At 40.1% G+C, this 122,507-nt stretch overlaps 2 protein-coding genes across 5 annotated transcripts; one reads left to right on the top strand and one right to left on the bottom strand.

Moving 5' to 3' along the window:
- Positions 1–11,332: 11,332 nt before the first annotated feature.
- On the top strand, positions 11,333–82,536 carry LOC125380113 (LIM domain kinase 1-like). Of its 4 annotated transcripts, XM_048396406.1 has the most exons (14): positions 11,333–11,404; positions 11,488–11,581; positions 62,273–62,408; positions 63,249–63,358; positions 69,657–69,860; positions 70,849–70,942; positions 72,166–72,356; positions 74,132–74,315; positions 77,283–77,369; positions 79,791–79,878; positions 80,522–80,625; positions 81,065–81,130; positions 81,514–81,771; positions 82,045–82,536. In XM_048396406.1, exons 1-14 carry the CDS (start codon positions 11,362–11,364, stop codon positions 82,444–82,446), a joined length of 2,061 nt encoding a protein of 686 aa, XP_048252363.1. In that variant the 5' UTR covers positions 11,333–11,361; the 3' UTR covers positions 82,447–82,536. The 4 variants fall into 4 exon arrangements, with proteins under 4 accessions (XP_048252363.1, XP_048252365.1, XP_048252364.1 ...); XM_048396408.1 differs by lacking the exons at positions 11,333–11,404; positions 11,488–11,581 and adding an exon at positions 58,847–58,965; XM_048396407.1 differs by lacking the exons at positions 11,333–11,404; positions 11,488–11,581 and adding an exon at positions 60,164–60,307.
- A 15,840-nt stretch (positions 82,537–98,376) lies between these two features.
- LOC125380112 (phosphoenolpyruvate phosphomutase-like) lies at positions 98,377–117,263 on the bottom strand. The gene is made up of 9 exons (XM_048396405.1): positions 117,005–117,263; positions 116,641–116,696; positions 111,281–111,377; positions 109,386–109,598; positions 108,751–108,851; positions 103,030–103,147; positions 101,001–101,080; positions 99,936–100,118; positions 98,377–98,685 (listed from the first exon to the last, which is right to left on the bottom strand). The coding sequence occupies exons 1-9, from the start codon at positions 117,066–117,068 to the stop codon at positions 98,602–98,604; spliced, it is 996 nt and encodes a 331-aa protein (XP_048252362.1). The 5' UTR covers positions 117,069–117,263; the 3' UTR covers positions 98,377–98,601.
- Between the last annotated feature and the right edge of the window lie 5,244 nt (positions 117,264–122,507).

Genomic DNA, 122,507 nt, shown 5'->3' with positions numbered 1-122,507 from the left:
CAAGTCAGCGAGCCTGACCACCCGATCCCGTTAGTCGCCTTTTACGACAAGCATGAGTTCTAACCCGGATCTTCACGGGGAAAGACAAGCATGAACTGCTGAAGACCCATTGTAACCCGAGTCTTCAAGGGGGGGTTACCCCTTCTTTTGTGGGTTCATACTTGCGATGCAGAAACTGTGTTGTATGTACCTTTGTAACGAGGAAGCTTTGGTATACCCTCATTGCTCAGGTACTTGCGGAACGGAATGATTATAGTGCTCTCCGCAGCCGGAAGAGATTCCACAGAGGATTGTCTCCCCTTTTCGGGGAGAGAACAGATAGATCCCTTTGCATTCGTGACCAACTCGTGTTATTCTGGGACAAGCCGAATTGCAGGTGACGGAAAGGGGCGAGTGGTGACGAATGATCCCTTTGGCACGTTGTTTGTACCCCGTGGGGTTTCAGGGACCGAATAGATCCCCAGTCACCCTTGTTGGTCGCAGTTGGGAAAGCCATGTTTTATTTCATTGTCCTTTATATAAAAACATTACTGATAGCCTTTTAACTACATGTGCGAATCTCTGTGATACTTTTCAAGTTTTATCTGATGTTAATAAGTTCTCTTTTATTATGTCCAATGAGGAGTTGTTGTTTCTAACGGCGAAACCTGCAAACTTTTACTTGAAAAACGCAAGAATATTTTATATAATGCATAGATTTACCTTCGTGATATATTTTACCCTTATAAATTCTACTTGTATTTATTTTTATGTGACCTCGTCTCTCATAACTCATATTGAGTTGTTCTGTACTTTTATCTATGTTCTATGTATATATGTATGTAGTATGTTGTACAGAAGTGAGACGTAAATAAACAATTGTCTGTCTGTCTGTCTGTCTGGGATTCCGGAACATAGGACTCCAGTAACCCACGTTGGTCGTTGTTTGTTTAATGCCGCGCTCAGCAATATTCCAGCTATATGACGGCGGTCTGTAAATAATCGAGTTTGTACAATCCAGTGATTGACATCAGGAGCATCGATCCACGCAATTGGGATACGATGACATACATTAACCAAGTCAGTGAGCCTGTCCATCCGATCCCGTCAGTCGCCTCTTACGACCAGCATGGGTTGTTGAAGACCTATTCACGGATCTTCACGGATCGTGACGGCGTGATGCCATGCAAGACTATAATGTGACATGCACATGGCAACCGGGGAATCGAACCCCGACCAACAGTCTGATGATCTAACACTGGTGACATTCGATCTTGTCGCCACTGTGAAAAACAAACGAAGGCACATTGCACGAAACACTCCAATGTGGACGTGATGCACTCAGCCGAAGGCGTGACGTCAAAGAGCGTGCTTCCTTGTCACGCCCAACTGCGCACATTGTTACGCACATTCCACTGTCTGGAAGATCGATGTGTCTGCTGCGGTCGACAAGTCAGCAACTAAAAACAACCTTGCGTCTGGGAAACATACGATCACAGATGAGGACTACGTGTAAAAAACACCGTATTATCTGACAGGGGTTGGTTGGTTGGTTGGTTTGTTGTTTAACGCCGCACTCAGCAATATTCCAGCTATATGACGGCGGTCTGTAAATAATCGAGTCTGGACCAGACAATCCAGTGATTAATATCATGAGCATCGATCCACGCAATTGGGATCGATGACATGCATCAACCAAGTCAGCGAGCCTGACCACCCGATCCCGTTAGTCGCCTTATACGACAAGCATAGTCACCTTTTACGGCACGCATGGGTTGCTGAAGACCTATTCTACCCCGGATCTTCACGGGTCTGACAGGGGGAACGGGGTAATTTATTTAGGTGGGGGTGAGGTGAGGTGAGGGACGGTGAGATTGGTCTCAGTTTGAGACCATCATCATCGGGGGTTCAGGCTCGCTGACTTGGTTGATGCATGTCATCGATCCCAATTGCGTGAATTGATGCTCATGATATTAATCACTGGATTTCTGGTCCAGACTCGATTATTTACAGACCGCCGTCATATAGCTGGAATATTGCTGAGTGCGGCGTTAATCAACAAACCAAAACCAAAAAAATATTCCTTGAATACTTCACAACATTATTAGCACCATCTCATTTCAAACTTCTCACAGTCAGATGATTTCGTCTGCCTGGAGCACATGCTAAAATTCCTCGTTTGTTTATCCCACTTGCCGCATCAACTTGCTATTGCACCCCTTTCGAGATTCGTCCAAACTGTATGTCGTTATCATGCTTGAGTTATGTTTATTTATGAAAGGGGTAAACATCCACCACCTTTGTCGTGTTCGACTGTGACTCTTTAGCTGTCCATAGCGACGCTGAGCCAAACACACTCACTGTGGACGATTTGAATTAAATGCAATGGTGGTGCACCTCGATTTTGCGGCCCTTTCATACGCTTATCCAGAGAAGGGGGATGCACCCTGCACACACACACACACACACACACACACACACACGCGCGCGCGCGCGCTCACGCACGCACGCACGCACGCACGCACGCACACACAGAGGCACATCCACGTTTTTCCAAAGAGCTGTATCTTAAGTACCAGAAATAAAGTTATCTTACTTAAAATATATATCTACCAAACCTAATTGAGGCCAGAACAATGCTAAATTTCAGAGCTAGGACTATATCCGTGCTTGCCTTCGTCACCAGAATCAGTTTATCATTGATTCGAATCTCAGATTTGCTATGACAGAGATACAGGACATGATCCCGATCCTTAGTCCACGACACTGCCAAGACTGCTGTGTTTCTACATCACAGAGGAATGCGTCTGAGACCTGTGTAATGATTTCCTTTTCCCACTTTGGACATTTCTCCCACATTAAGCTACCATGCGTCATCTATCTGAAACAGGGCCGTCGGGTAGCCTAGTGGTTAAAGCGTTCGCTCGTCACGCCGAAGACCCGGGTTCGATTCCCGACATGGGTACAATGTGTGAAGCCTATTTCCGGTGTATCCCGCCGTGATATTGCTGGAATATTGCTAAAAGCGGCGTAAAACCATACTCACTCACTCTATCTGAAACACAGTTGAGAGGGACGTTAAACACAACTCAAGACAGATCACACGGACATAATCGCGCCCTGGTATGGATATTTTACTGCCGCTTCTATTAATCACCCCTTATTTGATTTCAGTGGTAAATAAGGATGCTTGTGCTCAAAGAATTACTGGCCAGTAACGTATCTGGACATATGGTTTGAGGATAGAGTGGCATCCGTATTTGATTATAAGGGACCTTTAAGGGTTTTTTTTGGCTTTTTTTGTAGTTTGTTGTTGTTTTGGGGGAGGGGATGGGTAGAGAGAGAGACACAGAGAGAGAGAAAAGTTAAGAAATATACGGTGTGTAATTTCTATGACGGACATACAATATTTAAGTGAGAGAATTTATGGATGTCAACTTCTACATTATGAGGAACGCAACGTTTCGGAGTATAAACTTACTCCTTCATCAGGTGAATGGATGCTATGAGGCAGAGAGCATTTATATGTGCATGTAAGGACAACAAAAGTAAAAAGATTTTTAAAAAAAGTGTAAACTTAACAAGGGAAGCTAACAGTTAATTAGCGCTGATAGGTGATTAGCAATAGGTGAGGTGAGGTGAAATGGGGTTTAACGTCGCGTCCAAGATTATTGCACTTATATAGCGACGTGTGATTAGCAATAGACAAATGGGGGGGATATTTAGCCCGCTGTCGTGGGAAACATGCCCGCCGCAATGGTCAACCCGTTTGCAGCCATCAGTGTTATACTCACAGTATCACCCCCCGGATTGCCTGCCAAAACTCAATAATTTACAGAATGTCCTGACGTAAAACAACCATCACCTGCTGATAACCATTAAAGTGCAAAATCCCAAGGAAGCGTTCATAAAATTGTGAAAGAAAAGCTATGCGTTCGTCCTGAGTTGCTTCCCTTGAATAAACAACTTTTCAGCGCGCAACATGTTCGTACGAGACCCACTGCGCCCAAATAACTGATAACACGGATCACAATTCGACTATTCTTTGTACACGGTTTTTTTTTGTTCATCCATTCGTACTAGTTCATAATTTGTTTTTGGATAAAATGTCTCTCACGTACAACAATATTATCAATTTATTATACGTATGTACAAACTGTTCTTGATAAAGGCGGATAATTTACAGCTTAACTGCTATGGATCTATCGGTGTAAACTTTCAACCACCGCATGTTAATCTGGACATTGTTCGGTTACCTACAACCTGCCGTCACTACCGCTGTAATATTGCTGACTACAGATTAAAGAGTCACCCGCTCACTCACTTTTCTCATCACTCAGGAATATAACGCACGCACGCACGCACATGGTGTAGTGGATATAGCGTCTGCTCGGATAATGAGAGGGGTCGTGGTTCGCTGCTCTGGCCGCGTCATACCAAAATACTTTTACAGATGGAACTTGTTGTTTCCCTGCCTGGTGCTCAGATGAAACAAGGACTTGTCGGTTCTGATGGGGTTATCCATGTCAAACTGCGGCATGGTATATCAGCGGGCTACCACGAAAAAACCGCCATAATGCCCAGTAACGTTTCGGGGAAAAAACTAAGATCAGTGAACAATTAACATATTATATCGAAAAACACAGGATAGGGTTTACTTTCATAAAAGACATTACAACGGGTCAAAGTACGTGGCAGCAGCAAAAAAAACCATATCAGTCCCATGGGCGGATACAGCTTTTTTTATAAGGGGGTTGCACAATTAAGATCTATTTATTGTCTTTGGTGGTAATTTATACAGAAATAAAGATTTTTTTTCGAAATAAAATCTGTATCCGCCCATGTACAATTATAGGTTACAAAATGCACAGATGCGGTTACTACAATATTCAAAGGATGTGTGGCAATACATTTCGTGCAGAAAACACGTCCTGTACTTCTAAAGCTACAGCCAGCCTTCTCGTACATGCCCCGACACGACGAAAGAAGACAAGCTCCTCACAGCGAACCTCTCATTACCGAAAGGTTACTAATGTGCCAAGCGCTCTGACGAAGTTTGGACTGTACACAACCAAGGGAGGTCACTCTAAATCACAACGCTACGTTATACGAGCGCCAATAATTTGCTGCCAGTTACATTCATTAGACATTTATAGTCTGGAAGGTAATTTAAGGTACCGACGTTTACTACAATATCACCAATCAACTCTCAACTCGAAAGGGTGCACGGGAATCACGCACGCACGAATACGGTGTTAGCGTTGGGCGTCTCAACGTGCGTGATTCCCGTTCAACTGTGTCATATGGCCCTGTGACGCAGGTGTAGCATTATGCAGATGGCTGTTTCAATGAATGCTCGTTCCACCAGTGACGAACAGGTCTGGTTGTTGATGAAATATAGTGATAGCTAAATAGACAGATATTTATTCATGCACCGATTGTCTTTAAATGTAATATCCAGTTATGTATGACTGTTTAATAATCTCATACCAACTTTGACTGGAGTAGGTCCGAGAGTTTTTCAGATATTGTAGTAAACGTCGGTACCTTAAATTACCTTCCAGACTATAGTTACAATATGCATTGCCACACACCACCCTCCCTCTTCAAGAAAAGAAAGTTTGAACATAGTGAACACTTTCTTTGAAATGGACAATTTCAAGGAGGAAAGAGTTTGCAGAACATGTTTTATTAAATATGTTAACTGAACATAGAAAACGTAGTTTTCATTATACGTGCAATAATTTGCAAAGTTGTATGTGTATACTGATCCAATCAACTGACCTTAGAACGTGCATCTTCAGTTACATTAATTTGTCTTTGTCCCTGATGTGTTTGTCTCAGGAATTGATTCTTGCAAAGTCAAACTCTTTGTTCTTCATTTCGTTGAGAAAAGTGTATATTCTTCAATGTGATAAACCGTAAATCGCAAAAAGACTTCAAAATGCTGCAATAACAATTCAAGACTAAGGTCGTTTTCTCAAATGTAGAAAAAATCTAGTACTAGTTAAACGTTGTTTTGAGAAAACTCACACATCATCTTTAAAAAGTTCAGCGCCTGCACCAATGTCATGTGATGGTACTTTTTGTTACCCTGCCTGGTGCTCGACCAAAAGGGGACGAAAACAAGACAGAACAAGTAATGGTCGGCTCAGAGTCAGCACACTGTGTCTGAGTGGGGCATTCATGTTAAATTGAGGTATGGTATCTCAGTTGGATAGCACCAAAACCCGGCATTAGTTGACTAGTACGAGCAGCCACACACCTACCTGATACCCCCACCCCACCGTGACATCGAGCTCGCTGAAGTCACCATTGAATGGTCATGCTGAGGTTTACACTTTATTACATCAAACCACCGGATCACACACTTCCATTAAACATTAGCTATATCCATTTGTCATGTTCCGATACAGATCGATCGAGATCTCTTGGCAGAGGGGGCCGGTGGGGTAGCCTAGTGGTTAAAGCGTGCGCTCGTCATGCCGAAGACCCGGGTTCGATTCCCGACATGGGTACAATATGTTAAGCCCATTTCTGGTGTCCCCCGCCGTGATAATGCTGGAATATTGCTAAAAGCGGCGTAAAACCATTCTCACTCACTCACTTGGCAGAGGTCTATAATACACCTAAACACTCCAATTTAAAGTATCAGGATGGTGAAATGAAGCCAATTTAGAAAACATGGAACGCTATCCAGACCTACTTTGGTGTCCGGGGCTATGCCACCAGTTTCTGTTGACTTCGAAACGTATCATGTGGCAAGGTTTCCGAAAGTGTTTATAAATCAATAAATCAGTTTTTATGTTTATGCTTTTCATCACACCCAGCATGTCAAAGGAATCGTTTTGTTTTTAGTTAAGCAACGTTTCTTATAGCAATTAGGCAACTGTTTAGCAGGTTTCAATATTATCAGCAGTTTGATACTAGAAACAGTTTTACTGTTTAGAAAATATAATATAATAGAAATACGCATTGCTTATCTCAAATGTGGCACGTTTAAGGACAAACAGAGATGGCGCTCTGTGATCAAGAAGTTTCTTAATCAATATGAACTTTTTACGAAATTCACCCGACAGTGCGTATGCATCATTTGTGGAAAATAGCATACGTTCATCCAACACACAAACTCTACATATCATCCATGATATATCTGGCATCAGTAAAACCTGGTGATGTTACGTGTACACTATGCCACACCACAGTACCGGACTGTAGAAATCACGTCATCATTGACTGTGAAGGACTCATACAACAGAGAAATCAGATGTACGATAAACTTTCTTCACTGCTGCACATAAACGATTTTATTATTTATTGTGACCAGGATCACATTGCAATGTTGAACTGTTTGCTTGGAAGAGATCACAACACTTTTTGTCGTGTTGATTTTAGCACTTGGATACAATTTGTGTTGGTTGTCTCAAAGTTTGTACATATTTGCAGGTTATTCATCAAACAAAGCTATTTATAACCGTTACTGTTCACTGGCATCTACCTAGAAGGGCATTGTGTGTTTATATGTTTTTGTTATCTGCTTTTGGTTAATAAGAAGTCATTTATGATTTGACCTAATTTACTTTCATATGTACTCTTCAATTAGTGGAGGAAATAAAGAATGTCTGTCTGTCTACATGGAGAGGAGTATGGAAGCGTATTAGTGCAGTCTAAAATAGTTTTATCATCTACTTAGATGATACTTTTATCTCCGTGTGTGATATTATAATCGTGCGTATCGTTATTCAGACAGTGATATTGTCTTGTGACGTTGCGACCCTAGTTGGATACTAACCCCACTATATCAATTACCCACCATAAATGCAGAGATAGACCCACGCCATCCACAATTTATATAACTTCCAGGGGAATTCTCGTTCTTCCGACTAACTATATTCAGAGAATGATAAACTGGGGGCAAAGGGAACTGTACCTCTCAGCAGATTTTACCATAAGTTTAATTTTCAATTGAAAATATCTTAAATTAGCGACATTATATCCCAAAAATGAACTGTACTGGCGCTTAGTCAGCATTCAGAGAATACTTTATTTTCAAAAATATAATTGGATTTAAAACTTTTAAAAATAAAAGAAATTTATCATCCAAAACTGGCTCCCACAGGAGATATCGCTTGGATGAGATCAAGCGATATCTACACTGTAGATATCGCTGCAATGAAATTACATCACAATGCTTTGCAGACCATTGTGACGTCACTGTTACCATGACGTCACAATCAAATGACATCACTAATGGCTCTACTACTGAAGTTGTTAGCAGTACTTTTTACACTGAAGACACTGCTAATTACTGTCTACAAATTGAAAAAGTTGGAAGAATGATGTTGGATGATAAATAAAATCTCACCCGAGTGTCTTTTGATATCAAATATATCAACACTCGTTGATAAAGTGGCAAAAATCCTCGGCAAGCCTCGGAATTTTTCCACTTTTATCAACTCGCGTTGATATATTTGATATCAAAAGACACTCGGGTGAGATTCTCTATATGTCGCTAATACACAAATGTTGGTGGGTATCTTAAACATTTTATCTTTGAAAATCACAAATATGCTTTTTTGTGTACAAAATTACAACATTTCAAACATGCTGGGGGTCATGTGGTAGCAAATTCATTTCTTATCCCAGCCTCCATTGAACAATCTATTTTTACACAAAACCACCCAGCGAGAGATTACTTTAATACAAGCTGTAGAAGGAATTAGTGATGGTTAAACAGACATACCGTATTCGACATAATAAGCGCTCCGCTCTAATAAGCGCCCACGGCGATATTTGCTAATATATTGGCTAGTGAACAATCCCAATTAGCACCCCTTCCTATTGATCAATGTACACAAGACTTATTTGTTCGCGTATAATACGCACTCATGTGTTATATGCTCCCTTAATAGTGGGCAATTACATTCTGGAAAAATATATCTGTCGTATATATACATTTCAGGCTGTCAGCATAAACCACGAAATTTACCTTTCAACTCTGTTTTTTTCCCACCGAAATAATATTCTAATAAGAGCCCCCTATTTCTTATTTTGAGAGCGCCCTGGGCGCTTATTACGTCGAATACGGTAGTTGACTGCATAGGAAACTTGTTTCACTAACCGTGGCTCAACTGCCAGATTGGAAACTGGTATGACTATCGTCCTTGCTAAATTGTTTCATTATCTCTTCTCTTCTCATCTATGTCCCATGTAGAAAGCGCCCCGGGTGCTTATTACATCGAATACGGTAATCAAATTTGGCAACAGTCCTTTGAATTTTCAATTAAATAAAAAGCAAACTCGGTATACTTTCTTTTGACCCTCTGTTTATCTAAAAAATATATTTCATACTGTGTCGTGGTGAAAACGGATTCTCAACTCAGTCTTTCAGGATCTGTTGTGAACGAATTTTATATGATTACAAATATGTTGATATCTTCGACTTCCTCATGCAAAACTTGTATGTTTTATCTAATTTTCTTTCGATTGTCCCTTGGTGTGCTTAGATGTGAATGGTGTTTTGTGCAGCAGTGTCGACCATGTCTTTAAGCAGCAAATTATATGAAGCGCACATACAATTACCACCAAGTCCCCGTGTTTGGCAAGACGAATGAGTCTCTGGATAATTTTCAACCCATTTTATTTGTATAACATTTTCTAGTTTGCATTTATGCAATAATTAACTATAAAAGCAACAACCACTTTACAAAGCCCAACAGAAAGGTCGTTATCATTCTTGCCGGTTTAAGTAAATAAAACAGGTGCGATCTGCCACAAGGGATGGGTGGTATCACGTGACATGAATGCAAAGATCCTGGTCACAAATATTGAAACAAAAGGTTCACAAACAGGTTATGAGGACAGTGCAACGGTAGTATATTCAAGCAAAATATCAGTTAGGAAAAAACATTATTCATATTTCCCATATTGTAGACAAATGAGAACGTAAATAAACAAAAAGTCCAATTATGTATAAACTCCGCCTTCTTATATTTGTTCATGTGGCGTATACAACGTTATTTTAAAAAGTAAATGTTAGCCAACTAATATGACGCAATGAAGTTTAACTAAATCAATTAATTCCTTTGTTTTTTTACAAATAATCCTGCAAGCAAAGGGTGTTTTAGAATGTGTTTTGTGTGTTAATGTTCCACAGAATGAATGGTATTTTAAGTATAATGTTGCCGGTAAAATGCTACTAAACTTCAACTTAAATATGATACGACTGAAAAAAATATATAAGCTTAAATATTTTTTTTTATAAGAGATGTCAGTTGTTGTTGACGGTTTCCGCGTTTATTTCCTTGACGGTAATATTGAGTTTATTACACTATATATGTTTTCGGAACATGAGTGACACAATAAAGAGTCATCTATATTTGAAAATAATAAATTTTAAATTTTTTAAATAATAAATAGAAAAATTAAATAGGTCAAAGGAAGGAAAACAGTCTGGAAATTTTGTTTTATTTCTCCCTCAAAAACGAAAATTTAAAAATAATATGTTAATTTTGATAATATTATGCCTCCATTGGCACCTCTAAAATAAAATGATCAATATTTCAACATGCAATGTTCGATTGGTGCAAATAAACATGCATCACATTCTCATACTAGGAAACCTGTCGAATCGAAATTTCTCATTGAAATTTTCGCGGAATAATGTATGGACAGGAATCTATCCGCATCGACTACGCACCGAATACCCGGGTAAATGTGTGGTTTTTCAATAGACAAAATGCTTTCAATAGGTGTGTAAAATAGTTGCTGCAGATTTCGTTGAATGTGATATTGGAACATCCAAGAAACTAACCAGACTTTGGCAATATGTTGGTATGCTGGGTTAGAAAACATCTAGATATGAAATTTATAGTTCAGATTTTTTAAATATTGGCGAAATGAAAAACGTATTTCAGTTTCAAGATTTTGCCTAAGTAAATATTCGAAAATTGTAGTATAATTTGATATGCAATATTTGTCGATTTAAAATTGAGAAACATAATACTAAATTTTTTTTTGACAAGCGTTATCTCTAAATGTGCTAATGTCAGGTTTTATACCAGCTTCGATACCACTTTATCGCCATGATCAAATATGCATGTAGTTCAACACTGATTGTCAACTGTTGACAGAACGAGTGGAAAGCAACATTGTTTACCACCATTGACCCTCATGGTGAGAGAACCATGCTATATCATGAATTATTTCCCCTGTGCATACGAATAGTTTATTGACTTCTATGTAGAACAAAAAAATCAATACAGCTATTGACATTTGCCTATAGCATGTCATGTATGATTTATTGGACGTAATAACCGAAATTTGCGCATAAGGGACATAACTCTTGATCACTCTCTAACGAGAAAGGCAGGAAAGTGACTAATGGTGAATTATGGTGGTGATATGGCCGACTTAGACTGCTCAAGTAAGTTGTTCAAACAGGTGAAACCTCTCGCGTTTTAAATTGATTCGACGTAAAATACCTCAGAGATGTTTTGTTTATTTCAGCGAAGGAGCAAAACTGCCGTGGTTGTGGACTAGCAATACGGGACGAGCCATACGTCCAAGCGCTAGGCTGGGACTGGCATCCAGCTTGTTTTAGGTGAGTTTGATAAACAAACTGACGAAGCTTGTCGCAAATACAATATGACTCATCTAACACCTTGTCGCACAGGTGGGATATTAACATTCAATACTAAATGACAGTGATTAAACTCGAGTTCAATGAAAACTGTCAATCGAAATGACATAATTTGACAGTTGGTGGAAAACTGCCAAAGCAACAGATCCGGCTAGAAGTTGTAAATGTCTCGACCTCAGTATTTACTTTCAACTATTTTTCATATTTTTCCTTCGAACTTCCAGGTATTGCGTGTTTCATGAATAACTCTTTATACCAGAATGACACGTCTTCCTTTACGAACGTAAAACCAAGTTTGTGGTTAATTTGCGGACACTTCCTGAAGTCCGTGGTTTGCCTTTGATGTGCTCTGCTCTATGAAGTTAATCTCAGCCTTGTTTGTTGTTGGTAAAGCACTTCATGGTATCTCAGCTGGACCTGTGTATAACTCAAGTTACATCCAGCATTGCCTTCCTCCTGTGATCCAATTCACACTTTTGTCATCAATCATGGAAATAATCTTGGTATTCATTCGTCAAATCCTGTAGAGGTTCATCACAGATTTTGTAAAAAAGTCTTCTTACTCCTTGAATCTCTACATGTCATGTTATGTTTCAGTTGTTCTGCAATGTTGCAGGGTTAACAACAAAAAACTAAAATAACATACTTAACCTCTCTTGAAATTAAATGTCAGAACCAACCTTTTTTATCCTGCCTTATTTCTGACCCAGGATGTACACAGTTTATCATGCCAGTCTGTTTTGGGATGGTGCATATCCTGTATTGGGAATAAACACACACGTGTGTTAACATCTTTCCAGAATGTCATTCTTAAATTCTATCATTGATATGTCTCACAAATGGTACCTAGCTACTGCAAGCTTTCCTGGTATGTCACATTAATATATTCCACCACAAACTCAGGGATTATTCAGACACTGACAACAGATAAATATATACCGTATTCGACGTAATAAGCGCCCCGCTCTAATAAGCGCCCATGGCGATATTTGTTAATATAATGGCTAGTGAACAATCCCAATTAGCACCCCTTCCGATTGATGAATGTACACAAGACTTATTTGTTTGTGTATAATATGCACTCATGTGTTATATGCACCCTTAATTATGGGCAATTAAATTCTGGAAAAATATATCTGTCATATATAAACATTTCAGGCTGTCAGCGTAAACCACAAAATTTATCTTTCAACTCTGTTTTTTTCCACCAAAATACCATTCTAATAGGAGCCCCCTATTTCTTATTTTGAGAGCGCCCTGGGCGCTTATTACGTCGAATACGGTAGTTGACTGCATAGGAAACTTGTTTCACTAACGGTGGCTCAACTGCCAGATTGGAAACTGGTATGATAATCGTCCTTGCTAAATTGTTTCATTATCTCTTCTCTTCTCTTCTCATCTATGTCCCATGTAGATGCTGCTTTTCAGTGTCTCAGTCTGTTACTTTGATAATCATAATAAGTATCCCAGTACTTGTCTAGACTACCGACAGTCAGTTCTGGCTGCTTTTCAATGTCTCAGTCTATTATTTTGATAATCATAACAAGTATCCCAGTACTTGTCTAGACTACCGACAGTCAGTTCTGGCTCGATAGACATGGGCGACACCATTTTTGTCAGTAAGCACTGAAAGTAGTACCTACCTGACCTTCTTTATTTGGATATTTATCTGTAAATGACCCCCCCCATGATATAATTAATTAGATATTCTCATTGATGCGAAATTGGCACCTCAGGAAGCGCTTGATAAATCTCCAACATCATCATCATCATCATCATCATCATCATCTCAATGATTATGTTTGTTCATTGTGTAGATTATTAGATTGTAAACTAAGGAGATGAGTGTTATTATCAAGTAAATGATTTAGGAGATAAACATACTGTGTTTTCAATGTAAAGCTAGGTTAGCTGTAGATTTAACCGTGCTAAATTGAATTTGGAACTGAATGTATATACTCAAGCAGTTTGTTTACACCCTAATATTTCACTCGAACATATGACAGGTGTTGAAAGCATATAAGCACGGCAACTTGGTAAGCTAACATGAGGTGCGCATCCCTAAAGAAAACTAATCAAACTTTGCAAGGCTTTCGTTCCCCATTATGACGTCATGTCGCTCATTGTGATGCAACAGATATAACGTCACAGTCGTATATGGAAAAGGGCCAAAATTCCAAGCTGTCTGTTATCTCCAAAACGTAAATACATTCTCTTTGTAGATTTCTATCATGTTTTCTGCACGAAATGTATTGCCACACATCCTTTGAATATTGTATTAACTGCATCTGTGCATTTTGTAACCTGTAATTGTAGATAATTATTTAAACATGCCTACCGACAATGACTGAAAATAGTACTATTCTATGAATATCAGCCTCTGTGGTGTTGCAGGCGTCTAACCAGCTGTTCCAATCAGAGGAGTTTTATTGTGATTTAATAGCCTCTGATTGACCAATCAGAATCGAGTAAATTCCAAATTCATGGTAGAATGCATGATATTGTAACATAAAAATTAACAAGAATCATTGTTTCAAGATGTGCTACTAATCGTCTAGTGACACAGCACATCAATGACCAAGCTTGTTGCACAATGTTACAGCATGTTTCTAATACATAATACACCACTGTAGTGTATATTGTTGGGTGTTAATGAGGTTGTATCACCTCTCAATTGTCAGAAGGATAATTAGTATGTTGTATAACCCATGTATATGTAGGAGTATTCCCTGGCACCTTCAAACAGTGTCAAGCACAATGAAGCCTGTGGGAAGGTGGCAATTTGCTCTTATAACCATGAGGTGTGACCATGTTATGAAGAATAGTACGCACTGTTGGAAGTGGGATAATGAAATGAAGTAGTTATTAGGATAATAACACATTTTAAACAAATATGTGAAATTATTGTAAAAGGGCCCAATTGACATTGAACTGGACTCGTTATAATCAGGAGATTCGATGTCCTGTCTCAAAGCAGGGACAATTTTTGTAAATTCTGCAAACAAATTTTGATAAATCTGCACAAAATTCTGCAAATGTTTAAGCTTAGTTTTATCCATTTACACATTTAAATCCAGGTTTCAACACACATGTCAAAATCCTGTAGTGTATTTGATGAATTCTTACAGATATATGTAAAATTCTGCTCAAGTTCTGCACAAAATATCATTTTCTGCAAAAAAGGTATATTTCTGCATCAAGTCGGCATTTCTGCAAAATATTCCGCTGTGGAATACTGCAGGGACTGGTCTATCTATTTGTGAGACCTGGGGGTCTCAGTAGTAATGTTTGGGGTACTAGGCAGATGGGGCCCCAGGGTGAGGACTGACAACAGATACAATGTGAAGTATTTGTGATGGCATATGCTCCACTGACATGGACCTGGCTTTGATTGTATTTCTTATAAGAATAGAAATATTAGTAAATCTAGTGTGAATGCTAAAACCAAAATGTCTTCAAGGATTCAATCGGCCATACTCTCTTGTGTCCATAACAGATGTAGTGCATGTGATTTGCATCCATTCTTAGTTTCTGTGAGATCGGACAAGATATGTGGTGTCCAGTAAGACCGTGAATGTGTGTACTTTCTGGGATGGAAAAATTGATCCAGTATGGAAGGGGTGATGTAGGGGGAGGCAATGTATATATTTATCTATATAGGAGATTAGTTGTGAAACATTTTAATGGCAAGTGTGTGTGTGATAATATTGGTGAAACCATTCAATGACAAGTGTACATATGTAATTATTGGTAAATAGATTCATTGACAAGTGTATATATGAAATTAGTGGTGAAACTATTCTATGACAAGTGTATGTATATAATTATTTGTAAATCATTTCATTGAAAAGTGTATGTATGTAATTACTGGTGAAACAATAATTTGATGACAGGGGTATGTATGTTATTATTGGTGAAATAATTAAGTGACAAGTGCATGTATGTAAATATTCGTGAAACAGTTCAATGACCATTGTATATATTGTAATTTTTATGAGGTCTGTGTCAAAGATATATCAAGTATTGTTCAAAGCTGGGAAAGAAAGATGTCGTATATATATACACACACACACACACACACACACACACACACACACACACACACACACACACACACACACACACACATACACACACACACACACACACACACATCGGAATTGCGACCTACTTTTCATACAGGGTTGAAGTCGATTCATTGGGTGATAACTATGTACCATTAAGTGTTAATCTGTATTAATAACCTCTCGTACAGCTGGAATATTGAGAGTAGTGTAAACAACTGTTGATAGCCTCACTGAAACACTGATGACATGTACACTGATGTGATGTGCTAAGAAAATATGTACCGTATCAATGTGACAGAGTACCCAAGAGAAACATCCAGATTTCTCGATACAATTTGGGTTTTTTCGTAGTATCGGAAATTGTTGTTTATCTGGGTTACCGTATTCAACATAATAAGCGCCCAGGGCGCTCTCAAAATTAGAAATAGGGGGCTCTTATTAGAATATTATTTTGGTGAAAAAAACAGAGTTGAAAGATAAATTTCGCTGACAGCCTGAAATGTTTATGTGCGACAGATATGTTTCCAGAATTTAATTGCCAATAATAAAGGGTGCATATAACACACGAGTGCGTATTATACGCGAATAGGGGAATTAAGCGGTGCGTATTATATGCGAATAGGGGTCAGAAGGGGTGCTAATTAGGATTGTTCACAAGCCAATATATCAGCAAATATCGCCGTCGGCGCTTATTAGAGCGGGACGCTTATTACGTCGAATACGGTATTTCTAGATCCACAGTTATGAACAAGTCAGTGCATGCAGGTCTTGGAAGACTGAAACAGTTCACCAATGCACTGGGATAGATCCCAAACAATGTGATGCGTGAAACTATGCATCTTTACATAATTATTCCACATCAGATAGTTGACAAACCAGTTGTATTCTTGCTGATGTGGAGCGTTTGGGTAGCATAGTGGTTTAAGCGTTTGCTCATCATGTTGAAGACCAGGGTTCGATTCCCCACATGGGTACAATGTGTGAAGCCCATTTCTGGTGTCCCCTGCTGTGAGATTGCTGGAATATTGTTAACAGCGGCGTAACACTCACTCTCTCACTCTTGCTGATGTATAAGCTTAGAGGATGAGATAACTGACCACTGGTTTGTGTGCTCCATGTCGTCTTGTAACTTTTGCCAACTGTCTTGATATGTTTGTAATATTGTAATAAACAGAACATTGTACTTATTCATATTCTCATGCATTGATATCTTTCTGGTGTAGATTAGTTGTGAAAAAGGGTGATGGGATGGCCTTGTGGTTAAAGCTTCATTCATCACTTTGAAGGTCCGGGTTCGATTCCCACATGGGTACAATGTGTAAAGCCGATTTCTGGTGTCCCTCTTTGTGATATTGCTGGAATATTGCTAAAAGCGGTGTAACCCAACTCACTAGTAGGGCAAGCATTAGCTTGTCATGCAGGACCCGAGTTTGATTCCCACATGGGTACAACATACGACACCCATTCCTGTTGTCCCTCGTCATGATAAGGCCGGAATATTGCTGCAAACGCCATGCTCCGTAGCTTTCATCACTTAAAGGATTCCCCAGAAACCTGTGATTGTTGGTTCGAACCCAGTTTGCCACGATTATGTTTCTAGGTTTGTCAGCACCCTACCAATGCTATGGATTTCACCAAAGCTGTAAACATCCACGACCTACATCACAGGATTTCTTCCACATTAAGCTGACACGCCATGTTATAACTGGTATGCAGTTCAAAGTGGCGTTAAACCAAACCCACTCACTTGTAAAGAACATTTAGATGATAATTGGGCCACAATCCCCCTCTCCTGGGCACTGTGACTAACAACTGTCCAGCTATCCTGTTTCTCTCTGTCAACATCCATTCCTTCAGGTGACACGTGCCATGTGTTAACTTTGCAAATAGATTTCCCCTACCTAGCGTGTGGACACTCACTCCTGTATTGGCTCAATAAATACCATACTCATTTATGGGAACACATTTGTCTGGGCTGTTACATTCAACAAACGGTTGAACTGTAATCGTGGTAATCTTCATCACTGACATGACTGGGTTGTGTCTCTGTACTCGAGACTGATGTTATGTAGTCCATCCTGGATTACCTGGTGTATTATATAGCCCAGGAATTTATCTAGGCCTCTTCAGAGGCTGGTATTTGGCCCCATGTCTGTAGGAAATGTCAGGAAATATTCCCAAATTGAATACAAATTTCCCTGTTCATGTTATGCAGTAATAGCTAATGGTATACATGGTATAGCTTTGTAGAAGTGACCTGTATATCACTGACCAATATTTGTCTCACATTGCCTGCTAAGGGTTGGTTTGTTGTTTAACGCCGCACTCAGCAATATTCCAGCTATATGATGGTGGTCTGTAAATAATCGAGTCTGAACCAGACAATCCAGTGATTGACATCATGAGCATCGATCCATGCAATTGGGATCGATGACATGTATCAACCAAGTCAGCGAGACTGACCACCCGATCCCGTTAGTCGCCTTTTACGACAAGCATAGTCGCCTTTTACAGCAAGTATGGGTTGCTGAAGACCTATTCTACCCCGGAATCTTCACGGGTCTTTGTTATGGTAAAGACCCTGGACCTTAATGCCACCAGTGCCTTATTCAGGATGTGGGGCGGTCAGGTAGCCTAGTGGTTAAAGCTTGAGTTCGTCACGTTGAAGACCTGGGTTGGATTCCCGACATGGGTACAATGTGTCGAGCCCATTTCTGGTGTCCCCCGCCATGATATTGCTGGAATATTGCTAAAAGCGGCGTAAAACCATACTCACTCAATCACCAATTCAGGATGTGAAGTAACCATCTCAGCGCTAGAAATTGGCTCTGGTCCTGTAGTCCTTGCCAAACTGCCCAATAGTTAAGGTATCATGAGGACAAGTAGAAATTTGCTTTTTTTTAAGGGTTTTGCCATGCTGGCTTCAACATGCATGTTTTCTTATACAGAACGATCAGTGTTTCAAGAATGTTTCGCAATACTATATCTTTTGGAATCAATCAAACTCTTAGCAATTGTGAAGAATTGTTTGAAAGCAATTAAGTATTTAACTGAATCAATAGAATCTTGCCATTATTTCAAGGACAGATTATTGTGTCAATTATTGGACATTCTTTTCCACATCGTAAAGGGTTGACAATTAACAGATTTAAACACAAGAGGCAGGCAAAATATCACAAGCAAATATAATTAACGCCTTGATCAACCAAGACATCAGCTGGATACAAGCAGCTTCCTGAAGGAATTATGTCAAATCGTTTATGATAACACAGGTAAATATTATGAAAAGCAGGTAAAAACTTTAAGCCTACGAATTTGGGAATACATTCGTGACTTTGGTGGTGTTTTAATTACAGATCAATACCTAGCAGGTTTGAATGTCAGGGGACGTATTAGCATTGTATGACCTTGTAGCCGAGATTTAGTTAACTCTTCACTTGGAAAACAGGAACATTCTGAAGTTCTTCTTTTCATGGGAATTTGAACAAAGGAAGAGATGTCCAAATTTGGGGATTTTTGCCAAAATGTTGATCTCTCATATGTCAAGGATCCAGGATGGGTTTGGTTTGAAAACTTTAAAACTGATATTTTGTGATATTTACACAAGTGTAGAAAAAAGACAGTTTGGTGTGATCAGAGCTACAAAATAAGTCTCAAGATGTGACACTAAATGTGTAGTGGAGGAATATGTGTTATTTTCACTTTGCAAATGGTGAAATTTCTCATAAAAACATCGTTTTATCCTTTTCGTTTAATTTTTGTAAGGGACTAGATTAACATCTATTCATTGATAAATAGCAATATAGGACAAATCTTTGTTGTTTTGCTCCGTAGTCAGCAATATACCAGCTTTGTGACAGCGGTCTGTAAATAATCAAATCTGGACCAGATGTTTATGATGTCAATCACTGGATTGTCTGGTCCAGACTTGATCATTCATAGGCTGCCTCCATATAACTGGAATATTGCTGGGTATGGCGTTGACAATAAACAAACAGTATTACAAATTGCTCTGAGTTTGAATATATCCCGACCCGTGAAGATCTGGGGTAGAAAAGGTCTTCAGCAACTCATGCTTGCCGTAATAGGCGACAATGCTTGTCATAAGAGGTCACTAACGGGATCGGGTGGTCAGGCTCGCTGACTTAGTTGATGCATGTCATCGTATCCCAATTGCATTGATCGATGGTCATGATGTCAATCACTGGATTGTCTGGTCCAGACTCAATTATTTACAGACCGCCGTCATATAGCTGGAATATTGCAGAGTGCAGCGTTAGACAACAGTCTTGTAATACCTACCACTGAACCTTTTCACAACGGTGAAACAAGAGATCTACGAACTTTATTTACATTTTAATGATAATCAGATGATTGTGAAATTGGACTTCAAGAAGTAATACAAAGAACATGATCTTTACGGAAAACGAAAGGATAAATAAAAGTGTCACAATATGCTCCTAGTTCATCATGCACATGATCGTCACTTGGAAACAAGTCGGAAACGATATCTGGAGGGTTTGACTGTAACATGTTAAACCTGAGAGGGTTAAAGGTGTCACTGGGAGCCAGCCACTGATTAAACACAGCTTCCGGGGAGGAACGACAACACACCACCTGAAGGTCCCCCCTCAACCCCACTCAACCTCCCCCTCAACCTCCTCCATGCTGGTTGATAGGTGGTGTTATAGGTAGAGCTAGTTCGGGATGAGTGTCCATTGGTTAGTGACAATGTCATGTAGGTGTTAATGATTGTGCCATTCAGCTGTGACAAATTGATTGAGTAGAATTAAGACAAAGTTTTTCTTACACTATTGTCTGTTCCGAGATTAGAAGTGCAAGCTAGAATGTTAAGTTGTTTGTTTTAGCTCCTTCGTTCAGATGCTTGGCGAGGAGTTAGTCACCACAGAGCGGACATACTGACGAAAGCTGGTCATAGTGGAGTTGTTGTTTTTTTCTTCGTTGACTAATTCAGTTTTTGATTCTGGTTTAGACAAACATTTAATCCCAGAAATAAATCTCATTCAGAAATATATATCCACAATTCAAAAAGTAAAATTCATATGGAGCCAAGAACAATGGCAATGTACTCTCGTCAAATTATTCTAGACTTTTTGAAATATATTCTCTAGGAGCTGGGAGACGGACTAATTCTGGCTCAGAAGCAAACATCTCTGACTTTTGATTGATTCATTACTGTCCCTGGCAGGTTAAAAAGTTCATCCATCAAAGTTCCAACATGAAACATTAATGTTGAGGTTCAAATTTGAGAATGGCCTCTTTGTCGTATGACCTCCACAAACAATTGAAGTGAAGCATATTAAATCAGTTTGTGATTATTTCTGTTCAGCTTTAAGCTTGGTACCCTGTATAGATTGTGTTGGAACTAGGTGTCATGTGATTCTATTTATGTGCATGGAAAATGCTGTTTTCAGTTATGTGAGCGAGTGAGTGAGTTGGGTTTAATGCTGCTTTTAACAGTACTCCGGTATTCCAGATATATCACAGCGTGTCAGCTTAATGTGGGAGGAAAGCCCGAAGTGATGAAGGTCTCAGACGTTTACCACTTCGGTGAAACCCACGAGCACGGGTATGGTGCTGACAAACCTAGAAACATAATTGGGGTGAACCGGGATTCGAACCCACAATCATAGGTTTCTAGCGTGCCCAAGGGACGCAATTCTGCACAGCGAATTGCGGCGCCTTAGATGACTCAGCCACCCGTGCCCCCTCAGTTATGTGAAAATAATGGCAGTCTGCAACCTGGAATTGTAGGTTTGATTTTGGGAAATTAACCTTTTTTGAAGGATATTTTATATGGAGTCATGGCATATATTTTTTAAATGTATAACATAAGCAATATGATTAAAGCCGCTTCTTTTCCCAGAACCAGTGACAAATGATATTATTTAGATTCAAACAAATTGACTGCTTGACGCTTTGGTCACAAAATGAGTTGTTGTCAGGTAATGTCTTATTTCTCAGATGTCAACAAATTCCTGATACAAGTGGTATCAAAAGGTCAAAAGTACTTCAAGGAGATATATACATCTTAAACTTATCGTCCCAAACTTATCGTCCCAAACAATAGCCCATTTTTGGTGTCCCCAGCCTTGAACATTGCTAAAAGCGGTGTAAAACCATACTCATTCACTCCCAAACAATATCATATATACTACTCAAAAGAAGTGAAAGAACGCCTGATTTTTCTCATATGACTATAGTTAATCTGTCATTGCTGAGGGGGCATGGGTGGCCCAGTCGTCTAAGGCGCCGCTATTCGCTGTGCAGAGTTGCGTCCCTTGGACATGCCAGAAATCTATGATTGTAGGTTCAAATCCTGGTTCGCCCCGATTATGTTTCTAGGTTTGTCAGCACCATTCCCCTGCTCGTGGGTTTCACCGAAGTGGAAAACATCTGAGACCTGCATCACTTCGGGCTTTCCTCCCACATTAAGCTGACACGCTGTGATATAGCTGGAATACTGTTAAAAGCGAAGTTAAACGCAACTCACTCACTCACTCACTCACTGTCATTGCTGGTGGGTATTTATGGGTGTTCTTTAACTTGTTTTGTGTAGTACATGTATATATTGATGAAATAGTTTTGCAGCATTTTGTAAGGATGACATCTGCTCCTTGGCTCCGAATAGGATAAATTTCTGGATGGATTTGCAGATAGCTCAACCTCAGTAGATGAAGTGCATGTACACTGTTTCTTCTTTTCCTATTGTTCACACTTTCCCTCTGACCCAGAAACACTGTTGTTCGTTTGAACGATTGTATTTGACCATCACTTCAGCATCTTAGGGTGCACCAAGGTAGCTAACTCTCTGACTCATGATCTCGGAGATCAGTTTGATATGAACAATGATGCAGTAGATCATCCACACAAGGATTTCTGTATCTTCTCATGCAGCCTGTATGTTTGTATGTAGGAAGACTGTCTATAGGGTGAAGAGTATTTTCCTAACAACTCTGTGTTCCTTTGCAAAGCGTTGGAAGCTTATCATGGCATCTGTACAAGAGTCTTACGTTTGACTCATCCCTTGAGAAGTGTTACAAAGTTTGTTAGGAAGCTGTTCTTGTAAACGGATTGATCTTGGCCACATACAGAAAGGTCAACCGTCCTTGTATTTTTGTTGTTCCTTCACCCCTCTTCACAATTCTTGCATAGCTCTTGGTTAAAGTTTGATTCCTATTCTGAAGTGATCAGAGCTCCAGATAAGTTGAGATTTGTGTAACATATGCAAAAAAAAGTCACCATTACCCAATGAATTATGAGTGAGTGAGTGAGTGAGTATGGTTTTACGCCGCTTTTAGCAATATTCCAGCAATATCACGGCGGGGGACACCAGAAATGCGCTTCACACATTGTACCCATGTCGGGAATCCAACCCGGGTTTTAAGCGTGACGAGCGAACGCTTTAACCACTAGGCTACCCGACCGCCCCCAATGAATTATGAAGTTACAGAGATCAATGCTCATGATGTCAAACACTGGATTGTCTGGTCCAGACTTACTTCTTTACAGACCGCCATCTTATCGCTGAATTTCTTTGCATTTCTAATTGAGCTGGAAAAATAAATGTATTTTAAAAAAACTGTCTGGGTTAACATGATTGATATGAGGTTTTTTTCTTAAACTTGAAACAAAAGTACAAACACAAATAATGTTCAAAATGTCAAAGCATATTTTCAATCAAACAGCAGTGATTAATAAATGTTCTGTTCTATTTAGTTCAGGTTTAAACCTAAGCCAATTTGACAGCAGTCTCAACCAGACAATTTATACAATTAAATTTGAAAACTCAGTGTTGTAGAATAAGATCCAAATGCATTTTGACATTGCTGTGTAGATAGAAGATTATGGCTGTTAGTAAGATGTTTGCACCTGAACTTTATCAGATAGTTATATATGTAATATGTAGTTTGGATAAAAAGTGTCAAAAGATATCAATTTTAAACTGGATTACTCTTTCCAGCTGAAAGGATTCTGATGATATTTTATTTGCCTTTGAAAATTTCATAACTAGTAGAGGTTGTCAGTGAGGGTGAGTCACTGCAGTCCCATCACACAAACAGACCATTCATGCTAAATGCAATTTCAGATTTGTATCCTTGAAGTTTTTTAAGCACCGTTAAGGGTTTTCAAGTTTCATTTTGTCTGAGCCTGTCATTGTTATTGTCAAGGTGAGGAAGAATTCCCCAGGTGGCCGAATGTAGTGTCATATAACAGCCAGCGAGTCAATGGTACACAACCATACATGCCAAATGAAGGTCAGCACGTGATTCATGCCATGCGTATGATGTTATGATTAAATACAAGAGAGCTACACGATAAATGAAGAATAATGAAGTGTGGTATAATTCACGATAAGACATTGTTCTAGCATAACGTCATTTCTGGAGATTCGAACATGCGTTCGCAACCTAATGACATCGTATTTTGGATGACGTTATTTTTAGGGGAGTGTCTGGTGAGTTGTTCCCCAAAGATGAACGCAGGTAAACGCAATGGCCGAACGATCACATCCAAAAGCGGGAGAGATATGACAATCAGTATTGGGAGAAATGGTTCAGGTAACTGACTTGAAGATTGTGAGAGTATGTGGGAAATACCCACCTGTGCATAAAATGGACTTGTCCAACATTGCCGCTGTCAGATTCCATTGAGGGGGTCATCATTATTATTTAAATATGGGTAAATAGTTTTAGTGCTTGTACATTTTATCATCATCCTTAGGAAGGCTGCAGAGCGTCTACCCGGAGGGTGGAAGGCCAGTGGTTTCATCCCCATCCACGTCATAAAAAAACGCAAAAATATTGTACTTGTTTTTGCTCTGCCTGGCGCTTTGCATTAAGGATTTTTGTTTGAGTGTTTGTTGTTTAACGCCGCACTCAGCAATATTCCAGCTATATGACGGCGGTCTGTAAAATAATCGGGTCTGGACTTAGACAATCCAGTGATTAATATCATGAGCATCGATCTAAGCAATTGGGATAGATGACATGTATTAACCAAGTCAGTGAGCCTGACCACCCGATCCCGTTAGTTGCCTCTTATGACAAGCATAGTCGCCTTTTACAGCAAGCATGGGTTGCTGAAGACCTATTCTACCCCTGAATCTTCACGGGTCTGGCATTAAGGAAATAAAACATGGACTGGTCAGATCGGGGTTGGTAAACTGTGTCTAGGTGAGATATGTATCTATGTTAAACCACAACATGGTATCTCAGTTGGTTAGCACTATAAAGTCCGGACTAGTGCCAGCAGCGACACACCTGCATGCATGTTGCTATTATAGTGCAAAAATCTGGAACACGACTTTAAATGCCATTTCACCTCAATCCCTTTGCTGGGAGGCATGTATATCCTGCTGAAGAATCTTCAAGAGTTATTGTGATATTTCAGAGCTGCAATAAAAAATAAATGATAGGATGACTAATTTTGACATATATAACCGATAAAAAATGACTAATTTGAACTTTTTGGGGAAATGTCTTTGATGTCATGTGATGAAGCAGGAGTATTTTCTATTGAATAAAGGTCAGGATAGGAAGGAATATTTATACGAAAATGTATACATCTTATTTCTCTTGTAATCATGGTAACGGCCTGGTAGTGACTGATTTTCATTTTGCAAATGCGTCCAATTGTTTTCTGTGTAGAGGCTGTCAACAACTGATTTGAAGAAACCTACATCAAAATAATGTTAGTTTTAATAAATCCTTTAAAACAATGATAAAGCTGTTTTAGGAAAATAGGGATGAGTTTACATGTTTATGTCATGTATATGTGCTTAAGTAGGTATTTGGATATAGAGAGATGCTTGTTTGTGCCTAGCAGTGCACATTCATGGAGAAAGATTGTTTTATGTGCTCCGTAACATATTCCTTCATTTGAAAATGACAAAATTGATCTGAACCTATTTGATACTACCGTATTTGACGTAATAAGCGCCCAGGGCGCTCTCAAAATTAGGGATTGTTCACCAGCCAATATATCAGCAAATGTCACCGTGGGCGCTTATTAGAGCGGGGCGTTTATTACGTTGAATACGGTACATTATTTATTGGTAATGTTAATACTTTCAAGAATAAATATCAACCCGGAAAACAACATTATTATGCTTGAAGTATATTTGTATTGTGTCCAAGAGGAACATTTTCACCCATCGATTGATTAGTAATGTTAATACCAGTATGCAATAACTATGTATTAAGTAAATCACAGAATTAAACCTGAGTTATTCATTTGTTATTTGGCAAGAGAATACATTGTCTTACTCTCCCCATGTTGTGGCTTTGAGTCAACAACTTTTTCTGTGACGAGGTGAAACTGTTGCATGGGATGAACAACTTGTCCGTCAATCACTTTTAACAAAGGTTGCGTAATGTCAATCAGATTACCCCAACGTGGTCAGACTTTTATCAACCTTGGCCATCCACTGTTGACCCATCAAACGTGATTGACGCATTCTCTACACCGCGACTCTTTCACAACAAACCAAGGGGCTTGAGCGAAGGCCATATAAACAAGACAAGACCAAATACAACAGCCATCGTGGTCTCTATATTAGCCGAGTTCGGGACGATGCCGCTTCTGGGCTGTGATTGGTTGATTTGAAGCGTTGGGTCTGTATCAATGATACCGAAGACTTTGAGAATTTAACACCGGAGATTCAGAAAGTGTTCAGAATCAGATGGACGGTTCATCATGTTCACATTCGGAGTTCTCACGTTTCAGACAACAAAAAGGTATGTCACAACATATCTTGCTTTTACATCATTGTCGTATGAGGATTAATATTATATGTACCATATTTAATTTCAAAGGTTTTTCATAGCTTTCTGTATTTATGTCATCAGCTGTAAATGTGATGTCATTGTGCTTCGTTGACATGCGTTGACAAGGACACTGTTTGAAGCACTGTGATGCTGACTTACTATGGGTATTTGGTCAACTGATTATTCTGTAGGCTTCTCTGATGTTGATAATGTTATATGTTTCATTCATAGATACTTTGTAGCTTGCTGTATCAATATGTCATCAGAGCTCCAGATAACGTTTTGAACAATTGAGTTTTTACTTGAAGGTTTCTATTTAAAATGGGTTATTACATTTTTCATTGGGTAACCAATATTTTTTCACTCATCTATTCATAACTCTATTGTTTTTTTCCCAAAATGAGCTAACATTTTGAGATTTCAAAAAAAATAAAATTATGTTTTAGATGTATATAAGGGTTCTAACTAAGTTGTGAGTGAGTGTGATTTTACACCGCTTTTAGCAGTATCCCAGCAATATCACAGCGGGGGACACCAGAAATGGGCTTCACACATTGTACCCAATGTTGGGAATTGAACCTGGGTCTTCGGCGTGACAAGCGACCCGACCACCCCTGAAGGTTATAGGATGCTAAAGCAGTAACTTGATACATGTATAACATGCTTGTCCCCATGACCACATACCCAAGTTGATCGGTGCTGCGTACTACTGTAGTCAATCTGTCATGCCATGATTCTGTCATATTACTATAGTTACCGTATTCGACGTAATAAGCGCCCCACTCTATTCAGCGCCCACGGCGATATTTGTTAATATGTTGGCAAGTGAACAATCCCAATTAGCAACCCTTCTGACTGATCAGTGTACACAAGACTTATTTATTCGTGTATAATACGCACTCGTGTGTTATATGCACCCTTAATTATGGGCAATTAAATTCTGGAAAATATATCTGTCGTGTATAATACGCACAGACTTTTCTTTTGTATCATTTCAGGCTGTCAGCATAAACAGCGAAATTTATGATCTTTCAACTCTGTTTTTTTCTCACTAAAATGATATTCTTATAAGAGCCCCCTATTTCTAATTTTGGGAGCACTTATTACGTCGAATACGGTAATCATTTATGCCTTTTATAACTATGGTAATATAAAGGAATTGGGTGGTCCTTAACTTCTTTTGAGTAGTATAGTTGCGCAGAAAATATTATTCATGTGTGATATATGGATCCTGTTTTGGAAGGTTAAATTATGCCTAGGGAGTAACTTGATACATTTTTTACATGCATATCCCCATGACCACATACCTAAGTTGAACGACCCGTGAAGGTCCAGGGAAGAATAGGTCTTCAGCAACCCATGCTTCCATAAAAGGCGACTATGCTTGTTGTAAGAGGCGACAAACGGGATCGGGTGGTCTGGCTCGCTGACTTGGTTGATGCATGTCATCATGTCTCAATTGCATGGAGTGATGCTCATGATATCATTCACTGGATTGTCTGGTCCAGACTCGATTATTTACAGACTGCCGTCATATAGCTGGAATATTGCTGAGTGCGGTGTTAAACATACAAACACACGTTGAACAGTGCTTCTAGGTATGTTAGCATCCTGATGTGGCTGCTTTCACAATGACAGTATTGCACGATGATGTGAGACATGCTGTAGCAGTTATGTATCACATGCCAATACAGTGTGTACCGGTACCTGCCATCTTGATGACAGCGGGTATGATAAGCAACAGTAAACTTCTTGATGATGCTTCAGAGGGATGAAATTAACATGTAATTGACGATATTTATGTGTTTTTGGTACACAGGGCATTTGATTCATTACACAGGTACTTTCAAAGATGATCTGAGAAATATGTATCATGATATAGATCAGCACCATTATTGACAATCATACATTGTTCATTCTGCTGTAGGGCGGTCGGGTAGCCTAGTGGTTTAAGCGTTCGCTCGTCACGCCGAAGACCCAGGTTCGATTCCCGACTTGGATACAATGTGTGAAGAACATTTCTGGTGTCCCCCGCCGTGATATTGCTGGAATATTGCTAAAAGCTGCGTAAAACCATATTCACTCACTCACTCATCCTGCTGTTTAACTTTGATGAGTTGTGATGCATATATATCATACAGAACTGTGATATAACATTTATATATCACTAGGAGGACCATGATATGACATATTGCATCATAGAGGACCTTCATATAATATTAAAATTAGAAAACCAAGAAATTTGTTTTTCCATGAATATGATAAAGGCCTAATATATGATATTTTCATATCGTAGAAAAGTCCAAAAATATTATATCAAAATAAAGGTTCCAAGATATGACGTTATGTCACATAGAACCAAAATATGATATTAATATAAGAGTTCAAAGATATAAGATGTTTATGTCAGAGAAGATCAAAATATGATATTAAAATAAGAACACCAAGATTAATATTTTTGTATAACGGAGGCCCCAGATGTTGTGTTATAATAAAGGTTGCAAGACATAATATTGTTATGTCATGTCCAGGTTAGAGTAGGAGAAGCCACTTCAAGTCTTGACCTGTATGCCTCTGGATTATGATTAGATGTAGGTAGACAGGGCTTGCCTTTGATTGGATAATACTCATTCTGTACAAGGGGATTATGGAAATATCACAACACCCAGCTAAGCTTATTGATATGTGCTACAATCAGTGTGTGATTGAACCTCCTCCCACAGATTGGACACGAGGAAACACCCGGATCATGGATATTGATGCACCTGCGTGAGTTGTGATTAATGTGGCCCAGTCGCTGATATCAGAGGCCACCTTTAGGAGTGATGCCGGTGATCATGGTTTTGATTTGAATATTGGTTGTTGTTTGTAACCATGAACACGTAGCTTGTACAATATTGGATCTGCAGGTTCACACTAGGAATTTTCTGAAATATTCCTGAGGTACACCCACCTTGCCAATACAGCACAATGTTAAAATGTCCCATTGTATTTGAAAATGGGGGCCTTTTTTTTAAACTTAGTGGCTAAAAGCACAAGGCACCCACCCTAGAATTATCACTGGATCTGTATGGACATTGGAACGCTGTTCAATTGGTTAGCAACGTTTGTAGACATGTACCTTTTCATTACTCAAAACAAGTTAAGGAATTGAAGGCTGTGTGTTGCTATACCTGCCAGCCGTGACAGATTCACTTTAGTCATGAAAAAAACAGTGTTCTTTAACTTCTTTTGAGCAGTATATTACTTATGAGGTCATTACTTACAATTTGTAAGAATCAGTTTTTATGCAATAGTATTACTTGGTCATTAACATTTTGATAGGAATATTCATATTATTTCACTGAATGCTTCATGCACTATAATATCTACACAGGGATTATTCTAGACTTGCTCAGAGACAGAATGGTAGCTTGTTGTTTGCAGCAAATGTATGTAAAAATTCCCAAATTGGAAATACAAATTTCTCAATTCATGTTTATGCAGTTATATCAATTGGCTTGTCGAGGTGTCTTATAATCGATAACAGGACCTGCAAAGAGAAAGAGGGTTTATTGATGAGTTTAATATAGATTAGATTTGTATAGAAAGTAATGTTAAAATACCTCTGAATTTTAGAAATGAAAAAAAAAATAACATTTTTTCCCATTTCGTTTGCAAGGGTACATAGTTTGGAATCTTAGATTATCTAGAAGTTGGTCCGAGGTGTTTATTGGAGCAAAACTATCTTGAAGTTTTTCATACAAAATAATGTTTTTGTGACATGATTGTAATAACTGTATTGTACATAACCATAGCACAATGAATGTGATTGTAGCCCATCTTGGGTTGTGGTTTTGCCAGACAGACAGATATGTATATTGTTAAACAACATTAATGGTTGTGGTTAGTATTCACTGAAGGATGTGAGACACTGCCATCTTTGTTCTACGATCCAACACAGGCAGACACTATATGGTAGTGGTTACAGTGAATGTATAGGTAGTGTTGTGTGTACTTCATCCGTATCCAACAGAGCTGTGCCCTAGTTATCCCAAGTAAAGAAGTCTCAGTGTTCTGATTCAAAGGTTCTGCATCATTTCTGCTGCGAACAGATACATGGATTGGTTTGGGGAAAAAAACTACAACTTAACTGTGGGAAGTGGTTGGATGTTAGTATCAGTGGTTAGATCATTTGACCATCATTGCCAAGGCCGGATTTGATTCCCCTCAGGGATACAAAACAGTCTTTAAAATACCTGCCTACCGAGACAGTCTATTTTTCTGACGGACAGTTTTGAGAAGTTGCATGCCTGATGGTCGGGAGTTAAAGTTACTAAGTTGACAATTCACCAGTTTATTGCTATTTTCTGAGAACTCATATTAAGCAGTACGAGTGTTATGTTTATCCTTTTGTTACTTTTGTTTGTAAGTCTAGAAAATACTGGACTGGCAACATTGTATCTGGCCGAGTAACTTTGCCAAGTTTCCAGTCCAGTTGTCTGACTGAAATGTTGGGGAATTTTATACACTGATACAAAGTGCGTAGCCCATTTCTGGGCCCACTTGCACAAAGCGATCTTAGCGCTAAGATGATCGTAACTTCCATACTTTAACATAGGCTTTCAATAGTCGTAGAGCTAAGATCGCTTTGTGAACGTGGGCCCTGGTGTCCCCAGCACAATTGCTGAACTATTGAAAGCAGCATGAAACCAAACTCGCACACAATAATTAATATTTTCAGAGATCTCTGACTTTGATATGTTCATAAAAACAAATATATAACCTGTCTCCTTAGAGGATTTAGTTTGAATACATTAAGATAAACGTTTCCCCATTTGTTTGATTTGTGATTTGTCTGGTTAAGATTTAAAGAAATTTCGTATTGCGTTAGCAAGTTCCCGATGTTTATCGTACAATCTTTCTTAGGAAACTGGTTGGTATACCTGTATTTTAAGAGAAGACAGAATTTGCCAGCTATGTAACTTAAATACTATTGAAGATGAGTATCACTTTCTTCTTGTAGGTCCAGTTTATTCTTTGCTTAGCATCTCAGCTTCTTTAAATTCATGGATTTGTTAAATAGCAATAATATACAGGAGAAATCTTATTTCATAACAAAACTCTACTACCCATCATAATGCTTTGTATTATGTAACATAGGCCTGTGGCACCTGACCCAAGAGAATATTTTTAAAATGCAGTCTAACTCAAGTCTAGAATTATTTGCCAGGTCCAGATTGCCTCAGTCTGAAATTGAGGATTGTTTGGGGCTCCATTTGAATTTTATTTTATATTTTGTGGATATATATTTTTGAATGAGATAAGTTTATTTCTGTGACTGTATATTAGTCTGTGGCCTCCTCAATAAGGAATTGTTGATTTGATTCATATGTAGTGTGTAGTGTTGACAACGTGCAACGTGGCCGTGATTGATGTGTTCTGACAGGTGCTGTGTGTGTTAGATCATACTGATGGCCGTGGGTATCTGCCACGTCCAAGCTGTCAGATAATAGCTCTTCCAACAATTTCTAAGCAATGAAGTGAGAACAATTTTACCTGAGAGAGCTGTTACATAATTTATTTTATGCCATCGATTTGATTAATTGTTGCTAAGTTCCTCATTAACTATTGTCATTTGATCGGTCTTCAAGCTGTTTCATCGACCAGGAAGACATGTTTTAATGTCAGACATGACAATGAGGGCATACGTTGAATCAAGGTGATATTATCTATTTTCATGATAACATTGCTAAAAGTTTCATTTAGATTGCAACAAATCTCATTAAGCAACAGTGCATGAAATTATGTTTCTGCAATGGTGATTGTCACTGATTGATATTGTAAACTATTGTTGTTTTGTCATATATACATATATTCTTCCCGAGGAAAAAGTATAATGTGATCATATAAAATCCACAGGAAAATCTACCATATCTACTGGCATTATCCATTCTGTGTAATTTCAGAGAAATGTAATAATGATCCTTTTGTTGGTGATTAATGCTAGAGGAAGTCATCAAGCAATTCTCTAAGGCTGGAAGACCCAAAGTAACATGTGACCTATATGTCACAATAGAATTCCTTCTGCACACAACATCCATGTGTTTACTTTTATTATGATGTATTGTTTGTTTGTTGTTAAACGCCGCACTCAGCAATATTCCAGCTATATGGCGACAGTCTGTAAATAATCGAGTCTGGACCAGACAATCCAGTTATTATGTTATGAGCATCAATCTACACAATTGGGAAACAATGACATGCATCAATCAAGTCAGCGAGCCTGACCACCCGATCCCATTTGTCGCTTCTTACGACAAGCAATGTCACCTTTCTACAACAAGCATGGGTTGCTGAAGACCTATTCTACCCTGGATCTTCACATGTACTTTTATTATGAACTTGCCATTGTTATGTTGTATTGCCTTGAAAGCATGGTAATTCATAGATAATTGATGCATGGTGAGAACCGTGGGACAATACTTGAACCAGACAATACTTTGATCAATACTACAACCAGTCAGTACTTTGATCAGTACTACAAACAGACAATACTTTGAAGCAATAGTTTAACCAGACAATTCTATGATTATACTTCAACCAGACAATACTGTGATTATACTTCAACCAGACAATACTGTGATCAATATTACAACCAGACACTATTTTGATCAATACTACAACCAGACAATACATTGATCAATGTTACAACCAGACAATACTGTGATTATGCTTCAACCATACAATACTTTGATCAGTACTACAACCAGACACTACTTTGATCAATACTACAACCAGACAATACTGTGATTATACTTCAACCAGACAATACTGTGATCAATATTACAACCAGACACTATTTTGATCAATACTACAACCAGACAATACATTGATCAATGTTACAACCAGACAATACTGTGATTATGCTTCAACCATACAATACTCTGATCAGTACTACAACCATACAATACTTTGATCAGTACTACAACCAGACAATACTTTGATCAATATTACAACCAGACAATATATGAAAGCAGTCAGTCTGATCGTAGCCCACATGAAGATAACCAATGTGTTCCATTGCCCTTCTCATAGTATTTCCATCCCATACAAGTGTCAGCTAGGTATGTGTGGGTGACAATGCCTGTGAGAGAGTGTAATCCATGTCGATGAGGAGCAGCTACGCTGTGTCAACACCACAGGGCGAAGACAATGACGGAAGTCCTTCCGTACCGTGATTTAGGAAACTGTGACCGATGTATGGGCAAGATTAAGAAGTTAACACTCTAGCTGATTCACAAATAAGTGGCTTTCAGCTCACAGATGCTTCATTGTTGCCAGGGTCTATACAAGGACGTTCTACATGTTATTTTCACCTTCTTCTTGTGTATATTGACTTCTAATTTTGAGGAGCCGCCCTATTCTGGGTTGTTGATTGTATCTTGTGATTATTGTTCAGCAACTTGTTTTGGGGTACAGTTTGAGTACAAACAGTGTCATGGAATGTCGAATATCGTCAGTTGTCATTCTTTGCATTTTTGCTAGACATATTTGTTTCTGAGGAAAGAACCTTTAATATGTACATACAGTAGTGATTAAGACAACCTCTTATTTAAATCCCAATTCAAATATTTTTGGAAAATGTACAAAATTCTTAACTCGGTCAACAAGTTAAAGAACAGCCATTGTTTTCATATGTACATAGTTGATCTGTTATGACAATGACAGATTATTTATAGTCATATGGGTCTTTGAAAGGCATTTAGAAGTGATACACATAAGGAAGACTATATGGATGTCAACTTCTTTATTATGAAGAACACAACGTTTCGGAGTATATGCTTACTCCTTCATCTTGTGTTCCTCATAATAAAGCAGTTGAGATCCATATATTCTCTTCCTTCTTTTCAGTAGTGACCCCCCCTGTGGTCTAGTGGTAGAGCATCCGCCCGAAGAGCTGAAGGTCCGGGGTTCGATCCCCGGCCGCGTCATACCAAAAGGCGTTAAAAGATGGTACTTGTTGTTACCCTGTCTGGCGCTCGGCATTAAGGGGCTATAACAAGGACTGGTCGGCTCGTAGTCAGTATACTGTATCTGAGTGGGGTATTCATGTTAAACTGCGGCATGGTATCTCAGTGTGCTAGCACTATAAATCTGCATCAGTCCGGACTAGTACAAGCAGCCACACACACACACACACAAACACACACACACACACACACACACACACACGTGCATGCACGTCGCTATATAAGTAGAACACTTAAGTGGAAAACCTCACCTCTTTTCAGTAGTATATATCAGTTGTATTCTATGGAAAAGCATGAAATAACATTGATGACCCAATAGGTTATCTATTGGGTAATTGTACTTCAAGGAAACTAAGTTGCTATGTACAGTCAAGCTGGATACAGAAACTCCACCTCACAGATGACGCTGTTGGGAGCATCCTCGTACAAAGGGAGATGACTCCATATTCATTTTTATCGGTGTAAATTCAGTATCGGTCAACTTTCCTGGAAAGTGGAATGTTAGTTCAATTCCTACGTCATACCAAAGGACGTTAAAATATGGTACTTCTTGTTACCCTGCCTGGTGCTACACAAAGGGGCTAAAACAAGGACTGTTCGGCTCGAATATAGGTTACTATGTCTGAGTCGGGTATATAGAGGTTATCACGCGGGTGTGTTTGGGGATGGATAATATCCTGCATTAGGAATAAACATTGTATTTAGCGAGCCTGGGCGAGCTAAATACATAGTGTTTATTCCTAATACAGGATATTTACCATCCCCAAACACACAAGCGTGATAACATCTTTATCATATAATGTCACTCTTTAATTCTGTACTTCAAAATCGCTTTCACTCTCTCACAAACATTACCGAAACGTTGCGAGTTTTCCTGGAATGCTCGCATTAATATTTATTACGTCACAGGGTAAGTGGTGTGTCAGTCGGACAGTGACAGTAGCCAATATAGTTCCAACTGAAATCTATTTCTTATACAGTGGCGAAGCAACATAAACGCAACACAACAATTGTATTTAATTGCCTTTCGCGGCAATCCATGGGTCTGTCCGCTGGAGTAACTGCCCTTTGTCAAAGGGAAGCTACTCTAACCCTAGTCTATGAGACGTCACGGCCACGGTCAGATGTTGTTGACAGTCGGTCTGTCCTGTCATAACGTTAAGAAGTGTAGTCAGATGTACACACAGCGACAAAACGAAACAAGGTAACAATTCAAACATATTTCGGCCAAATGCAATTTCTTTTATTTGTGGAGCTTTCATGCCGCAGAGGTCTACAAGCACAGATATGGCTACTGACCCCGCTTGGCTAGGACTCGTGCCCTCGCAAATCTTTCGAAATTTATATATCACCAAAGTTGCCAAAACTTATAAAATCCCTTAGCTCCGTCACAGTGAGAAACTGATTTTCAGTATATTAGACTGTTCTTTTGATAATGATAGCAATTATCCCTGTAGTTTATCCATATTCCCGATGGTTAATTCTGCCTCGATCGCTGACTTGTTTGTTTATAAACAGTGAAAGTAGTCCCTACTTGACCTTTGATATTTGCATCTCTATCCGCGTATGACCCCAACGGATATCGTTTTTATCCGTTGGGTTTATCCTGCCGAGAAACCTACCCATTATATGATAACAGTGTTTATCTGTCGCATGGTATCTCAGTAGGCTAGCACTATGATACCGACATGAGTGCAGACTAGTACAAGCAGCCACAAACACATGTGCATACTGCACAGTGTTGAACGCGACATTAACCCATTCCACCTCACCACCACTGGGGTGTCTGATCCAGACTCAGATGTGAAGATCCGAAGGTAGAAAGGTTTTCAGCAACCCTTGTTATGCTTGTCATAAGAAGCGACGAACGGGTATAGGGTGTTCAGGTTTGCTGACTTGATGCATGTCAAAGTATCCCAAATGCATTGATCGATGCTCATGATGTCAATCACTGGATATTCTGGTCCAGATTTGATCATACACATACCGCCGTCATACAGGTTGAATATTGCGGAGTGCTGCGTTAAACAACAAACAAACAACAGATATAGTAATCATGGTTAAATGTGGATTTGATACTCGGTGAGAATGCAAGATAAATACACACACACAGGACATTGTATAATTTACACACAAAACATAACAATCATACATGTGATTCATCTGTTTTTCAAAAAAATTTTTTTATTTGAATAGAGTTGGAGTGAGTGAGTGAGTTGGGTTTAACTCCGCTTTTAACAGTATTCCAGTTATATCACGGCGTGTCAGCTTAATGTGGGAGGAAAGCCTGAAGTGATGCAGGTCTCAGACGTTTACCACTTCGATGAAACCCACGAGCACGGGTATGGTGCTGACAAACCTAGAAACATAATCGGGGTGAAAAGGGATTCGAACCCACAATCGTCACGATATGGCTGAAATATTGACGATGTGACGTAAAGCATAAACTCACTCACTCACTCGAACCCACAATCATAGGTTTCTGGCGTGCCCAAGGGACGCAACTCTGCTCAGCAAATCGCAGCGCCTTAGACGACTGGGCCACCCGTGCCCCCGAAAAGAGTTGGAGATAGTTCACATTCTGTACTAATCATCCAATGGTGTCTGCCCTCTACAAGAACCATAGCGGTATTTGGTCAACACGTTAGATCGTTGGCTTCCCATCCTGGTGCCACACAAACACTCCCGGTTTGAAGAACCCAAGCCTGGTATCCCGGAAATGGTTATTAGGGCCTCGAGATTTACCACCGCCATGACAACACACCGCACCAGCAGACAGAGTGTTTGTGCTGAGTCCTTGGTGCAGGGATGATGCCCTCTTGTCTTCGCATGCACTGATTTTATTGGCAAAACTAAACACTGTGTCCACGTAACGATGTCCTGGCAATGCCTGTGTGTCTTCTCATGCATGTGCTTGTTGTCCAGAGCGGAATAAGGGTTCGCGTAACCCTTTGGTTTGGGATCATCCTCATCGCTCCTTCATCTGCTGGAAGTTCGAGTCAACGGCTTGAGTTTGCTGTATCATTTACACAGATGCTGTAAAATATTTAAAGAGAATCGTTCACATAATTTCGTTTTCTCCGATATCTGAACAAATATGAGCTTGATTCAATTATGTTATGATTGTGTTGGGGTCAGGTGAAGTGAAAACATTGACATGAATGTTAGTTATGATTTTATGAAATGCTATGAACTGATTATCCTGTTTTCTTGTACTTTGAAATACTCCTGTGAATAATGTGGTGAGAGTCTCAATGTATTGTAGTTTTGGTGGTTGAAATGTCACTGACACAACAAATCCAGGTCATTAAGAACATCAAAATGCAATCTAAAACAAATATTATCTGTTCTTGATTAACTTTTTATGTAAAGTGTCAGAGCTCAGTGTACTCATAGGACAAAGAGAAATAATGGTATTATGTTCCATTAAAACATCATCTTTGTGTCGGGGGCACGGGTGGCCCAGTCGTCTAAGGCGCCGCGATTTGCAGAGTTGCATCCCTTGGGCACGCCAGAAACCTATGATTGTGGGTTCGAATCCCGGTTCACCCCAATTATGTTTCTAGGTTTGTCAGCACCATACCCGTGCTCGTGGGTTTCACCGAAGTGGTAAACATCTGAGACCTGCATCACTTCGGGCTTTCCTCCCACATTAAGCTGACACGCCGTGATATAACTGGAATACTGTTAAAAGTGGCGTTAATCCCAACTCACTCACTCACTCACTCATCTTTGTGTCTAGGCTTGCCTCTGTATCATTGGTGGGGATGTGGTAACTTTGAGTGGCGTTTAGAAGCTGTAGTATTACAAAAGACTGGGACTGTTACACTGTGTCATAATACGATACGATACATATCTTGATAGAAAGGTCGAAATATGATACATAGAGAATCTCACCCAGTGTCTTTTGATATGAAATTTATCGACAAATGTTATTATATATTTGATGTGAAGAGATGCGAGGGTGAGATTCTATTTATAATCCAACATCATTCTTCCAACTTTTTCAGTTTGTAGACAGTAATAAGCAGTGTCTTAAGTGTAAGAAGTACTGCTAACAGCTTCAGTAGCAGAGCCATTAGTGATGTCATTTGATTGTGATGTCATGGTAACCAATGACATCACAGTGGTCTTTTCATTGCAGCGATATCTACAGTGTAGATAGCCTCATGTAGCCTAGTGGTTAAAGCGTTCGCTCATCATGCCAAAGACCCGGGTTCGATTCCCGACATGGGTACAATGTGTGAAGCCCATTTCTGGTGTCCCTCGCCATGATATTGCTGGAAGATTTCTAAAAGCGACGTAAACCCATACTCACTCACTCCTCCTGCTGTGACCTGAACTAAGACTATCTTCAACACGGTATTCCCCTGGGTACGTGCTGGGTTTTGCTTGGCTTGTGAGTAATTAAGGGGAGTGGGGTAGCCAGCGCGGTGGTTAAAGCTTTACTCGTCATGTCAAAGGCCAAAGTTGGATTTCCTACATAGGTACAATGTGTGAAGCCTATTTTGGGTGTCCCCCACTGTGCTATTGCTGGAATATGGATAAAAGCAGCATAAAACCATACTTACTCACTCAGAGTAATTCATCAGAACTTCTAAACAGTGAAGGATATAACAGGGTCTGTCATGTTTATATAATAGACAGGACATGTGACAGTATTTTATTGGCATATAAACATACTTTGTAAGGCCAAAGGGCAAGGCAAGCTTTTTTCTCACGTCAGTGCATTTGTATCCTGATAAAGTACTGACAAACGTCCTCTATCTTTGACCTCAGGCCAATACTCGAGTTCCACAACCTTTACACTGCAGATCACACAAATTCACCATTCACAATCGAAGCAGATTGCACGATTTCATATAAACTGTACATTTCGTGCGGTCAAGTGTTGTTCAAGGCCTGACATGCTGAAATGTAAAAGTTTCACGCCTCAAAATAATGCATACTTTACAGTACTTTATCAGCATATAAATATACTCCACCTGACCAAAATAGTGACCAAAATTGGATGAAAGTATTTGCCTCTGCTCTAAGTAGCATATATGTTGTCAGTGTAATGATTATGTTATTTATCTCAGTGGAGTCCATGGGATGAAGGACTTCAGTCATCTAAGAGTAATTCTGGCATCTTGTTACAAGATGAAACACACCATATACCGAGTATTTACATAAACTGTTCCCCAGTCAACTTATCATAATGTTTATTAAGAGGAGTGTGTCTGCTTGCAATAAACACGATAAAGAGCCTGTCTGAATTCCTCCTTCCCTGACTGTATCCTGCCTGGCTGGCCTCGCAGCATCATCTGAAACAACCTCGTCCCTTCCCAGCGTTGACACGACCTCCTGTTTGCAGAGGCGGGGACAGGCTGCTCTGTGATGTCACCGTCTTCCACGGGTCATTCACAACAGTTTTGGGATAAGTGGGAAGTTTGTAAGCGAGTCCAGACAATTTCTGGATGACATTGTGTGTGACAGGTTGTGGTGTGTGGTTTGTATATATGATGGGGACGGGGAGACTGAGGTTTGCATTAACCCAAAGGGATTTAATGGCTTGACTTAATTGACCACCATGGAGAAAGACATTATTGCTCCAAATATGAGAATGTAAGGTTGGAGATATTTAATGTTTGTTTCCTTGAGGATAATCAAAAATATGTATTAATAGTGATCAGTTTTTTGGAATTAAAATGAGAATAGATGCAAATTGTTTGCACAACAAGTTCCAAGGGATGAAAAAAAGTGTTGTTGAATCATTAAGACCAATGACAGTTTGCGTCAGGCTGAAGACCCGGGTTCGAATCCTGACATGGGTACAATGTGTGAAGCCCATTTCTGGTGTCCCCCGCCGTGATATTGCTGGAATATTGCTAAAAGCGGCGTAAAACCAAACTCACTCACTCACTCATTGACAGTTTGCACCTTGTATGTCAGAAATTCAAGTTTCGATTGTCTTCACTCAATCACTAGGTTTGTTTCAAACAAGGACAGTGCTATCGATAGTTTTGGTGATACTCAACAAATACAAACTAATATTCATTGTTGGACCACTGGACACCAGAGACCTCCATTTTCATGCCTGGAACCCCCGAAAGCATCCCTGAGCATCACTGAGCATCACTGAGAGTCCCTGAAGAAAACAAGGGGATTAGAATTGGTGCCCTGAAACATGCTGGTCCTAAGAGGCGACCAGATCGGTGGTCAGTCTTGCTGACTTGTTGATTCCATGTCATTGTACCCAGATGGTGGTGAACATTGCTCTCAGTATCAATCACTGGCCTCCAGACTTTATTATTTTCTGTAATTGGGCGTACTTAAAACTAAGGGATTTGTCATATGCCTGGAACATAGCAGAGTGCTGCATTAAACTTTATTATTTTCTGTAATTGGAGCGTACTTAAAACTAAGGGATTTGTCATATGCCTGGAACATAGCAGAGTGCCGCATTAAACTTTATTATTTTCTGTAATTGGGCGTACTTAAAACTAAGGGATTTGTCATATGCCTGGAACATAGCAGAGTGCCGCATTAAACTTTATTATTTTCTGTAATTGGAGCGTACTTAAAACTAAGGGATTTGTCATATGCCTGGAACATAGCAGAGTGCCGCATTAAACTTTATTATTTTCTGTAATTGGAGCGTACTTAAAACTAAGGAATTTGTCATATGCCTGGAACATAGCAGAGTGCCGCATTAAACTTTATTATTTTCTGTAATTGGGCGTACTTAAAACTAAGGGATTTGTCATATGCCTGGAACATAGCAGAGTGCCGCATTAAACTTTATTATTTTCTGTAATTGGAGCGTACTTAAAACTAAGGGATTTGTCATATGCCTGGAACATAGCAGAGTGCCGCATTAAACTTTATTATTTTCTGTAATTGGAGCGTACTTAAAACTAAGGAATTTGTCATATGCCTGGAACATAGCAGAGTGCCGCATTAAACTTTATTATTTTCTGTAATTGGGCGTACTTAAAACTAAGGGATTTGTCATATGCCTGGAACATAGCAGAGTGCCGCATTAAACTTTATTATTTTCTGTAATTGGAGCGTACTTAAAACTAAGGGATTTGTCATATGCCTGGAACATAGCAGAGTGCCGCATTAAACTTTATTATTTTCTGTAATTGGAGCGTACTTAAAACTAAGGGATTTGTCATATGCCTGGAACATAGCAGAGTGCCGCATTAAACTTTATTATTTTCTGTAATTGGAGCGTACTTAAAACTAAGGAATTTGTCATATGCCTGGAACATAGCAGAGTGCCGCATTAAACTTTATTATTTTCTGTAATTGGAGCGTACTTAAAACTAAGGGATTTGTCATATGCCTGGAACATAGCAGAGTGCCGCATTAAACTTTATTATTTTCTGTAATTGGAGCGTACTTAAAACTAAGGGATTTGTCATATGCCTGGAACATAGCAGAGTGCCGCATTAAACTTTATTATTTTCTGTAATTGGAGCGTACTTAAAACTAAGGGATTTGTCATATGCCTGGAACATAGCAGAGTGCCGCATTAAACTTTATTATTTTCTGTAATTGGAGCGTACTTAAAACTAAGGGATTTGTCATATGCCTGGAACATAGCAGAGTGCCGCATTAAACTTTATTATTTTCTGTAATTGGAGCGTACTTAAAACTAAGGGATTTGTCATATGCCTGGAACATAGCAGAGTGCCGCATTAAACTTTATTATTTTCTGTAATTGGGCGTACTTAAAACTAAGGGATTTGTCATATGCCTGGAACATAGCAGAGTGCCGCATTAAACTTTATTATTTTCTGTAATTGGAGCGTACTTAAAACTAAGGGATTTGTCATATGCCTGGAACATAGCAGAGTGCCGCATTAAACTTTATTATTTTCTGTAATTGGAGCGTACTTAAAACTAAGGGATTTGTCATATGCCTGGAACATAGCAGAGTGCCGCATTAAACTTTATTATTTTCTGTAATTGGAGCGTACTTAAAACTAAGGGATTTGTCATATGCCTGGAACATAGCAGAGTGCCGCATTAAACTTTATTATTTTCTGTAATTGGAGCGTACTTAAAACTAAGGGATTTGTCATTTGCCTGGAACATTGCAGAGTGCCGCATTAAACAACAACTTACAGGGGTAAGTCCCTTGGTGATTATTTGTGTTAGATGCCTTGATAAAGATTCTTCTCCATTCTTCAGGGACACTTGTGCCCTAATCGTCTACCATGCCACATGTCACTGTGAAGAGTGAGGTACACTGGGCATGCCAGAGCCTATCTGTGGCCCGGACTATTTTCCCAGTTTTGTCAACACCATACCTGTGCTTGTGGGTTACATAGATATGTTAAATGTCCGAGACCTGCATCACTTTGAGCTCTCCTCCAACATTAAGCTGAAATGCCTTGATATAGCTGAAGTACTGTTTGAAGTGGCTTAAAACTTAACTCACTCACTCATTCTTGTTTTTTTTCATTTCTTTATGAAGCTGCAACACTTTCTCTTTCACTCACTCACTCACTCACTCACTCACTCAATAGTATGTGATTGTTTTTGCATTGATAAACTTCTATAGCTGCATCACATAGGGGTTTCTTCTCACACCGTTCTCTACTGTTAGAGGAGTAAACACCCACTCCCTTTGAATGCATGTCATCGTATCCGAATTGCGTGGATCGATGCTCATGATGTCAATCACTGCATTGTCTGGTCCAGACTCGATTAATTTACAGACCGCCGTCATATAGCTGGAGTATTCCTGAGTGCGGCGTTAAACAACAAACAAACAAAACAAAATAATATTTAATACATGTTAAGACAGCAATCTCCAGATATCCCATTTTAATTTCACGTCAACTTCTCCAAACAACATCAATAGTTGATTTATGCTGTTTATGAACTAATGATTTTCACACTCACTATGAAACGTGTGACGTGAAATCTAAAGAGTGTTTTCTCTGACCGCCAACCAGCCTGTTTGGGTTTATTAAATGTCTAACATTTATCATTGCTGCTGTATTGATTTGTGCCATAGTTGTGGTAAGTTCAAATGTTACAAGTCTTGGTCATACGAACTTAAGCCCGCCTACAGAGGCATTCAGTGTGGGATTCGCTATACGGAAAAACATTAGAGAAAGTTGGAGATGGACTCTGCACTATCGACTCTCGCCAGGAGTGGGGAAGTGCCTTGTTTGATTGTAAATGTTGATTTTTCCGGTTATACTGTGGTTTAAGACCTGTCTTTATTGTTGTTGTTGTGTTGTGTGCACCGATTTAGCCACAGAATTCGCATCATGCGATGCAGTTTGAAACTATGTTGTTTTAGGAAGTTTTTTTAGTTAACGATTGTTTGTAAAATATTTGAAACATCTTCCGTATCAAATAGTTTAGCCTGATAGATCTCAGACTTCACCTTTGCAGTTTAGGTGCTGCTTTTTAAAAATGTTTAAAAATACATAATCGTGATCTTTTGTTCCCTCCCATGTTAAGAACTTGAAAAGTTTGCACTCACTGTACATATAAAAACTCAGCTATTTGCACCTGTTTCTTTTAATCTCTGAATGACCCATGACAATTTTAACATAGCTGAAGATGTGAGTGGTGTTGGGTTGAATACCTGAAGATTACTGATGTAAAGGGAATGAGGGTTTTCATTAGTTTAGTGCAAATAACTCAGAATAACGTCTTTGTTTTTTTCTCCATTTGACGAACTTTGTATTCGGTTTGGACAGAGATACCATGTTTTATGAGTCTACATGCAATAAAACTGAAAGGAAAAAAAATAAAATAAAATGTTACATGAGTCACTTTGCATTTTATTTAAATGTGTGTAAACACATGTAGCTCATGACGTTTTTTCATTCCTTGAAAGTGAAAGATTTGTTTTGAGGTTTGTTAATAAAGTGTCATTGTTTTCATCAACGTCAAACCATTCACAAACAAGTTGTATTGTGAACACTATCACGACACATCACAAAGCACATTAACTCTCCATGTTGTCCTTACACATTCTCGCCAGACGTTTCTCTGAGACTTCATGTGTGATGGTCAACTCACATCCATTCATCTTCTGAAGGGGGCACGGGTGGCCCAGTCGTCTAAGGCGCCGCGATTCGCTGTGCAGAGTTGCGTCCCTTGAGCACGCCAGAAACCAAAGATTGTGGGTTCAAATCCCGGTTCGCCCCGATTATGTTTCTAGGTTTGTCAGCACCATACCTGTGCTCGTGGGTTTCACCGAAGTGGTAAACGTCTGAGACCTGCATCACTTCGGGCTTTCCTCCCACATTAAGCTGACACGCCATGATATAACTGGAATACTGTTAAAAGCGGCGTAAAACCCAACTCGCTCACTCACTCACTCACTCATCTTCTGAAAGGGGTGGTAGCCTAGTGGTCTAAGCTTTCGCTCGTCACACCGAAACCCGGGTTCGATTCCCCGCATAGGTACAATGTGTGAAGCCCATTTCTGGTGTCCCCCATGTGAGATTGCTGGAATATTGCTAAAAGCGGCGTAAAACCATACTCATTCTCTCACTCTTGCTGATGTATAAGCTTGGATGATGAGATAACTGACCATTGGTTTGTGTGCTCCATGTCGTCTTGTAACTTTTGCCAACTGTCTTGATATGATGGTCAATATGGGGTGTTCAACACGCATCATTGCATCGAACACACTAACGGAACAGTTTTTGTAAGGAATGTCGCCATCATCAAGTTATGCTTATTGGACAGTTAACACTTGGAGTTTTGAGGTTGCTGAGTTGTTGAGAGCTTGCTAAGTAATGTCATGCCCAAAATGGAAAACAACTAAAAATATCTAACCTGTTCCTTTCATTTAGATGATAAATGTTCATAGGACATAGGCACATGACATTATACATGTAATATCGCACTATGACATTATACATGTTATTCATGGCTCCGTCAGACATTATATATGATATTGATGGCACATGACGTTACACATGTTATTGATGGGACTATGACATTATACATGTTATTCATGGCTCCATCAGACATTATATATGTTATTCATGGCACATGACATTATACATGTTATTGATGGCTCCGTCAAACATTATACATGTTATTGATGGCACCATGACATTATACATGTAATTGATGGCACCATGACATTATACATGTTATTGATGGCACCATGACATTATACATGTAATTGATGGCACCATGACATTATACATGTTATTGATGGCACCATGACATTATACATGTTATTGATGGCACCATGACATTATACATGTAATTGATGGCACTGGGACAATATACATGTTATTGATGGTTGCATGACATTATACATGTTATTGATGGCACCATGACATTATACATGTTATTGATGGCACCATGACATTATACATGTAATTGATGGCACTGGGACAATATACATGTTATTGATGGTTGCATGACATTATACATGTTATTCATGGCTACATGCCATTATACATGTTATTGATGGCACAATGACATTATTGGCCCAGAATCACTTTACAGGCAAGTTTGTAACAGTAATAACAGTAACATCTGTGAAAAATCAATTCAGATCACTACTATGATTTAAGTTTACAAATATATATCCTAACTATCAATAGAGACATTGTGTAAGATCTTGGTCTGTGTAACATATTTCCGAATCATCAGGCCATCAGATTCTTGATTGAAATGGAATTTCCAGTATGTGTGGACTGTCTAGGAGAGATATTGGTTTCCGTCTTCACAAGAGTGGTGACCCGAACTGTGATCATATCGAGATAGGAGGCGGTGTTAGTGTTCCCACTTTAGCCGTAAGGAGGGCGTCACACGTGTTGATATGAGATATATATCCTGAGTGTTGTGAAATGTCACCAGCAGTGTGAGGTCAACAGGTGCAGATCTTGGTCGTACCATCGCTCTTCAGGAACAAGCAGTGATGGCAACATGTTATCTGTGTAAGGTGCTGACATTTGATATTCAGGAGAGGGGACACTTGGGATTTGTTGAAAAAAATGAAATGAAAAAAAAATTTGTCCTCAGGTTTCAGCAAAAATAATAGTTCACTGGACATGCTGGATGTTTGTATAAAAAATGGGTTGTGTAAAAAATATTAAATTCTTAGGCTCATCCCATCACTCCATCACAGCAAAAAAAAAGTGTGTGTTTTCAAGTAGTGATTGAAAAATATACTGTCTCCAACCCAAATTCTGTATTGTTTGTTGTTAAACACCGCACTCAGCAATATTCCAGCTACATGACTGCGGTCTGTAGGTAATCGAGTCTGGACCAGACAATCCAGTGACTTGACATCATGAGCATCGATCCACGCAATTGGGATACGATGACATGCATCAACCAAATCAGCAAGCCCAACCACCCGATCCCGTTAGTCGTCTCTGACGACAAGCATAGTCAAAATCTGTTTTGGGTAGAGCATCACGACACATGCCAGTTCTATAACGATCAGATCCTATCGGAAATAAAAGCTATGACATGAAACAAATATTGTTTATTTGAATATTTCTGTTTCTAGGTGTAATTTGTGTGTGAAATGTTTTCATTTTGGGGCCAATGCAGTTAAATTCAGATGTACAATTTAATAACGACAATGTTGATGACTGAAGCGACTTCATTAGGATATATATTCTATAGAGTAAGTGATAAATGTTATGTAGCAAATATAATCGGTGCAAATATGTACACAACTCAAAAGAAGTTAAAGATACTTTTATATTAATAAGGTTAATCTGTCATGGGGGTGGTCCAATAGCCTAGTGGTTAAAGCGTTCGCTCGTCACGCCAAAGACCCGGGTTCAATTCCCGACATGGGTACAATGTGTGAAGCCCATTTCTGGTGTCCCCTGCCGTGATATTGCTGGAATATTGCTAAAATCAGTGTAAAACCATACTCACTCACTCACTCACTTAATCTGCCGGGTGTCGGCATCAGGTGTTCTTTAACTTCTTTTGAGTAGTATATTATTAATTTACCAACAAGCTTAGTGCAAGGTTTGATTTATGAAATAAATGTTGGGAGTGAGAAATCGTGTCAGATGATTGTAGCTTTGTGAAAGGAAAAAGGCAGAGTTAAGTTCTCATGGACACACCTGGGTCCCGTTGTACAAAAACAACCTTAGCGTTATGACTGTCGTAAGTCTATGTTAAGGTATGGGAGTTACGATCACCTCAGCGCTAAGATCACTTTGTACAACGGCACCCTGAACATCATTGCATGTGCCCTTTGGCACAGGTGACAAACACTGCGTTACAGCCTCTGTTATGGTACATGTAGGTAGGGAGGCCCAGTTGACGAGGCTGTCCAGAGGACAAGTTATGCCTGGAGGTGACATCAGTCAGTGTCAGGTGGACAGCCACAACATTGTTATGATAATAGACATCATCACATTGATAGCCCTCGACCTTCCAGGGATGAGGGCCTGACCGATGTGCTCTGTTTATCATCTGTCATATCTCTCACTGAACATGCCGATCCTGCTGAAAGGAGGACAAATAATACCGTATTCGACGTAATAAGGGCTCCGGGCGCTCTCAAAATTAGAAATAGGGGGCTCTTATTAGAATATTATTTTGGTAAGAAAAAAACGGAATTGAAAGATCGTATATTTCTAGATTTATGTATCTGAAATGATACAAAAGAAAAGTCTGTGCGTATTAAACACGACAGATATATTTTTCCAGAATTTAATTGCCCATAATTAAGGGTGCATATAACACATGAGTGCGTATTATACATGAATAAATAAGTCTTGTGTACATTGATCAATCGGAAGAGGTGCTAATTGGGATTGTTCACTAGCCAATATATTAGCAAATATCACCGTGGGCGCTTATTAGAGCGGGGTGCTTATTACGTCGAATACGGTAATTGTGTTTCTGTTTGGGATGTTTCTTCATTTTCAACTTTATGTTTCATGGACTTGGACCAATTTGCTTTTGTCAAAATCACAGTTGACTTTCTTTGGTTGAGTTTTTGTTTCAAAATCCTTGCAGAAAATGTGACCAGATGAATTTGGTGGTCAGACTCTGTGACTTGGTTGATTGAGTGTCATTGTACCCTACAGCGTTGATAGTTCCTCATAGTATCAATCATTGGATTGGTCCAGACTTGATTGCTTACAGGCGATGTGATAGGGCTTGAGTATTGTGAGTGGGTGTTGAATAAGAAAAAGACAAAGGTCCCCACTGTCCTGCTGTGATGTATGGCTTTAGCTGACTGACCTGACTGCAATTGTGTTGTCAGGTGAACTCACTGATGCAAGATATATACCTCCAGGCTGACACTGTACAAGGGAGAGTGGGCGGGGCATCACCTCGTACCAGGGATAGACACTACCATTATTCTGTTAGTCTCAGACTGGAGAAAATCTAGAGGGACTAAATAATATTTTTTTAATTAATTTTATTGTTGTTGTTTGTTTTTTATATTATGATTATTATTATTATTATTAATGTGTAATTATGTTGCATACTCCATACACATGGTGCATGCTCAAAGTGCTAACATTATTACCCCGCTCAATGGATTAGTGTGCTGGAATGAACCTGCAGGGTTAATCAATAAACAAACAAACCATGATGCTAAGGGTTGAAATAATCTTGCCCAGTCCTCCCTACCCATCCCACCCTGATAAATCTAGACATATAATCGGGGGAAATCTGGGATTCAAACCCCGATGATAGTTTTCTGGCATGCCTAAGGTTATGTGATGCAACTTGGCTCTCTGTAACCCAAATCTAAGGCCGTTTAAACAAAATGCGGTCTTGTGACTATTAGCATTAATGATGTTTCACCAGCCTCTTGACTAGGATCTAGGCAAAGGTGGCAGGGCTGCCTGTACTGGCTGACTGGCGTAATGAAGGTACCGTATTTCCTCTATTAGACGCCGGCCTCTAAAAGAAGCCGGGTCAATTGTTCAGTGCAAAAAATAGAAGCCGGGCCTCTAATAGACTCCGGGTCGATCAATTGATACAATTAATTATCCCTTTTGGGACCTAAATTCGTGGTCATAGTGATATGGGGGTATTAATAGAAGCCGGGCCTCTAATTGACGCCAGGTCAAAGGCTTGTCCGAAATAAATAGAAGCCTGGGCGTCTAATAGAGGAAATACGGTACTAACACAGTGCCCCTAGCTGTAATGCACTGCACTGCTGAGATAATTGTGTTGACATTTGGATGAAAGTCGCAGATGCCTTCCTCCATGGTCAAAACACAGAATAACAGACAGGTTACACCCAGACCTTGGAGCCCTTGTGCAATTCTGTACATGCAAAGTGTACACATGGGCTGGAGGGGTCATAGCGTTCTGTGTTCATTTCCAAAATCCTCTGATGATTAGTGGTGTGTGTTTGAAAAACACATCTGAAAAGATATCCAGAAAAAAAGTGGTGTTTGGGAAATGTCCTGCTTTGCGTGGGGAATTGTCCATGTGGTGAATGACTTATGAGTGGTGAATTGTCCATCGGGGAATTGTCCTGCTTTGAGTGGGAAATTGTCTGTATGGGAATTATTATTATTTTCATCGCCAGGGTGGAGATTGAGATGAAACGTAGGCCCCAAAAAGCCTACATATATTTTTACTTCAACCTGTAATGATGATGATAATGACGACAACGACGACGATGATGATGATGATGATGATGATGATGATGATGATGATGATCGAGCACCCCCAGATGTGCCATTTTGCGATCATTGACACTGTATAAATATTTTTACTTCAACTTACAAGAGCCCATTCTGTAGTAACCTATCTGGAAACCATTAAGTAGGGTTGGCCTTAACCTTGTGTGAAGGTGTTAGAATTGTGTAACATGTAGCATACATGTATGTGTTCAGTGTGGTAAGTGTTGGACAAGCCAGGTAAGTCTTCCTGCAACGTGGGACATGTATCACCTGAGTGTCTGACACCTGTCACACCTGGACTCGTTACCTACCTGTCTACCTGTTCACACTGTGACAGGCCTTAAGCTCGTTATGTCACCTGTACACCAGTCTCCGCTGCACTCCAGGAGTCAGCATTTGATTATAACAGTGTCATCATTTGCCATGGGAAGAAATAATATATTTGACAAAATAGCCCAAATATTAACCAAATTGATTTTTCATTTTCCATCATTATGTAAGAGTGTCTAAATATTTAATCCCTTGCCTTTATTCTAATTCAATCTGGGGTGGTCGGGTAGCCTAGTGGTTAAAGCGTTCACCCGAAGACCCGGGTTCGATTCCTGACATGGGTACAATGTGTGAAGCCCATTTCTGGTGTCCCCCGCCGTGATATTGCTGGAATATTGCTAAAAGCGGCATAAAACCATACTCACTCACTCATTCACTCACTCTAATTCAATCTCTTCAAGTAACTTTTGTTTATTGTTTAATGCTGCACTCACCAATATTCCAGCTATATGACGGCGGGCTCTAAATAATTTAATCTTTACCAGACAATCTATTGATTGACATTATCAGCACCGATCTTCACAGTTGGAATACGATGACATGCATCAACCAAGACACTGAGCCTGACCACCCACTGCCTAGTATTATATGTTATGTAGGTCCGTTGACCACCCAGTCCTGTTAGTCGCCTCTTATGACAAACACGTAAAGGCCAATTGCTAAAGACCAATTCTAACCTGGATCTTCACAAGAGTTGAAGTAATCAGTAAACATGGTAAATAAAAAAAGAAGAAGAAATTTATTATTTTTTCCCTATGATTGTAAGTGTCCATGACCCAGTTCATGTTGTGCTCATGTTTTGATTTCACTCAGACCTGTGAAGATCCGGGGTAGATTGACTGCAGGAGAACCACAGTCATACCTCACGGCTTTTACACCGCTTTTAGCAGAAACATCACAATGGGGGAGACCCGTGAAGATCTGGGGTAGAATAGGTCTTCAGCAACCCATGCTTGCCGTAAAAAGCCACTATGCTTGTCGTAAAAGGCGACTAATGGGATCGGGTGGTCAGGCTTGCATATCATCGATCCCAATTGCGTGGATTGATGCTCATGATATCAGTCACTGGATTGTCTGGTCCAGACTCGATTAATTACAGACCGCCGTCATATAGCTGTAATATTGCTGAGTGCAGCGTTAAACAACAAACAAACCAACCAACCAACCAACCAAGGTTTCACTCAGTATTGTAATGTAGGAGCTGACACTATGTGGTGTACAACATTAGCAATTACTGGAAGCACTCATAAAATCCTGAACTGAACTTTGTAAATATGGTAAGTGAATAAAGGGAAAGCTCATTTACATCATGTTTAAAATGGCAGTACAATATGATGTCATTATACACTGATATTGTGGACACATCGTCACTTCCAACTAATTGTGGGGCGGTTGGGTTGCCTTGTGGTTGAAGCATTCGCTCATCATCCTGGGTTTGATTCCAGGTTTGATTCCACGAATGGATACAATGTGTGATGCCCATTCCTGGTGTACCCGCCGTGATATTCCAAACTCGCTCACTCACTCACTCACTCACTCACTCACTCACTCACTCACTCACTCACTCACTCACTCACTCACTCACTCACTCACTCACTCACTCACTCACTCACTCACTCACTCACTCACTCACTCACTCACTCACTCACTCACTCACTCACTCACTCACTCACTCACTCACTCACTCACTCACTCACTCACTCACTCACTCACTCACTCACTCACTCACTCACTCACTCACTCACTCACTCACTCACTCACTCACTCACTCACTCACTCACTCACTCACTCACTCACTCACTCACTCACTCACTCACTCACTCACTCACTCACTCACTCACTCACTCACTCACTCACTCACTCACTCACTCACTCACTCACTCACTCACTCACTCACTCATGGCTTGATCCATTTTTAACCGATAGTTTTGATGCAGCTGAGATGCTCCTAAAACAAAATCATACTTCATTAACTAGTGTAGGTAGTTGTAGCTCAGTACTAGAAATATTGATATTGCATCTTTGTGATGGCATTGCGAGCCTTGGATGAAGGTAATGGCGTGATACAAGTCGTACAGAGTTCAAGGCCCTATGTTTATGTGTCATAATCGTGTTGACTACAAGTATGTGCCTCAACTTAGCTGATATCGTGTTACTGACCACAGATAATACCAGGTGTACTGCAGATATTGTTACTGATGATTAATCATGTAATGTGTGTCAGGACTACACCCAGATTGACACACGGTTGCAACATCGTCGACCACGATCCTAATTCATGCTCTGATGAAGCCATTACTCGGTGTTCTTTGTGAGTGGCCAGCTGTTCTGCGACGCCACAGATTGCTGTGCAGAGTTGTCTCCCTTGGCTGCCCAACATCCTGATCATGAGTTTGAATCTCAGATTTTCCCCAAGTATCATCCTAGGTTTGTCAGCAACCATGTCATGGGTTTCACCATGTCTGTATCACAGTCCCTGAACCATGTTATTGTCTTTCCCACAAGCTCTTGCTGTAATGCTATAGCGCTATATGAAGCAAGTCTAGATTCACAGTCTAAATCTCCCATCTCACTGGGGCTCCTTTTCAGTTTAGTTTGAGTTGTTTGTTACTATCAAAATTATTTCCAGAAACTAAGGGTTAATCCAACGAAAGTGGTAAACGCCTGTGACGGGTTCACTGTGGGTTTAATCTTCAATTTAATCTTCAATTTAATCTGCATATAAACCGGACCTCTGTGATCATACCGGAACACAATCAACAGAGATGTTCCGCAACCACTCCTTACACAATCACTCTAAGTGTTAGTTTCTTCAGGATGTTTACACAGTCGTTTTTAGCTTCCCCTAATTATCTCTGCCCAATGATGCTCCCCCAACACCAGCCTCCTCACTCAGTGCTGCGGATGACTGTTTAACAGCCTGGTGTGGTATCTCGTGGGCTGGCCACAGAGATGGTGTAGCCTAGTGGTAGAAGTGTTCATTTGTCACATCAAGTTCTGGGTTTGATTCCTCACATGACCTTCATTGGTGTCTGCTGCTGTGATATAGCTGGAATATTGCTTAAAACCACTGTCATATTCTTCTAGCCTTGCTTCAAGGCTATATTGAAAGATAAGTCAATGTATGTGTAGTAATTCTATCCTCCTAATAGGCAAGTCTAGATATGTGGACTCCAGTCTCATATAGGGACAACTTGTTCTTATTATTTACATAATCTAGAAATTATGATTTAAACTATTCATTATTGCCTTAGAGACTTGTGCAAGTCTAGTCATACTCGCTTGTGAGAGAAGGGACAGTAGACTGTTTTAAAGCGTCACTCACCTGTCAGACATGCCAAAGGCCCTGGTTTGATTTCCTCTTAGGTAGAGAGTTTAAAGCACATTTCTTGTACCCCCTTCTGTGATATTGCTAAAAGCAGAGTAATTCCGACATTAGACATTATTTTATTTTATTTTGATACAGAGACAAGAAAACTTACTCACTTGCTGACCCCAGTCTTCATATAGGACTAATAATTATTTAAGAGGTTTTAAACCTCGCTCACTCACTCTCATTCTCACTCACTCACGAAGGGCATGGGGGGCCCAGTCATCTACGGCGCCGTGATTCGCTGTGCAGAGTTGCATCCCTTGGGCACGCCAGAAACCTATGATTGTGGGATCAACTCCCGGTTCGCCCCTATTATGTTTCTAGGTTTGTCAGCACGCTACCCGTGCTCATGGTTTTCACCAAAGTGGTAAACGTCTGAGACCTGCATCCCTTCGGGCCTTCCTCCCACATTAAACTGACAAGCCGCGATATAACTGGAATACAGTTAAAAGCGGCGTTAAAACCCAACTCGCTCGCTCACTCACTCACTCACTCACTCACTCACTCACTCACTCAGTTGACTGTTATTGTATGATATCTCACTTACGTTCATTCAAATGTTCGGCCTCGTGTGTGGCTTGTGTTGAGATTCGGACCACGGTGTGTAGTAACACAGTCCTCAGGCACGTACACGGATCTCACAAGTGCTAATTCAGGACATGTAAATGCACGTTAGATAAGAGCTCACTTGGGTGTCAGGTAATGAAATGAGCACTTGCTCACTAAGTTAAAACAAATACATGTAACGTGTCTGGCCACCCGGTACATGCTTTCTGTTTAAGTGATTGTCCCGGTAATCAGGGAGACTTTGTAGTGGCTTCTAGGGTCGCAGGGCGGTCGGGTAGCCTAGTGGTTAAAGCTTTCGCTCGTCTTGCCGAAGACCCGGGTTCCATTCCCGACATGGGTACAATGTGTGAAGCCCATTTCTGGTGTCCCCCGCCGTGATATTGCTGGAATATTGCTAAAAGCGGCGTAAAACCATACTCAGTCAGTCAGTCAGTCTATATTGAATTTTTAAAAAAACTTTAGTTTGTTCAGGTTAGCAAGTTCATCAGCCATATCGTGACGAGATAAAGTTAAACATTGACAACTAATATATTTCAATTGCATAAAACCTGTCTCTGAGGGAGAGTACAATAACTAGACTATCTCAGATTTGAGGTAAAACTAGTTTGAGAACATGTAAAAGAACTATCATTAAAAAGGGCTACAGATTGCCAGCAACCCAAGTTAGGCCACCATACTAGGGACCGTGGGGACTTACGTTTTTCTTCTACCTGCAAGGTTCCCCAGCAGAATTTACATCATCCCTTCAGCTGCTGGCGATTATATGCAATCTTAGCCATTATGATAAGGAGTAAAGGTAGGAAAGTGATTTTGTTCTGGCATCAGTTTACTGACTAAACAATTCACCAGAAGTGTTCACAACTATACAATATCCACAATATGCAATGTAAATAGGCCTTCAGCAACCCATTCCTGACGTAAAAGGCGACTATGTTTGTAGGAGGCGACTAACGGGATCGGGTGGACAGCCACGCTGACTTGGTTGATGCATGATATTGTATCCCAATTGTGTGGATCAATGCTCATGATGTCAATCACTGGATTGTCTGGTCCCGACTCTATTATTAACAGACCGCCATCATATAGCTGGAATACTGCTGTGTGTGGCGATAAAAACCCAGGATCCATTTACTGACCAAAGCTTCGTTTCGGAAGTGACGTCACTTCCTCTGTCTCTGTCGTCACTGACTGGGCATCGAACTCCTCTCGCTCATCAGAGTTATTTGATTGGAAGGCTATATTTAGCACCAACTGTAAATAATCGAGTCTGAATCAGACATTCCAGTGATTGTTATCATGAGCATCGATCTCTGCAAATGAGATATGATGACATTCATCATACCCTGATGGCGTGGATCTTTGTTCACAATATCAATCACTGGATTGTCTGCTCCAGACTTGATTATTTACAGACTGCTGTAATATACCGAGTGTGTCGGTAAAAACAACCAAAAATTGTTTTAAATAATCTTTTGTATAATGGTGTTAAGCTATTACTCTTGCTTATGTGAAAACACTGAATCTGTTTTTCATTACGATATCCTGATCCTTTGGTCATTACATTAAGGGGTGATGGATTAGCCTAGCGGTTAAACCATTCACTTGTCATGCCTAAGGCATGGGTTTGATTCTCCACATGATTACGATGCATGAAGCCCATTTCTGGTGTCCCCTAACGTGATATTGCTGGAATATTGCTAAAAGCGGCATAAAACCACACTCACTCACTCACTCACTCACTCACTCACTCACTCACTCACTCACACTCACTCACTCACTCACTCACTCACTCACTCACTCACTCACTCACTCTGGTGTCCCCCATTGTGTTTTATTTGTTTGTTGTTTAACGCTGCACTCAGCAGTATTCCAGCTATATGACGGCGGTCTGTAAATAATCGAGTCTGGACCAGACAATCCAGTGATTGCCATCATGAACATCGATCCACGCAATTGGGATCGATGACATGCATCAACCAAGTCAACGAGTCTGACCACCAGATCCCTTTTATCGCCTTTTACGACAAGCATAGTTGCCTTTTACGGCAAGCATGGGTTGCTGAAGACCTATTCTACCCCAGATCTTCACGGGTCTCCCCCATTGTGATGTTTCTGCTAAAAGCGGTGTAAAAGCCGTGAGGTATGACTGTGGTTCTCCTGCAGTCAGTCAGCCCTTCTCTTGCACAATCTCCATATTCACCAACCTTCGGTAAACGTCTTCTATTGATTAAGCAAGATGACAGCGCAAAGCTAATCTTGGGGTGCTGTTTTCATTGTGTCAGACATGGAATTGGAATAAGGTCTGATCCCATGTGGAATCAGGGTTTCAAGCTTTAGCCAGACAAATCACTGCTCGTCTTGTTCTTAAGACACCGATATTACTCTAAACGCCTTCCTGAGATTGAAATGATGGTAATCGAAATCATTGTACTGGGATCAATATCCTGGAGCTGTACTGGCGAAATTTATTTCACAGATTTATTGAATTACACAAGTGACGAGGTCAATACCCAGTCCTCGCAGCTTGGGAACATTTTTCAAATTGAGATTCTTTTCTGTAACTTTTGTTTTTATGAGATGACACTGATACTTTTGATGGAGAAATGTCTTGGAATTTCATCAAATGGTGGTAGAGCAAGTACAAAATTTAGAACTTAGAACTGAGAACTTGAATGATCATTATGATGATGTTCAGGGTGATAGGTGGCCCAGTGGATGATGAGTTTGCTCACAGTGAACTATACCCTGGTTTTGTTCTGTATCTTGTTTAGATGTGTGAAGTCCATTCAAGGTGTTTTCAAGTTGGGTATTGCTGGAGTGACCTGTGTGGACCTGGGTTAAAATAGGTCTCCATCCATTCTGCCCTATCACTGCTGATTTCTAAGTGTAATATGTAATTAAATAAAGGATTTGAGCACATATAATGTTGAATTGTGGGAGCACTTCAGGAAATATTCCAATACATGAGGAGTGCAGTTTCAAAAACATGGTCACAAGATTCTGTGAGGTGGGGCAGATATTGCCTCAGGGACAGAGAAGGTAGGGCAATAAGTTGGGTTAAACATCGCATCGGTATGTCAGCTTTTATAACAGGTATTTTATTTTTAATTTTACCATTTGCTTTGGTGGATGTTCATGAATAATTCATAAAAATAAATCAATTATTAAACTTGTTAAAATGTTTGCTTTACAAGATTGAGTCAAGTTATGACCAATTCACAATGAGTGAGTGTGGTTTTACGTGGCTTTTAGCAATATTCCAGCAATATCACGGCGGGGGACACCAGAAATGGGCTTCACACATTGTACCCATGTCAGGAATGGAACCCGGGTCTTCGGTGTGACGAGCTAGCGCTTAAACCACTAGGCTACCCGACCGCCCTAATTCAGAATGATGATGATGGTGATGATGATGATGATGATGATGATGATGATGATAAGTTAATGTTACATCACATGAGTCATGCTTTAAACACATGCATCAAATATAACAAATCACTATTATTCAGTCTGATCCAATTTCCTTCAAAATTCCTTAATCCCTTTCCGTGTCTGGTTCAGAATGTATAACGTAACAGTGATCCTTGATCAAATTCCTTTCAAAATACAGTGATAAAAATATCAAATGTTGAGGAAAATGTAACATTGTTGTGTTTGCTGTGGGTGTTTATTTTTGTAAAGGTTTTCAGCTGAAGACAACATCTTGACTTTGGCCTTGTGTCAAGAATAGATCTTAACCTTCAACATTGAAAACAAGAATATATTTACACCTGAAAAAGGGGGTGTCCCAATAATAAGCAACTAAGTCTCCGCCTAAGGATTTGATATCGGGGCTGGTGGGAGGGGCCGCTAGACTTAAATAAGAACAGGTATTCTCAATGTGTGGTATTCACGACTCAACTTTCATCAATAAGATCTATTTATTTAATAAATGCATTATTGTCACAAATTAATATGAATGTAGTATTTCAATTCTGTGAAATCTGAAATAGTTATGTCAGTGAAATATATGGAAATATGATGTGGGAGGAGTTGTAAATTGATATAAAATTAAATTTAAAAAATCTTACCTTTGTGATCATTAAAATGTGTAAATATAAGTCTGTGGTTATTCTAAAAATACCAGTATTATTTTCAAATATAACATGATTATGTCACGATGCTGTTGTTAATACAAGCGTCTTTCTGTATTGATGCTACAGCCCCGAGAACTGTTAAGAACAGAGTGTCCTTTATAACACCCACCCACCACTATTGATATGAGAAGGTGGTTCATGAGAATAAAATGTGCACAGCCAGGGTGCTCACATTGTCGTGAAAACCTTTCAATACATGTTTATGACGTCAGAATGTGACCAGCCCTTCCGTATCATCGTCAGACAGGAATGTGTGTTAACCTTGTGGCCTCTTCCCCCAGGGGATACGATGCCATAACACACGTCGCCCCTTGATCACCACCACCATTAAGTATAGCAAACCATATATCACCTAGCTCGGCCTATCTGTACAGTGCTTGTATCTAGGCCATATCAAGTACTTCTGTCTTATTTATTCCAAAGCGGATCTCGGGGAATGAAGCTTGAGTCAGCCAGGTAAAAAATAAGGCTTTAATGATAATTATGATAGATTAGGTTGATAATTTACAGCAGTTTGTTTTTTGTCAGTATGTGAGGAAAGTTTATGACAGCCTAAATTTATGGTTTTGTTTCTGTGACTTTTCAAAGTCATTTAATAGACGTTTATTTTGAATTTCTGAGTCATACAGACTTGAATCTATGAAAATAATTAGGTGGAAATGTTTGTGGCAAATGTCCCACTTGTGATAAGATCGTGTGAGTCTGGATGATGGTTTGTTTGAATTTTATTAAAATGTCTTGACTCATATAAACGTTTCAATCTATAAATCAGTCATGGATCGATCATATCAATGAACCATGGGAGGGCTGGAAACACAACTCCTTTTAATATTTGATAAAAAAAGCAATATTATTTTTCTATCTATTGAGTTAAATGTAAGTCTTTCCCATAAACACAAATGTCAAGAGAAGATATACTGAAGATAATTAATAATGCATAGCGTTTTCAGTCCATTTGTACAAAAAACTATATCTCGTATTTTATTTAGATGCTCTTATCTTAATATGTTGTACAGCAAAACTTAATTCATTAACAAAGTAGTAAGTTTGAATAGTTGATAAGAACTTCATATATCTTAGCTTGATATATTTTTCTTCGTATGTATATTTGTAAATAAATTGATTCATCACGTTTCAACCAATTATTTAATAAATTACTTCTTATTGTTCTGTACAATAATTGTGTAAATGGTATATGAGCAATTTACTTCTTGAATAATGCTCCTGTCTTCCTCAATGAACAGGTAAATCAGATTAGATGGTTAAAAAATAATTGTTGTAAGTCTTCTTCATGTTTGACGCCACATGTGAAGATGTTACGTAAGTCAGAAGTAATTCTCGTTAATATCCTACTGTTGTGGTATTTTATATTACGTAAGTGCACAGACAGGTAGCAGGACTTTCATGATGACAGTTACTTCCAAGAACATTAACGCACTACCTGCTCAGCCCATATTTAAAAAACAAAACAAATAATACATATTTTATATACTTGAGGTTTAAGTGGAAATGAAAGAGACAGTGAAAACAGAATGAAAATTTTCACATCTTCCTTGTAACATTTGTAAGTTGCCAAGGTGATATTCCAGTAGCCACACCCAGTTCTTTATGTGTATAAAGTCATGCACTTTGCGTGTGTGATACATTTCATACTGTCCCAGTCACAGGATGATTGACAGGTGTGTTGTATTACATCCAAGGGAATGACAGCTCTGTGTTCAGGGGCAGTTGGATATGAGTTTTATGCCCTGGGAGATATTCATGGGATGTGGATTTCATCGATGCATCATGCAGAAAAGTTTTGTTACTTTTACATCTGATTTTAAGGACACTTGTGGTTTTATTGAATCAATTGTAAATGAGAGATTGCTTAAATTTTATTATCCATGTAATTTATGTCTTTGTATATGTGCTTTGAAACTTTTGCTATCTGATAAATCTTTTACATGTTTTAATACTCTTTTTCCATTGCCTTTTTTCACCAATTTATGTTGAACTACTTGAAATACTAATTTGGAGCTTTAGAAGTAAACCTGGTATTTTAGAAGTATTAAATTGCCACTCCATCAATATGATGAAGTAAATGTTTCCTTAAATGTTTTTTTGAGTCGTGGCATGATCAAAGAGGAGCACTAAATCGTTATAGCTATTACAGTCAGGAACAGATAGGAAGGTTCTCATTCAATGTTTTGAAGGGATCATCTCAGATACATTTAGATGTATATTTTTAAATCGTAATGTTTCACTTTGCTCTTTCTTCTTCTTTATACTTCTGAAAATGATAAAGTATAAAAGTTTTGGAGCTGTGCCAGTCAAACTTATTTTTGTGTATTAACAAATTAAAAAATATTTCTCATGGAATTGAGTGAAATATTTGTGCAATGGCCCCTGAGACTGAAGTCTGATGTGCTAAGCTTGATCAATAGGTACACATAGACATAGCTGTCATATATTCACTCAAACATCCAAAGCTATTTCGTCCTGGGCTGGGGCTTGACATTTCTGTCCCGGAGTTTTTCCATGTTGAAAACGAATGTTACCATGACCCAACCAAATCTTATTTCACCAGGTCAGACATTGAATATGTATTTTTGACTCCTAGTAATGATTGGCGTTGAGTAAAACACTGTTTCATTTATGCTGCCACTGACAAATTGTCTCCCATTTTAAATTATTTTTGTTGCTATTTTCTATACTGGTATTGTTTTAAAGATACAACACAATTTATTTCAAGGTGTTTTAGTTGGAATACCTGTATGTCATAACACCTGTTGAGTATGATATATTTTGTTTGTGGTGGTACCATAGGAATCTTAGACATTTTATGTTGGAATGGTAGTTGTGTACAGCTTTCATGAACTCATTGAATTCTGATCAACATGATCATTAATGAATTCTAGATGTTATTTGTTGACAGTGAGTCTCTGTCAGTGTCAGCTACAAGTTGTGGGCTTCATGATAAGATTTTCACAATAGTTGAATCAGAGTTGCCTCCCTTATACTGTACCAGATTTATATGTAGTTTTAGGTTAGTTAGTTGTTTATAATTACCAACATCTTTGTCCTGAATTTACAAACAGACAGGGGGCACAGGTGGCGGCGTAAAACCCAACTCACTCACTACAAACAGACAAATATGTAAAATCGTTAACAAAAGATGAAAGCATCTCTTTCAGTGTACATGAAAGACAATAATAACTGTTAAAAATAACTTGTTCACCTTATGACAGGTGAGGTGAGGTGAAATGGGGTTTCAACTTTGCGTCCAAGGTTATTGTACTTGTGTATGGCTGCTTGTACCAGGCCGGACTAATGCCAATTTTATAGTGCTCGCCCACTGAGATACAATGTTGCAGTTTAACATGAATACCCCACTCAGACACAGTATACTGACTTCGAGCAGACCAGTCCTTGTTTTAGCCCCTTAATGCCGAGCACCAGACAGGGTAACAACAAGTACCATCTTTTAACGTATTTTGGTATGACACGGCCAGGGATCAAACTGCAGACCTTCCGCTCTCCGGGCGGACGCTCTACCACTAGACCACAGAGGCGGTCACCTAATGACAGAAAAAATGTTGGAGTGAGGAGTGAATATTGTTTTACGCCACATCTGCAGTCTTGCAGCGATTCGAGGCGAGGATGAAGGTAGTAAAGGTTTCCTTGGACTAGTTCAAAATAAAGGCTTGTTTTTTACCTGATTAAAGCAGCTTTCAGTCAGTACAATATGAAATATCATCTTACTCATCTTGTATCATTTCAGATGTACCAAGTGCAATAGATGTCTTTCCAACTGGTATTTTGAGAAAGATGGCCGCCTGTACTGCCGCAATGACTACTGGAGCAAGTTCGGTGAAGCCTGCAATGGATGTGCCCAGATCATCACGGGACCGGTCATGGTAAGGGAGATAACTGTGTCACTCATGTCAGGCAAATGGCCTCCACATGGCCAAAGCTCACCCATAATCTGATTATTCCTGCTACTACATGTTGGGTTCTCTCATTAAACGTGCAGCATCAACAAAAGACATGCAATAATATTCTTAGTCTTAAAGTTTAATGCCATGGTCAGTGTTTGTTTGTTTGTTTGTTGTTTAACGCCGCACTCAGCAATATTACAGCTATATGACGGCAGTCTGTAAAAAAACGAGTCTGGACCAGACAGTCCAGTGATTGACATCATGAGCATCGATCTAAGCAATTGGGATACGATGACATGCATCAACCAAGTCGCCTCTTACGACAAGCATAGTCACCTTTTACAGTAAGCAAGGGTTGCTGAAGACCTATTCTACCCCAGATCTTCACGGGTCCCATGATCAAAGGCTGCCATCATACCGGTGCTCATGCTCCCCCTATTGGGGAGATAACTCTCATCTTGGATGTTGATATTTTTCCACAAAGATTTGCTCTGATTGTCCTTGGTTTGTTAATACTGTGGAACACCTTTTAATGTCACACTTCAGTATGAAAAAGATGTAACATACATGTCAGTGTTTCTTATTGAAAGGTCGTCCTCATCATTGACTAGGCAGTTGGGTAGCCTCGTGGTTAAAGCGTTAGCTCCCGGCGTCGAAGTTTCAATTCCTAACATGGATACGATATGTGAAGCACATTCCTGGCTAAAAGTGGAGCAAACCAATACTCACTCACCATTGACCTTTAAAAAAATATATGACCCTTTACTTGGATCCCCTTATTTATTGAAGTACTGATGACTGCACTCTCTAACATTTCAGGTTGCAGGTGATCACCGCTACCACCCGGAGTGTTTCATCTGCTGCCACTGCCACGAATTCATCGGAGATGGAGAGACCTACGCACTCGTCGAAAGGTCCAAACTTTTCTGGTAAGAATTATTTTCAAGATAAGTGATAATCTTAAATTATGAGTATGTCGTTCGTCATTTGGGTAAGGACTAGTACTTGCATGCCCGCATGCACACACACACACATTTATGCACACATGCACACACACACACAGTTGTGTTAAACCTCAGCTCACTTTGGTTGGTTGGATGGACCTGTGTGTCGAGATCTTATGTCTCAACCATTGAGGACTGTAGCTCCAAACAATAATCTGATGAAACTCACTCACTCACTCACTCACTCACTCACTCACTCACTCACTCACTTATGTCTCAACCATAGAGGACTGTGTAGCTGCAAACAATAATCCTATGAAACTCTCACTCACTCACTCACTCACTCACTCACTCACTTATGTCTCAACCATTGAGGACTGTGTAGCTCCAAACAATAATCCTATGAAACTCTCACTCACTCACTCACTCACTCACTCACTTATGTCTCAACCATAGAGGACTGTGTAGCTCCAAACAATAATCCTATGAAACTCTCACTCACTCACTCACTCACTCACTCACTCACTCACTCACTCACTCACTCACTCACTCACTCAGATACTAGGGGGCCTCCAGCAACCTATTCTTGGATTGGGTGTTCAGGCTTAGTGACTTGAAGGCGTGTTATCATACAGTGATATTTCCTGAGGGCAACTTCTTCCTCCTTGAAAGTGAATCATGCAGAGGATGGTTATTTCCTTGTTGTACCACCATCAATATCAATACCAACTTTACCCTATTTATGGAACTGTCAATACTGATTCTGTTTCCCCTGTGACACTCTTAACTATCCTGAAAAAGGAATAAACTAGTGGGTATGGACAACTCTTGGTTGTGAGTAATTTATGCTTAAGACTAGGTTCAAGGATGGAGAGAGTGAGTAAGGTTTTACGCTGCTTTTACCAATATTCCAGCAATATCATGGCAGGGGACACCAGAAATGGGCTTCACACATTGTACCCATGTGAGGAATCCAACCAACTTTTTAAGCTTGATGAGTGAACACTTTAACCACTAGGCTACCCATCGCCCCAGGATGGAGACAGATAACAGTTTAGGGATAATTACTGCCAATTCTGAATGGACATTTGGAAACGTAAACTGGCACAACTTTAACTCATTATGCAGAATTATGGAGAAATTATGTCAACCATAACATGGTTTAAGAGGGAGAAATGATTTCTCCATAGCAGATTTATATTAGGACTAACTGTATGAAGTGAATAGTGTTGAAATATTTTAATTAGATAAATTAATACTTGAGACAACTGAATCGAGACTGTACATTTTTTCTTTTAACTATACCAAAAAGTGATCCTATGGTATGTCAGTTTAAGGGTATAATACTAAGTGTAGTACCAATTCTGACCAAGTTATTTATAGAATAACCCTGAACATTGTAAGAATCAGTATCTGTTGGAATAGATCCCTTGTGTAATAGATGGCATTGAGGGTGAAATGAGGGTATCATTAATTATAGAATGAGCCTGTCATTAAGGTAGGATGAGGTCATCTTGGGTGGTATGAGGTCTTTAAGGGTGGGATGAGATCATCTTGGGTGGTATGAGGTCATTAAGGGTGAGATGAGGTTGTCATCTGGGGTGATATGAGGTCATCTGGGGTGGTATGAGGTCATTAAGGGTGGGATGAGGTCATTTGGAGTTGTATAAGGTCATTAAAGGTGGGATGAGGTTGTCATCTAGGGTGATATGAGGTCATCTGGGGTGGTATGAGGTCATTAAGGGTGGGATGAGGTCATTTAGGGTGGGATGAGGTCATTTGGAATGGTATATGGTCATTAAAGGTGGGATGAGGTCATCTGGGTTGGTATGAGGTCATTAAGGGTGGGATGAGGGCATTTGGAATGGTATAAGGTCATTAAAGGTGGGATGAGATCATTAAGGGTGGGATGAGGTCATTTGGAGTTATATAAGGTGATTAAAGATGGCATGTGGTCATTGAGGGTGGGGATCAGTTTGTCCTTCAGGATGGAATAAGGCCATTAACGATTAAAGGTGGGATGAGAGTCTCATTGAGGGTGGAATAATAACACGTCAGCTGATCAGACAGAACACCCGACAAACTACACGACACACTGAAAATTGAGCTCAGATCGTCTTGTGTCTTTTTACAGGAAATAAGGTTATATGACAAAGTTAAATTCTTTCTGTAGCGAACAATCACTTCCTCCATGTTGACTAAGCAGGTCCTGTTCAGCCATCATGCGCTACTCCTGGCCGACAGCGTCGTATAAGTAGGTCTTACATTTCATTATCTTACAAACATCTGAATACTAAATAGTTCTCATCACTAACATTTGCTTGGTGTTTTGTGAGAATTGTGAATCTTTAATACTGTTGTTAAACCGGATATCACTTTCTTAACTTTTATCTTCCTTATTGGAAGTCATATTGGCTGTCATAATTATGAACCATAAATGACTTCCACAGGATATATCTCCTGGGTGGGGTCAAGTGCTCTAAATATCCTAAGAAGAAATTGTATCACAATGCTTTGAGAACCATAAGACATCATCAATTTCTGTGATGTCACAATCAATAACAAAGCTTGTCTTTTTTGTCAATGAAGCTGGTTTGGTGTAAATTGTACTCTCAAGACACTGGTTATTGCTGTTTACAAACTAAAAAAGTTGGAAGAGTTGTCGATAATGAATCTCAAACAAGTCTTTTGGTATCGAATATTTCAGTACAAATCGATAAGAGGTCTTTCAAAGGCATTTAGAAGTGATACACATAAGGAAGAGAATATATGGATGCAGAGCTCCAGATAAGCTTTTGGTGTTGTGGGTATTTTACCCATGCATTTTAAAATCATTGGGTATCAGTAATTCTACCTGCGTATTCAAATTTCTGTTACCCACTAGTTTTTACACATGTGGGTATTTAAGTTAAATATTTAAAAACACTATTCATCTAGTCCCTGCAAACTGGTGTCATGTGGGTTCGAGAGCTTTATAGGACTCAAAAATACCACGATACTTCCACAAGAAAGTGTGATGGCAAATGATCATGATGTAACTGTCATCGTGGAGTTTGGCAAGGTTGACGGAATGCCCCTTTATAATTTCAAAATAAGTTGCTGATTTGCTAATCGAATACGCAGGGTTACTTCACAATATTTTGATGATACGCACAAGTTTTATTTTTGTAGCGTATCTGTAATGTTCATTGCGTATTTCATACCCTTGGATTATATTTTACTGTGTATTTCTGAATTTCTGATGCGTATTACACGCAGATACGCAGCTTATCTGTAGCTCTGTATGGATGTCAACTTCTGTATTACGAGGAACACAACGTTTCGGAGCATGTGCTTACTCCTTCATCAATTGAATGAATGCCATGAGGCATGGAGCATATCATTAATTAATTTTGTTGTCCTTACATGTACATATATATGCTCTCTGCCTCATGGCATTCATTCACCTGATGAAGGAGTAAGCACATGCTCCGAAACGTTGTGTTCCTCATAATAAAGAAGTTGACATCCATATATTCTCTTCCTTAAATCGATAAGAGTCTAAATATCTGAGGCTTTTATATGTTTGAGATGAGAGTTTCTCAGCCACTATCCCACCCTACTGTCTCTCCCTTTGTCTGATTCCAGGGAGGCCACGATTCACTTGTACATTGGTGTGTCAATAATATTCTCAGATGATACCATAAGCAAGACATTAACCTGTTTCAATTGATTTTAATTGAGTAATGTTTCACACATTTATCAGGAGTATATTGTCATTATTACATAGTATTCTAAACTCCCAATTCATCAGAAGCTTCAGGTTTAGTCTTTTCCTCACTGGTGTTGACAATACAGTATTCGACGCAATAAGTGCCCAGGGTGCTCTCAAAATTTATCATTTTGGTAAAAAAACAGAGTTGAAAGATAAATTTCATGGTTTATGCTGACAGCATGAAATGTTTATGTACGAAAGGTATATTTTTCCAGAATTCAATTGCCCATGATTAAGGGTGCATATAACACACGAGTGCGTATTATACGCGAAGAAATAAGTCTTGTGTACATTGATCTATTGAAAGGGGTGCTAATTGGGATTTTCACTAGCCAATATATTAGCAAATATCGCCGTGGGTGCTTATAACGTCGAATACGGTATATCTGAAATATAGTATTGATTGAAATGAGACCTATTTGTTTTCAAATGTGAAACCAGATATTCAGGAAGTTTAAAAAATGTTTAATAGTAATAGTGTTTATGCCCTATGAAATATAACAATTCATGCAAAATTGCTGTGAATTAACAATCGTGAACAAAGCAAACATGAACGTGAACGTATCAGGAGATCGTATCATGACATCCCTATTCTGTAGTAATATTTGTCATAGTGAATGAGTGAGTGAGTGTTCCAGTTATATCATGGCGTGTCAGCTTAATGTGGAACGAAGGCCCAAAGTGATGGAGCTCTTAGACGTTAACTACTTTGGTGAAACCCACAAGCACGGGTATGGTGCTGACAAACCCAGAAACATAATCGGGGCGAAACATTATTTGAACCACATTCATAGGTCTTTGGCATGCCCAAGGGACGCAATTCTGCACAGCAATTTGCAGCGTCTTTGACAACTTGGCCGCCTGTGCCCCCTAATCATTATACGTACAACTACTCTGAAGTATATACATTCAACTAGATTCAGTGAGCACTGTCCACATATAACACTGTGTATCGTTTTACGACACTTTTATTAATATTCTCACAAAGTTACTGTGGGGGACAACAGAAATGGCACGCTGTGCCCAGTATACAGGCAAGGGGATGCTCACGGCAACAATATCTTCATACTTCCGGGTACCCAGTATACAGGCTAGGGGATGCTCACGGCAACAATATCTTCATACTTCCGGGTACCCAGTATACAGGCAAGGGGATGCTCACGGCAACAATATTTTCATACTTCCGGGTACCCAGTATACAGGCAAGGGGATGCTCACGGCAACAATATGTTCCTCCTACGTGGTATCCAGTATACAAACCAGTAGATGCACACAGTGTGACAATATCTTCATACTTCCGGGTAGCCAGTATACAGGCAAGGGGATGCTCACTGTGACAATATCTTTCTCCTACTTGGTACCCATTATACAAACAAGGAGATGCTCACAGCAACAATATCTTCATACTTCCGGGTTCCCAGTATACAGGCAAGGGGATGCTCATGGCAACAATATCTTCATACTTCCGGGTACCCAGTATACAGGCTAGGGGATGCTCACGGCAACAATATCTTCATACTTCCGGGTACCCAGTATACAGGCAAGGGGATGCTCACGGCAACAATATCTTCATACTTCCGGGTACCCAGTATACAGGCAAGGGGATGCTCACGGCAACAATATCTTCATACTTCCGGGTACCCAGTATACAGGCAAGGGGATGCTCACGGCAACAATATCTTCATACTTCTGGGTACCCAGTATACAGGCAAGGGGATGCTCACGGCAACAATATCTTCATACTTCCGGGTACCCAGTATACAGGCTAGGGGATGCTCACGGCAACAATATCTTCATACTTCCGGGTACCCAGTATACAGGCAAGGGGATGCTCACGGCAACAATATCTTCATACTTCCGGGTACCCAGTATACAGGCAAGGGGATGCTCACGGCAACAATATCTTCATACTTCCGGGTACCCAGTATACAGGCAAGGGGATGCTCACGGCAACAATATCTTCATACTTCCGGGTACCCAGTATACAGGCAAGGGGATGCTCACGGCAACAATATCTTCATACTTCCGGGTACCCAGTATACAGGCTAGGGGATGCTCACGGCAACAATATCTTCATACTTCCGGGTACCCAGTATACAGGCAAGGGGATGCTCACGGCAACAATATTTTCATACTTCCGGGTACCCAGTATACAGGCAAGGGGATGCTCACGGCAACAATATGTTCCTCCTACTTGGTATCCAGTATACAAACCAGTAGATGCACACAGTGTGACAATATCTTCATACTTCCGGGTAGCCAGTATACAGGCAAGGGGATGCTCACTGTGACAATATCTTTCTCCTACTTGGTACCCATTATACAAACAAGGAGATGCACACCATGTGACAATACCTTCATACTACTGGGTACCCAGTATACAGGTAAGTGGACGCACACAGTGCAATGTTGTGAAATCCTTGACCCAAGATACAAACTGATTTTCTTTTTACTGTTCGAAGTTCTTCATCTGAAATAACAATTTCCTCTTTCATGTTATGAAATTCTAAATGTGTATCTTTTTTTCAGCCGAACATGCTACCAGAAGGTGATGAAGCCCCTGCTGGCGGCAACTCCCCGCCGCCGCAAGCCCCACTCCATCCAGTTGGTGGAGATCCCCCCCACCCCCGACGGCACACGGGGGCTGCAGCTACAGATGGAGAGGGACATGCACTACATCCGACCCACCAGCATTGACAGCGTCAAGATGAAGCCGCTCATAAAGATATCAGAGTAGGTCTTTACAAGATGCACACTGAGGATTCTGGAATAGAATAGGTCTCCAGCAAACTATGCTGGTCTCCCCGTGGGGATTCTGGGTTGGAATAGGTCTCCAGCAACCCATGCTGGTCTCCCTGTTGGGATTCAGGGTTAGAATTGGTACCCAGCAACCTATGCTGGTCTCCCTGTTGGGATTCCAGGTTAGAATAGGTCCCCAGCAACCTATGCTGGTCTCCCTGTGGGGATTCTGGGTTGGAATAGGTCACCAGCAACCTATGCTGGTCTCCCTGTGGGGATTCAGGATTAGAATTGGTCCCCTGCAACCTCTGCTGGTCTCTCCGTGGGATTCTGTGTTAGAATTGGTCTCCAGCAACCTATGCTGGTCTCCCCGTGGGATTCCGGGTTAGAATTGGTCTCCAGCAACCTGTGCTGGTCTCCCCATGAGATTCTGGGATAGAATTTGTCCCCTGCAACCTATGCTGGTCCCCCCATGGGGATTCCAGGTAAGAATTGGTCCTCAGCAACCTATGCTGGTCTCCCCGTGGGATTCTAGGTTGGAATTGGTCCTCAGCAACCTATGCTGGTCGTACGACGCGACTAAATAGATTGGTAGGTCAGGCTTGGTGACTTGGTTTAATGGGTGTAATCGTATGCATGGCATGGATTCTGGCTCACAATATTGATCACTGGATTGTCTGGTCTGCAGGCTGCTGCAAAAAGCTGTTATATTGCTGAGCGCGGCATGAAACAATACACAGTCACGCACACACATGCACACACGCATGCTTGCGTTATTTAAACAACACTGGCAAAAGTAGTACCCCTGTGATTGGGATAGACTGGAGGTTCAATTTGATTCCTCTGAGAAAATGGAGACTGTATAAAGTTAAGTGGAAGTAGATTCTGGAAGAGTTAGTCCAATTTGATTGTCCAGTGTACACAGAACCGTTGTAGTGTGAAGTATGCAGTGGGTATATAGATCTGTCTCTGTGTGTTTCAGACTCGACCTGAGTCCAGAGTTGGAGGCTCTCAACATCGGCGACCGCATCCTGGAGGTGAACGGCACCACGGTGAGGGACAAGACGGTGCGGGAGGTCAGTACACACAACGTAACTTATATCACCGTCTACGTAGACCCCATGTATTCTGGAATATACTGGGAACCCCTCAACTCATTCCGTCATTCTAGACTACATTATATAAGGCCACAGTCAAGTCTTTATTGCAACAATACTGAAAGGCCACAGGCCTATTGAAGAAATCTGTGTGTAAAGTAGATGTACAGACATAGTGTTTAATTGTTTATTTAAAATCTCACTCACTCACAACTGTCATGCCATGTTATCAACAATACTGCTACAAGTGATGTAAAATCTCACTCACTCACTCACAACTGCCATGCTATGTTGTCAACAATACTGCTACAAGTGATGTAAAATCTCACTCACTCACAACTGCCATGCCATGTTATCAACAATACTGCTACAAGTGATGTAAAATCTCACTCACTCACTCACTCACAACTGCCATGCTATGTTGTCAACAATAATATACAAGCGATGTAAAATCTCACTCACTCACTCACTCACTCACTCACAACTGCCATGCCATGTTATCAACAATACTGCTACAAGTGATGTAAAATCTCACTCACTCACAACTGTCATGCCATGTTATCAACAATACTGCTACAAGTGATGTAAAATCTCACTCACTCACAACTGCCATGCCATGTTATCAACAATACTGCTACAAGTGATGTAAAATCTCACTCACTCACAACTGTCATGCCATGTTATCAACAATACTGCTACAAGTGATGTAAAATCTCACTCACTCACTCACTCACTCACTCACTCACTCACAACTGCCATGCTATGTTGTCAACAATACTGCTACAAGTGATGTAAAATCTCACTCACTCACAACTGCCATGCCATGTTATCAACAATACTGCTACAAGTGATGTAAAATCTCACTCACTCACTCACTCACAACTGCCATGCTATGTTGTCAACAATACTGCTACAAGTGATGTAAAATCTCACTCACTCACAACTGCCATGCTATGTTGTCAACAATACTGCTACAAGTGATGTAAAATCTCACTCACATCTGCCATTCCATGTTATCAACAATACTGCTACAAGTGATGTAAAATCTCACTCACTCACTCACAACTGCCATGCCATCAGCAATACTGCAACAAGTGATGTAAAATCTCACTCACTCACAACTGCCAGGCCATGTTATCAACAATACTGCTACAAGTGATGTAAAATCTCACTCACTCACTCACAACTGTCTGGTGTTCCAGGTTGACTCCCTGCTGAAGAACACATCGGACGTGATACAGATCACTGTGGAGAGGGATCAGTCCCCCATCCGCATCTGTGACACCCTGTCCCCCACCAGCGACAGCAGCACAACACCATCATCACCAGAAGAGGTCCTCATCGACAAGGTCCCAGTGAGACTCCGCTCCAAGACTTCCCTCAGGGCCAGAAAGTAAGCTGGATTACCACCTCACAGGTTGACTTCTTCCGCTGTAGATGTCGACTTATAGTTTAACATTGTATATAGGCTTAGAGTTTTAACCAAGTAGACAGACATGAACTTACAGATATCTTAACCCCCTTGAAGATCTCGATTAGGTCTGATCTTCCGCAACCCATGCTTAACAGGATCAGGCAGTCAGGCTTGCTGACTTGGTTGAGCAAAAGATATCTTGGCCAGAAAGATGTGACATCAAATATCAACTCAGTCACTCACTGGACCACCTCCTTGGTCTAGTGGTAGAGCGTCTGCCTGGAGAGCAGAAGGGCCGGGGTTTGATCTCCGACCACGTCATACCAAAAGACGTTAAGAGATGGTACTTGTTGTTACCCTGTCTGGCGCTCAGCATTAAGGGACTAAAACAAGGACTGGTTGGCTCGGAGTCAGTATACTGTGTCTGAGTGTTGTATTCATGTTAAACTGCGGCATGGTATCTCAGTGAGCTAGCACTATAAATCGGCATTAGTCTGGACTAGTACAAGCAGCCACACAAACACACACACGTACATGCACGTCGCTATATAAGTGCAATAATCTTGGACGCGACGTTAAACCCGATTTCACCTCACCTCACTCACTAACTGACTGAAGTAGAACAGTCATGAGTTTTATGGTAGCCAGGCGGTGTAGTCGTTTGCTTGCCACACCAAGTCCCAGGTTGATTCCTCACAAAGCTGGGGTTGGAGGAGTCATTCTTGGTGTTCTGTAGCTGCTGCAGTTCTGCCTTGTCAGACTCTCACTTAATCACTTAGTCTGTCATACTGAGACCTGATACAAATATATCCAATACAGCAAGTCTATTATGTTTTGCAAGTCTAGATTACTGCAGTATCAATGAAAAGAATCTCTGGGCTCCTTTTTATTATATTTTTATAAAGATGATTTAACAACTGGCTCTATTCTCTAAGACATGTTCATTTCAGAGACTAGATGTGTGTTAGTCTCTTACTCACTATAAGCATGCCCTGAACTTTGAGTTTCTGTCCATTGCAATAAAACAATCAATAGACAGGGATATATCTAGACTTGCTCAGAGGCCGGAAAGCAGCCATAAATCTGCAGCAAATATCAGTAAAGATTCCAAAATTGGAATTAAAATGTAATACAGTTACATGTGAGTGAGCTGGGTTCAATGCCGCTTTTAACAGCATTCCAGTTATATCACGGCGTGTCAGTTTAATGTGGGAGGAAAGCCCAAAGTGATGCAGGTCTCAGACGTTTACCACTTCGGTGAAACCCATGAGCACGGGTATGGTGCTGACAAACCTAGAAGCATAATCGTGGTGAACCGGGATTCGAACCCACAATCATAGGTTTCTGGCGTGCCCAAGGGACGCAACTCTGCACAGCAAATCACTGCGCCTTAGACGACTGGGCATCCCGTGCCCCCCCAGTAAGATGTAATGTGATGGCTTGGTCAGGTCCACTTGTAAATCAGTGGTGGCAGGACCAATATTGAGAGGCTTAAATGCTTAGTTTTACATTCTTGAATGCAATGTTAATATACAATGTTAAAAGACCTCTGAATTTCAGAAAATAGGTTTAAAAAAATATTTGAACAAAATAACAAAATTTCCCCCAATTTGCTTGCCAAAGGCTCTAAGTTTTGGAGTCCTAGATAAGTCTCTGATAGATGGTGTAGCCAGGAAATCTTTTAATGATACAGTATGCCTACTCGTCAGTGAAGGCTTTAAAGGAGTCCTGCTAATGTGTGTGAATGATTTCAGCTACAGTCCGACCCGACGACGCAGCAAGTCCCCCTCCCCCGTCCCCGCCTGCAGACAGAAGAGCGTCGACCTGGGGAGGTCTCACTCCCTCCGGGTGCAGTCACAGTCCCACCGTGTCTTCCGGGCCAGCGACCTCATCATCGGGGATGTGCTGGGGCAGGGGTTCTTTGGCCAAGCCATCAAGGTATGTGTCTGGGATATTGCCTGAAGCCTGTCAGTGGTAAACTGTGGACAACCCCATGGGGATTCCGGCTTAGATGGCCCCCAGGGGAGACATCATGAATCGCATACCTGTCAACTCTCACGCATCTCTCGTGAGTCTCACGCATTTATCACCTATGTCTCGCTCACACGCATGGTTGGGAAATTCTCATGCATTCATATAAAATGTAGATAAAAATATAATTTTTCAGATTACATGCTCTCTAAGGCCATTAAGATGGTCTTAAAATCATTATAAAACCAGGGCTTGCGGGGCTTGCAGCTGCTGCACCTTGGCTTCTCACGCATTTAGACATCTATGGAATCGGATGGTCAGACTTGGCGACTTGGTGGCTGGCGTGTCATCGTACCCGAACGGATAGGATCGTTGTTCACAATATGAATCACTGGATTGTCTGGCCCAGACTCAATTATTAACAGACTGCCGTCATATGGCTGTAATATTGCTGAGTGTGGCTTTACACAGCAAACACACACACAAAGACCAACAGTAGATGACTGCTAATCATATCTTTACTCTGTGTCAGTTGCATGCGAGTTTGAAGGGATGATTACAATAACGATAAGGTGGTCAATATAAAAAATGTGTATTGGTTGTCTTTTAAGGATCAAGTACTAATTAATGAAGAGCCCCTAATGGACAGGGGCCTTTCATAAATTGTAATGATGGATAGTGAGGGGCCTTTCATTAATTGTAATGATGGATAGTCAGGGGCCTTTCATTAATTGTGATGATGGATAGTCAAGGGCCAGTCATTTATTGTAATGATGTATAGTTAGGGGCCAGTCATTTTATTAGAATGATGGATAGTCAGGGGCCAGTCATTTTATTGTAATGATGGATAGTCAGGGGCCAGTCATTTTATTATAATGATGGATAGTTGGGGGCCTTTCATTAAATGTAACGATGGATAGTTGGGGGCCAGTCATTTATTGTAATAATGGATAGTTGGGGGCCAGTCATTTATTGTAATGATGGATAGTTGGGGGACTTTCATTAATTGTAATGATGGATAGTGAGGGGCCTTTCATTAATTGTAATGATGGATAGTCAGGGGCCTTTCATTAATTGTGATGATGGATAGTCAAGGGCCAGTCATTTATTGTAATGATGTATAGTTAGGGGCCAGTCATTTTATTAGAATGATGGATAGTCAGGGGCCAGTCATTTTATTGTAATGATGGATAGTCAGGGGCCAGTCATTTTATTATAATGATGGATAGTTGGGGGCCTTTCATTAAATGTAACGATGGATAGTTGGGGGCCAGTCATTTATTGTAATAATGGATAGTTGGGGGCCAGTCATTTATTGTAATGATGGATAGTTGGGGGACTTTCATTAATTGTAATGATGGATAGTTGGGGGCCTTTCATTAATTGTAACAATGGATAGTTGGGGGCCTTTCATTTATTGTAATGATGGATAGTCAGGGGCCAGTCATTTATTGTAATGATGGATAGTTGGGGGCCTTTCATTAATTGTAACGATGGATAGTTGGGGGCCAGTCATTTATTGTAATGATGGATTGCGCAGGGCCAGTCATCAGTTAGAGGGGAGAGATGTCAAGAGGGTCACCAAAGAAATGACAGTCATTGTCAAGGGAAGGTGATGCCCAATATCTTCAATTTTGGTGAGGATCCTGGAAGAAATGAACAGTCCTAGGCTGACAGATTATTGGCAATATTTGTGTGGCTTTGACAATGATAACAACTTGTAAATTACCTCCCTGATTGTTTGTCACTGATTGATGTGTGTGGTGGCTGATGCTCATGTTATCAACCACTGGTTTGTCTGCTCTAAGCAGTATGGGTGAGATAACAGTATTATGTCCCAGATTGATTGATGTGTGTGGTGGTTGATGCTCTTGTTATCAACCATTGGTTTGTCTGCTCTAGGCAGGATGGGTGAGATAACAGTATTATGTCCCAGACTGATTGATGTGGCAGGTGGTTGATGCTCATGTTATCAACCACTGGTTTGTCTGCTCTAAGCAGGATGGGTGAGATAACAGTATTATGTCCCAGACTGATTGATGTGTGTGGTGGTTGATGCTCATGTTATCAACCACTGGTTTGTCTGCTCTAGGCAGGATGGGTGAGATAACAGTATTATGTCCCAGACTGATTGATGTGTGTGGTGGTTGATGCTCTTGTTATCAACCATTGGTTTGTCTGCTCTAGGCAGGATGGGTGAGATAACAGTATTATGTCCCAGACTGATTGATGTGGCAGGTGGTTGATGCTCATGTTATCAACCACTGGTTTGTCTGCTCTAGGCAGGATGGGTGAGATAACAGTATTATGTCCCAGACTGATTGATGTGTGTGGTGGTTGATGCTCATGTTATCAACCACTGGTTTGTCTGCTCTAGGCAGGATGGGTGAGATAACAGTATTATGTCCCAGACTGATTGATGTGTGTGGTGGTTGATGCTCATGTTATCAACCACTGGTTTGTCTGCTCCAGGCAGGATGGGCGAGATAACAGTATTATGTCCCAGACTGATTGATGTGTGTGGTGGTTGATGCTCATGTTATCAACCACTGGTTTGTCTGCTCTAAGCAGGATGGGTGAGATAACAGTATTATGTCCCAGACTGATTGATGTGTGTGGTGGTTGATGCTCATGTTATCAACCACTGGTTTGTCTGCTCTAGGCAGGATGGGTGAGATAACAGTATTATGTCCCAGACTGATTGATGTGTGTTGTGGTTGATGCTCATGTTATCAACCACTGGTTTGTCTGCTCTAGGCAGGATGGGCGAGATAACAGTATTATGTCCAAGTTTCTACCAACCGTCACTCTTGTCATGTTCACTTTTGTTGGATGATAAGGAAATTGACAGTGAGCATAAATCTGCTCTTGAATGTGAAATGGGTGCAGGAAATATGAGATGAAAATCAGTGTTTGTATTTTCGTCTCCATCAGGTAACCCACCGAGTCACAGGGGAAGTCATGGTGCTCAAGGAACTCTTCAAGTTTGATGAAGAGGGTCAAAAGAGCTTCCTGCATGAGGTAAGGGAGAGAACTCTTGTCGGAACACCCACTAATGGTGGATGCTACGTAGTGCATGTGTTTTAGAAGGTTCTCAGATAAATATGTAAATGTTGTTGTTGATTATGGTGATAAATCTGTCCATCTGTAATACTTGTAATAAATTATTCTAAACTGACTTGTACTTAAAATTCAATTGGTCCCGAGATTTATTAAAGCTGGTATCTGGGAAAGGCACTACCGTATTCGACATGATATCCATGGTGATAGTTGCTAATAATTTGGCAAGTGAACAATCCCAATAAGCACCCCTTCCGATTGATCAGTGTACACAAGACTTATTTATTTGAGTATAATATGCACTTGTGTGTTATGTGCACCCTTACTTATGGGCTATTAAATTCTGGAAAGATATATCTTTCGTGTATGATACGCACAGACTTTCCATTTCAGGCGATCGTATATATGTGACTGTCATGATCCGTCATCGAAAATAAAAAAATCTGTATTGAATCACCGTATTCGACGTAATAAGCGCCCAGTTCTAATAACCGCCCATGGCCATGTTTGCTATTATATTGGCTAGTGAACAATCCCAATTAGCACCCCTTCCGATTGATCAATGTACACAAGACTTATTTATTCGCATATAATACGTAGTCCTGTGTCATATGCACCCTTAATTATGGACAATTAAATTCTGGAAAAATATATCTGTCGTACATAAACATTTCAGGCTGTCAGTATAAACCACGAAATTTATGTTTCAACTCTGGTCTTTTTTCACCAAAATACTGTTGTAATAAGAGCCCCCTATTTCTTATTTTGAGAGTGCCCTGGGCGCTTATTACGTCGAATACGGTATGCAAGTTAACCCTTTTGTTACACTATTTAAGTTTCCATTGTATAACCATGTTAACTGGACTTATGTTTGTAATCTAGTTTAATAATGTTATTCAATTTCATTCAATAATGTTTACTTAATTTTGGCGAAATCATGTCCCTACGATATTTACAACTTCCGTTCATCCTGTTCCATAGAACCCGCTTTACCACAGACCGCGACAACGCCAACTCATATTTATTAATGCAAGAATGATCTTATTTTTTTCTGTTTCATTTTTTAACAAGTCTACACATCAAGATAAACATATGTCATCGTTAACTTTCAATAAGAAAATATCTCAAAACGTGAAAAACTATTTCCATTTGTGTAGTTTTCGTTTGTTTACATCATGTGATGTCATCGAAGCCATGTGGAGAGATACTGATACGATCACGTTGATGCTTTAATATATAACGACGTGCACCTCACAGTCGCAGTTTTAGTTGCAAATAATTATTCAAAACAATATGTAATGCGTCAGTCTGTTCTGATTTCAGCGTTTGTTTAAAAACCGAGAAAAAAGTCTGGTCACATGATATGCAAATTAGCTTGTGGCAGTGCTGTTTTGCGAAGTTACGTTACTTCTGAAAACGATGATTATTTAAAGACTAGATTTTTAGGATATTTGCATACATTTTCTTCAGAAAATGTTTATAAATTAATCTCAGGTAGGTAGTTGTAGTATTTTCATTCAAAAGCTGGATATATTGATTGTTGAACTAGTGACCCATCATGACCAGCACCATAGCCGACATAATAACAACAAACACGTTTTGAAAAAACATATTCACAATTTTACAAATGAGTTGCTGAAACAAAGAAGTGGTAATAAACATTAAATAAAACATCATTATAACTGAAAAATAAAGGTTAGTAATATAAGGTAATATTTGAAAATCACAAACACAAAGCGGATGTTTATATTTTATTTTTCAACTTTACCTGCTGATTACCGGTACTTCCTGTTTGGAACGATGGGCGTCGACGATCATTTTTACTCATCATTAATGTGGAATTGTGTTATCACAAATACATAGATATGTAAGTCAATAAGTGCAAGTATGCAGGTTGTATTATTTGTAAGAGACATATTTATCTAAGGGGGTAAAATACTTAGAGCAGTCGTTTTCTGCGTTTGCCAAATCACAAATTCTGTTTTGTTTTTTCACCAAAATTATATTCTAATAAGCGCCCCCTATTTCTAATTTTGAGAGCGCCCTGGTCACTTATTACGTCGAATACAGTTTAGATCTATATCGCAACAGTTGTACTGTAAGATGTCGGATCAGGTGCTTGTCCATAATCTGGGGAGAGGGCTAGGTGTGTCCCAGCACACCATGGCAGTCTAAGGCTGCAATTGGGATAATCATAAGCTACCACCCTCCACGATGCAGACTGATGCTATCAACCACTGGTACTAGTGGTAGTCAGGTTCAGATTTCCAAACACCCTTTGGTGCAGCTGTATGCCTGGTGACAATGGGAAGCCACTCCCTCCTTCCCTCCCTCCCTCCCTCCCTCCCTCACTCACTCACTCACTCACTCACTCTGTTCCAGGTGTCTCTGCTGCGGAATCTGGACCATCCGTGTGTGCTCAAGTTTATGGGAGTCCTTTACCGGGACAAGAAGCTCAACCTAGTCACAGGTAACGATGAGCTCCTCTGGAACATTTACTAACTACAGTACCAGACGGCATTAGATGTGATCAAAAGTAGCTGTAGTTTGAACTCAAATATGGAGTATACAACCCAAGCTGTCATATGAGGTGCTAGAAGTTTTACAGACTATAACATGAGAAGAATTTTTTAGTTTATCAGTTGCCACAGCAGCCATTATGGGCAGTGGGGTAGCCTAGTGGATAACCGTTTGCTCATCACGCCGAAGACCCAGGTTCGATTCCCAAGATGGGTACAATGTGTGAAGCCAATTTCTGGCGTCCCCTGCCGTGATATTGCTGGAATATTGCTAAAAGCGGCGTAAAAAAAAATATACTTACTCACTCACTTACTCATACAATGAAAAATTGGTACAGTTCCATAATAATTTCACCGACTACCCTTCCCATGTCATAAATGACCACTCCCTCAAATGGTAGCAAAATCTGGATATTTTAGACAATTTTATTGAATAAATTAAAACCAGGATGTGAATTTTGTAGAGTTACCTGCCCTTGTCATGTTCTTCAGTCAGGATTAATAAGACCTGACATACAGGGCAGACATATTTTGGAAAGTAATGAGAGAAAAAAGACTTTTGCTTGGTCATTGATGTTTTATTGGGTACTACAGAGTTCGTAGCTGGCGGGACACTGACGGACATGCTCCGAGACATGGAGCAAGACATCACATGGGAGGACAGGATCAAGATAGCCAGGGACATCTCATCCGGGATGGTGAGACAAAGGGGGATAACTCCACTACTACTTCCTGGTTCTATTTGACCAGTGATTCCACCCTTACTTCACTGATCACCTGTAGATAGGGCTGATACTTTTAGGGATTTCCTGCAGCCTGTCCTGGTCGTAAGAGGATGTGGATGTGTCTGTTTATTTTGTTTGATCAGTATGCTTCCTGTTAGTTCTGACAGAAGCCAGTTGTAACTTTCTGAAGGGATAATGGATGATAACATTTGTAGTCTTGCACGTCGTCTTTACCAAATATTTCATTAGGAATCATTTGAATAACTGGTTCCAATTGAATACTTGTTAAAGTGGCAAGGAATGAGAGACATGTTTTGTGTCTCATTGAGGCCGAAAGCTAGCAATTCCTTTTCAAAATGTTTTTGAACTATGAATTGTGATGATGTTGTGACAATGATGTTGGTCGTTGTAGGCGTACCTCCACTCCATGGACATTATCCATCGAGACCTCAACTCCAACAACTGCCTGGTCCGAGAGGTAAGAGTCATAAACTAGTTCCCTCACAACTGGTATTAAAGTGTCTTAAACTAGTTCCCTCACAACTGGTATAAGATTGTTATAAACTAGTTACCTCACAACTGGTGTAAGATTGTTATAAACTAGTTCCCTTACAACTGGTGTAAAAAGTGTTTGAAGAGAACCCATGCTATATTTTTCAGAAGACTCATTTAATAAAGATATTATACCTTATGTATCACATTCCTTATTATCTTAAAACAATACCAGATTTCAATCTTTATCCACCAGCCCAAGTACATCAGTGTTTTGGTTTTAATTTGATCAGTGGGGTTTCACTGAATTGCTGTAACCAAAGAGGTGTTACCACCATACCATCCCTCACTGCACTGTTGTTTCTCCAGGACAAGAGAGTGGTGGTAGCAGACTTCGGTCTGGCAAAGATCATCCCCAGACAGAGAGACATGTTTTTCTGGGGGCGAGAGAAGGAGAAGGAGACAAAGGACAGAGACAAATCTAACCGCTCATCCAAGAAACGTTTCTCCCGCCGCAAACGTTACACTGTAGTCGGCAGTCCCTATTGGATGGCTCCTGAGATGATGACGACAGGCGTGTATGATGAGAAGGTCGACGTCTTCTCCTACGGCATCGTTGTCTGTGAGGTGAGTTCATCCCGGTGTAGCACACGTCTTCTCCTACGGCATCATTGTCTGTGAGTAATCCCCAGTGCTGTGCACATCTTCCCCTATGGAATGCAACTTGTTTTTGGAGTCTAGCGCAATATAAGTTCACACCTTATTTTTCTCAGAGGGTTAAACCTACGACTTGTCACTCATAACTCTATTGCTGATGTACTTTTCAAAGAGGTGCTTAAACCCTGTTCACTCACTCACTCACTCACTCACTCACTCACTCACTCACTCTTCTGTTCACAGGTCATCTCCAGAGTATTTGCAGACCCAGAGTTTCTTCCAAGAACCATGGATTTCGGACTGAACGTCGAGATGTTCGAGAAACGTTTCTGTGAGGATTGTCCAAGACCGTTCTTTATGCTTGCCGTCATGTGCTGCCTGATGTCACCGGACAACAGGCCAACGTTCGAGAAGATCAACCAGTTGTGCGAGGCCCTACATTTGTACATTAGCCACAGCGTGCCGCTTCCACCTGAGCTCTTCGGAGACCCTGTGGCATATTACAAAAAATACAAGATTAATCCATTCACTCCCACCAGCAATAACACGGACACTCCCAACAATCGTAATTCTAGTCTTGAAACCATTACAGAACTGAAGCGGGCCAATGGCCACACGACATCACCAGAACAAAGCCCACAATAGCCTGACTCCGGGGATGAACTGACCGTCATTGGGGCTGTATTGCACAAAGCGATCTCAGCACTTCAAATGTCAAATCAAGACTATCGTCTTTAAAACTTGTCCTTAAATGTAACCAGACCAGAGAACAGCAAGTGTACCTTTTTGGAAAAGCAGGTGCTTATATCGTTTCCAAAAATCATTTTCCTGTCATTTTAAGTTCCGTAGGCATAAGGACATGACAGTTGAAATTCGAAAGTGGAGGGGTTGGCATCTTTCCCAACTTCTCTGTGTGTTCCAGACACTGGTGACAGCAGCTTGGAGGCTTGGAGGCTCGGATCCTTTGTGTAGTCACACCCAGACAGGATGTCATTGTGTATATAGCTGTACAGTTGATGTTGACAAATTGAATTATGGGTAGCCTTGACAACAGAGTGTTTCAAGAGGACACCAGTCTGGCATTGTCTTCAGTGTGTATATAGGTCATGACTGTTATTCATTGTGTATATCTGTTACTGGATCGGTTGGAGGTGATCATTTCCTGTCAGAGTGCAGGTGTACTTCAAGGCATTCAGAGAGGAAGTTGCACCCAGTGCATGCTGGGAGGCAACAGGAAGCTACCACCAGTGCATGCTGGGAGGCCACCAATGTATGCTTGAAGGTCACAGGAAGCTGCACTAGTGCATGCTGGGAGGCCACAGGAAGCTACCCCAGTGCAAGCTGGGCGTACCACATGAAAAGTTGTGGGAAGACTAGATCTCAAGCCGTTAAGAACAAAGATGCTTTCTTGCTTTGCCAGGCTGTGATTTGTTATTGAACAATGTCGTCTGTAAGGGTATTCAAGAATCTTAGCCGTTGACAGTAATTATTATAAAGTAAGTGTTCATTGCCACAAATCATAAGAATGAAATATAGTTTTGAAGTTACAACTTTCTTTGATATGAAAATTTTTTACATTCATAATAATCATTCCAAATGTTTGCATATGCTGTTTCAAAAGTAGATTCTTAAACATAAACTTTGCTGTATTTTAAGAGTATTTTGTCGTTATACAATATTTGTCATAAGCAATAATACTTCATCTTCATTTCATATGTATTCACATACAGGTAGATGGAAGTGTTAACATGGGCATTGTTTATAGCTGGTGTCGCCATGGTAACTAAATTACACATGTAATGAGCGGTTTGTTTACAGGATGACAGATACTAGGTGTTACAGATGGAATTATTTACAAGGAGTAAACAGTCACCTGGAGTAAAACAGTCCCCTGTCTTATCACTGGGCATTCATGTTTTGCGGAAATATTCCATTTAATGAGGTTGAAACTTTGTAACAATATTTAAGCTGTTTTTGTTAAACATTATAACAGGGAATAAAAACAGCTGAAATGGGGAAAATATATTTTTTAATGAAGGGAAATTCAACTTTTACACGAGGAGCATTCAAGAAAATAGAGATTGTGCAGAGATCTTAGATGTATTTCAGATAATAGGTGGGGGTACGGGTGGCCCAGTCGTCTAAGGCACCGTGATTCGCTGTAGAGCAGCGTCCCTTAGGCAATAGACAGTAATAACACTCAATCTGCAAGGAAATAAATATTTAAATAAATAGAGTACTTAATAAGTGTTTTATTTTTCGCTTTGAGGAAAAGGCTATTTAGAATTGATTTCCATGTGCAATGATAAGTTCAAATGTTTCATGATGTCATGTTTAGAAATAGGATGAGACACTTACAAAGTATCTCGATGAACCATCCAACGGTAAACCCTCCAGCCTCTGTACGTCCATGTTGTCCTTTTACTGTATGTTCCACCATGTTCGAATGGTAAACTTTGTACTTAATGCATAAAATATGACTGTCCAAGAGTGAATGTACAGTTCCGATGTATTGTATTGACATCGGAGATTTAACGTGCGCTTTCCGCGTGTAATAATTACACTATAGCGTATCTTGCATACAGGGTTCTGATGTACGACCAGTGCCGTATATATAGGTGCATCCTCATTGATCCAGGGTATTATGGATCCATTCTATTAACACCCTCGACCCAATCGCCATAGCTTCGTTTCTGAAGTTGCATCACAACCTCCATCTCCTATCTCTTACCTACGACCTCATCGCAAATAGCTGCAAGATTGTTGATGCAGTGTTAAGCAATAATCACTCATTAAACTCACACAATCCCAGAGTGTTGATTGGACATCAGGCTAATTGCATCTGGCTTGAAACGAAGGTATAGACGCGAATGGGTCCAGGGTCTGTATCAGACTAGGATGGAGATGTAAAACACTGGATCAGCAGAGTTTAGGCAGCGGCTTCAGTGGCTGAGCTGATATGCCAGCAGTTTAGTGTTCCGGTGTAGTCATAGGATCATTAATCAAGATGTATTGGAAGGTTGTTTGTCAATGCTGGTGCTATGTCTATTAGACTAGGGCAGCTCTTCCCAACCCGAGTTTGACATGGGGTAGCTCCCTGAAGACAAGGAATAATTTTAGAAGTATACTCACTCTCAAAAGAAACGCAACCATAGAAACATATAGAGAAGTATGTACATTAGGAAGAGATGTTTCCTATGTGTACCACTTAATGACAAAACTAACAATGAATCAAGTGTTTCCAGTGTGTCTTTATTCTTATTACAATATGCTGCACGTGATTTCCAAACTTTACACGCTAATCCTGCATGAGACAAATGTTGCGTCTCGAGTCATCGATCTATAACGTCACTTCATGAGCGTCGGTTGACACAACATAACAGTTTGGGTTTTTTTTTGCATCGAACCAATCTAATATCTCTTGAATATCAGTAATTCTTTAGGGGCGGTCGGGTAGCCTAGTGGTTAAAGCGTTCGCTCATCACCCCGAAGACCCGGGTTCGATTCCCAACATGGGTACAATGTGTGAAGCCCATTTCTGGTGTCCCCCGCCGTGGTATTGCTGGAATATTGCTAAAAGCGGCGTAAAACATACTCACTCACTCACTCACTCACTCACTCACTTAGTAATTCTTTACATAATAACCAGCATATATGGTATTTGCGTTTCTTTTGTCAGTGAGTATATATGTAGTTTCCATTATTGACAGAAACATTTTGATGGTTCTGTAATTAATTTGTTACCACCGATTAGTACATGTATGTTTTTTTGTAAGGTTGGGATGGAATATCTATGCTTCTTCCATGGAGAAGTTAGTCCCATTCATTAAGAGATGTTTTGGAAATATTGAAATATTTGAAATGTATTCTTCCAGAAATAATGTTGAGCTTGTTTGCTTATTAACCTTGTTCCATCCGCAGCCAAAATGTCTGTCTTCATTAGCTAAGCTAGTCCTTCCAATCAAAAATCTTCAGCGATGGCAAATTCCAATTTGTACTTTTTTAAATCTAATCAGTAATATTTATGAGTTTGATTGTTGTATAACAATGGACATGAACATAGATATTACCTCCATTATTTGTTTCTAGATGCTTGATCTAGTCTTAATCCTTGAGGCTTAAAAACATTTAAGAATTGGTTCTCAGGCAATGGCTTTTGAAAATATAGTGAGGGCGGGCAGTGTCAGTTGTTCAAACTAGTATGTAACCAAATAAACAGTTGTGTAACCAGATAAACAATGTAGTGTACAATCAACCTGGGAAAGATGGTTGGTTGGTTGGTTGTTTAACGCCGCACTCAGCAATATTCCAGCTATATGACGGCGGTCTGTAAATAATCGAGTCTGGACAAGACAATCCAGTGATTAATATCATGAGCATCGATCCACAATTGGGATCGATGACATGCATCAACCAAGTCAACGAGCCTTTTACGACAAGCATAGTCGCCTTTTATGGCAAGCATGGGTTGCTGAAGACCTATTCTACCCCGGATCTTCACGGGTACAACTGGGGAAAGGGCCTCACTACATGAATTGTATTCCTTTATAAGTAAATATAGGAATACAGTATTTGACTACCGTTGGACTTGGAATATTTAAGTTTTTGGGTTTTTTAAAAAAAAAAATGGAAATATAAATGAAACGTGTTGCAAACTTTATGATGATGTGGGCGGTGCCTGAGAACCAAGACTATTATTTTGGTTAGCATGATATATATTTGTATACACCAACATATGTTCAAGCTTTATTAGTTCAAACGTGACATGAAACTGTTTCTGTTTTGAAAACAGATAGTGTGTAAAGCAAACACGACATACAGTACATGACATTTGTGTGCAGGGGTTTGTGGCTTCCCGGTCTGAAAACCCAGAACCAAGCTTAGTGATCAGGGGAGGTAATTTGAGATATATCTACGATTATCTCCCCTTTAGTCCATTTAGGTATTGTATGTTAGTAATCATCTACTTGTTATGCAGTTTCTTTAGCTTGATTTTTATATAAATATACATAACATTCCAGTTTATTAAACCATATACAAACTTTTGAAACTTTCACAATTTCATTTTTGAAAGTGACAGAAAAGACAAGGTAGAATAAGGGCCTTTTTCGGCAGACGGGATCTACATTTTTTCAAGAAAGAAGCAACATTTGTAGAAAGTGTTATGAAATTTACTAGATGTGTTCATATGAATGAGAAATCAACTTGGTTCATTACAACAGTTGCATGTTTGGGACTTATGACAACATAGGTAAGGGTAAAATGGGGCAAAAAGGCTGATTTTAGAGTTTTCATTAAAGTTTTTCTTATATTTGAAATGAGTAAGTCTTTGGCCCAAGCTGATCTTTTCATGGATGTGGATGAACAGAAAGACATTTAAAACACTTTTGTCGAGTCATGGACTTGCTAATACTTAGATTTTCTTTTGAATTTCAACAAATATGCCTTTCTCACTCCGTTTAGCAATATTTGTTTATTTGATTAAGTCCAAAGTGTAAGAAACAATTAAAAGCTAGTTTGGGGGCATGGAGGGCCCAGTCGTCTCACCACAATTCCCTGTTGCGTCCCTTGGGCACGCCAAAAAAAATTCGATCATGGTTTTGAATCCCAGTTCACCCCGATTATGTTTCTAAGTCAGCTCAAAGTGGAAACATCTAAGACCTGCATCACTTTCGGGCTTTCCTCCCCATTATGCTGACATGCCATGATATAACTGGAATACTGTTAAAAACGTCGTTAAACCAAGCTCACTCACTTAAAGCTAGTTGTCTGCCATTTGAACATGTCTGATCATTTTCATACCAATATTTCAGATTTTTAGGCCACTTGTAAATTTGATGCTTCTTGTGGGCTGAAAACGACCCTTATCCAACCTTGTTTTTTGTATATACATAATGTTGAATACTTTTAATACAATTGGCATGTAAAATATCATGCTACATATATTGAGGTTTAAATACCTCACTGTGAGTTATAAAACTGCACACTTATGTTTGATATGTTGGTAATGTTATGAAGAACAATACATGCTTATTTGTAAAATACATTTTGTAATGAGTCAGTTATGGAAGCTACTATTATGCACTGATATATTAGGCTTAAAAAGATAAAAGAATTAGTTCCCAGGCAAAGACTTTTGGGGAGGCGTTGTGGGGAGGTTTTTTGGGGGGGGCTTGTTCAAACTATGTAACCAAATAAGCAGTTGTGTACCATCAACCGGGGAAAGGGAGACAAGCACACAAACTATTGCCGCCATGACCATAACACGAGATGCGCTGTAAAGCAGTGTACATGTAAAGGGAAGTAACTGTGTGCTATTTTGGATCACATTGTTCTTAAGTATTAGGATATTTTTAAAAAATTAAATTTAGAAAAAAAAGAATCATACGGCAGACTTTTATGATGTTGTGGGCAGTGCCTGAGAACCAAGACTTTTATTTTGGGGCTTAATATGAACTGGAAAATCCTTTAGTGCTAAGATGTTCAACCTTCAGGTTTAATAATGTATGCACATTTAATACTATTTTCATCGTTTGGATCTTTTTGAACGACTGTGCTCAATTTTGCGATGAGCTATTTTATGATGGAGTATGTGCCTTGAGTTTGGTGCGCATATTTTGCACTTATTTACGTCTATGCAGTGTATGGCTCAGTGCCCGTAATTCATTTTCTATGAAAAATATTTGGGCTTATTTGAATGAAAGGTTCAATATGATAGACAAAATAGGGGTGTCATTACACTAATACTGTACCATTGAATAATGCCATGCCAAGATTGAGTAAATTTGGAATATTATAGAACTATTTTTTTCATGCCAGATCTACAATGAAAGATACTTGTAAGTGGAAGAAAAAACGGATATCTGAAAACTTGACGAAAATCGAATTATTTTTTATATTTGAAGCAATTTTACTTGTGTTATTATTTTTATGCCGACCTCGGGGTATGGGTGGCCCAGCTGTCTAAGGTGATGTAATTTGTTGTGCAGTTTTGAAACCTTTGATCATTGGTTCGAATCCCGCTTCACCCGCTTCACCCTGATCATGCACCATACCCGTGCTCGTGGGTTTCACTGAAGTGGTAAACATCTGAGACCTGCATCACAAAGAATATTGCAATTTTTTTGGCCCAAGTATCTTCATAATAATGATGAATAATGACACCCCTAGGATATCTAGCGTGAACTAAGCCGTGTTCAACAAAATGGCATAGCTAATGTAGGATGACTATTTCAAGCTAGTGAGAGGGACATATACAATGTGGATTTCTTACTGTCAAGCATTGACATTTACAGATCATCCAGAGACCACACACTCTTGTGATATGAGTTATTTTTCCTATACGTTATCTTTTATATTTCAGTTGACAATAAAAATGGGACCAGATATTTAATATCCTTCTCCACTCTGTTGTTAGTGATGCATATTACTATTGTTTACGATTGTATGTTTGATATGTACAAACTGTTGTGTTTGTGAATCGAAGTACTTACACATTGTCATTTCATGGGAACAAGAATGTTGCAGATGATGCTTGAAGCCTATTTATTTCTGTTGCTGTTAATTACCCTAATCAACTTTACTTGGGATATAAATTGTTAATGACGCTATACCTGTACACATCAGTGTAGAACTAACATCAAGACCCCAATTTTGGTCTGCCGAGTTACTTCCCTTGGCTGCCAGGATCTGCTGCCGGTCATGGGTTTGAATCCATGATCCATGGTTCCTGTCAATTGTTGACTCTCCACCCTCCATTGAAAGTGATGTTAACCCAACTCACTGATTCAATATTTTTCATGTTGGATGTCTGACAACAGCACCCCACTAGGGTCATGTTCACGTGCTCATTCTATTGACCACTGGTTTACCAGTTCAAAGCAAGGTATCACATCTGTCAGTCAGCTTTGCTGTCAGTTGAGTATAGTCAAGATAGCCTTGGTGCAGCAATAAGTCCCTTCCCTCATCTGCTCAAAGATGAAAACACTTTCATTCACCTTGAGGGACGCACATATTTAAAGTTCACATGATGATGTAGCATTGGGACAAAGTGGTGCATTGATTTTTTGGACAATCATGTCTGCACCGTGATGTGTACAAAGCCATGGCAAGTTGTATCCCAGGTGTGAAGTCTACCCTGTATACTATATCTGCCCTACTCGGGGAACGATCTGAACACCTTGTATTGATAAGGAGCAGAATAAAACCTTGTTTATTATTTGAGAATTGTGTTACTGTTATATATGGAGAGTGAACCTCACTTATCCGGCCCCCAGCCGATATTTACTTAAAACGAAGTATAAACGACATAAAATGCTTCATTTATCCTGAAATCTGGTTTCCGCATCCCGACAGTGAATTTCAATAACCAACAGTGCAAAATATACAGTATTGTGCCCCACTTACTGGAGGGCACCCACACTGTTTTGTTTATTCACTTACTGGAGAGCAGCCACACTGTTTTGGGGTGTGAAGCTCCGATGGAAAGGGCGTTAGGCTCCGATGGAAAGGGGCGTGAAGCTCCGATGGAAAGGGGCGTTAGGCTCTGATGGAAAGGGATGTGAGCTCTGATGGAAAGGGTAGTGAAGCTGTGATGAAATGGGTGTGAAGCTCTGATGGAAAGAGGCGTGAAGCTTTGATGGAAAGGGGCGTGAAGCTCTGATGGAAAGGGGCGTTAGGCTCTGATGGAAAGGGATGTGAAGCTCTGATGGAAAGGAGCGTGAAGCTCTGATGGAAAGGTAGTGAAGCTCTGATGGAAAGGGGTGTGAAGCTCTGATGGAAAGGGGTGTGAAGCTCTGATGGAAAGGTAGTGAAGCTCTGATGGAAAGGAGCGTGAAGCTCTGATGGAAAGGTAGTGAAGCTCTGATGGAAAGGGGTGTGAAGCTCTGATGGAAAGGGGCGTGAAGCTCTGATGGAAATGGTTGTGAAGCTCTGATGGAAAGGAGTGTGAAGCTCTGATGGAAAGGGGTGTGAAGCTCTGATGAAATGGGTGTGAAGCTCTGATGGAAAGGGGTGTGAAGCTCTGATGGAAAGGTAGTGAAGCTCTGATGGAAAGGGGCGTTCGGCTCTGATGGAAAGGGATGTGAGCTCTGATGGAAAGGGTAGTGAAGCTGTGATGAAATGGGTGTGAAGCTCTGATGGAAAGAGGCTTGAAGCTCTGATGGAAAGGGGCGTGAAGCTCTGATGGAAAGGGGCGTTAGGCTCTGATGGAAAGGTAGTGAAGCTCTGATGGAAAGGAGCATGAAGCTCTGATGGAAAGGTAGTGAAGCTCTGATGGAAAGGGGTGTGAAGCTCTGATGGAAATGGTTGTGAAGCTCTGATGGAAAGGGGTGTGAAGCTCTGATGGAAAGGGGTGTGAAGCTCTGATGGAAAGGTAGTGAAGCTCTGATGGAAAGGTAGTGAAGCTCTGATGGAAAGGGGTGTGAAGCTCTGATGGAAAGGAGCGTGAAGCTCTGATGGAAAGGTAGTGAAGCTCTGATGGAAAGGAGCGTGAAGCTCTGATGGAAAGGTAGTGAAGCTCTGATGGAAAGGGGTGTGAAGCTCTGATGGAAAGGGGTGTGAAGCTCTGATGGAAATGGTTGTGAAGCTCTGATGGAAAGGGGTGTGAAGCTCTGATGGAAAGGGGTGTGAAGCTCTGATGAAATGGGTGTGAAGCTCTGATGGAAAGGGGTGTGAAGCTCTAATGGAAAGGTAGTGAAGCTCTGATGGAAAGGGGCGTTAGGCTCTCATGGAAGGGATGTGAGCTCTGATGGAAAGGGGTGTGAAGCTGTGATGAAATGGGTGTGAAGCTCTGATGGAAAGAGGCGTGAAGCTCTGATGGAAAGGGGCGTGAAGCTCTGATGGAAAGGGGCGTTAGGCTCTGATGGAAAGGGATGTGAAGCTCTGATGGAAAGGAGCGTGAAGCTCTGATGGAAAGGTAGTGAAGCTCTGATGGAAAGGTAGTGAAGCTCTGATGGAAAGGGGTGTGAAGCTCTGATGGAAAGGAGCGTGAAGCTCTGATGGAAAGGTAGTGAAGCTCTGATGGAAAGGGGTATGAAGCTCTGATGGAAAGGGGTGTGAAGCTCTGATGGAAAGGGGTGTGAAGCTCTGATGGAAAGGGGCGTGAAGCTCTGATGGAAATGGTTGTGAAGCTCTGATGAAAGGGGCGTTAGGCTCTGATGGAAAGGGATGTGAAGCTGTGATGAAAGGGGCGTGAAGCTCTGATGGAAAGGGGCGTGAAGCTCTGATGGAAAGGGGTGTGAAGCTCTGATGAAAGTGGTGTTAGGCTCTGATGGAAATGAGCTTGAAGGTCTGATGGAAAGGTAGTGAAGCTCTGATGAAAGGAGCGTGAAGCTCTGATGGAAAGGTAGTGAAGCGCTGATGGAAAAGGGCGTTAGGCTCTGATCGAAAGGGATGTGAAGCTGTGATGAAAGGGGCGTGAAGCTCTGATGGAAAGGGGCGTGAAGCTCTGATGGAAAGGGGTGTGAAGCTCTGATGGAAAGGGGCATGAAGCTCTGATGGAAATGGTTGTGAAGCTCTGATGAAAAGGGGCGTTAGGCTCTGATGGAAAGGGATGTGTGGCTCTGATGGAAAGGGTGTGAAGCTCTGATGGAAAGGTAGTGAAGCTCCAATGAAAGGGATGTGAAACTCCGATGGAAAGGGTTGTGAAGCTCTGATGTAATGGGTGTAAAACTGATGAAAATATGTCTGCATGAAGTACTGTTCAAGGGTCATGAAGTTCTGATGGAAAGAAAAACAAGATACAGAACACCCAGGTTTGATTTCCCAGATGGGGACATTGTGTGAAGCCCATGCTTGGTTTTAGCTGTAGACATTTGTTATAGTGCAAACCATTTCAACACTTTTAAAAAAACTGAATTGATCCAAAATACCTACAGCAAACATTCTGCGTATATCCTCTCATTATAAGCCCCCTGCAGGCAGGACCTTTAGTCCACAGTGCTATCTGTAAATGTCAAGTAACACCTCCTTACGTCGCCGGATGTTACAAATGTACGTTGGTCACTGACCTTGCACCATGTGACCCCGGTACGTGAGTGAGTGAGTGAGTATGGTTTTACGCCGCTTTTAGCAATATTCCAGCAATATCACGATGGGGGACACCAGAAATGGGCTTCACACATTGTACCCATGTCGGGAATCGAACCCGGGTCTTCCGCGTGACAAGCGAACGCATTAACCGCTAAGCTACCGGACCGCCCCACCCCGGTATGTAATTCCTCTATCTACAAAACATGACCGACATGGTCAATCAAAGAAATGGGCCCAGACCATCGACAGAAGCGGGTCTCTGCACCGGGAACATTGGCCATTTGGTCCCGGTGTATGTAACTTCACATTATTATCAACCTGTACCCTTTTGGCTTATTCCAACCCATCATCACTAAACATGGCTGCTGTCGTCTTTAACTTCACCCCTGAGTTTTGTCGTCCGTCATCACCCTGAGCTACCATCTGAGGGCAAAACGAACGCTCTTGGACACATTGGTAATAGACCATGTCATTCATTCACTTACTCTTCTCTACTGTTGTTGGGGTGGTCTGGTAGCCTAGTGGTCAAAGCATTTGTTCGTCACGCCGAAGACCCGGGTTCAATTCCCGACATGGGTACAATGTGTGAAACCCATTTCTGGTGTCCCCTGTCACTGGAATACTGATAAAAGTGGCATAAAACCATACTCACTCACTCACTCTACTGTTGGTGCCCAATCTGAATGTTGTAACATCATTATCATAACAAACAACAAATCTTTTCTCATACTGTTTATTAAAATAAATTTGTTCGTGCACTCATGCATAAAAGAGCAGTATCAATCTCCACATGATGGGATAACATAAGGGCTACAGTCCGCAGCAAAGACAAGCAAGATTCTCTTTGTACAAAAATACTTCCATGAGAAATATAAATTAATATACTAAGGCAGAACAGTTCTAACAGTTCTACAAAACTATCTTCGCTCTAATATACTCTTAACCCTATAGTATGGGTATTACGATCGTTTTAGTGTTAAAATCTTTGTGGAACGGACCCTGGGCCAAAAACCATGAAATAGAAATAATTTAGATTTTGTTTTACTTGCCTTTCCCATTTTTAATGGATACAAATAATAAAGGAAGACAAGAAATTTCAAAATTTGTCATCCAATCAACATTATCAGCATTGTTAAGCACTTATGAAAACAGACACACACTTTCAGATAAATTGCTTTTGAGAATAAATAAAACCAACCACAGATTCCCAAATGTAGCTCAAAGTCCCGAGAAACTTGTTTCCTTCACTAAACAATTTAAGACAACATATTTTCTAGGTCTGGGACAGGTAACTCGGGTACCCGGGTCGGGTGGGTACTGAGTAGAACCCAGGTACCCATAGGACTTCCCAGGCCCATGGTCAGCAATGTGATATATTGTTTAATGACAAAAAGTATCTAGAACTCTATGGTTACACTACAAGTCACTAATGTTCGCATTTCTTTCTGACTATGCACCCATTCCCGTTGACTTTTCATATGGTTGAATAAAGATATAACTTAAGTCAACTTCAGTGTGTGCATGACCAGATTGTTTGATACATGTATCTAAATACGTTTTGCCAGGGCTATGGTAAAGAAGTTTCCTATCGGACATTTTGTATCTCTTGAGACCTACAGCGGGTGCCCGGGTAGGGTAGGGTAATAGCGTGGTGGGTACCCAGGTAGGGTAGGGTAATAGCGTGGTGGGTACCCGGGTAGGGTAGGGTAATAGAGGGGTGGGTACCCGGGTAGTAAATTTGGACTCGTCCCAGCCGTAATATTTTCCATTTTTAGGCGGAGAAATATACTTGAAAAAGTAAGAAAGGTTTTCATACCATTATAATAATTTCTCAATACAACAAAGTCTCATAAGTCCCGTAGATATACAAGCGAAATAGCACTTGGTTTCCTGTATAAGAAAAGCATATCAAAAAAGAAATATATATGTTATTATGAATACAAGCAAAAATACATACAGTGAGGGATGTCTAATGTTCAACATTTGAAAAACAGAGAAATACTAAAAACGACACATGCACACATCAGAAATATGATCTGTTTACTTACTGACATATTTCAAAATGCTACATATTCCTTGGATACATAGAATACTAAAAAATAAAAATCATTTAAAATTAGCTTTGCAGTCTAACTGAAAAGGAGATCTAGTAGATCTAGATATTAATTTTAATGTTTTTAACAAATTTTGAGATTTGTCCCAAACATTTGACAACCACAACTATGTTTATTATTTCTCATGTTTTTAATTGAAAGTATAAAGTTGAACAATAACATTTTCATTTTCAAAAATTCAAAATGTCTTTTCTCCTTCCTGGAAGAGGCATGAGGGTATAAATTCTGAACATTTTTGTATCAGAATCAATATCCTTAACTCCAGAAAACACAACCTCCTCACATGTAGGGAGTGGAACTCGAAACTGACTGACTGTCATGTTTACAAACAAGTGATGATTGAAAACTCTTCCCCCATCTAAATTGCTTTGTTGTTGTTGTCAAGTTGAAATTCTATTTCATTTCAACCATTATGATTGTAGCGTAGTGAGAATATCAGGGGGAAGTGAGCTGCTTTTCTGTTAGTCTGCAATCTCAAACCAACCTGGTTAAACAGACGAATGTAACTTCATCTGGGAAATAGTAAGTTAGTTGTATAACCTTATCCTAATTCACTATAATGGCATTCCCAGAGACATACACCCATTATACATGTCACTACATTTGGAGTTTGAGGCAAAATTTTCAAGATTCTTGTAATGAATGTATTCACACTGGTGGCAGTGATGACCGGGAGGGCAAAGAAGGTGTCATGCGCTGTGAACAAGCTTGTCGAAAATACTTTATATCAGAGTTGCATCCCTTCAATCTTGAAAAACACTTTATTTGAGAGTTGCCTCCCTTCAATCTGAAAAACACTTTACATAAGAGTTGCCTCCCTTCAATATGAAGAAACACTTAATATCAGAGTTGCCTCCCTACAATATGGAAAACACTTTATATTAGAGTTGCCTCCCTTCAGTCTGGAAAACACTTTAAATAAGAGTTGCCTCACTTCAATCTTGAAAACACTTTAAATAAGAGTTGCCTCCCTTCAATCTGGAAAACACTTTAAATAAGAGTTGTCTCCCTTCACTCTGGAAAACACTTCATTTTAAACTGATTTTATCTCACTGCATACTATAAGACCAAAAATCCATCACAAAATAAACAAAGTTAATGTCTGACATCATGCTAAAACTGTTAACCAACAAGAGGTCAAACCTTGATTGTCAGTAAGTGAACTGAAGAATATTTGGCAAGGTATGAACCATAAAATGAAGCAGAAAAATATACGTAGATCCACAATCATTCAACATGAAAACAAATCTCTTGCATCTTTGGCATACAGGAAGGCAAACGTGTGAGGTTAAAGAGGTCAGGACATTGACATTAGACAAAACAGCAATCCCAGGGGTCGTGAAGGGCACATGACCAGAACACCCACAGTCAAACTCAAACAGACAAAGACTTGCAGGTGAACACCCACAGGAAAACACCACAGGCAAACTTCCACAGGTAAAAACAACCACAGTTTAACTTCCACAGGAAAACACCACAGGCAAACTTCCACTGGGAAAAAAAGTCAGGTTAACTTCCACAGGAAAACAACCACAGGTAAACAACCACAGGAAAACAAAGTCAGGTTAACTTCCACAGCTTAACTCCCACAGGTAAACACCCACAGTTTATCTCTCACTTATTAACACCACTCCAACAGGTAAACAACCACTGGTAAACAAATACAGGTAAACAACCACAGGTAAACAACCACAGGTAATCAACACAGGAACATTAACTCTACAAGGATCAGTCAACATCAGATGTCATGTTCAGCAATGTAAAACATGTGAAGGTCCACTGTAACTCACCACCAGACATTTTATGTCTGGACACAACAATTTATTCTTTTAATGAGCTACTCAAAAGAGCATAAAAGTAAAACAAATAAACACAAAATAAAAATGCTGTTTCATAAAATATATATCCTTTGTTTTAACTTTTTCTATGAGTACATTTAGGCTAAAAAATATAATAGTCTTGGTTCTCAGGCACCACCCTCTACATCATAAAGTCAGCCAAACGTTTCGTTTTTTAAAAGAACAAAAAATCCTAATACTTACAAACAATGCGATCCATTAAAGCATGAGGGGCAGTCAGGTAGCCTAGTGGTTAAAGCGTTCACTCGTCACGCCGAAGACCCGGGTTCGATTCCCGACATGGATACGATGTGTGAAACCCATTTCTGGTGTCCCCCTCCGTGATATTGCTGGAATATTGCTTAAAGTGGCGTAAAACCATACTCACTCACTCACTCATTAAAGTATGCAGTTACTTCCCTTTACTGCGCATCTCATAATATGGTAATGTTGGCAATAGGAGTTTATATTCTTGTGTATGTAGGGAGGCCCTATCCCAGGTTGATGGTAGACAGCTGTTCATTTGGTTAATACTAGTTTGAACAGGCAAAAAAACCAACACCGCCCGCCCACACTATATTTTCAAAAGTCATTGCCCGAGAACCAATTCTTTTATTTTTTTAAGCCTTAAGAATTAGCTTCATTTTTACAACAATTCTTTCTTACATCTTTTCACCTATTGGTGCATTGACCACCTCCAACCCTCCCCACAAATAGAAGTCAATGGAGTCCTTATATCAGATAAGACGGCCTCTTTCCTCTGGCCCTGTTCCACAATGTGTCTTAGCGCTAAGTTGATCTTAACTCCCATGTTTTAACATAGGCTTATGTTCATCATAGCGCTAAGATCGCTTTGTGGAACGGGGTCTGGTCCCAAGCAGTAAAGTGAATATTTGTATTACCATGTTGAACTGAAGCCTCATTTCCATAAGGTTGGGCTGTTGAATGAGTATGACAGATAACAGAGCTCAAGATAAGCTGCATATTTGCGTAAAATATGCATTAAATAAACTGAAATATGCAGACAAATCAAATCCTAAGCAACGAAAACTGTAAATATGCTTTCTGAATGAAATTAATTATATTATAACTATTAGATAAAACGACTGCGTATACTTCAACTGATAGATAAAATGATTGTGTATCAGCCGATTGTGAAACTCACTTACCGAGTTACATTAAAAGCTTCTGCGACAAACATACTGACAGATACCAATCGAAAAACACATGGTGCCTAGTCAATGTACATGTTGTATCTTAAACAGTTGCTGATTGGTGATAAAAAAAATAACATGTTTCCTACAATTCTAGATTTTGACTTTTACTATTCATTTAGTTTTTAATGATTTTCAGGGATTGTTACGAAACAGATTTTCAAGTTAAAATACCCATTTGTCAGAGAAACAGGTGGGTAAAAAAAATTGAATACTCTCTGAACAATGTGGATACCCAATTAAAATCAAACCCCTGAGAAAAACTCAAATAACCAAAAGCTTCTAGAGCTCTGCGATGGATATGCTTATATCAACCAGTCATATGTTAATTGGCTATTATTAACAATAATGGTTTCACTCAACAAGAAGTTCACTGCAGATGGTGGAGTTTGTTATTACCAGGTTTCACTATAGATGGTGGAGTTTTTTATAACCAGGTTTCACTATAGACAGAGTTTGTTATAACCAGGTTTCACTATAGATGGTGGAGTTTGTTATAACCAGGTTTTACTATAGATGGTGATGTGGGAGTTTGTTATGACCAGGTTTCACTGTAGATGATGAGTTGTTTTATCCAGGGTTGACTCTATACAAGCACTATCATTATCTCTCGGGGAGGTACTTGTCCTCGGCCTGCACCAGCTCCTGGTCGTCCTGGAGACGGAAAATCTCCTTCACTGTCACAACCTGCAACAGGCAAAGCTAGGTCACTAACGGTTCCAGCAAATCAGCAGTCATATTCATAGCCATATTGATATTCAAGTCCTTCTTTGTTTGCCTGATAATATATCAATCAAACAGTAATTCTGACCGAATTTACACACAGACCGTGTCTCCGTTTCAGGCAGATAATGATGTACGTCAAAATCGAGACAGTAAATAAATCATGGAGATTAGTCCCTATATTTACACAGTATATATGTTGGGGATATTCATACTCGTATCTTGCGAAGAGTGAGTGAGTGAGTGAGTGTGTATGGTTTTACGCCGCTTTTAGCAATATTCCAGCAGTATCACGGCGGGGGACACCAGAAATGGGCTTCACACATTGTACCCATGTCGGGAATCGAACTCGGGTCTTCGGCGTGACGAGCAAACGCTTTAACCACTAGGCTACCCAACCGCCCCTATCTTGCTAAGAAAGTGGCTAGAACTAGAAATTGTTAACTGAGCAAGCCTTTGACACTATCCATTGTTTTCTTAGAAAATGGAAGCAACAATTCGAAACCTGAAGACTTAAATGTTATGGTGACGCTTGGTGTTTGCATTATAGTGACACTAGACATTGGCATTATAGTGACACTAGACATTGGCAATATAGTGACACTAGACATTGGCATTATAGTGACACTAGACATTGGCAATATAGTGACACTAGACATTGGCATTATAGTGACACTAGACATTGGCATTATAGTGACACTAGACATTGGCATTATAGTGACACTAGACATTGGCATTATAGTGACACTAGACATTGGCATTATAGTGACACTAGACATTGGCATTATAGTGACACTAGACATTGGCATTAAGTGACTCTGGGTGATGGTGTTACAACACCAGGTGCTGGCATTACAATGACAGGTCAATTTTTTTTTTAATGTGAGTTTGTCATGGGTCTTTTTTCAAAATCGCTCTCAATATATTTAATCGAATCAGGAGCCTTATAAATGTCGCCTTTTACGGCAAGCATGGGTTGCTGAAGACCTATTCTACCCCGGATCTTCACGGGTTTGCACCAGAGTGAGTCAGTATGGTATTACTTCGCTTTTAGCAATATTCCTGCAATATTACAGAGGGAGACACCAGAAATGGCTTCACACATTTTACCCATGTCGGGAATCAAACCCAGGTCTTCAGCGTGACGAGTGAACGCTTTAACCACTAGGCTACCCGACCCCCCTTACTGCAGCAGACTCAGCATCTTCCCTCACCTTCCCGTCCTTCTCGATGCCAACAAGGCTCTGTTCTTGATGAATCTGCTTACTCAGCTCCTGCATGGCCTTCACCGACGCCCGGATATTGTGATTGGCCCAGATGATTGTGGATACGCCCATGTTTCGGAACTGCTCGGTCGGCGTGGTGTAGTACGTCGTCGGCACTAAGACGACCGGCCCCTGAAAACAGCCACAACTTTCAGATCAGCCTCAGTTTATTGCACAACACACTCTTTCACAATTGAAAGTGGAAGGTCCGTGGTTCGATCCTTGGCCGTTGATTCATAACGAACGAGTGGGAGATGTGGAATTTTTCTGTTTGTTTGATTTGTTTGTTTTTGTTGTTGAACGCCGCACTCCGCAATATTCCAGCTACATGACGGCAGTCTGTAAATACTGTATTCGACATAATATGCGCCCAGGGCGCTCTCGAAATTAGAAATAGGGGGCTCTTATTAGTATATAATTTTGGTGAGATAAAAAACAGAGTTGAAAGATTGTTAATTTTGTGGTTTATGCTGACAGCCTGAAATGATATAAAAGAAGATTTTGTGCATATTATACACAACAGATATATTTTCCAGAATTTAATTGCCCATAATTAAGGGTGCATATAACACACTAGTGCGTATTATACACGAATAAATAAGTCTAAATAAGTATGTTGATCAATCCGAAAGGGTGCTGATTGGGATTGTTCACAAGCCAATATATTAGCAAATATTCCTGTGAGCGCTTATTACGTTGAATACGGTAATCAAGTCAGATGTCATGAGCATCAATCCACACAATCAGGATATGATGAAATGCATCAGCCAAGTCAGCAGGCCTTACAACGCGATCCTGTTAGTCGCCTCTTACAACAAGCATGGGTTGACCAATTCTCCCTGTTGTTTGAGATAGCCCTTCAAGGTGTATTATATTTTTCTCAAAAAGGGAGAGCCCAAATTTTTTTTTGATTTTCAGCATATTAAGTGGACTGTGTTTCTTTTTTCTTTCTAGCTTTTGAGAACAAATAATTTTCTTTTTTTAACGGTCGGTGCCTAATTTCTTTATCCCCACCTTGTTATTCCATGCCTTCATGAAGCTCTCAATCTGGGACGGATCTTTCCGCTTGCTGTGCATCAAGATGGCGTCTGCTCCTGGAACAGAAGACATCACAAGAATGACACGACCATGACAGGCACCAATTAAACTGCAGACAAACTTGTTTAACCTGAGGACCCCCCCACAAGATTCTAAATCAACATTTGACAAAAAGCCTCGAATTTATCTCATCATGCTATAATAGAAAGTGTGGCATTACTGACAGGACAGTCTGTCTGATCCAAACTAACAGCAAGAATACCATCAGGGCTATAAATTCTAGTAATGGGATGATACACTGATGCATAAGTGGATCAAGATTTTTTACTTCTCGATACAAGTATTGATTACAATCGCACCCAAAGTAAAAAGTATCGATTCTTACTTTAAATGTATTCTTTGATAAACGTTACACCAAAACACTAATTACCAGTGAAAATGAGTTGTGAAAACAAATATTTTCATCTATTTATACTTGACACTGCCAAGTGTGCCAGGTATTTGGCCATCCTGTTTATTAAAAAGATGGTTTACGCACCACAGATGAGAGCACAAGTATCGTGATACGGATTGTGACCAAGGTATCGTGATACGTATCGTATAGCGCAGTTGGTGTATCGACCAGACCTGATAAATACTTTCATTGAATTTTTCTAATTAATCAGCCCATTTCTGGTCTCCCCCGCCGTGATATTGCTGGAATATTGCTAAAAGCGGCGTAAAACCTCACTCACTCACTCACTCTAATTAATCAGTGACTGATGATTATTAAACACTAGATACAAAGGGGATGGTCTCGTTGAAATTTTGCGACAGATGACCTATTTGTTTCCAAGAACAGACAGGCATAACTACACACAAAAAAGGTCAACTCAACAGATGCTACCACAACATTTCATCCAGAAGCAGTACTGTGAAAACAGATCCCAAACAAAACATGGCTTGGTCAGAGCTTAAGGGTCCTGAAACAACCTTAGTGCAACGATTGTCAAAAGTCTCTGTTAAAGTATGGGAGTTACAATCACCTTAGTGCTTTTGCAACAGCACCCAGATAATCTGTGTATTTGCGTAAAATATACACAATAAATCACTATCACCCAATTAGTTTTGCATTGTTTGCATACAAATATGCATGAAACATTTCCCGATAATTTTCAAATGAGTTATTTTCATCTAGCGTACCTCTATTTCATCACAGATCTTTAATTTTTTTATCAAATGCAGGCATCACAATCACTTGCACTCTACTGTAGTGAACATGGCATAAAAAAGTGCCGGATCTTGGTTATTGTTAATTTTCATAGACATGTATCTCTTGGTAGCAAGTTTTTTCAACCTTCCACACACTTGGGCCAGCGCACGACCAGATACAAATTAGAAGTCAACTAAAATAGCATTTAAGCAGAATTAATAATAAAAGTGTTCTCTCATTGATGTAGAAATACCCAACTGACTGGACCCAAGGGAGTAAAAATATATTGCATACCCAAAGAAAACTAAAAATACCCAGTGTGACAGACACGTGAGTACTAAATGGCTCAAAACAAAAAGTATCTGGATTGGTTGGTTGGTTTGTTGTTAAATGCCACACTCAGCAATATTCCAGCTATATGACAGCGGTCTGTAAATAATCGAGTCTGGACCTGACATTCCAGTGATAAATATCATGAGCATCGATCCACGCAATTTGGATGCGATGACATGCATCAACCAAGTCAGCAAGCCTGACCACCCGATTCCGTTAGTCGCCTTAAACGACAAGCAGAGTCGCCTTTTACTGCAAGCATGGGTTGCTGAAGACCTATTCTGCCCTGGATCTTCACGGGCAAAAAAGTATCTGTAGCCCTTGCTGGTGGAAAGACGCTATACTGAAAGTATACTTCTCCAATGAAGTTACGGGATATGGAAATACATACTGTAGTAATATGAAATAATTAGGTCTTTAACTTCTTTTTGTGTTGTAAATTCTTTTGTTTGACAGGTTTGTATACTTAACACTTCGTACCTGCTTCTAAGTATGCTTCGGCACGTCTCATTGCTTCATCGAGTTCCCAGCCAGCTATGAATGCTTCCACTCGGGCCACGATACAGAAGTTGGGGTCTCGCATATGATCCTTACATGCCTGGAAACAAAACAAAAAACAAATGAATTTAAAACAAAAGTCATCAGAAGTAGGGCTGGGCCGGGTAACTCGGGTACCCGGGTCGGGTGGGTACTGATCGATGAGTAGGACCTGGGTACCCATAGGACTACCCGGACCCGTGGTTAGTTACGTGATTATATATTTTAATGGCAAAAATTATCTAGAACTCTATGGTTACACTATAAGTGACAAATGTTCACATTTCTTTCCGACTATGCACGCATTCCTTCTGACTTTATATGTTTGCACAAAGATAAAAAACTTCAGTCAACTTCAGTGTATGCATGATCAGATCATTTTATACCTGTATCTAAATACATTTTGACAGGAGTACGGTCACACGTTTCCAAATCAGACATTTTGTATCTATCTCTTGAGACCTACAGCAGGTACCCGGGTAGGGTCGGGTAATAGGGGGGGTACCCGGGTGGTAAATTTGGACTCGTCCCAGCCCTAATCAGGAGATGACAGTCCCCACGGCCCCAATATATTCGAAAGCACAAATCATCTGACTGTCACATTAAGTCTAACTTGATGAGAGTATTTCTCTCTAATCTGTCTGTCCGTATACAAGAGTAGTTATTGTGCTATACCAGAACTATCCACTCGTTTCATAAAATTGGTATTACACGGGAGCTCGTTTAGTTTTCTATATTTCTCAATGTACTGATGCAGAATTCGGCAGGTCAAACCTTAAACTGACTGCGCATGTGGCGTGCAGGATACAAGCGGTAAATCTTACTAACACATCTATAGACAGTTAACCAGTGTAGCCTTCACCTCAATCGGCAACGTTCACGCTGGGGTATGGTCAGAATATCTTTTCGCCTTAACAATGATCTATTTGTGAAGATGTCCTGAAATACATGTTCCGTGATTCGATGACACATCAGGGATGACCACAACTGCTTTTATTGTAACAGCAAACCACTTGGTAGCGGTTCAAAGCGAGGCTCTGCGATCAGTTATCAGTCATTCCAGGTCGGTTAAATTTGTTGACGTTTTACAATCAGTATATAAAGAGTCGACCTTGTATGATGTATATTTTCAATGTATAAACACCCATATCTACATGGTATTGGCACCCATGAGGCTGTATGCATGCATTGCAGTACAGTGGCTTGGTGATGCGATAAGTGAAATCATTACTCCGGTGTTACGTGATCGCGGTGATCAGCTGATAATGATGGGGGAAAACATCGTGTCATTGGAAAACTTGAATTTATCAAAAATGTTAGTAAATTTTGTGAGCCATGCTTTACCGCATGCTATAACCGAGTTAGCGCTATATTGAAGCGCGCAATAACAAGGGAACACTGAACGTAACAACTTGTAATGTGTGTGAAAAGTCGCACAAAAATACGCTATTTGAAGGGGGCGTGACCTAAATGCAAATGTCCGATTGGGATCTTAAATTTTCCGGACCCCTGGTGAAATGTGAAGGTCTTATGCAATGTAAAGTTTGTCAGTAAATGTTGTGAAATTTGACAGCAACACAAGTATTTATCAGAGAGGTGAACAAAATATTTCAAGAATTTGGAAAGGAAACAGGCACTGAAAAGCTATGTCATCAACTAGATATCATAATACAAAGTTCAAAATAAAATAAAAATGGAAATCACTGAAGTCCATTTTGGAATTTGTAAGGGTTATTTTTTACAAATTTTAAACATTAGAAAATTCAGTACAGTGTGTGTGTGTGTGTGTGTGTGTGTGTGTGTGTGTGTGTGTGTGTGTGTGTGTGTGTGTGTGTGTGTGTGTGTGTGTGTGTGTGTGTGTGTGTGTGTGTGTGTGTGTGTGTGTGTGTGTGTGTGTGTGTGTGTGTGTGTGTGTGTGTGTGTGTGTATGTATGTATGTATAGTAATATTTAAATAACTGCAGTGAGATTGAACACAGTTTTAATAGGCTAGCGCTATCAACTCGTACCACGTACGAGTCTCATCAGGCCATAACTGAATAACGGACATGAAGTAGTAACATTTAGTTACGTGACGTCCTAACATTTAGGAGAACTATGACGTCACAATACCAAGGTGACAATGGACAAATAACTTACGCCTTTACATTTAACTTAGGGGCGTATTTATGAATGAAATGTTATATATATATATATTAGTTTAAATATGTATTCAAAGGTACATATACCAACTACAATTTTTCATCTTATAAATTAAAATTTATATATTCTTACTAATTTTTAATCTCTATTGTTATAATTGTAGTAACACTGCAGTGTCTACATCCAGTTTGCCTTGAAAATCATCAGATGATTGTTATGGAGAAAGCTCATTCTTAAATTCATTAGACCTTGCTTTGTATGTTTCCTTATTCTAAACAGATGTTTTAAATTCCCACACAAACAAATTTAGAATGTTGTTCTTTTTTCTTTTAACAATTTACATATTAAAAGTTGGATAGAGATCGCATCTCAAACATTGTTTTGTTTACTCAAAATGGCAAGAAACCTCTATCCTTAGACTGTTAATTAAAAGCATTTGACTTTATGGTAAGTCCTACTGTATGGGTCCGAAGTTTGGGGATATGAAAAAGCTGAAGCTGTTCAAAAGAAGTATTTATAAAAAATTAATATTGCCACTGGTCTGAGGACATTGACCCTAAATGTTTTAGTATATGGAGAACTTGGAAGGGTCCCACTCGATATACAAATTAGTAAAATACTTATCAGCTTTTGGCATACCGTAATCAACGTAATAAGCGCCCATGGCGATATTTGCTAATATATTGGCCAGTGAACAATCCCAATTAGCACCCTTCCGACTGATGAATGTACACAAGACATATATATTCTTGTATAATACGTATGTTATATGCACCCTTAATTATGAGGAAATTAAATTCTGGAAAAATATGTCTGTCGTATATAAACATTTCAGGCTGTCAGCATAAACCACGAAATGAAAGATCTTTCATCTCTGTTGTTTTTCACCAATTTAATATTCTAATAAGAGCCCCCCATTTCTAATTTTGAGAGCGCCCTGAGCGCTTATTACGGTAAATTAAACAGCCCAAGTGTACCCCCTAAGTTATCACAAGTTATATTTAGTCTTATAAAAGCTGACGGCTATATTTATTCCCCAAAATACCAGTTGCTTAGCTGTGTTGAAGATATACTGAACTCCTGTGTTTCATTATAACAGAGACTGGATTGTAGCAGCTGTTGAGAGATCCATGAACGATCAACTTAATCAATTTGGTACAGGACAGGGACCAGAAACATTATACTTTCTTTTGAGCCTAAAGCAGCAATTCTTTCACCAGTGAAAAATATTGTGACACCCCTTGTTCAGTAGCCTTCTGAACACATTTCAACTGTGTCCATAAAATAGCACTGATTAAATAGAACAGAATTACCGTATTTCTTCTATTAGATGCCAGGGCGTCTATGAATTTTTCCCAAGTTGTTGACCTGACGACAATGACAACTCACTACCATACTGAATCTCACATTCTACAGTCAAAGGATGTATTTGCCCAAAACGGTCATTATTGATGACCAACATATCACAGTATTTGAGACCCAGTGTCTAATAGAGGCCAGGGTTATATTTTCTTGATAGAGCATATGACCGGCGTCAATTAAGGTTCTCGCATCTAATAGAGGAAATACAGTATTATATATTAGCTAATATTTAGACATATGGTGAGTTTGGCACATGACAACGACAACAATATTGCACCAATCTAAACTAGGCTGTAGTGTAAGTGACTATGAGCTAGAAGCTAGACTTGCACAAGTCTCTAAGGCAATCATTATTAGTTGTCAACAAGTTGTCCCTATAAGAGTGAGTGAGTGAGTTGGGTTTAACGCCGCTTTTAACATTATTCCAGTTATATCACGACGTGTCAGCTTAATGTGGGAGGAAAGCCCGAAGTGATGCAGGTCCCACGAGCACAGGTATGGTGCTGACAAACTTAAAAACATGATCGGGGTGAATCGGGATTCGAACCCACAATCATTGATTTCTGGCATGCCTAAGGGACGCAACTCTGCACAGCGAATCGCGGCGCCTTAGACGACTGGGCCACCCGTGCCCCCTGTCCCTATAAGAGCCTAGTGCACTGTCCTCATATCTAGGCTTGCATATTATAAGGATAGAGTTACTATACACCCATAGACTTATCATTCAGTACAGCCTTGGAGCAAGGCTAGGTAGAAGCTCACATCTGCAGATCCTGGGAAGTGCATGTTTGTTGATACATGTCTGTCAGCTGTCAACATGTCACACGAACCTGGGGTCACGCAGCCTCCCCATCGGCTCAGTTCAACCTAGCACCATGGATGGAGGTACATGACCCATGATTCATTCATAAGTGAGTGGGGGCGGTCTGGTAGCCTAGTGGTTAAAGCATTCGCTCATCACGCCGAAGACCCGGGTTCGATTCCCGACATGGGTACAATGTGTGAAGCCCATTTCTGGTGTCCCCCGCCGTGATATCGCTGGAATATTGCTAAAAGCGGCGTAAAACATACTCACTCACTCACTCATAAGTGAGTGAATGTTAATTTATGCCGTAGTCAGCAATACTGAAGCCATATCACAGACATCTATATGTATTCGAGTGAGTATGGTTTTACGCTGCTTTTAACAATATTCCAGCAATATCATGGCGTGGGACAGCAGAAATGGGCTTCACACATTGTATCAATGTGGAGAATCGAACCCGGGTCTTTGGTAAGACGAGGGAAACCTTTAACCCAGAGGCTAACCCACCGCCATATACATTTGAGTCTCGGACAGACCAGTGAGTGGCTAGTAACATGAGCCATGATACATTCGCATTGTGACCTCACAATCATGCCATGCATCACATTTTGACCTCACAATCATGAAACATATCACATTGTGACCTAACAATCATGAAACATATCACATTGTGATCTCACAATCATGAAATGCATCACATTGTGACCTCACAATCATGAAACATATCACATTGTGACCTCACAATCATGAAATGCATCACATTGTGACCTCACAATCATGAAAAATATCACATTGCGACCTCACAATCATGAAATGTATCATATTGTGACTATTATGAAACATATCATATTGTGACCCCATTATCATGAAATGTATCATTGTGACCTCACTATCATAACTGATATATATATGTAAACTGTCAGCAAAAATATACAAGATGACCAAAAAACAGTCACTAAAACACTGCAAACTTACGGTCCAAAACACAACTTTGACACCCATACATCACCACTGAATGACCATTTCTTGTTTGTTTCATTTTCAGCTACAATCAGTGAGTGAGTGAGTGAGTATGGTTTTACGCCACTTTTAGCAATATTCCAGCAATATCACGGCGGGGGACACCAGAAATGGGCTTCACACATTGTACCCATGTCGGGAATCGAACCCGGGTCTTAGGCGTGACGAGCGAACGCTTAAACCACTAGGCTACCTGACCGCCCCTCAGCTACCATCAAACATGGGTGTCTACTTTCTTTTGCCCAGCAGTTTATATCATGACATTGTGAACTGTCCTACCCCTACTGGATTTCGAACTACAAAAGCATGGAATTTAACTGACTCGTATTGACTGACCTTGATCTTGAGTGCAAACTCTTCTACGTCAGCTAAAGGCTGGCTACGGCCATCGTGTAATGAGTTGGTCTTTGGAAACAGCTTGTCTTCTAAACATGCACCTGTAAACAAGTATTAGTGGAAGCATTTACAGTGACTTAATATTTTGAGATTAATTTTATTTTTCATCTCACAAATTTTCCTTGTCAATAATTTTTTTTTTTAAATGGTGTCCAGTTTGATTTGTGGCTAATTTGGTAACTGCGTAGGTTAAGTCAAGGTCAAAATTTAAATTATCCCCCCCCAAATTGGAACATACATGTTGATCCCCGTTACTTACTTACTTACTATTGGAGATTTAACGTGCGCTTTCCGACACTGTGCGTATTTCACACACGGTATACATGTACCAAACTTCATGACATTTTGAACAAAAATGGCCATACATAATTTTATGGCTGACATGAGAGAAAATATTTTCTCTGTGCATGAATAACTTTTGAACTGCATAAATTAATTATCATCAGTTCAAGAGAATATTTCAAAATAGTTTAATCAATGTTTTTTAACAAAGCATATGCCACATTTTCTGTGAAAAATATGTATTCATCTTTATATTAAAATAATTCTCAAGAAAACCGACAAACGGATCATACCAGCTACGCCTCTCTCTTCCAGCTTCCTCACAAGCCTACGTGCGTTGTTGAAGTTGCCGTAGCCAGTGTCAGCATCCACCAATACAGGAATATCGCATGCGTCCGTCATGAACTCCAGAATATCCAGGACTTGGGTCCAGGACGCTTCATTGCTGTCTCGCACCCCCATCTGAGCTGACATCGCCAGGCCGCTCGCCCACACACCCTTGAAACCTGACGGTGACAAAATACCAATATATACTCATTGCTGTCTCACATCCCCATCTGATCTGACATCGCCAAGCCGCTCGCCCACACACCCTTGAAACCTGACGTTGACAAAATACCAATACATACTCCTGTTTCCTATGTGTACCACTTAATGACAAAACTAACAATGAGTCAAGTGTTACCGGAGTGTCTTTATTCTTATCACGATATGTTGCACGTGATTTCCAAACTTTACACGCTAATCCTGCACGAAACAAATGGTACATCTCGAGTCACGGATCTTTGATGTCACATGTTTATTAAGAAGAAAAACCTTGAACATTTGAAAACTTATGATCGGAAATAGTAACATGCAAAAAATTATTTAATAATGACAACATGGGTGTATAATAATAACTTTATTGATCATTCTAACAATAACGGCTGAAGACGTGGCAACTTCCAAACTTTCTGGACGTTATAATCTATCGGACCATCATTCAGGCGATGTTTCCGACGGATAAGCCGACCCCTTTCTACAGAATCTTTTTTCTAGTCCTCAAAATTCGGCTTATCTGCGGACATATACGGTATACATTCTTCAGCAGCATAAGGAGTGAATAAAGTTTTAAACAAAGCCCTACAAAAATCATTAACTCATCTTTAGATTTTGTTAAGGTTATTACAGCTGTGATTAGAAATTTGGAAATAAGGTTCCACAAAATTAATTAACATGTTCTTTAGATTTGGCTTAGAATATTAAATGTCAGAATACAAATTTTGAAATAAGGCCCCACAATATTAAATTTTACTTTTCGAATTTGGATAAAATTGTTACATATATTAATAGAAATTTTGAAATAAGGACGCACCAAATCAAAAATTGGTTCTTAAGATTTTTTCCAAATTAAACTTTATGCCACTTTAACTGTTTCGTTTCACCATGTTCACCTCCCTTCACCTCACCATTGCTGTGATCATGAATTAAAACAGTCACACTCTGCATAGGTTACAGGCAAATAGGTAACAGATGGACTACAAAAATAGTGATCAATAGAGAACACTATTAACAATACATCCATGCATATCAAATTACACCATGATGTGTGCTGGCTGAGTAACTGTCAATATGACTTTTCGACATGTTCACAACAAGATGTGAATTCTGCGAGCCATTTTTGATGATATCATTGCTAGGATGTCTGCAGCATTTCAGCTAGAATAACATCTAGTCTCTGAAATGAACATATCATACAGGAAAAAACAGCTGTTATTAACAGTTATCTTAATAAAAATATAATAAAAAGGAGCCCAGTGACTCTCTTCATTTTCAGATACTGCAGTGATCTATACTTGCCAAACATTATAGACTTGCATGGGCTGTATTTGATACATATTTGTATCAGGGTCTGTAAGACAGACTACATTTCAGCTTCAAGTAAACTATTGGCATTTGTCTTTACAGCCATGAGGCATGGAAGGTCTTTGCAGAATTATGTCCCTTAGCTATGCCAGGATCCACTGATTGTGAGATTGAATCCAAGTTTTGCAATGATTATGTCTGTCATTACCATACCCATACTTATGTGTTTAAAAATGTGGTTTAAGACCTGCATCACTTCAGGCTTTCCTCCCACATCAATGCCGTGATATAGCTGAAATACTGTTCAAAACGGCACTGAACTCACTCACTCACTCAAGTGTACCTGCTTCTTGGACAATCTTTGCACTCAATCCATTATGGGCTTCCATTAAGTATTCTAAATTGTTGGATGTGAGCATCTGTTTCAGTTCTTTGGATCTCTGTAACGGAAAAAAAATAACATATTACTGTGCTGTTTGATTTGTTCATTTGTTGTTTAACGCCTCACTCAGATATATTTCAGCTATGCCGGCCAGTATAAAATTGAGTAAAGACCAGATACTCCAGTGACTGATATTGTGAGCAACAATCCACTTTGTCAAGGTGCTTGACATGCTTGAATCAAGGTTGTTTGTTTGTTGTTTAACGCAGCAATCTTCCAGCTATATGACAGTGGTCTGTAAATAATCGCATCTGGACCAGACAATCCAGTGATTGACATCATGAGCATCGATCCACGCAATTGGGATACGATGACATGCATCAACCAAGTCAGCGAGCCTGACCACCCGATCCCGTTAGTCGCCTCTTACGACAAACATAGTGGCCTTTTACGGCAAGCATGGGTTTCTGAAGACCTATTCTACCCCGGATCTTCACGGATTGCTCGGACCAAGTTACCAAGACTGATCCATTTATTAGCCTTTTACGACAACATAGGTTGCTCGGGACCAATATTCCCCACAGGGACTATGCTGAATGAACATGGCCTGAAACAAGCTTGAAAGTCGTGATGCCCGAAGTTCCAGGAGTATAGGGATTCATCATAGGGGTGAAATGTATCATTAGAATTTCACTGCACTACAAAAATTTGATCACAATGTCATATATAGATACGTAATATCACACACATAAGGACATATTTTATTTTATTCAAGGTGTAATTTCTCCATTTTATGCCCTATACTCATTCACCATAGCTTCGTTTGGAGTTCGGTTCCAATGACACAATACTATAAGTAGCCATCCAACCAAATTACTCCATTCTTTGAAGACTGGAATAATAGGCAGCGTTAGAAATTGGCGCGAGTCCTGCACTGGTAATATACGACATGAATATCTACAGAAACATGATCATTGCCTTATTGAAGGGAAAATTAATTGGGGATAGATATTTTTTGTATAAATATTAGCAGTACAAAAGCATTAATATCTACTTAAAATTTAAATTCATTCAACCCTTGGCATAACTAAGGTTTCCGGGGTAGAATAGGTCTTTAGTAACCATGCGTGCCATAAAATGTTACTATGCTTGTAATAAAAGGCAACTAACGGGTTCGGATCGAAAATTAGAAAATGAGAATACACATCTCATAAGCCGTACTCTCTCTCTTATTCTCTCTCATAGGCCGTGGTGTTTCTGTGTGGGTGTGTGCAATATAAAGTTTGGTCTCTCTCAATTTGAGTCGACCCGTGAAGATCCGGGGTAGAATAGGTCTTCAGCAACCCATGCTTGCCGTAATAGGTGACTATGCTTGTCGTAAGAGGCGACTAACGGGATCGGTGGTCAGGCTCACTGACTTGGTTGATGCATGTCATTGTATCGCAATTGCGTGGATGGATGCTCATGATGTCAATCACTGGATTGAGTTTACCACAGACCGCTGTCATATAGTTGGAATATTGCCGAGTGCAGCGTTAAACAAGAAACAAACAACAAACAAACATAATATTCTAGAAAAGATTTTGTCCAGCTAAAAGAAGACTGTTGGTTTGTTTGGGTCAATTTAAATTTTAGCGTTGCTAAATCTACAGGTATCTGATGAGGATGGTGGTACCCACAGGACTACCCGGACCCGTGGTTAGTCACGTGATATATTGTTTCATGACAAAAATTCACTATATAACTGCATGGTTACACGAAAATTTTAAGTCTCTCATGTTCGCATTTCTTTATGACTATGAACACGTTCCTTCTGACTTATATATTTTTGAACATAGCTAAAACTTCAGTCAACTTTAGTGTATGCATGACCACATCATTTTAAACGTGTATCTAAATACATTTTGCCAGGGCTACTGTCAAACTATTCCCAATTGGACATTTTGTACCTATCTCATGACACCAACAGCGGGTACCCGGGTAGGGTCGAGTAATAGGGGTGTGGGTACCCGGGTAGTAAATTTGGACTCATCCCAGGCCTATTTAACACCGCTTTTAACCAGTATTCCAGTTATATCGTGGCGTGTCAACTTAATGTGGGAGGAAAGCCTGAAGTGATGCTGGTCTCAAACGTTTACCACTTCGGTGAAACCCACAAGCAAGGTTTGGTGCTGACAAACCTAGAAACAATCGGGGCGAACCCATAATCATAGGTTTCTGGTGTGCCCAAGGGACGCAACTCTGCACAGCTAATCACGGCGCCTAAGACGACTGGGCCACCCATGGCCCCCGGAAACATACTGGAACACTATGGAAACACAATGTTGATTGCGAAAGCCGAGGATGATTTATGATGCTGCTGATGGTGATGATGAGTGAGTGGATGAGTGAGTGAGTGAGTGAGTGAGTATGGTTTTACGCCGCTTTTAGCAATATTCCAGCAATATCAAGGAGGGGGACACCAGAAATGGGCTTCACACATTGTACCCATGTTGGGAATCGAACCCGGGTTTTCGGCGTGACGAGTGAACGCTTTAACCACTAGGCTACCCGACCACCCCATGATGATGAGGAAGGGAATACAGATGGTGATGGGAAGGAGGAAGATAATGAGGTGAAGTGAGGTGAGATGGGGTTTAACGTCGCATTCAAGATTATTGCACTTATATAAGTGACATGCATGCACGTGTGTGTGTGTGTGTGGAGGCTTGTACTAATCTGGACTGATGCCGATTTTTAGTTCTAGTCCACTGAGATACCATGCCGCAGTTAATATGGATACCCCACTCAGACACAGTATACTGACTCTGAGCTGACCAGTCCTTGTTTTAGCCCCTTTATACCAAGCACCGGGCAGGGTAACAACAAGTACCATCACTTAACGTTTTTTGGTATGACATAGCTGGGGATCTAACCCCGGACCTTCCACTCTCCGGACAGACACTCTACCACTAGACCACAGAGGCGGTCTATGAGGAAGAGAGGAAGATGATCAGGAGAAGAGGAAGAGGATAATTTTGGTCTTATACCAATAACAAATACCAATAACTATTGCTTTATTAAATCAATATGACATGAATATCTACAGAAACATGATCACTGCCTTATTGAAGGGAAAATTAATTGGGAATAGATATAGATATTTCTTGTATAATTTTAAGCAGTACAAAAGCATTAATATCTACTTATATTCATTCAACCCTGGGGCAGTCGGGTAGCCTAGTGGTTAAAGCGTTCGCTCGTCACGCCGAAGACCCGGGTTCGATTCCCGACATGAGTACAATGTGTGAAGCCCATTTCTTGTGTCCCCCGCCGTGATATTGCTGGAATATTGCTAAAAGCGGTGTAAAACCATACTCACTCACTCATTCAACCCTTGGCATAACTAAGGTTTCTCTTTTAAGATGTTTAAGATCTGAATAAAAAATATTTTCTCCTCACTCTAAATAGGAAAACCTTGACAAAACCTTCTACGATGGCTGAAACTAAATGTCCATCAAGATGCCTTGAACATGTTCAAGTAATTCCAACTTACATATTTATATTTGAATTTATACTTCTAAGTTGAATATTTCACCAAATTCAGCTTTCAAAATCAATGTGGCTTTTGATTAAACTTGTCGACATTGGACATGTATAAAAGGTCTAACCCTCATCAATCTATTGGTTTCACAGATGCTTATACAGTCAATAATGCACTATAAGAGGATTTAAGGGCTGGGTCAATGTGCAAAGTCCAAATTGAGGTCAAAATTTGAAATTCCAAAATAATACATGATTATGTCTAGCCAACTTACTACACAGTAACCAAAACTTTGTAATTGACATAAATTATGTTTTAAATATGACTATGTCATGATCAGTCGTTTTTGATATTTGATTCAGGACTTCTTGAACAATTTTAGGTGTCAACGACACAACCACTGGCAGCAGAGACCATATAATAGATATGGTCTCTGCTGGCAGGGATACAAACTTGTATTAATGTGGCAGCTTTATCAGACCTGTTTTTTCAGTAGAAACCCGTATTAATTTTTAACAAAATCTGAATTAAAAAACAAGGAAATTGTATAGTAGTAAAGATAAAAAGTGATTTTGATCAAATTCATATTGGCAAGTAATGATGTCTATATAAGTATACACATCTTGTAAGCTGTCTCTCTCTCTCTCTCTCTTTGAGACCTGCATCACTTCGGGCTTTCCTCCCACATTAATCTGACACGCCGTGATATAACTGGAATATTGTTTAAAGTGGCGTTAAACCCAACTCACTCACTCACTCTCTCTCTCAAGGAATCTGTAAAGTAGTTAAGCGAAAGAAGTGATTTTTACCATGTTGATACTGCCATGTATTGATGTCTACATTAGTGATAAGAAAATTAAAAAATGAGAATACACATCTTATAAGCCATACTCTCTCTCTTATTCTCTCTCATAGGCCGTGGGGGGCGGTCGGATAGCCTAGTGGTTAAAGCGTTCGCTCGTCACGCCGAAGACCCGGGTTCGATTCCCGACATGGGTACAATGTGTGAAGCCCATTTCTGGTGTCCCCTGCCGTGATATTGCTGGAATATTGCTAAAAGCGGCGTAAAACCATACTCACTCACTCACTCATAGGCAGTGGTGTTTCTGTGTGGGTGTGTGCAATATAAAGTTTGGTCTCTCTCAATTTGAGTCGACCCTTGAAGATCCGGTGTAGAATAGGTCTTCAGCAACCCATGCTTGCCGTAAACGGCGACTATGTTTGTCGTAAGAGGCAACTAACGGGATCGGGTGGTCAGGCTCACTGACTTGGTTGATGCATGTCATTGTATCCCAATTGCGTGGATCGATGCTCATGATGTCAATCACTGGATTGTCTGGTCCAGACGCGATTATTTCCAGACCGCTAGCATATTGCTGAGTGCGGCGTTAAACAACAAACAAACATTCCAGTGAGTTGCGTAAAACAATATTCACTCTCATTCTTTCACATAGTCTACACAAAGAGGTATATAGATGTATGCACGTCTTTGGTCCACATACCACAGTATGCAAAACAGGCTACTATATACACATGACATGTAACAACCTGATAGCTGTTCCTACCAGGAAGTAGGAAGCAAGAAGGAAAACTTCTCACACGTCACTCCAAAATAAACCAGGCATGGTCAACCTACTTTCAAACCCTGTGAATTCAAGCTGTTCCACGTGTCACACGTCTTTCAAATGATACCATGGAGTCGTTTATGTTGTTAATATCGTATGCATATTGAAAAACGAAATATGGTATCAAATATACCATTACTGTCCGAAATACGAGATGGGCTTCCAGCACTCACCTGGCCAACCCCGCTATAACGCCTTCCCTGGAGAAAAGTGACAGCGGAGCAACGAGCTGGAAAAAAAACACATGTACTTGTGAAAGAGTTGAATTTGTGTGTGTATGTATTTGCGATTATATCATGGAGCGACACATCTATAATTACAACGCAAACACGGAAAACGATATGAAAGATACAAAGCAAGTCTACCCGGCATCCAAAGCATGCCGTCAAATGGTCGCTGTCGGAGAACCGCGTTATAATAAATAGTATGGCCGCCGGGTCGGACGAGCAGCCTACGAAAGAGGGAGTTTGTGCCATGGTTGACTGCTAACAGTCTAACAGTTCATAAGCGTGAAGATAAACCATCTCATAGTCTTACCTTGATCGTGAAAGAGATTTACACTCCTGCATCTTGAAAGAAACCGTACCGGCAACATCGCCATCAGTGCCTATGTGTCTGGTGCCGAAATGGAAATGAATTATGAAAGTGCGTCAGTTTTCAAACGTGAACAGTTTTTAGGGGATATCCTGCGCGAAAAACCACGCTGTCTATAAATATCCACCTGCTCGGCCAGCTACGCTAGTCTTATGAATGGATATATGACTTGAGTATCAGTGGTATTCGGAAGCATATCACGTGACATCACTCAAGCATTGATTGATACTACCACTTGATACCGGTGTTGGCGGAAAATACTACCCGTGAAATTCATTCCAGTTTCACTTATGGAGCAACTTGGCTCTATAGTACAATCTTTGTATGGATGTACTGGTGTTAATTGTTAACGCCACACAATATTCAAGCTATATGACGGCAGCCTGTATACAGTATCGAGTCCGGACCAGACAAACCGATGACTGATACGTGCAAGGTTGCATGCAGTCGTGATACAATGAGTGAGTTGGGTTTAACGCCCTTTGAACAGCATTTCAGTTATATCAAGGCGTGTCAGCTTGATGTGGGAGGAAAACCCGAAGTGATGCAGGTCTCAGATGTTTACCACTTTGGTGAAACCCACGAGCACGGGTATGGTGCTGACAAACCTAGAAACATGATCGGGGCAAACCGGGATTCATACCCACCATCATATAGGTTTCTGGCGTGCCCAAGGGACGCAATAATCGCATCTGGACCAGACAATCCAGTGATTGACATCATAAGCATCGATCCACGCAATTGGGATACAATGACATGCATCAACAAAGTCAGTGAGCCTGACCACCCGATCCCGTGAGTCGCCTCTTACGACAAACATAGTCACCTTTTACGGCAAGCATGGGTTGCTGAAGACCTATTCTACCCCGGATCTTCACGGGTCGACTCAAATTGAGAGAGACCAAACTTTATATTGCACACTCCGTCACGATATGGATGAAATATTGCCGATGTGACTTAAAGCATTACCTCTCTCACTCACTATATTGCACACACCGACACAGAAACACCACGGCCTATGAGAGAGAATAAGAGAGAGAGAGTACGGCTTATGAGATGTGTATTCTCATTTTTTAATTTTCTTATCACTAATGTAGACATCATTACATGGCAGTATCAACATGGTAAAAATCACTTCTTTCGCTGAACTACTTTACAGATTCCTTGAGAGAGAGAGTGAGTGAGTGAGTTGGGTTTAACGCCACTTTTAACAATATTCCAGTTATATCACGGCGTATCAGCTTAATGTGGGAGGAAAGCCCGAAGTGATGCAGGTCTTACACGTTTACCACTTCCGTGAAACCCACGAGCACAGGTATGGTGCTGACAAACCTAAAAACATGATAGGGGCAAACCGGGATTCAAACCAACCATCATATAGGTTTCTGGCGTTCCCAAGGGACGCATCTCTGCAAAGCGAGTCACCAAGACTTATCACTTGATCCATTTAGTTGCCCTTACGACAAGCATATCGTATTTCCTTGATTAAACGCCCGGGAGTATATATCCTTCAGACACTCTTTATTCCCGGCGTTTAATAATGGGGAGAATTCTGTGCATATAAACTACCCGGCGTTTAATCGTGGCCCGGAGTTAAATCGAGACCTCGGCATTTATTCGAAATCGGCATTTTATTCGAGGAAATACGGTAGACTACTGGGGACCTTTACCGATCCTGAATCCCCACGGGAGCGTTATCACAAACGTGCTGTTTGTATGGATGCTAGATTCCGTTAATAAATTATAAACACACACATTTGTTCAAATACTTTTGTCATTCAATGAAGTTATAAACACAGGGGCGTTTCCCACCAAATTTATGATTAATTCACCTTTGAAATACTGCCTAGACTTATGAATCCGAATTATGCCGCTGATGTAATATGATCAGAACTAATGGCTACAATTGCAGTGTTATGTTTTGTTTGTTGTTTAATGCCGCAGTCACCACTATTCCAGCTATATGACGTTAGTCTGAAAATACTCGAGCTGGACCAGACAATCCAGTGATTAACATAATGAGCATTGATTCATGCAATTGAGATACAATGACATGCAACCAACCAAGTCTTCGAACCACACACACACACACACACACACACACACACACACACACACACACTGAACGACATACCTAGAATGTTTGATTTGGTTAGCATGTAAAGTCTATTGGAGGCCTAGTCAAATGCCAATTGAATAACCATTTCCGTATTCGACGTAATAAGCGCCCCGCTCTAATAAGCGCCCATGGCGATATTTGCAAATATATTGGTTAGTGAACAATCCCAATCAGCACCCCTTTCCGATCGAAGAATGTACACAGGACTTATTTATTCGTGTATAATACGCACTCGTGTGTTATATGCACCCTTAATGATTGGCAATTAAATTCCTGAAAAATATATCTGTCGTATGTAAACATTTCAGGCTGTCAGCATAAACCACGAAATTTACGATCTTCCAACTCTGTTTTTTCCCACCAAAATAATATTCTAAAAAAAGCCCCCTATTTCTAATTTTGAGAGCGCCCTGGGCGCTTATTACGTCGAATACGGTATGTAAATATTCATTATGTTATAAGTACTGTGTTTTATGTAGCCTTGTACCAGCTGCTGATACCGGTGGCTTGCAGCATTGGGCTGAGATGTATATATGTTACAATTCCGACAAGTTATTAATTTGTATGCATTATATATATAATGACAAAAATTATAGAGGTTAATCTGTTTGTTGTGGTTTTAATATTTTCAGTTAATGTTAGAAGGGTTGGGCAATGTTTAAACAACCATGTACAAGATGCCCTTAACATAAGATTACAGAGCTGTGTATTTGCGTAAAATACCACGGGGTAAGTTTAACTTTCGAAATTTAGAAATCTTCAATCAATGAAAAAGGAAATCTCTTTTCAAGAAAGAACGGAGATATAATACTGGATAATCGAGGTTGCCCACACCCAGGTAAATTAATTCAACAGCTCTTGGCTCCACTCGGGTTTCGATATTCAGAGTATTCATGAGATATATATTATCTGATTGATTTGAATAAATGAACAGGGTTATAGACCGACTACTCACTCAACATGTGGAAGTCTGGAATCACGATCAGAAACCTAAAAGACATCATGTCGATCCGTGGTCTAGTGGTAGAGCGTCCGCTGGGGTTCGATCCCCGGCCGCGTCACACCAAAAAACGTTAAGTAATAGTACTTGTTGTTACCTTGCCTGGCGCTCAGCATCAAGGGGCTAAAACAAGGACCGGTTGTCTCGGAGTCAGTATTCTGTGTCTGAGTTGGGTATCAATGTTAAACTGCGGCATGGTATCTCAGGGGGCTAGCACTATCAATATGGCATTAGTCTAGGCAAGTACAAGCACACACACACACACACACACACACAGACACACACGTGTGCACGTGTGCACGTCACTATATAAGTGCAATAATCTTGGACGCGACGGTTAACCCCATTTCACCTCACCATAAGAGCTTGAATATTAATGCCTCAGCCGCAAAACAACATTCAATCACGTGAGTAGGTTCAGTAAAGGACCCATAGGGTTTCCGGGCTAGACTGGGTCGTGCCTCCTTTGGCGTTGTCAGCAATGTTACGGTTGACTTTACAACTTTTACTTATATTTTATTTAAAGTGTTTCATTGTCCAATGTGACTTTTCGGCATAAGGACCTGGGCCCACTTGCACAAAGCGATCTTAGCGCTACGACTATTGTAAGCCTATGTTAAAGTATGGGAGTTACGATCATCTTAGCGCTAAGATCGCTTTGTGCAAGTGGGCCCTGATGTGGTATATCTTATAATTCACCCGATGAAGGAGTAAGCATATACTCCGAAACGTTGTGTTCCTCACAATAAAGAAGTTGACATCCGTATATTCTCTTCCTTATGTGTATCACTTCCAAATGCCTTTCAAACACCCTTTTCTTCTCTTCTACTTCCTATACAAACGGGGGCGGTCGGGTAGCCTAGTGGTTAAAGCGTTCGCTCGTCACGCTGAAGACCCGGGTTCGATTCCCGACATGGGTACAATGTGTGAAGCCCATTTCTGGTGTCCCCCGCCGTGATATTGCTGGAATATTGCTAAAAGCGGCGTAAAACCATACTCACTCACACTCCTATACAAACGCGTGTCGTATAATGGACGATTTTATGGATCGGGTAGTTATGCTTGATGACTTGGTTCATGGCGTGTCATCGTACCACGACGGCGGGAGACGTTGCTCATAATATTGATCACTAGCCTGTTTGGTCCTGGCTCAATTGTTTAGGTCGCCGTCATATAACTGGAATATTTGGGAACCTATGCTTAGCCAGCATCTGTTGTTGTTGTTGTTGTTGTTGTTGTTGTTGTTGTTGTTGTTGTTGTTGTTGTTGTTGTTGTTGCTGCTGCTGCTTTAGGTGTTTAATAGGTCGCCTTCTGCCTCAGCAATTTCGGCTGACTTGTCCCTCTTTGGGACTCATGTTTGTGAGTAGGGTACACATATATATTGTGAGTTTTAGTATTGATCAATTTTCTGTTTTTGTATTGATAAGATTTCTTGGTTTAGTATTGATATATTATTTAGGATTTTTAGAAATTGATAGAATTTTTTTGACTGCTCTGTTTATATACGTTAGAGTAGCTAACCATCTCTCAGAAATAGGGTTAATTTGGCCTTCGCTATTATATCCATTTGGCTTTAGGAGATCTACGACAGATAGCGGATCTGGCTGCAAGTCTTGTTTGAACCGAGCCCGGGCTGGGGCACGGTCTTGAAAGGACCCTAGTCTGTCTTACAGACCCTGATACAAATATATATCAAATACAGCCCATGCAAGTCTATAATGTTTGGCAAGTCTAGATCACTGCAGTATCAGGAATGAAGAGAGTCACTGGGCTCCTTTTTATTATATTTTTTATTAAGATAACTGAACAACTGGTTTTTTTATGTACGATATGTTCATTTCAGAGACTAGGACCCCAAAGGGGTGTGATATTTGCGATAACCTGTGACATGCCCATTAACTCGGCTCTGCTGCTAAACCCACCGTAAACATCATAAAAAGAGGGGATTTATGCTTCACAACATTTAACACCCCACCATGAGTACCCTTCTGTTTTCTTCCAACGATACGGTCAGGAAACCATACCGCGTTATAGCGAGGTTCCCCATTCGTAAAATTGTTTGCGGGTGTCGCTACTCGATCCAGTCTATATAGACGCTGTAATGTGAGACAGATATAGGTGTGTCGGCTAGTGCCGCCTACAGCATTGTCTCAATGAGCATGCGGTTTATCCTTGTGTCAAAATATACCGTAAATGCTTTATTAAATTTCACGGATTTTTTTTTCCGTAACACCCAGGTTAGGCTTCTTTTTTTAAATCCAACACAACGTAATTGAACCAGAGACCATAAAATAGATTTAATTTATGGTCTCAGATTGAAACAACAA

The sequence above is a fragment of the Haliotis rufescens genome, unplaced genomic scaffold (genome assembly GCF_023055435.1).
Source record: "Haliotis rufescens isolate VD_foot unplaced genomic scaffold, xgHalRufe1.0.p SCAF_15, whole genome shotgun sequence".
Classification (NCBI taxonomy): Eukaryota; Metazoa; Mollusca; class Gastropoda; order Lepetellida; family Haliotidae; genus Haliotis; species Haliotis rufescens.
Note: the sequence above shows the minus strand (reverse complement) of the source record. Positions and strands in the feature narration are given on the sequence as shown.

Bases quoted from the DNA above. Each gene is read 5' to 3' on its own strand.
- LOC125380112 (XM_048396405.1), bottom strand. From the start codon at position 117,068: ATGGCGATGTTGCCGGTACGGTTTCTTTCAAGATGCAGGAGTGTAAAT. The intron at 111,378-116,640 runs GTGAGTGCTGGA...TTTCCGTTACAG, and splicing joins GTTATAGCGGGGTTGGCCAG to AGATCCAAAGAACTGAAACA. The intron at 109,599-111,280 runs GTACACTTGAGT...TGTCACCGTCAG, and splicing joins AAAGATTGTCCAAGAAGCAG to GTTTCAAGGGTGTGTGGGCG.
- LOC125380113 (XM_048396406.1), top strand. From the start codon at position 11,362: ATGGTGAATTATGGTGGTGATATGGCCGACTTAGACTGCTCAA. The intron at 11,405-11,487 runs GTAAGTTGTTCA...TGTTTATTTCAG, and splicing joins GGCCGACTTAGACTGCTCAA to CGAAGGAGCAAAACTGCCGT. The intron at 69,861-70,848 runs GTAGGTCTTTAC...TGTGTGTTTCAG, and splicing joins CCGCTCATAAAGATATCAGA to ACTCGACCTGAGTCCAGAGT.